The sequence below is a fragment of the Arvicanthis niloticus genome, chromosome 18 (genome assembly GCF_011762505.2).
Source record: "Arvicanthis niloticus isolate mArvNil1 chromosome 18, mArvNil1.pat.X, whole genome shotgun sequence".
In the NCBI taxonomy this organism is placed as follows: Eukaryota; Metazoa; Chordata; class Mammalia; order Rodentia; family Muridae; genus Arvicanthis; species Arvicanthis niloticus.
In genome coordinates this window covers 30,565,783-30,687,678 of record NC_047675.1, presented here as the reverse complement: position 1 = coordinate 30,687,678, position 121,896 = coordinate 30,565,783, and the positions used below count along the sequence as shown (strand labels likewise).

General features: G+C 45.5%; 5 protein-coding genes and 1 long non-coding RNA gene across 10 annotated transcripts; 4 read left to right on the top strand and 2 right to left on the bottom strand.

The window, feature by feature from the left end:
* The first annotated feature begins 11,958 nt into the window (after window positions 1-11,958).
* Window positions 11,959-57,543, top strand: Cmtm4 (CKLF like MARVEL transmembrane domain containing 4). The gene is made up of 4 exons (XM_034522282.2): window positions 11,959-12,328; window positions 47,906-48,082; window positions 49,434-49,532; window positions 50,594-57,543. Exons 1-4 carry the CDS (start codon window positions 12,143-12,145, stop codon window positions 50,756-50,758), a joined length of 627 nt encoding a protein of 208 aa, XP_034378173.1. The 5' UTR covers window positions 11,959-12,142; the 3' UTR covers window positions 50,759-57,543.
* Window positions 57,544-58,109: 566 nt separating this feature from the next.
* On the bottom strand, window positions 58,110-66,112 carry Cmtm3 (CKLF like MARVEL transmembrane domain containing 3). 4 transcript variants are annotated; one of them, XM_034522283.2, is made up of 6 exons: window positions 65,991-66,112; window positions 64,548-64,763; window positions 62,100-62,255; window positions 61,154-61,249; window positions 60,637-60,757; window positions 58,110-59,137 (listed from the first exon to the last, which is right to left on the bottom strand). In XM_034522283.2, exons 2-6 carry the CDS (start codon window positions 64,692-64,694, stop codon window positions 59,103-59,105), a joined length of 555 nt encoding a protein of 184 aa, XP_034378174.1. In that variant the 5' UTR covers window positions 64,695-64,763; window positions 65,991-66,112; the 3' UTR covers window positions 58,110-59,102. The 4 variants fall into 4 exon arrangements, with proteins under 4 accessions (XP_034378174.1, XP_076771829.1, XP_076771827.1 ...); XM_076915714.1 differs by having other exon boundaries at window positions 58,110-59,132; XM_076915712.1 differs by lacking the exon at window positions 65,991-66,112 and adding an exon at window positions 65,590-65,859.
* An 8,540-nt stretch (window positions 66,113-74,652) lies between these two features.
* On the bottom strand, window positions 74,653-85,015 carry LOC117723498 (CKLF-like MARVEL transmembrane domain-containing protein 2B). Of its 2 annotated transcripts, XM_034523109.2 has the most exons (4): window positions 84,744-85,015; window positions 84,475-84,633; window positions 75,564-75,665; window positions 74,653-74,985 (listed from the first exon to the last, which is right to left on the bottom strand). In XM_034523109.2, exons 1-4 carry the CDS (start codon window positions 84,882-84,884, stop codon window positions 74,758-74,760), a joined length of 630 nt encoding a protein of 209 aa, XP_034379000.1. In that variant the 5' UTR covers window positions 84,885-85,015; the 3' UTR covers window positions 74,653-74,757. The 2 variants fall into 2 exon arrangements, with proteins under 2 accessions (XP_034379000.1, XP_076771533.1); XM_076915418.1 differs by lacking the exon at window positions 75,564-75,665.
* A 4,079-nt stretch (window positions 85,016-89,094) lies between these two features.
* On the top strand, window positions 89,095-91,166 carry LOC143434965 (uncharacterized). The gene is made up of 2 exons (XR_013104863.1): window positions 89,095-89,255; window positions 90,991-91,166. It is a non-coding gene; the product is annotated as an uncharacterized LOC143434965 (long non-coding RNA).
* A 701-nt stretch (window positions 91,167-91,867) lies between these two features.
* Cmtm1 (CKLF like MARVEL transmembrane domain containing 1) lies at window positions 91,868-101,820 on the top strand. Its single transcript, XM_034523108.2, has 5 exons — window positions 91,868-92,560; window positions 96,464-96,622; window positions 98,075-98,173; window positions 100,733-100,970; window positions 101,686-101,820. Exons 1-4 carry the CDS (start codon window positions 91,868-91,870, stop codon window positions 100,868-100,870), a joined length of 1,089 nt encoding a protein of 362 aa, XP_034378999.1. The 3' UTR covers window positions 100,871-100,970; window positions 101,686-101,820.
* Window positions 101,314-112,480, top strand: Cmtm2 (CKLF like MARVEL transmembrane domain containing 2). The gene is made up of 5 exons (XM_034523107.2): window positions 101,314-101,579; window positions 101,686-101,844; window positions 109,572-109,673; window positions 110,252-110,334; window positions 112,021-112,480. The coding sequence occupies exons 1-5, from the start codon at window positions 101,430-101,432 to the stop codon at window positions 112,025-112,027; spliced, it is 501 nt and encodes a 166-aa protein (XP_034378998.1). The 5' UTR covers window positions 101,314-101,429; the 3' UTR covers window positions 112,028-112,480.
* The last annotated feature ends 9,416 nt before the right edge of the window (window positions 112,481-121,896 follow it).

Here is a 121,896-nt window from a genome sequence, read left to right as displayed (position 1 = left end):
GATGGCTCAGCAGGGTACTGGCCACATGGCTGCATCTCCAGAGGACCAGGTTCATTTTCAGAACCCACATGGCAGCTCATAAACCATCTGTAACTCTAGTTCCAGGGGATCCATCCAACACTCTCTTCTGGCTTCTGTGGGCACAATGCATGCATGTGGTGTGCTTACATACATGAAGCCAAAACATGATACACACGATAAAGTAGTAAAAGGAATTTTTTTTTTTAAAAGATACTTACTATGTTTGCAGTGTTCTGTCTGCATGTATGCCTGCAGGCCAGAAGAGGGCACCAGATCTCATTATAGATGATTGTGAGCCCCCATGTGGTTGCTGGGGATTGAACTCAGAGCCTCTGGAGGAGCAGACCAGTGTGCTTAACCTCTGAGCCATCTCTCCAGTCCTGAAGGAATTTCTTTTATATATATAAAAAAAGAAAGGAAGAAAGCTGACCGTTAGCAGCCACTTTTCTCTGCTTCCTGACTGGGTGCAGCATGATCAGAGGCCTCCGGCTTTTCTGCTAGGGATGACTCACCATGATGGACAACCCTTACACTGTAAGTTGAAATAAACCCTCTCTCCCTTAGGTTGCTTTTGTCAGGGTGTGCACATGGCTGTTTTGCAGCCAGGTATGAGTGTGTGAACCAGAGAGGAGTGAGCCAGCCATGTGACAGACACCCATATAATGATGAGGGTGGCAGTGAGGATGGGAGAGGCATCTCTCTCAGTGCCAGAGGAGGGAGAAGGATGGGACAGGTAATCAAAAGAGGGCAAACTGCAGTGAACCCTGTGGTGTTGAACGGAACGAGGCGAGCCAGTGTGAAGTCAGGCAGGAAGGCAATCAGGCATGAACTTGTGGTGCTACCTCAGCATCCTATGCTGAAAGAGCCAGGAAGGGGCAGCAGAGGCCATATATATCAGACGAGGCAGCTGCCTCACCATACACGAGGTCCTGGGCTCAGTTCCCAACACAGGAGGAAAGGGAGGAAGGAGGAAGAAGAGATAGGAGGGAGGAGGAGGGGAGAAGAAGAAATGAAGGAAGGAAATTCCAAGTTTTCCCCCTCTAAATGGGCAGTTGTAGTAGCCTTGGGTTGCCACAGATTGATTGATTGATTGGCTGGTTGGTTGATTGATTTTGAGGCTGCTGCTTCCTTTTGCCACCTTGGTCCCCAGCATCCTATGATGTAGGGATGTGGGGTTGCTGAGAATCTGCCCCTATTGTTAGTCCAGTGAACATAGCAGTTTGAGAACCCGTACATTCTAGAGAAAACGGCCAGGGTAGGATTCTCATGAGCTCAGCTCATATTGTATACTCGGCCCAAGCCAGTGGAAGGGTCTTTCTGTCTCCTTCTTCCTGGGTGGGCCTCCTTGTTCCAGACCGTGGGGAGCCCTGCCATTAGCAGTGGGATTGGATCCTGAGCGAACTCACTAAGATTACACAGTTGTTCCCCAAACCTGGTTCTCATTCAAGAGCCCACTGGTCCCAGTACATAGCCTGGAGCTTGGGGTGAGCCATTAGCACGTGTTCAGCTGTGGGTGTCTCCTGCTGGTTACCTCAATGGCTTCCTGAGGTTCCCATGGCTAGATTAGTCACCATTTGGCCCAGCAGGACATTAGTCTTGGGGATAAACAAAGTCAGTTTTGCTATTTCGCTTGTGGCCTTTGCTCAGAAGGAGGGGAAGGAGGAAGGCAACCAGAATTCCCCTGACAGCACCAAATGCCAGCAGGGTACGGAGGTGCCTGGGGACACAAAAAAGTGGGGTCTCCCAAGAGTGGGATGTCACTGGAAACCAATGAGGGGTACAGGATGGATTGGTTTGAGTTGTCCTTGGCCACAGAAGGAATGTCAAACTGGAAAATCCCGGCAAGCACTATTTTTAGAGAAGCCTCAGAAAGCATTTTTCTGGCCAAAGGGACAAGGTTTTTTTTTTTTTTTTTTTTTTTTTTTTTCTTACAGAAACAGCAGTTAGCTCTAACCCTTAAACCAACCACTCCTGCCTGGAATTCTCCAGACCCTGGCCCCTCCCCAAGTCACGTGGGAGTGTTGCTGGAGGAATGTGATGCGCCACAGAGGAGACATGAATCTTTCTGATACAAGGATGCTATACTGGTAGCCTCCTCCTCGGAAAGGCCTTTGGAAAGCAGCATCACTTCAAATGAAGGCGGTCATCTTCAAACATCAAATGTAAACTCTCTCATCCGCCTGGTTCCTGCTTGATGCTGGTACTTGTGTTTTGAGATTTATATTTTCTTCCCATATTGGGTATCTAACCTAGAGCTTTGTGCACACTCAGCAAACATCCTACCACTGAGATGTATCTTCCGCCTTCCAGCCTTCCAGTTTTTTTTTTTTTTTTTTTTTTTTTTTTTTTTTTTTTTTTTTGTTTTTATTTTTGAGGCAAGGTCTCAGTTACCCTGGCTGGCTTCGAACTCACCCTATAGCCTGCCTCAAGTGTGACATATTACTAACTCAGCTTCCTAAGAAGATTACAGACCTGTGGCCCGGACAGTTTAATGATAAATGTTTTTTTTTTTTTCAAGATTTTTTTAAAAATTCTATGTATGTGTGTGTGTCTGTATGGGAGTATATGCACTTGAGAACAGGTACCCTTGAATTCTCTTAGAGCTGGAGTTACAGAGCTGGAGTTACAGATGGTTGTGAGCCACCTGACCAGGGCAGTCAGAGTTGAGCTTGAGTCTTCTGCAAGAGCAGTATATACTTTTTTTTTCTTTTTCTTTCTCTCATATTACCTCCTGACTGCAGTTTCCCCTCCCTCCTCTTCTCCCAGATTCTCCCCCTCACCTCCACCACCCCCCCCATCCACTCTTCCTCAATTTCCCTGAAGGAAATGGCAGGCTTCCCAGGGATACCAACCAAACTTGGCATATCAAGTTGTGATGAGACTGGCCCAACCCCTCATAATAAGGCTGGATGATCGTCATCAGAAGCTTCATCCAGCAACTGATGGAAACTGATGCAGAAACCCACAGCCAAACACTAGGTAGACCTCAGGGAATCCTGTGGAAGAGGGGGAGGAAGGATTATACGAGCCAGAGGCGTCAAGGAAACCACAGTGTCTACTCTTAACCAATGAGCAATCTTTCCAACCCAAGCCTTTTTTTTTTTTTTTTTCTGAGACAGAATCTTGTTTTATATTCTAGGCTGGTTCCAAACACACAGTAATCCCCCTGCCTTAGCCTCATAAGTACTAGGATAATAGCTGTGTTTCACCACAATAGCTTTAAATGATAATCTTTTTTTAAAAAAAGATTTATTTTTACTTTATGTTTTGCTGTCCAGCATGTATGTCTATGCACCAGATCTGTGACTAGTGCCCTCAGGAGTTAGAAGAGGGTATTGGATCCCCTGGAACTGGAGTTACAGACAGTTGTTCGCTGCTGTGTGGGTGCTGGGAACTAAACCTAAGTCCTCTGTAAGAGCAGCAAGTGCTCTTAACTGCTGAGCTGTCTGTCTGTCTAGGCCCTTTAGTGATAATCTTAGTCTTCTCATCTTATCCTTTATGTTTGAAACCTACTTGCCAATAGTCTGTATTTTTCTTCAGAAACTGAAGTCTTTGGGAGCTCCCGCTAGTTATGGAGAATATATGTTACATGTGGTAGGTGAGACCAGTTAGGTCATTGAAGCCATAGAAACACCTCTCCTACTCCCAACACTCACAAGGATGTGGGAGGGCATGGCCTGGATAAGGAATGAAGTGGAAGCCTCTCACCACACCATAGTCAGGCACTTCCCCAAGGACAGGATACATGGGGCTCAGAATCTGGGCAAGGAGTTTGTTTTGTGGAATTTGGAATCTAAACTTGTAGGCTTGGTGCTTCGAAACAGAGAAAGCTATGAATTCTGATGCTCAGGGAAGTGTGTGTGTGTGTGTGTGTGTGTGTGTGTGTGTGTGTGTGTGTGAAAGGAGCCAATTCCAGACCTAAACAAGAAGCTGAGGGACTTAAGAAATGCCAGACTTGATTCAGTTCTCCTGGATCTGCCGTTCAGTAAGGATGCTACAGGGTGAACAAAGCCTGCAGTCAGCTGAGTGGAGAGGAGAAGGGGACTGGCCAGGAACTTGTTCAGGCTCTCACTGCCTGGATGGAGAAGACTTGGTCCCTGGTTCTAGTGAGGCCCAAGCAAGTCTGTAGGTGTGAGCTCTTTCTCTCTGGGTGTTCCATCTTGGCTATTCTGAGCAGTTCATCCTGGATCCACTGAGAATAAGGTAAGAGCCTGCTTTCTGGCCGGATCTCCCCTCCCTCCGGCAGCTTGGAATAAAGTAGCATCTGGCTTCTCCATCAATCTTGTCCAAATCTGCTTACACTGAGTCGGCCCTGGACTTATGGAACAGTCCCTGCAACAGGGACCTCTCCAAGTGCTGTCTGCTTCCTCATCTGCTCCTCACTTCATCTTGCCTTTAGCACTAGCCGACACACACAGAGGCGCAGGTCCTGCTGGGGATCCCTGATGTATTACAGTCCACCACTGAAGAAAGGATCATAATACCAGGTTTTGTTTACTATTTAAGGAACCTTGTGGGATTCCCAATGACACCCTTCGGAAGTCTATGAACTTCTGTTAAAAATCAGAAGAGAAAAATTTGAGTCTGTCTCTGGAACTAAAAATAAACGTAGGCAAGTGTCCAGGAACGGAGAACAGTTAATAAGTACAGCAGAGAAGCCTCCAATCTTGCCTCTGCTCCATCCATCTCATGCATGGAAGCCAGAGAGAGTCCCAAGAGACAGGCCACTGGGCTGCTCTAGTGCCAAACACTCTTCCGCTTGGAACCCACCCTCTGAAAGGCCCCATAAGGTCCGTGTGCTGATGTTCAGCTTCCAACTTCATCTGTCGTCTCCTTCCGTTCTGCACTCGCTGCCCACGCCTTTCCATCTCTCTATAATTATGTATGTGTCTATGCATGTGTGTATAGGTACCATGTGCATGCCTGGTGCCCAGGTATATGTGTATCACGTGTGTGTCTGGTGCTTGTGGAAGCCAGAAGTGGGCATTGGATCTCTTGAGACTGGAGTTACAGATAGTTGTGAGCCATCATGTGGATGCTGGGAATCAAATCTGGGTTTCTTTCTTCACTGTTGAGTTGTCTATCCAGCCCTTGTCTGTCTGTCTGTCTGTCTGTTCATCAAAGAACAACTTGCAGGAGTTGGCTCTCCTTTCACTGTTTGAGCCCTGGGTCATTGGGTTTGGCTGCAAGCACCCTCGCTTGCTGAGCTATCTTGCCAGCCTTCTCTGGTTTTGTTTGCTTGTGTTTTAGACAGGCTCCCACTATATATCCCTGGCTGGATTAGAACTTGCTTTGTAGTCCATTCTGGTCCCAAACTCACAGACACTCTGTCTTTGTCTCCCACCCCTAAGTGCTGGGATTAAAGGTATGCATCACCATGCCACTCTTACTGTTTTGTTTGCTTGTTTTTTGTTTTGTTTGTTTGTATCTTCTTACCCTTTTGAAGTGTATCATTCAATGACATTAAGTACATCAACAATGTATATAACCACCTGACCATTATCTAGGTCTAGAACTTTCTCATCACTTGACTGGAAACTCCACACATAATAATTATTCCCCGTTGTACATCACTTAGTCCCATGCAAGTATTGATCTGCTTTTCCTTCCTATGGATTTGGCTACTCTGAATGTTTCATACAAGTAAGATAATACAGTCTGGGGTCTTTTGGGTCTGGCTACTTTCACTTAGCATGTTCTCAGACTCCAATCCAAGTGTTAGCATGTGCCCACAAGCCAGTGCCCCTTCTCATTCTTTCTGGTTTTGTAGTATTTGGAAACAGAGTCTTCCTATATGTTCCTATCTGTCCTGGAACTCACTATGTAAACCAGGCTGGCCTTGAACTCAGTGATCCTCCTCCCGAGCCCCCCCACCCCCCAAGTGCTGTGTTTAAAGGTGTATACCACCACACCCGGCTTCTTTATGTCCAGTTCTTCATGTAGCTATGTCATACTGTGCTCATCAGCTGGTCTGCTAATGGGCATTTGGGTTGTGTCCACCCTCTGACTCCTATAGATCGTACTGCCACGGACACTGTAAGTTTTGCTTCATGAGTTTGAGTTTGATCTGAGAGTCCCACATGGTAAAAGAAGAGAACTAACTCCTCAAGGTCGTCCGCTAACCTCCATACATGTGCCATGGCATGTGCATACATACACAGCACCATGGTCATCACAACAACAACACACACATACACATGCACACACATACACATGCGTGCACACACACACACGCACATGCACGGTGTGTAGCAATTTCACTCTTGGGTATATACTTGGCAGTGCTTTTATGGGAGGAACACTCCCACCTCCATTTTCATTTTGGGGAGGGTTATTTGCTTGTCTGTGTATTGCTTTTTTTTTTTTTTTTTTTTCTTAAGACAGTGTTTCTCTGCATAGCCCTGGCTGTTCTAGAACTGGCTATGTAGACCAGGCAGGCTAGCCTCAAACTCTGAAACCCACCTCTATTTCCTAAATGCTGAGATTAAAGGCATGTGCCACCATACTAGGTTTTTTTTTTTTTTTTTTTAGTTTTTAGATTTATTTATTTTAATTGTTTATGTGTATGAGTGTTTGCCCACAGGTACATGTGTACACCATGTGTATCCCCTGATGACTGCAGAGAGCAGAGGGCATCAGAGTCTCTGGAACTGGAGTCACAGATGCTTGGGAGCCACCCTGTGGGTATTTAAGTCCTCTGGAAGAACATTAAGAGTTCTTAACTATGGAGCCATCTCTTTAGCATCTGTTTTATGGTGGATGGGGATGGTTGCCAGGGCTGGATTATGAATATATGTGGGTTTATGCACATGAGTGCAGTGTCCCATGGAGTCCAGAAGAGGGCACCAGCTCTCCTGGAGCTTACTCTGGAGCTGCTGAGATGTCTCTCCTACCTACCCTTTTGTGGTGGCACATGCCTTTAATCCCATCATTTAGGAAACAGAGGTGGGTTTCTGAGCTTGAGGCTAGCCTGGTCTACATAGCCAGTTCCAGAACAGCCAGGGCTATGCAGAGAGACACTGTCTTAAAAAAAAAAAAAACCAAAAATGAAAACAATAAGGTCTCACTATTTTCCCAGGCTTGTTTTGAATCCATGGTTTCAAAGAGATCCTTATGTCTCAGCTTCCCAAACAGCTGGGCCTCCCAGCATGTCCCTGGCTCCCCTATGGAAATTCTATGTAACGTTTGGAGAATTGCTAATCTGTTCACTATAGTGGCTGCGCCATCTTATATTCCTGCCAACAGTATGTGTGGGTCCCAGTTTTTCATAACCTCACCAACACTGGTAGTTTTCTTCCTTCTTTTATTGGACAGGGTCTTATTCTGGCAAAACTCACTCTGTAGCTGAGAGTAGCCTCAGACCTCATGGCCATACTCCAGTCTCACCCTCTGAGTGCTTGGATCAGACATAGGTGTGAGCTTTGTCCAGTTCGGCTTCTCTCAGTTTTGCTATCCTTGCAAATGTGAAATGGTTTGGATTTGCTTTTTCTTTCTTTTCTTTTCTTTCTTTCTTTCTTTTCTTTCCTTCCTTCCTTCTTTTCTTCCTTTCTTTTTTTCTTTCTTTCTTCCTTTCGATGAGGTCTTCACACCATAGCCCTGACTGCCCCAGAGCTCTCAAAGTATCCTAGATTGGCTGTAGAGTAGTGACCTCCTGAGTACTGGGATAACAGGTATAAGCTACTACTACACCCAAGTTCTTTTGTTTTGTGGTAACCTTAGTCAGTGGACCTGAGGACTCTAGAACTAGGTGTGAAGACTAGGCTGACCTTAAACTAGTGGTTTTCAACCTGTGGGTTTCGACCCGATGGAAGGTTGAATATCGGATACCCTGCACATCAGGTGTTTGCACTACAATTCCTAACAGTAACAAAACTGCAGCTATACAGTAGTAACAAAATAATTTTATGGTTGGGGGTCACCACAGCATGAGGAACCATAGTAGAGGGTTGCAGTGTTAGGAAGGTTGAGAACCACTGGTTTAAGGCTTAAGTTGAGGCAATCCTCCTGCCTGTGCATCCTGACTGAGAAATGACGAGCACGCAGCACCACACCAGTGTCTAAATCTTTTATGCTTACAAATTTCCTGTGTGAATATTTATGATACACATACATTTCATACACACAAATACAAACAACATATTTATAAAATGGCACGTGTACATTTGAGTAACTTGGTTTTTTTTTTTTTTTTTTTGTTTTGTTTTTTTGCAGATATCCATCAGGTCCAAACCACACATGTTAAGCATGTCATGACTTGCTTAACATGTCTTCTTGCTTATTTCTTCCCAGGTGATTTTCCTTAAATGTTCAGTGGCCTTTAATGGTCAGATTTTAAAGTTGATTGGCCCTCAAGATCATATTTGAAGGTCTGTAGCTCAGGGAATATTTCTCAGCTGTTGACTCAGTGCAAACAAATGAATGGATTTTTTTTTTTTGTTTTTATTTTTTATTTTTAAGAGACCCTTTATTTATTTATTTATTTACGTACTTACTTACTTATTTAATGTATAAGAGTACATGGTCACTCTCTTTAGAGATACCAGAAGAGGGCATCGGATCACATTACAGATGGTTGGTTGTGAGCCACCATGTGGTTGCTGGGAATTGAACTCAGGACCTGTAGGAAGAGCAGTCAGGGCTCTTAACCACTGAGCCATCTCTCCAGACCTTAAGAGACCCTCTCAAACCTCTTTTAAAACCTCTTTTACCTAGACCCACCATTAGCGGCTATATTTACACAAAAGTTATGAAGAAAGTGGTGGAGCTTGTTGAGAAGTGCCCCTCCACATATCAGCAGTGACTTCCACACCCAGTGTCTGTGCACAGGTCACCACTATTTCCTGAGAGAAGCTGCACAAGAGTCTAGCAGCTGTGCCACACTTAAGTACACTCAGAGACATTCTGTGAGAGGTCCCTCCAACATGCTACAGAGCAGGAGAGGATGGAGAGGCCTCAGTCCAGCGTCATGGAGGGAGACCCTCACTCTAGGGAAACGCTGTAGCTTCTGGACTTTGGCAGTCCTTCCAGCCTGCAGGCCATTCAGCTTGCAATGCAGATGAATTTGAAATACCATGGAGTATTTGAATCTTTTCTGTTGTACTGTAATATTTTCTCTTTTTTTCTCTTTTCTTTTCCATTTTTTTTTTTTTTTTTTAGACAGGGTTTCTCTGTATAGCCTTGTAGACCAGGTTGGCCTCCAACTTATTTACAGAGAGATGCTTGCTTCTGCCTCCCAAGTGCTGGGATTAAAGGTGTGTACCTCCACCTGCAGCCTGGTTGTGCTGTAATCTTTTCAATAAACCCGGGGATAATATACATGTGTGTGTGTACACACACTGAAGTGGAAACTTCTGGTTCTTTGGAAAGTCAATTATATCAAATGATGCTTTGGTAGGGCACACGGGTGAAATGTTTTACTATAGCAGACACATGAAAGGAATTATTTAGAAAGAATATAAATATGACCCCACAGACAGTGGGAGCTACAGTGTCGGTTTACTTCGTTCCACTTTGCTAATCTTCACTGACAACATGCCATGTGTTGGTTCGCTTTACATTATGTTGTTGAGATTCGCTTGTGATGACATCATAGGGAAAAACTCGACAAAGAACTCGTGAGGTTCCTGCTGCTTCTTGATGCTTCTATGGGGATAGGTCCGGTTGGCAAGCCTTAGGATTTCTTCTGGATTGAACTGCCCTTGCTGGATTGTGTGTGGTGTCTGCTGATTGGACTGGACTACAGCTGCTGATTCGTGTTTGGTGTTTGCTAGTGGACTGGACTGAGAAAAATGAATATTGGGATCACCCTAAAGAACAGGTCTACTACCCCATATCCTAATAACCCTTTTTCCCCCACTACCTCTGGTGGATGGTGGGCTAGAGGGGAGGTTGAACCCTTATTAAATTAGGTTGAGAAATTATATGTCTACATACACACAGACTGCAACTTATCTTGAGGTCAGGGGTATGGGAGGGGATCCAGGAAGCCTTTTATACTTCTTCAAAGCTTTTAATGGATCATCTTGTATTTTTCCTGCCTTCTGTCAGCCTCCCCCCACCCCACACACTTTTAGACTTTGCTGCCGCCCCTGAGCCTTTTGTTCTGATATGTAATCTGGATTGTATTTTAGCCTTTCCCACGGCAAGCTTAGCTGTCCATTCTCTGAGATGTGCTGTATCAGTTGCTGTGCGCACATTTCTTTCCAGTGTCCAGTGTTCTTTTGTCTTTGTCTCCTTTCCTACCCGTTGTCCCTGTGGTATCAATAGACCCCCGTAGCTGCCACTTGAGGAGGATTTTGAGAGAGCGTAGTTTGTTTTCAAGTTTTTTAAAAAAAGCTATTAACATTTCTCCTTGGGATGGCAGGCTTCTGGTGCATGCTTTTGGAGGTCAGAGGACAACTGGCAAGCATTGGCTCTCTTCTTTCACCTGTGGGTCACAGGAACTAAACAAATGTGATTAGATTTGGTGGCAAGCATTGTCACCCACTGAGCTTTCTCAACATCCTTGTCCTCAGTTCTTAGCATATTGTTTAACTTACAGTAAGTGTCCCCCAAAATATCTGGTCAGTCAAATAATTCGAGTATTGAAGCTGTTATCCTTCCAGCTTGGGAAACACACCCTGTGTTCCACACATTTGCGTGCCCTTGGACAAGCCACTTCCACTCTGGAACCTTTGTCTCAGCTTGTGTAAAATAGTAATGATGATAACACCTCATCCGGTGCCTTCCCCAAGGCCCGGAGCAGAGAAAGCTCTGTGTTCAGGGTGCTGAGAGGTTCAGTGTCAAAGTGACAATTCTTAGAAAGTCAGTGTTTTACTTAAGCTTTAAATTAGTCTTCACACTTGAATGACAAATTGGTCTATAATTAATGCCTCCAGGGCAAAATTTGTGTCTCACCCAGCCTGATGCGTAGAGGTAGCAAAACTTTTCTCAGCCAGGATAGGAAACTAATATTAGTTGCCAAGGACCTACTGTGTGCACTTATGCCTCCTGTGTCAGGGTGCTGGATCCCAAATTGACACTGGGGTTGTGTGGATTCTGTGGGCTCCGTTAGCCCTGAGCTTTCATCACCCCCACACCCCCTGCAGGCTGTACTGCTGGCACAGAATAGGCTTGTCTCAGAGTGCCCATCTCAGGAAAACACACACTTAAACCCTGCTGTGTCACACAGCTGCAGTCGGGTCCAGCTTAGAACAGGTACTGTGCCTGTGTCTGGGCAGAGACACAGCTGATCTTCATTATATATACATCTAATTACACATTGAGGGACTAGGTTCTTTTTCTGCACCATGTGGGTCCCTGGGGTCAAACTCAGGTCTTTAAGTTTGGTGACATGTGCCTTTACACATTGGGCCATCTCACCATCCAGCATAGCCTATCTCTCTTTTTAAGATGTGTGTGTGTGTGTGAGAGAGAGAGAGAGAGAGAGAATGAATGAATGAATATGCACGTGAATGCAGGTGCTTGCCAAGTCCAGGAGGGGGTGTCAGACAGTCTGTGAGCCACAGGAACACTCTTAACCTCCTAACCATCCCTCCAGCCCCAAGCCTAGTTTTCATCGGAAAGTCCCCCGGACTACCTGCACATGATCCACTTTCTCTAAAGCAGGTTCCGGGGCTACCGGCAGAGAAAGCCAGCTGTGACTCCTTGGTCAATCTCCATCCTCTCCACCTTTTTCCCCCTCTTTTGGACCCGGCCTTCCCTTGCAAGGGCAGCCGACGACCACTGGAGTCTAGGCCCGAAGCCCAGCAGGTGAGGGCGTGGTGGGGGCGTGGCTAAGGCTCTTCACCGGCCCCGCCCCAACCTGCAACGCCCCTCCTCTCCCCGACGACCCCCCGCCCCTAGCCCTCAGCGCCCCGCCCCTCCCCGCGCCGGCCGCAGTCTCCACCCCCTCCGGGCCGGCGCGCGGCTCCCGCCTCCTTCCCTCGGCGCCCGCTCCCGCCTCCCTCCCTTTCCGCTGCCGAGGCGGCGGGAGCCGAGCCCCAGCGGACCGAGCCGCGGCCGCAGCGGGCGGCGGGCGCAGAGGCGGCGGCGGCGAGGTGGTCTGGCGACGGCGATGCGACAGCCGCGCTGAGCCTGCCCGCTCCAGGCGCCGGGGGAACCGGCCGCGCGGGGCGGCAGCATGCGGGGCGGCGAGGAGCTGGACGGCTTCGAGGGCGAGGCCTCGAGCACTTCCATGATCTCGGGCGCCAGCAGCCCGTACCAACCCACCACCGAGCCGGTGAGCCAGCGCCGCGGGCTGGCCGGCCTGCGCTGCGACCCTGACTACCTGCGCGGCGCGCTCGGCCGCCTCAAGGTCGCCCAAGTGGTAGGTGCCAGGCGGGGCTCCAGGTAGGAGCGGGCGGGTTGGCGGCCTAGCCCGTGCCTTCTTTCCCCGCACCCGGCCGTGGGGGGAAGGCCCGGCGGACCAGAGTCAAGTCGGAGCTACGCGGTCCCCGCTCCGCGCACCCCGTACTCCAAGGTCCTTGGGCTGCAGTCCCTGCTCCTCTAGGGACCGCGCCCTCGGCCGGAGTCTGCCCTCTGCAGCTCCGAAGCCTCTGGGGTGCCTGGTCGCTGCACACCTGCTCCGGGGCCTACCTGTGCCCTCCCTGCTTCATCGACGAGGTTGGTGTGCAGAGCTGGTTACGAGGGCCGTGCCATCTCTTGGCTACTACTATGCTTAGCAACTTGTAGCAGGTTTTCCGGTTCGCGTAACCCCCCAGACGGTTCTCTGCTAACAGAGGCCGGGGGGCTGTGGCATGGTTTCCTCCCTGGCGCCTAGCAGGGTGCCCAGCAGATGGTGGACGCTCAATAAATATTTGTTGAATGGAGGCATGTAGCCCAGATGCAGTGGGGGAGTCCAGATCTACCCACAAAGCCTCCAGTCTTTACTGCGGACCTTAGCTTCCTTCTTAGCATCCCGTAGTCCTCGACTCACCACTGGTGGCTTCTTGGGATTGCCCAAATTGGTACCCAGAGTTAAGTCACTCTGGGAGGGCGGCCAGTTTGGGAGGTGACAGATACGGGGAACTTTCTGTTGGTTGGACTTGGACATTTTAGAGCACATTTCTTGGGGGTCCTCATTTAAACTCCCAGAGTGTTTGGTTCAGGGGCTTGTGGGTTCTGTTTCAGTTTTGTGGTTTTGTAGCAGGTCTGTCTGGGCAGTGGTTTATCTTTGTTGTGGACTGGGCATGGCTCATTTTAGAAAAACCTTTGTATCCCTCCTACTCTCTGTCACAGGTAGCCTTTCACGTAGGCCTCAAAACTTTGTAGACTTCTTAGCCAGGCAGAGAAGCCAATTGCACAGAAGTGCAACATACTTGGCATTTTCTTTAGGCAGCATTGGGTCTGTTATGCTTATTAACTGAGTGCATGCATTAACCCTTCTTGGAAGAAATACCATGTGTGGACACCCTTTAAATAAAGGTCCCTGTGTTTATCGGTTGCAGAATCGTGGACCGTTTTCTCTCTTCTATGGGGAAGGCTTGGTCTTCTGATGTGTGGTTTTGAAGGACTTTAATGAGAAATAAGTGGAGTAAACGAATGTTCACAAGGGTGTAATGCATCTGTTGGGCATTGCTGTTAGCAAAGAGAATGTAGGTGTGGTGGAGGTATGTTATCCTGGTGTTTGAGTACAGTGCAGATAATCAGAAGAAAAGGGCAGGGCTGAACTTGGAGCCGGGTGGACTACAAGGCCTAGTCAGAGACCTTCTTAGTTTGCTTACCAGGCCTTTGAAAGTCAATACAATTCTTTTTTGTTTTTTTTTTTTGTTTTATTTATTTAATTTATGTCTATGAGTACACCGTAGCTGTCTTCAGACTCACTAGAAAAGGGCATCGGATCCCATTACAGATGGTTGTGAGCCACCATGTGGTTGCTGGGAATTGAACTCAGGACCTCTGGAAGAGCAGTCAGTTCTCTTAACTGCTGTGCCATCTCTCCAGCCCCCGTCAATACAATTCTTAACTTGCCCCTCAGAATGGAGATGGAGTGGTTTGTACAGAACATTATCAGCTCACTGCTGGGTCTTTGCTGTCTCCAGGAGCCAGGAGCCTATCACGTTTACCCCTTTGGGAAGGTGTGGTTGTTTGGTAGTCCTTACTTTCCATGTGGAAGGACTTCAGGGGCCAGCCTTTACAACCTTTCCTAATGGCCGAGTGTCTGCTGCGGATTGTGTCCTGGCGAGTGAAGGAACAGTCACTTGAGTGATGTGGCAGGCAGGTCTTGTGCCCTTTGGGTTCTCAGTGTTGCTAAGTGTTAGGGCGATCTACCTTCCCTCAAGAAAGCAAACACGTTCCAAGAAATTAGACAAGTCCTTATGAGGGTCCTTCTGAGATGCCACACAGCTCAGACTTTGCCCAGAGAGAAGGGAAAGTATTAATTCTTTCACTTCAGTAAAGTCTGGCTTTTAAAAGGCTTAGTATTTATAGACATGGTGATGGTGAGGCCTAAGGGAACTGCAGATCCTTGCTTTCCCACACTTGGTCCAGCATTGCAACCATCCTAGGCCTCTGTAGAATCAGCCAGTTCAGACCCTCTGAATCCAGTTTAGGTTTTAACAGGACTTCTTGGTGATCCTCATGTACACAGGAGGCCGGAGAGAGGGCTTGCTAATTAAGAGCCATTGTCATTCTTCCAGAAGACCTGGGTTTAGTTCCTAGCACCCAGCCCTGGTGGCTCACAGCCACTTGTAACTCTAGCTCTATAGGGGATCAGATGCCATGCTTGTCTTCTATGACACATAGGTGGTATATACTCACACAGACCACATATTTACACATAAACATACATTTTAAAATCTTAAAAATATCCAGAAACCCTTTAGATGGCTGTTAGCACTTGTCTCTGTCCTAGCCAGCAGTGTTCATCCCTTAAAAGAGCAAGGGGGTAAACTTTACCCCACATCTCTGATCTTTAAAATCTCTATAAACTCTGCCCTGCCCCTTTCCTCAGTAATAGAATGAGGGAAAATGACTAAGTGAACATTTTAGGAATTGTAAGAATTAAGGAGTTAAGGTGACCAAAGGTGCTCTCTGGTGACTCAGGCAAATCTGAGCATTTGCATCTCAGGGTTGGGTATTGTAATATCTTTTGCTTGGTGGGCAGCCCTGTCAGTTTGTAACCTGGAGTCAGTCAACACAGTCGGGGATTGTTTTATTATACTCTTGAGATGTGTGGGATGTGATGGAAACAGACAAAACCAAACCTGCATTTCCACTAAAGCCCAATGGGAATGTAAGGAAACTATACATAGCATAAAACAGCCACATTTCCACAGCTTCACCTCTGGTAAACACTGGCTGCCTCCACTGTGCAGAGCCTATCAGTCCCAGATTCCATAGTTACTTTAGAAGGTCTGGGCCAGTTGAGGTTTAATTGTGACAGACTTTGGTGTCCTCTCTTTTGGAAAGAACTGTTCTAAAGACCAGGCATCAGGGCTGGGGCCAAAACTGTCAGTAAATGATTGCCTCAAAAGCTTGACTCGAGGACCTATGCTTGTAAACCCAGCACTGGGGAGGCAGAGATGGACAGATCTTTGGAGCGTGCTGGTCCATCTTAATTGGCAAGCCCCAGCTCTCAGTGACTATTCATGTGGTGTTTATAGGATGAGTCTGTCAGCTGCTTCTCTCCTCTACCTTCATTATATCCCTGGTCTACAGGGATGTAATGAAGATCATCAGGCTTGTATCCTCAAGTAGCAAACACCTTTACTCACTGATCCTTCTCACCGGTCCCCGGATTCATGCTCTAATAACTACTGTCAGCAAACTTGGAAGAAAACGGAACTCAGTTCTGGAAAAGGCTGACTGAAAACTCTGTAGCTGACTTCCTACTTATGGAAACAAGCAAATGCTTTTAGATGGGGGCCAGGCAGTGATGCCTGCTCTTCATAGTCAACAGCATACTCCTGCAGACATGGATGAGTGGATGGATGGGTGGATGGATGAGTGGATGGATGAGTGAGTAGATGGATGGGTGAATGGGTGGGTAGATGAATGAGTGGATGGATGAGTGGGTGGATGGATGAGTGGATTGATGGATGAGTAGATTGATGGATGAGTGGATGAATGGGTGAATGGATGGATGGGTGGGTGAGTGGATAAATGGGTGGATGGATGATGGGTAGATGGATGGATGGGTGAATGGATGCATAGGTGGATGGATGGGTGAGTGGATGGATGGGTGGATGGATGGGTGAATGGATGGATGGGTGGGTGGGGAAGTGAGTGAGTGGGGATGGATGGATAGGAGTGAATGGATATAGATCAGAACTTACGTGCAAGTGGCAGGAACAACTCTGTAGAAAATTAGCTGGCAATATGCTAGAATTAATAAGTGAATTAGCAGGGTTATCATACGTAAGATCAACATGTAAAAATCAACCATATTTCTGTATTCTAGCAACAAATTATTAGAAATTCAAGATTTAAAAAAAGCCTGCTTTAGTGGCTCATACCTGTAGGTTATCCCAGTATTGGGGCCTGAGCTGGGAAGGCTACTCGGAGTTTGATGCTAGCTAGCCTGAGCTGAAGAGTAAACCTATCTCACGAGCAAACAAACAAACAAACAACCCCCCCCCCAAACAAACAAAAAAACCAAACAACACTTAGGCGGAAATCTGCCACAATATGTAGATCTCTACTCTGAAAACTACAAATCACTGGAGAAAGGAATCCCATGTGACCTAAGAAAATGGACAGACATAGTGTATAATGGACTGGAGAGCTGTAGTCAACACGTTCCAGAAACTCACTGTGTGTGTGTGTTTTAGAGACAGGGTTTCTCTGTGTAGCCCTGGCTGTCTTGGAGCTCACTCTGTAGACCAGGCTGGCCTCTTGAGATCCACCTGCCTCTGCCTCTGGAGTGCTGGGAGTAAAGGCTCGGGCCACCACTGCCTTTCTCGGCAAGATTTTTGTGTAGAGAAAAGCTGAGTCTAAAACTAGGAACAGTCCTGGTGGCTCCAGAGGTGGCAACCAGAGAGAGGTGCTTGTGTTGGGTGGGGTGGCAGGAAGTTCCCTTGAGAATGGACTTTGTGTCACTTATCAGGTGAGAGACTTAGAAGTTGCTTTTTGTGCCTGGCCACTGCAGAGCACTCTTCTTCACGAAGTTGTGGTCCGAGTGCTGCTCCCCCATCTTCAGTTCCTATCCTGGAATTCGGTACTAATGAGATGGCTAAGAAGCAGAGCAGAGCCTTAGCAGGGTGAGGTACTCTCTCAGCACTGGATGGGGAGGCTGAGGCAAGAGGATAAGCAGTTTAAGGATAGCCTGGGCTTTAAAAAAAAAAAAAAAAAAAAAAAAAAAAAAAAAAAAAAAGGTTAAGGTTTGGGAATTCTTGAGCCTAGTCCTCAGGAATGGTGTCAGTACCATTATAAGAAACAGTGAAGGTACATTCCATTACGTGTGGGTGCACCAAAGGTGTCAGCTATAAGAAATAGGCTTTCACCACGAACAAAATCTGCTAATGCCTTATCTTGGACTTTGCTACTTCCAGAGCAAAGTACATTTTTATTGTTTATATCTTAGCCACTCTAGGGTGCCTTGTTATAGTAGTGTAATTAAATTAGACAGCTGTATCTCTGGTCGTTCTTTCTCTGGGTTAGAGACAGGGGTGGCCGAAGCCTTGAGTGGCAGGGGGACATTTTTGTCTACCTGTCTCCCTTTACATACTGAATTTTGTTGTACATGCAAGTATTTTCTCTTTAAAACTATTGGGATATGTAAAAGCTATATGGCCAAGGTATTTGCAAATATATTTTGAGTCTGAGTCTTATTTCTGGGAGCATGGGGCTGGGAGGAAGAACCAGACCTAACTTCAACAGGGATATGTGTGTGTGTGTGTGTGTGTGTATCTAGTATATATACATAAAATGAGATATAAAATACAATAATGTATAATATAGTTATATAATACGATATATATGCATATAACATATTAATATATAATTGTATGATATATTAATACGTAATATGTTACATAATTTATATTAATAGCTACTATATAATATAATATACATATGGAGATAGTTCAGTCAGCAAAATGCTCCGGTGCAAGCATGGGAGATTGAGTTTTTAAGTAGTTCCCCAGAAGCTATTTGAAAAGGTAAAACAAAACCCCAGGTGTGGTGGTGGACACTGGTAATCCTGGTTCTTAGGAGGTGGCTCATCCTTCGGGCTCCCTGACTAGCCAGCCCATCTGCACGTTTCAGGCCAGTGAGAGACCTTGACACAGACAATATTGTGGACTGTAGGAGGAATGACATCCCAAGTTGACCTCTGGCCTCTGCACACATGCATACAGGTGCACACACATCTGCACATACACCTGCACTGCTGGCATACGCCTCCACACAGATACTTTAAAAATAACTGGCACCAGCTCCGCCTTAGTGTAGATTAATTTAAAAACTAACATATCAGCCATAATCTGCAGTTCCCCCTTTATTTTTCAAATTATGGAGGTACTCAGAGAGAATGACTTAGATAATACTGAACACTTGAACAAACGAGAAGATTAAAAGTTTTTTTTGTTTTTTTTTTTGTTTTGTTTTTTTTCCTTTAGTAAATTTTTTTGCAAGGTGTGGTGGCTCACGTCTTTAATCCTAGCACTCAGGAGACAGAGGCAGGCAGATCTCCGAGTTTGAGGTCAGCCTGGTCTACCTATCAAGTTCCTGGCCAGGGCTATAAGAACAAAATATATTTTCCTATAAAAAACAAGCATTCTATATTGTAGCCAATACTACTCAAACTAATGGAAAGCTATTTGAAAAGTATCTTTTCTTTAAATAGTAAATCTTAATAGATGGCTCAGCCTCTCTCCACTGACTGCTCTTCCAGAGGTCCTGAATTCAGTTCTCAGCAACTACATCGTGATTCACAACCATCTGTAATGGGATCTAATGCCCTCTTCTGGTGTGTCTGAAAGCAGCTACAGTGTACTCACATAATTCTTTTTAAAAAATCTTAACAATAAAAACTTTGCAACTTTGTAACTATTTTATTTAAATGATTTGTGATGCTGGGATTAAGGTATTCACCACCGTGCCTAGCAAGCTCTAATTTTAAAGGAAATTAGAAAAAAAAATCATCTTGGTATAAGAGACTCGGATGGACAGAATCTTGGATATTTCATGTGTGTGTATCTGTGTCTGGAGAGGCCAGAGGCTTATCAGTGATTCTTTGATCACTGATTATCCGATATATTGAGGCAAGGTCTCTGCCCTGAACCTAGAGCTCACTTATGTATCTAGTTAGAGTTTGCTCTGGGGATTCCCATTTTCCCTTCTTAGTGGATTGCCTGCCTACCTGGCATTTTCATGGTAGGAAAGCACTGTGTCCTGAACCACTGCTCTAGATGGCATTTAACCAAGTTAAGGAGCCAACCTCTAGTTCTCATCCTTGTGTGGCCAGTGTTTTACCCACTGAACCATCTTCCCCGGTTTGGAATTTCTGTTTCTGAAAGGTCACGTAAGTACCTAGGTATCTCTGAAGGAAGCCCATGTACTGGGTTCTAGGGTTTTCCATGCTGCTGTTTGCTTCTTGTTCTGACCACATCTGTAAATGTTCTCATGAAGTAACCTGGATGCTTCTTTTGAATTGGTACTGGGTTTGTTGGTAAATTTCCAGGAGTGCAGTTACTACTTCAAAGGGCAATCCTCTCATATTTCTAAACATTACAAACCCAGATTTGTTTAACATGTCTCATAACATATGTGAGGTCTCCGTCCCTGGTCTGCACTGTGCTTAACCGTACACTACAGAGACATGCAGTGGTGCACTCTTAGCTCTGTAAGTCCTTATGGCTTCCCCTGGGTTACCAGGCCCAGTTGGTTCTTTACTGACATCCCTAGAACAACTGTGTTCCTAAATAGAAATTGGAACATGTCAACAATTCTCAGAGTCCCAGGAGGAGAAACAAGGGTGGCGTTTATGTGTGTCTCTGAATCCCAGGTGCTTCTCTCTCCTGCTCAAGAGATGGCTGCTCTATGGTTGAAGTATGTCCCCGACATATAACACGTTTCATTCCTCAGTGCCAGAGTGTGGGGAGGTGGAGTCTGGTGAGAAGTGTTAGGATCCTGGATGCAGAACACCATGAATGGGTGACTGCTTCTTTCTAGTAAGTTCTCTGCTCAGGTACTGGATTCATTTCTGTGAGAATAACTTGTTCCAGAAAGAGGCTGCCCCCTGCCCCCTGCCCCCTGCCCCCTGCCCCCTCCAGCATGTCCTCTCCAACACAAGCCTGCCGACCCCTCTTCTTCCCACCAGGAAGGTAGCAGGAGGGGTTGAAGTCAGAATGGGGGGGCGCTAAGCATTAGTTATATTTCAAGTCTCGTTATAACATAAACTAAAAAGCATCATGAGGTACATTTCTTTCTTTTGACTGGAGTTTTTTTAATCCTGGTTTTGTGTTGATCAGGAGCCTTGGTTACCTTTTTGTTGTTGTTGACTTGGTGGTGCTGCAGAGTGTGGGGTGGGGCGGCCCAGGGCCTCACAAGTGCTGGAGGAACACTGGACCACCGAGCTACATTCCTGTCTTTCACTGGCATGCCAGTTAGCATTCTTCAATCTCACTCAGTCCTACACTTGGGCTTGTCACTCCCTCTGTGAAGATTGACCTCTTAACTCTGTTCCTCAGGTTACCTTCTAGGACTGCCCCACTCTGTGTCCCTCCCATTCCCACTCCCCCCACGCTTAAATCTTTGTCATCCCCATGGGAGTCCGTTTTTTAAGTTTTTGCTGTGTCCCCAGAGCCTAGCACATCATGAGGCACTGACTAAGCAGATGAATATACATACTTGTGTGATGAATGAGGAAAAACAATGGGATAATTACTCAGCATAGTTTATAAGGTCAAGGTATTTAAATACAAGGAATTTATAAGGGGGAATTCATGTATGTTTATAAACTGCCAGATTCAGGCTTAGGCAGAAAATGTTAGGGAGAAAGCATGGAGATAAAGTGGCATTGTAATGACTTTTTGTTTCTTGAACTTTTTTGTGAAGAGTGTCTACTGCTCCTGGGAAACCGAAGCCTTTGCTTAGAAGACAGATTTTTGTAAAAGTTGGGGAAACCATAGGAAGCTTTGCCAAGCTGTTTGCTTAGAGACGTGTAAAATGGAAACCAGGGATCCTGTAATTATTATTGAAGTTGTTTGCTTTCTGATAACTCTGTTTAGAGAGGGAGCTGCTCCTGTCTGCCTTGCTGGGGTCCTTTGGTACCTCTCAGAGCCGAGTAGATGCTTGCATCCAAGAGTTAGGCTGAGGGTCCTGGTGGCTCTCAGAAAACCTGATTAAAATCAAAGAACAGCAGGTCCAGGGGCCTAGGAAAAGCCATAGGCAGTGATGAAGTCCAGGATCTGTCTCTGGAGGCTGGAGGTGTGGCTCAGGGCTCTAGGTTCCTTCCTCAGCAACACATACCCATGCACAAATACCCACGAGTGCCCTTCACGGATTTGAAAGGACCGGCTGAGTTTGGGAATTGAGTTAACAAGCACTTATGGCTGTCAGAGTTTCACCAAACCTTGGCTAGTTCTGGGGATTTCTTTGCTCCACTGCAGTTTGATGATGGGGTGCAATGGAAGCCTTCGTTTCTGTGGTTTCCCATTGATTCCAGCATAGCTATGAAAAACAGTGTAAGGCTTAAAGATTTCCGTGCCAGTGGGAAAAATAAAAGAAAGAGAAGGCAGGCAGGCAAGCAAGCCAAATGCAGGCTAAGGGCTCTTCGTGCAGAAACCCCTTCAGCTGTGTGCGTCCAGGGGTTGTGAGCGTGTATAACTTGAGGTTCAGACCAGTGCATGATGGCAGAGGCAGTTCAGCCACTAAGTGTTTGTCACACAAGCTTAATGGTCTGAGTTTAATCCCAGGGTCCCAATGTAAAGGAGAGACTCAGACTCTGAAAGCTCTCCTATGATCTCCAGGAATGACAGCTGTACCAGTCAAACAAATTAGTTCCATACAATTTAAGTCGTAAAGGAGCTCGGTGACACGAAGTGTGCAAGTTGCATAGAACCAGGTAATGTTGAAACTCAAATCTGACAAGATCCAGTTTCCCATTGGAAGTACTTAGGCATGCTTTTACTCCATTTCTAAACTGTTTAGTTCATCCTGAGATGACTACTCTGAAGGGGGCTGGGGAGGGGTAGCTTTTTGTTTTGTTTGTTTTAAGACAGTTTCTTTGTAACAGCACCTAGAACTTTTCTCTGTAGACCAGGCTGGCCTCCAACTCACAAAGATCCTCCTGCCTCTGCCTCCCAAGTTCTGGGTTTAAAGGAGTGTGTCGTCACCTCCAGGGGAGGGCTAGATTTTTACCCGTGCTTATTAGGCCCTCCACATTCCATCTGTCCCTTGTCCCTTTCCTCCAGCCTGAAGCATTGCCCCTACATAGGACCCACATCTTCATGGTTTTGAGCTCCCCACTCCGGGTTTCCTGTTTACCCCCTTATCACTTTAATTTTCAAGTTGGATGCTCAGTGCTGTGTGTAAGACTATGTCCTCAGAGCCTTAGGCTGGCCTTGCTGGGCCTGAGTGACTCATGAGACCTGAACAGTCAGGAGTCTAGGTGAGAGGTTACCAGTCACCAAAGGCTGGGCAGAAGGTGTCGAGCCTGGCGCTTAGCTGTGGGCAGTGCTTGGCAAATATTAGCCATTATTGTGAGCACTCTGGGTCCTGTCTCATCTGACCCAGTTCTGACCCAGCTTCTTCCCTCTACATAGTCCTCCTTGGATGAAAGGGTCTCATTCCTCTTCAGTGACTTTAGTCACACACTGCTGCTGCGTATGTATCCCCTATTCCCAGCCTGTCAGTCCTACAAGTGAATGGGCTGGGGTGAGGCAGGAACCCTATTCTCATTTCTGCTATCCCAGCCCAGGCCTCCCTCTCTTACTGGTTTTTTTTTTTTTTTTTTTTTTTTTTTTTTTTTGCTTGACTGAACACTACTGTCCTGTGACACTAGCTTGAATTGTATATTTCTCTCTCTCTCTCTCTCTCTCTCTCTCTCTCTCTCTCTCTCTCTCTCTCTCTCTCTCTTTTTTTTTGAGACAGAGTTTCTCTGTGTAGCCCTGGCTGTCCTGGAACTCACTTTGTAGACCAGGCTGGCCTCGAACTCAGAAATGCACCTGCCTCTGCCTCCCAAGTGCTGGGACTAAAGGAGTGCGCCACCACTGCCCAGCCATATTTCTCTTTCTTGATGGTCTGGTCCCATTGTTTTCTGTTCATTGTCTATACTGGGGGACTCCTGACTGCTCAGCAAACATTATCAGCTCATCCAAGTTTCAGTCTTCTGGATTGTTAAAGTTTGGAAAAGTCCCAAGTCAAAAAAAAAAAAAAAAAAAAAGAAAAGAAAAGAAAAAAAGAAAAAGCCCTACTTGAGTCATGCTGTCATGCTGACCAACACAGCAGTGATAGCCTGTGTTCAGGGTGACTGACTTTACAGTTAGAGCCTCAGAGTTATAGGAGGAACGTGTGTGTGTGTGTGTGTGTGTGTGTGTGTGTGTGTGTGTTTGTTTACAGGTAGTTTTTGGAAAAGCCACATTTTCCCCTCTGGACAGATGTGGGACAGTTGGGTGAATTTTGATAGGGCCTTACATATGCAGGGCGTGTGCTTTACCACCCAGCCATACCTCCCAGTCTCTCCTTATCTTTATTATACGACTGTGGGGAAGACTGATGAATTTCAGAGTCTTGATATTTTTATTCCCGTAGCTTAGGAAGCACCACGTAAGAGAAGAAGTCAAGTCCTATCTGTGACACTCTGTTTAAAGGGCTGGCATTGAACCAGCCCAGGTAGATTGCCCACATGACTGTCTTGGAAGAGACAGTTAGGAGGCCCCAGGGTTTGGACTGTAGTAACTCCTTAGTACTGGTAGATAGAATTTTGCCTTTCACTACATACCTAGGAAAGCCTCAGCTGCTGCTCTGGACTCTGAGGACCAAGGGTTACCAAGCTAGGAACCCACAAAGAATGAATGATTGCCAGGAAGTTGACCAGGGGTTTGTCAAAACATCTTTGTTCCATTCCTAATTCTTGAAGGTTTGTTTGTTTGTTGTTTTGTTTTTAAATGACCAAATCAACGTAGCTGAAGAGTTTTAAAAAAAGAAATCTAGCTGTTTAAAATAAATGTCTTAGTAGAGCATCCATACCTGACAAGTACAGAATTTGGCCAGATTGGTTCAGTGTCTCAATCTCAACATCCTGCTACAAGTAGCTCCGCAAAGTTGGGCAGGTTGTGCACTGCCTGGTTCCTTTGTTGGAGGATGAAGGAAGGTTGAAGTACAGTTTGCATGCTCCGATTAACCAGGCCTGGCGCTAGGCAACGTCTGCCGGCAGGAAAGGCTGGCTGTTGTCTAGAATGGATGTGGTTTTGTTTGCTTATTTTTTGAGTCAGAGCCTCAGTATATAGCTTAGGCTGGCTCCCGGTTCTCAGTACGCCGGCCTTCCCATCTTGGAGGTTCTGGAGGGAGCAGTGACGTCTGCTTTTTTTTTTTTTTTTTTCCTTCAGGGCTGAGGATTGACCGTCAAGCACTCTATCTACAGCTTGTTTCTTTTGTTTGTTTTTCTTTCAGCAGCTTCTGTTTTATCCAATAGGGAAATTTATTTTAGACATAGCTTGGGCATGGTGTTAAGCCAGATAGGAAAGTTCTCAACTAAGCAGAGATGTAAGCTGTAGTATCTTCCAGACATACCATTTAAAACAGATTTATTTGAATTAATGAACATGCGGCACCTTGCAGCATGTTCTTTGCTGCGTGCAGATAGAAGTGTATTCAACACTACACAGTTGACTAAATGCATTCAGGCCAACAAGTAACTGACTTGCTGACTTATTTCAACAAGTGTTCCTGTTTGTTGAATGAAAAACTTACAGTACGCCCCCTATCTACCCTGCCCTCCTCTCCCCCTCTTCACCCCCCAGGATCTTTCTGTATAATCCTGGAGCTTGTAGTGTGAAAACAAAGGGGACCCTCACCCAAGTCCGGACCTGCACGCACCCAAGGACACACAAGAGACCACCTTGATGTAATAACAAAAGGTAGTTTAATGGTGAGGCCCCTTGCACCCAAGGACACACGAGAGACTGCCTTGATGTAATAACAAAAGGTAGTTTAATGGTGAGGGCCCTCGGGTCAGAACATATCTCACACAGGAGATAGAGGATCCGACCCCCAGCCCCGGAAGCTTGGGATATTTATGGGTAGGGGTTGGGGATAGCCAGAAAATTTGGCGCGGTTACATATGATTGGATATTTCAAACATCAATCATTTGAGCTGGCCGGATGACTAGTTACTTTTGACCATGAAACCTAGGACCTCCCAGAAAGGGAGGGAGAGAGAAGTAAATACCAGATAGCCCATTACTCACTTGGGCTTGTTTGGACTTGTCTGGGCACGCCCTTGCATGCCTTTTTATTTTTGGTCACCCTGCCCCTGCAGGGACTTAATATTTTATTATGACTATATTTAACAAATTGTTGGTGGTCTTTGCTGACCATGAATTTTTGTTATTGTTTCAATGCTGCTTTCAAATTTTGTTTTCACAGTAGATCAGTGAGGTTGGCCTCAAACTAACAGAGATCCTCCTGCATCTGCCTCTTTCACTCCCAAGTGTTAGGGTTAAAGGTGCTCTCTCAGTTCCTCTTAAAACTTAAGTTATGGGGTGGGGGTGGGGGTGTAGCTCAGTGGGAGAGCTCTTGCCTAGCATGCACAAAGCAATGCCTTCAATCCTTGCTGCCCTCTCAGGAAAATCCTGAAGTTACCAGAACATCCGTTGAAAAACCAATGATGTGTGATAGGTACTAGAGGTGGTGTAGACAGGTGAGAGAATTCCACCTGCACGTGTGTAAGAGGACACCCACAGGGTCTCTTGAATCTTGCAGGGCTTGAGCTGTTGTTCATTTCCTCTGACTGCCTGGTCACAGGCAGCCTGTGACCCCTGAGCCTCAGTGGCCCTCAGCACATCGGATGATGCGTTTGGAAGAGATCTCAGCTCTGCCCAGCTTTGTTCTGGCTCCACCACTGAGATACTTCATTCTCTGCCAACCTGGCCAGCTTAGGGAGGGCATCCATCTGTCACCCTTGTCTGGTAGAGACTTCTGAGCATTGACCGCCTTAGACTGAGAACTTAGGAGCAAGACTGGTGGGTTAGCTCAGGGACTGTGCCACTATGGTGGCACTGCCTATCTCAGAGAGGTGAGGGCTGGCTATCATCAGCCTGAAAGCATCTTGTGAGTATCAAGGATTGAAGGAAGGTGCAGAGTACTGCAGAGGAAGCTACTGTTCTAAGGAAGGTGCCAGCCCCTCTGTAGTTGCTGTCAAGCCAGAAACCCGGCAGGGGAGAATGCTGTGTTTTAAAGTGAGTGGAATTCCCTGCGGGAGCAGTCTGGGAGACCTTGCTGCCTTGCCTGGGCTTGTTTGTAGAAGGAGCACAGCCTTGCTCCGGATGCTGTGTTAAGAGGCTTGTGGAGCAAAGCATATTTTCAGCACATTTTGGTCAATGCAGGACAGCGTTCAGAATGTGCCCTGCTCTGTTTCCCATTTTACAGTAGCATAACTCAGTATCTCTGAAGGGTCAGAGGAATCGCAAAGGAGTGGTTAGGCAGAGTTCAAGCAATCCATTTTTTGAGCAGTACCTGTAATGCATTGTGATAGGTGACACATTGTGATGATAGGTGATGCATTGTAAATGTTTGTGTCTGACTTTCTGCCAGACCCTATGCTAACCTGCTCCTGGTGGTTTGATCCCAGTGAGCATGAAACCATCTCTGTTTATATCTATCTGGGTCAAGTTAAAGGTGCCTGGCCAGCCTGGGTATTGGGTGTACCCCATTGTGTGTAGTCCCTCAGAGTCGGGGTTCTGAGCATGGCACATTGTATGAAGAACAGTCATGAGTCACTTCTTTTGATGTGATGGAATCAGTGACCAGCTCCAGACGGGGTGTGTGTGTGTGTGTGTGTGTGTGTGTGTGCGAGTGTCCAGAAGCTGTGCTTCTGGCTCCGTTACTGGCCTTGCTGCTGCTGTCTGCCCACACATCTCTTCAGGTTTCCTGCTTCAGCTCCTGCCGGCCACCTGCCTCCCTCCACTGCCTTTGCTGCTTTCCTGGTTGCTTGTCCTCTGTGCTCTTAGACCCACCCACGCCCCCCAGGTTACTGCTTAAAGCCACTCCAGTTCCTCTGCTGCTCCAGCCTCACATCTCTTGAAGGGACTTTGGGGAATCTGGGGCTGCATAGGGCTTACAAGGTTCCTTTATGTTAGGGACCTCAGAGTTGAGCGTGTTTGTATGAGGAATAGCACACTGTACTCAACTATAACCGACAGAGTGGGAAAACAACCTTTTAAATCATTTGTGCTTTTAATAAAAAAATCAGGCTTTTGTAGAAAAAAAGTGTTTTTAAACTAAGACGTGCCAGGGGGAGGAGGTGCTGGAGAGATGGCTCAGAGGTTAAGAGCTCTGACTGCCCTTCCAGAGGTCCTGAGTTCCATTCCTAGCAACCACATGGTGGCTCACAGCCATCTGTAATGGGGTCCGATGCCCTCTTCTGGTGTGTCTGAAGACAGCGACAGTGTACTCACATACATAAAATAAACAAATAAATCTTTTTTTTTTTTAAAGGTAAAAGTTGTCAGTTTCCTTAGCTATCAAGGATGGCCTCCTCAAATAGTGGGGTGTGTGTCGTGTTAGCCATGCTCCTGTGTGCAGGTTATTTTGATGGGATACTGTGGATGCTGTTTTATAACTTATCCTTGGATATGACAGTTTGAAAATAGAACTCCAGCAACATTGACCCTGTGGGGGCTGGATACAATCCGGCGAAGGGGTGTCTCCACTGTGCTAAGTTGCACACGATCTTGAGTGGCGATCTGAATGTGCGTACAAGCACGGACTCTTAGCCCCTCCAGGGTTGGGATACAGAGCAGTCAACGCCCCTCCAGGGTTGGAATTCAGAGCAGTCAACACCCCTCGGCACCTCCTCCCCATGCGGTCTCGCCCAGCCTCTGCCTACCACTCACCGATTTCTCATGACTACACTTTGTCTTTTCCAGAATGTCCTAGAAATGGAATTGTAGAGGGTATATTTTTGAGGCTATTTTTCATTGGCACAATTATATTTGAAACTCATTTTGTATTTTTTGTCAGTAGTTAATTTCTTTTTACTATTGAATAGTTTTTGATTATGGTGTATAATAACTTCCTACTCATCTTCCTCCCTCTCCCACCTTCCCTCAATTCCTTTCCTTGCATTAAGAGTCAGTCTCACTGCCTCAGCCTTATGTACACAAGGCCATAGGTACCCAGCTCTGCTGATTTCATTATTCATTCACCTCAGAAGCTGTTGGTTGGGCTGTGTGTAATTTTTGACAGTGATGGATAGAGCTGCTGTAGTTGGGCGTATGCTTTCCTGTTTGTTTTACTGGGTTAATACCTGGGGGTGAGGTTGAGCTACAGGCACGGCACTCTTAGAGCACTTGCCTAGCATGTGCAGAATGCCATGCCACCCGTGTGTGCATGCACGCACACACACAGGCTAAGAGGACTTACAGGGATGGGCCAGCAGTACAGTGCTTAGGCCCTGGTTCACTTCACACACGCTCATGTTTTCTAGGGCTATGATAGCTGGGCCATAGGATAAATGTATGTTTTAATTACTATAGTCTTTACATTTTTTATTTTATGTGTATGGGTGTATCGCCTGCTTGTATGTCTGTGCATCATGTCCATGTCTGGTACCCGAGGAGACCAGAAAAAAACTTTCAGATCCGTGGGATTTTAGTAATGAGCTGCCATTGGAATTGAACGTGGGTCCTCTGGAAGAAAAGCCCATGCTCTTAACCACTAAGGTAACTTTTAGCTCCCTGTTTTAATTATTTAAAGACTGTGTAAACAGTTTTCTAGAGTAGCTATATGTGTTTGTTTTTTTGTTTTTGTTTTTAGGTGTATGTGTGTGTGTGTCTGTCTGTCTGTCCTTGACTGTCCTGGACTCATTCTGTAGACCAGGCTTGCCTGGAACTTGGAGATATATGTGTGTGTGTATATATGTACATATATGTGTGTGTGTTTATGTATATATACCAACAACAAGAACAAAAAACCCAAAAAGCCTCTGTAGGGTTTTTTTGTTGTTGTTGGTGTGTGTGTGTGTGTTTTTTTTTTTTTTTTTCCCTGAGACAGAGCTTCTCTGTGTAGTCCTGGTTATCCTGGAACTCACTCTGTAGACCAGGCTGCCCTCGAACTCAGAAATCCGCCTGCCTCTGCCTCCCAAGTGTTGGGACTAAAGGCATGTGCCACCACTGCCCAGCTCAAGCCTTTGTAGTTTTATTCTTCGCTCTGTGGATTCCTTTGTGTAGAAGCTTTATGTTTTAATATAGTACTAATTCTCTATGTTAACTTGTTAACTAAGAGTTTGCTGAACTCTTAGTGTCATTGTCATATTCAAGGAATCATTAGCAAATCAGTGTCAGGAAGCTTCTGCAGTCCCTCCTCCCAAGCTTTCATAGCACAGGGCTGTGCTGAGGCCTTTACCCCTCAGCACGTCTGCATTCTTGCCGATTTTGTTTACTGGTTGAAACCAATTATGAGGAAAAGAATGTTGACTCTTGCCTCTGTGCTTGTTAACGTCTTGCCCTGTGAAAAGTTTTTGCTTCGGGTGTTTAGAAGCTCTGTTATTAGTTGTATACACGTTTGGGATTGCTCTGTCTTAGTAAGTGGGGCCTTTTGTGTAGTGCAGCGTTCTCTTTTCTTCAAGGTAACTTTCAGGGTGAAGTTTTCTTTGTCTGATGTTAATAGTCACTCCAGCTTTCCTAGGAATCTCGACTGTGTAAATGCCAACATCTGGTCTGTTTGTTGTTATAAGTACAATTTCGTAGTTCCTCTTTGCTTTCTCAATTTTGCAGAAAGCATGTCATAGGAAGCTAAAATTTTGCATTTAACTATCAGGCATATTTTAAAGAAGAGGAAGATTATGAATTACTTGGGTGTTTTTATTTTTATTTATTTATTTATTTATTTATTTATTTATTTATTTATTTTTTTAAGACCAGTTTACTAAGTAGCCCTGACTGGCCTGGAACTCCTCTGTAGACCAGGCTGGCCTCAAGCTTATGGATTTCTGTCTGCTTCTGTCTAAGTGCTGAATTAAAGGCATGTGCTGCCAAGCCTGGCTCCTGTTCTTTTTTTGAGACATGGACACCTGTAGCCTAGGCTGGGCTCTACATGTGCTCTGAGCGCACACACACACAGAATAAATAAGTTAAAGAAACCATTTCTGAGGACTAGTTCTGACAGGGAAAGAAGCGTCCCTTTCCTGAGAGTGTGACACCTCTGCAGCCTCTGCCCAGTGCCTCTGCTCAGATTTGGATGTAAGAAATGAGGAATCTCGTCATTTTCCTTGTCTAGGAGTGTGAAGAAACCCTCTGCCCACTGCCTGGACTTTGTGCACCTGCTTCCCTGCTCTGGGTCTGAGGCTACTTTAGATCTAACCTGGGAATACTGGAGGGAAAACGGATTCCTGACTCTGGGCGTGGTCTTCCCCCTCCTCCTCCTAACTCACTTCCAGAGTCCAGCTCTGAAAACCTGTCCTAGCAGCAGTCAGTGAGGAGGCAGACTGGAGATGGGCTTGCTTTATTAACTGGACTGGAATGTCAAAGGTTGTGATATTTGGATGCTGTCTAATGTGTTTTTATTGTGTGTAACTGACAGTCTGTTGACTTACTCTGCCGTGTTGTGATTTTTCTGTTTTATTTTTATAGTAAGTGAATGTTTTACATATCACTCTTAGATGGGTGTAGCTTGTGCTAGGAATCATGGAAAAGAATCTATCCTAATAAGGTTGGAGCTTAATGTTAATATCTGCACATTAATGAGTGGGTTTCCACAGAGGATGTGCAAACAAGCTTTCTAGAAAAGAGTAGTGACTGCTCACTCAGTCTCCCCACCAAAACCAGTCTTTTGTTTCTGCTTTCTTCCCTGCTCTGATGCAAGTCCCCAGTTCCTCAGGCCGGTTTTCACTTGGCTGCTCTGCCCTCCCTGTCACATACTCCTGCTGCTGAATCTTTGAACCCTCAGCTCATGCAGGCTAGAGTTCACTAGCTCCTGGGAGGCCACCGCAGGGCCAGAGTCATTATAAATTCTCTTGTTAGGTGCTGTTTCAAATCTCCAATCCATAAATAGCACAGGCGACGGGCCAGTTCTGCAGGTTTTCTCTAATGGGTTTTAGAAATGTATGTAGCCTCCCCTGAGTCTGTGCTTTGGGCTGACATGGGACATTAATTATAGCTTGTTAGAGATGTCCTGTTACCTGTAGACATGGTTTCATGGTTGGCTCATGGATGCTTTTCTGCTTGCTGGGTTAGTCATTGCCTAGCCATCTTACTGCATGTTCAGGGCTAGAGCAGGGAACCTGCTGGACAGGAGTAGGGCACAGGTGGCAGCTCCTGTCGGAAGGTAGCAGGTGCCTGGAGAGGAGCCAAGTCCTAGAGTGCTGAGTGCTTTGAGGACTGGGAGAGGCCTGGAACAAAAGAAGGGATTTGGGGACGGTGCCCAGAGGAGCCCTCAACTTTGTAGCTTCTTGTTTTAAACTTGCTTGTTAAGGAAGTCTTACAAGCAATGCCAATTCAATTTTTTGAAAAAAAGAAAAAAAAATTCCAGTAGGCAGGAAAAGATTTCTAATCTGAATGAGCAGTCTGCCATATGCAAAGCTTTAGTCTCTGTTTCGATGCACTGGAGTGGAACTCTGGGCCTTCGTGCATGCTTGGTGTGCATTCCATTACCATTTCCCTCAGTGTCAACTGACCCCTGTCAGTCACTAACTCTGCTTCCACATGGCTTTGTTTTCCCCAGAGCATCACCTAAAACACCTTCATATCACATGGGGCCTTTTGAATATGGCCTCACCCACTTAAATGGCTCCCGGACATTAATCCGTGTTACAGGTGTTGGTAACCATTCCTAACCATTCCTCTCCTGCCGAGGGGACGTCTGTTTGATGGGTTTGCCCTTTGCTCACTTACCTGTTTACTCTGTATTAGATTTGGGTGGTCATGAGTCGAGTCAGCATGAGCACTGTATAACAGGTATGTGCATGGTTATAATTTTTATTTCTCTGAGGTAATATTGAGTGAGGCTGCCAGGCCATATTGCATGAATGTGTTTAACTTTATAAGACACTGCCAAGCCATTTTCAGAGCTGCACCGTGGTCTGAGTGTGAGTGTGAGTCACAGCCACCTGGAATCCTGGCCATCGCCTGGCAGTTTCAGATTGGAAGTGTCAGTGTCTTGAACTTGCCTTTCTATCGTGGCCAGGGTTGGGAGTGCTGTGTTTGCCACCGGTGTTCTCATGAAGTGTTGGGTTTGTATTTAGAGTAGGGACATGTGCCCCTAAATAATGAGTGGGCATCAGAGCCAGCTTGTGAGAGTCTCTCCTTCTACCGTGTGGGGACAGGAATCGGATGTAAGTCACCAGGCTTGGTGGCACCCACCCATACTTACTTGAATCATCTTACCAATTATCAACATTTTTCTTTAAATTTAACTTTTTGAAACAGAACCGTCTAACACACACTAATGGAAGAGTGGCAACCAATGCCCAGATGCCCTCACTTTGCCCTGACAGTTCCGTGCCCCACCCTGGCCCCTCACCTTGCTCTGACAGTCCCACACTCTGTCCCAGCCCTTCTTGCCCTTCTTTTGACATATTTTATTTAAAAGTATATTTTAGCTTTAAAAAAATTACTCACTTTACATCCCAGTATCACCCCCCTTCCTCCCAGTGCCCCCTCATTCAGTCGTTCAGATCCTCCACCCGTTCCTACCCCCATCTCCCTCTGAGAAGGGGAGTTCCCTCTGGTATACCCCACCACACAAATACCAAATCTCTGCCGAACTCGTTGCCCACTGAGACGTCTCCCACCAAGACCAGACAAGGCGTCCTAGTTAGGGGAACAGAGTCCACAGCCAGACCACTGATTCAGGGACATCCCCCGATCCAGTTGTCGGGGGACTTGCAGAAAACCAAGCTGTAGATCTGCAATGTATGTCTGAGGGCCTAGGTCCAACCATATATTTCAGCTTTTAAAAGTATATTTTATAAGTGTTTTGTCTGCATATATGTATGTATACTGTATGTGTGCCTAATCCATGCAGGAGCCAGAAGAGGCTGGAAGAGGAATTACAGACAGTTCAAAGCCACATGTAGGTGCTGGGAACTGAACCTGGGTCCTCTGCAGAAGCTCTTAAACACTGAGCTAGCTATTTTGTGATAATTTTAAAACAAATCTCAGATATCGTAGCACTACAAATAAGTACTAAGTGAACATCTCTCACCAGTTGAGAACCTGTCAACAGCCGAGTTGTCTGTAGCACATTTAAGCACAGTTCCTCGATGTTGTCTGCTAACTGAAATGTGCCTACTCTGTACCTGTAGCCCCTTTGCTTTGTTTGAATTGGGATCTAAGCAAGACCCACTCATTATATTTTCTTAATATGTTTGTTTTTTAATAAAATTGTTTTGACTGGGTGTAATGGCACATGCCTTTAATGCTAGCATGAGGCAGAGGCAGGCAGACAGACCTCTGAGTTCAAGGCCAACCTGATCTACATAGTGAGTTCCAGCCAAGGCTATAGAGTGAGACCCTGCCTCAAAAACCAAAACACCCAACAAACAAAACGTTTTAAAAATTATGTGTACTGTGTGTATCTGTGTAGGTATGTATATGTAATATATGTATATATGTGATATATGTATATATGGATCTGAAGTTATAGGTGGTTTTGAGACACCTGCTATTGGTGCCTGGAATTGAACTCAGGACCTTTGGAACAGCAGTCAGTGCTCTTAACCACTCAGCCATCTCTCCAGCCCCCATTTCTTGAGTCTCAGTCTGTAGCAGCTCTTCTTTGGCACTGCATGGGGGGAGGGGCAGCATGTGTGGCAGTTAGAAGACAAGCTTGGGTTGATTCTTGCTTCTGAGTGTCTGGGGATTCTCCACCTTCCATCTTGTCTTAGGAGCATTTTAATTACAGATAGCCTACTGCATATGGCTTCTGTGGTACAGCAGTCACCGCACCACTGAGCCCTGTCTCCAGCCACTCTGCTGCTATTCCTTTGTTGAAGAAATGAGGCCATTCATCAAGTGCTTGTCTCACATGGCATCGTTGGTTGGAGTCCCTTCTGCATAATTTACCCTATTCATTCTTTATCTTCTCTGACCTGGTAAATGCTAGGGCCCAGCTGTGTCCATGTACTGTGTCCCCCTGCAGCCATGTGAACAGACAATAGTAACTGTCTCCTGCTTGGAGCAACACTGTTAGATGACGGATACGTGCATTTATTTTAGATGCCCAAGCATTTACATGGGGCCTCTGACAGCCATTGATGACCATGGCCCATCAGTTGTTTCACATGGGCTTGAGAATTTTGATTTGTTTCACTGTAATTTGTTTTGAGTTAGTTTCTCAGTGTAACTCTGGCTGTTCTGGAACTCACTCTGTAGACCAGGCTGGCCTTGAACTCAGAGATCTGACTGCTTCTGCTTCCTAAGAGCCGGGATTAAAGGCATGCACCACTACCACCTGGAGATATATATCTATATATCTGTATATCTGTATATCTGTATATCTGTATATCTGTATATCTGTATATCTCTATCTCTATCTCTATCTCTATCTCTATCTCTATCTCTCTCTCTCTCTCTCTCTCTCTCTCTCTCTCTCTCTCTCTCTCTATCTCTATAGATATATAGGGGTCTAACTATGTAGCCATGGTTGTCCTGGAATTTGCTATGGAACTTGCTATTTAGATCAGGCTAGCCATGAACAAAAAGAGATTGCCTGTCTCTGCCTCCCAGGTGCTAGGATTAAAGGCTTCACCACCATGCCTAGCAAGAGGAGGTTTTGATATTGTCTGTTGATATGTTTGCTTGTTATCCCAGGAAGTAGATGCCCACTGACACCTGCTGCAGGTGAGGCCAGGGAGGTCGATACACATGGTATCACAGGATGCCACTCAAAACTAAGAATGACCCAGTCCACAATGTCAGTAGGGCTGTTTTAGAAATCATGTTCTCGGGTGTAGCCCATGCTGTATCAGGAATTTGGAAGGATTCCCAGTGACTGGTACTAGAAGTACTAGTACCCTGAGCCATAGGGCAAGGGCTATGGGAAATGAAACCAGGAGGCAGAGGTAGGCGGCTTTCTGAGTTGGCAGCCAGCTGGGGCTATATGTTGAGATCCTGTCTTCAAATAAACAAACAAAGACATGCCATACTTTAGTGTCCTAAAGACAAGAACATTTTCCAACATAATCGTGGTATCATTGCCCACATCTGGAAGCAGACACTAAGAAGTTACTGACTCTGTTGACTTCATTCCTGTTTCCCCCATTGTCTCAAAGCTCCATCTTTAAAAGGAAATTTTGACTTGGATGTCTAGTTCAGCATCATATCTCTTTAATCTCCTCACTTCTGGAATAGTTTGTCAGCTCTTGTGTTTCATGCTGTTGACATTTTGGAAGGATACAGGCCAGTTATTTTGTAGAATGGCCCTCAATTTGGGTTTGTTGACGTTTTCTGCTGTTTGGATTCTGGTCACTTTGTGGTACTGTCAGGAAGACCACAGAAATGATGACGCATTCCTTTTAGTGATCCCAGCCTACTGAAGGCGATGGGTGCCAGGCGCTTCTATTGCCAAGCTGCACTTTTGCTGTGCTCTTAGTATTCTTAGGGAGAGTGCCGTTAGACTCTGTAAGTGTTTCTTAAACTCTCCTGCGTTACTTTGAATGGCACCAGATCATTCTTGCTCAAATCAAATATCTTTATAATGGCTGTCAAAAGATGATTCAATCTGCTCTTCTTCCATATGGGTTGAATTTGTCTATGAGGAAGGACCTGGAACTTGGTTCCTCCTAGCTAGGCTCTGACATGCGGGGCTTGCAGCCATGTGCTGCCGTGTCTTTTCTTGTGTCCACATGAACTCAGGAGCGTTATTCATAAACCTGAATACTTTGGTGCTGGAGACTACACCCCTGAGCTAGACTCTCAGTCCCCATTATTGTTTTTGAAGCTCAGATTGTCTCAGATTTGGCCACTGTGAGCCCCATGTGCACAGAACACATTCCCTTCCTTCTCTGAGCACAACGTGCAGGGCATCTGGACTCTTCTACCATAGTCCTGGTCTGGTCCAGAAGCTCTGGTTCCTTTAAATAAAAAAGATAGTATTTAGAAGTGAAGGTTTGGATATGCCCCATACACCATGCCTATCTTTCTCTCTCACCCTCCTTCCCTCCTTCCTTCCTTCCCTTCTTCCTTCTTCCCTCCCTCCCTTTTTCTTCTCTCCCACTCTCCCTTCTCCCCTCACCCCGCCCCTTCTTTCTGCTTCAGATCAGTTTCACTAAGAAACCTTTGTTCTCTTCAGTAGAAAAGATATTTAAAGCTGTCGGTCGGTCTGGGTGCGTATGCTAACTGGGTTTGACTTCAGCTCTGTTGTTACTGAGACGGTGAGGTCTGTGGCAGGTGGCTAAACATCTTTGCCTCATTTCCTTATTAATAAGATGGAACTTAAAAACTGATCCCCAGCAAGATGACTTAGTGGGCGTAGGCAGTTGCCATCCATCCTGATAACCTGACTGCTTTGGCTTGCCCACTGACACCCCTGACACTCCTGCCCTCTGCACTACCACCCCCCATACAAATAAACAAAAATGTTTAAGAAAATTTAAAAGCTGTCTAATCCTCACTGGGACTTGTGAGCTTAGCTGAATAAAACATGAGCTCCAAGTTATTGAGAGGCTCTGTCTCTAGGGAATAAGGCAATAGATGGAGTATACCTGACATCCTCCTAGGCTCTGTGCATGTGTGCAAAACATTCACACCACACCACACAAGTCATGATCTTGGGAGTATAACTCAGTGGCAGAATGCAAGCCCAGCATGTGGGAGGCCCTGGGTTTAGACCCCAGTACTAAAAAAAAAAAAAAAAAATCAAAACAAAAAATCCAAGAACATCAAACTTCTCTTTCTTTCTTTCTTTCTTTCTTTCTTTCTTTCTTTCTTTCTTTCTTTCTTGTCTTTTTTTTTTTTTTTTTTCCAAACTTCTTTTCTGAAGAAGCAAATGGTTACACACTCAACTGGGATTTTATGGACTGTGAATTAGACCTCAGCTAAAAACCAGTTGACTGATCCTGAATTTTGCAGGATTGATCAAGATTAAAGAGAAGAATGTTTGAGTATCCATTTCAGCATAATGGATGGCCCTTGCAGAAGCTGCATCTTACTAAGGCTGCAATGTCACCATTTATAAATACAGTGCTGAATGGTAGGTCAAACTTTTGGGTATAGAGGCACCATATTCAGTTGGCGGGCTGCTAGCTTCCTAGGCTGGATTCCTTCCTCCATGGATCAGGTGAAGATACTGGAGCCTCAGGAACAATGGGAGATGGTAAATTGGGCTCTCCCTCAGCACACACACCTCTTAGAACAGCTTACTTTTTACCTTCATCTGTCTTAAGTGGGACGCTGCCACAGCCTGTTGACTTTTAGTCAGTGAGCAGTGCAATGTTCTGTTTTCACTTGGTTAAGGGGGCATGCCAGAGCCAGTGGGATGACATTAGTTTCCTGGGATTAAAGAGGAAAGGAAGAGGGGACGCTTTGCTTTGGAATCCGGTGGGGGTGGATACTACCTTCTGGGCTTTCAGTGTCACTCATGAAGCTGGGACCACGAGGAGGAGGAGGAGGAGGAGGAGGAGGAGGAGGAGGAGGAGGAGGAGGAGGAGGAGGAGGAGGTGGTGGTGGTGGTGGTGGGAAGGACTTCCATGTTATCAGCTTCTCCGAACATCCTCGGCAGGGTCTGGTTTGAGGGCGTCTTGCTTCCTGCGCCCTCTGCAAGCGTGTTGTTTTGCTCCATTACTAATCCACACAGTCTGGGAATGGAACTCTTGGGCAGAGTGGCATTTGCTGTAAAACTCTGTGGGTATTTTCTTGGCAAGAAAGATGCTGACCACCCTGTGGCGCTCTGAAATTGTGTGCAACTATATCATCAGACCGCAGAAGATCTTCCAGGTTTCCTTTTAAAAACAAGAAAGAGATATTTTGCACAACACTCTGTGTTTCCTAAGGAGTGGGTTATCCCAAAATAAGCCTACGTAGTTTGCTGGGACTGTGACCCCTGTGGCCAGCTTCTCGACTACAGTGCACAGGTTGAATTGTGCTCCAATGCTTGCTCATAGTGCAGATATAAATAGCTACATTTAAAATAATGCATGTTTAAAAGTTCCACTAATATGGCTTTAGGAGACCAACACTAGAATTATTTATATGGTGGAGCCTGCCTTGTAAGGCCTGTCAGGGGGGAAGGGGATGGCATCTGAAATGTAAATAAAATATCCAATTAAAAAAAAAAAAAAAAAAAAAAAAAAGATCTGTCAGAACACTGGTTGAGCTGGCTTTGGTGGCAAGCAGTAGCTTCCTAGGTCACTAGCCACTGCACCCTTCTTAATGCCCCTGGCTGCCCTGAGCCCTTGGCAGTTTCCCTCTTTTGTCTTCATCCCTGTCTTAACAGTATGGAACTTATTTGTTCTGACTTTTGGCTCGGTTGCCTGTTAATTGCTGCTGATTAATTGCTTGGGGGGGGGAGGGCTGTGAAGATGCCCCAGGGGCCATCTCCACTCTTAAAGAGCAGGTGCTTAACTTTTCCTGCTGCCTGCCTGCTTTGTTTTCTTTTTTCTCTTTTCTTTCTTTCTGTTGGTTAGTTCTCTTTGAGATAGGGTCTCAATTGTTTCTTAAGCTGGCTTGAAACTCACTGTGTAACCTAAGCTGACCTTGACCTTGAATTTTTTTTTTTCCTCCACCTGCCCAGTGCTGGTGGTACAGATGTGTTCTACATTAACCAGCATCCTTTGCAACTATTTTGTTTGTTTTTTGAAACAGGCTTTCTTTGTGACACTTTGTAGCCCTGAGTGTCATTGTTCTGTAGACCAGGCTGGCCTTGAACTCAGATCTGACTGCCTTTGCCTTCCTAGTGCTGGGATTAAAGGCATGAGACACCACACCAGGCTTCCTTAGCAACTCTTAAATCCATAAATTTGGCATTTACCTGAAGAAAGATGGAGTACCCAAAGTTACCTGAAGAAATGGCGATTTGCAAGTTTAAATAATTTTCACTTGCTGTGAGCTCCTGTGTTTTAGGACCCCCCCCCCCCAAAAAAAAAACCAAAAAACCAAAAAAACAAAAAAACCAACCCATCTCTGGCTCTGCTGTTGTCTGAGTGGTGGAGAAGGCACTGAAGAGACCTGCCTTCCTTAGGAGGTGATCTTCATAAGAGGAAAATACCCATGGATTTTCCTTTTTAGAAACAATAATGTGTTCCTATAGCAGGCTCCTTTAAAATGGTCATCACACATGTGCTTTGTCAGGTACTCACTTGGCACTGGCTGCCCAGCTTTCATGCTGTGTTCTTGAAGAAAACTGTGCTGATGGGTTTTCCTGTGCCCAAAATATAGAAAGTTCCAAATAAGTTCTGTTGGTCAACTCATGTAGGAGTCTGTGGCACAGAAAGAACTAACCTTGGACAGGCCTGGGCCATGTAGGGGTAAGGATGCCAGAAGGTGTGTGTCTCAGGTGGATGTGCGGTGTGCTGTCAGTGTGAGCTGTTGCCGTTTGGGGTGCCTAGCAAGGCACAGTGCTTCAGGCCCCTCTGTAGACATACTGTGTGGCTGCAGTTTTAAGATCTGTTGTTGCTCTTGACTCAGAAGGGTGGCACGGTCTGGTGCCTATCCTCTCTCCAGCCGGGATCCCATCCTACTGTGCCTTAAGTATGCTGGGAAGCAGGGGTGGGGTGGTGCTCGAGATTCACAGTCCATGTATTACACAGAGGAAGAAAGCAGGTTTGTCAGTAGGCTTCAGAACCAGGAAGACACTGGTGCGCTGTGAGCACACCAAGACCAGGGGTGTGGCTACGATGGACTTGGCCTTGGGCTTAACCTGAGAACCCCAGAACTGTGTGGTCACAGTGTGAGTTTGGGTGTCCTTCGTAGCTGGAGAGCCAGAGTGCACTGCCTAGGGAGCACAGCAGCAGGCTTCTCCGTGTAAACCAGCTCCCAATGGGAGTCATCTCAGCATCTCAGCTTCTGTGTAGAGCACGACTTTCAAAAGGTGTTCTAAGTAGTGTAATATATGTGGGTTTGCATCTTTCACATCGTGTTACATCAAATCCTTTGAAAAGCTGACCTGACATTAGGATTTAGAGTGATTCTTGCAGTTGCCTCTGAAGATGTCAGGGCCAATGTCTTCCCTGGGGGGTGGGGTGGGGAGGTCTGTGCCTTTGGGCTTAGGAGGGAATATGTCTAGCTTCTTGCTGTGGACCCACTTGGTCAGCTTGAGGTAAATTGGTAAGTGGGAAATGGGTATTGGTGTGGTCATCAAGCAGGCTCTGGAGAGGCTGGACTCTAACAATGAAGAAACAGAATCAACAGAGATGTACAGAATGGCTTTTGTTTTCGATTGATGTTTTTTGTTTCATTTAAAAATATTCATGAATGATTTCAAAGTAAGTAGGGATTGGTTCTTAGAGGCCATTAATGGTTAACTCATAAATAAACCTTTTTTTTTTTTTTTTTTTGGGTAACTTTTAGGACTAAGAATGGTTGGTTGAGTGCTTGCCTGGTTTCATGCCCATGGGTAGCATGCACTTATAAGCCCAGAACTCAGGAGGTAGAGGCAGAAGGGTTTAGAAATCAAGACCATCTTTGCCTGTATAGTGAGTTCAAGGCTAGCTGGGGCTACATAAGACCCTGTCTCCATGAAAAAACCGTTTATGCGTAGAAGATCTTTCTTAGTTAAAAATACTCTGTTCGGAAAATAAAAAGTCTAAAGCAATAGACCACCAGGGGAAGGTATCACATGTCTGTAATTCCGACGTTTGAAAAGCCAAGGCAGAGGATCTTAAGTTCAGAGGCCAGCCTGGGATTCATAGTAAGAGACTGTCTCAAACCAACCACACAGCCCAACAGAGAACACTGGCAGTCATTGCCCTACCACATTCTGCCACATAGAGGAACTGCATGTTGACCACACCTCCTGAGCGCTGGGATTGTAGGCTTTTGCCACCTGCTCAGTGTTGCTCAGTGTGCTGTGTGGGAGCCTGCACCCAGCACTTTATGCATACTGGGTAAGCATTCTGTCCATTGAACTGCATCCCCAACCCTGCACATGGTTTTAAAATCCATTACATATCAGTGACCTCTAAGAACCAATATTCTATTATTTTACTGATCTTTCTTAAACTTGGGTATATGCGATCTACTTTTCTTTTTCTTTTCTTTTCTTTTCTTTTCCTTCCTTCCTTCCTTCCTTCCTTCCGTCCTTCCTTTCTTTCTTTCTTTTTTTTCTTTTTTTTTTTTTTTTGGTTTTTCGAGACAGGGTTTCTCTGTGTAGCCGTGGCTGTCCTGGAACTCACTCTGTAGATCAGGCTGGCCTCAAACTCAGAAATCCACCTGCCTCTGCCTTCCAAGTGCTGGGATTAAAGGTGTGTGCCATCGCTGCCTGGCACGATCTACTTTTTATATGTCTAGCTATATATACCTATATTAGGTCTCTAACATGTGAATATATTATAAATGTATGAATGTGAATTCTAAGTGTATACCTTTCCCATACATTCATATAGCCCATAAATATTTAAAATACAAAAAGAGAAAACTCTTTGCTTCCCTGTCCCTTAGTCAGCCCTACACTGCAGAAGTGTTTTCACTGTTTAACATAAACGCTGCAGTATATATAAGAATATTTGTGAATATAAGCACCCTCATATTTTTTGTGTGTCTTATTTGCCCAGTGCTATGTGTTACATTTTATTTAGTATTGTGTGTATGGATGTGTGATGTTGTGAATGAATGTGGTCTCATGAGTACCAGGGTTGGATGTGGAGGCCAGAGGACATCTTTTGGAAGTCAGTTCTCTCCTTCCACCATGGGATCCTCGGATCAGATTCAGGTCATCAGGATTGCAAGACATTTCTACCTGTTGAGACATCTCACCGACTTTTTTTTTTTTTTTTTAAAAAGGTGTAGCCCAGGCTGGCTTCCACGTTGTGATCCTCTTGCCTCTGTCTGTTCCTTATATTTTAGCAGTGTGCCACTACACTTAGCTTTTGTTTGTTGTTTGTAACTTAGGCCAGTCTCAGACTAATTATGTACCTGAAGATGACCTTGAGCTCCCAAGCCTCCTGGTTCTATCCTAGGTGCTGGGGTCACAGGCCTGCACCACCTCACCCAGTCTTGTTACCTTTCCAGGCATCCCCTACCAGCACACGTGATACCACCCCACTTCTCTGCCTCAGGTTCCTTGCTGCTCTGAGGCTTCCCTGTGTGCACTGAGGAGAGGGATGACTCTGCTGTATTGACTTATCGATGAATATATGTAGGAGTCACCAGAGCGCTCATTTCTTCAGGCCGTGTGCGAGTTGGAGTAGTGTTATGTACTGTCTCACTGGAGTTTGTTAGGCTGTTAGTCTAAAATTTGTGGAAATCTTGAGGTGCAGTCTCACAGATCTGCGCCCTCTCACACACGTGCTTGTTGGTGATACTGCTGTAGGGTCATGCCCCTCGCATCCTAGAGTAAGTTCTCTTCAGTATGCTTTCCATCCGAAAGGAGAGCAGCTACAGAGCAGGCTTGTGACCACATAAGCTACATTATGCAGTGTATCTCCAAGAGACTCCATTTCTCAGGTTCCAGTCACATCAGGAGTCTCCTCTTGCAACCTAACACTTGGGATGAGCAGAATTTCTGAAACAGTTGATGGCTCCATAGGCTTCAAACCATATTTCCCCTCCAGTACTCACATCCTCCTGGTTGGCCTGTAGAACACATAACCATGTGAGGGAAAGACAGCTAACCCCAAATTTTATACATCCTTCACTCAACTTCCAGTTAGTTGAACCCCTTGAATGTCTCTGCTGTTTCCTTATCATTCGCCACAGGAGCAGAATTTGGAGTGGAAGAAGGTGGAGGTCTGAGTGGATTATTACAGTTGAAATAGCTAGCTTTCATAGGCTTTGTAAAAGACAGCTTGTGAGTGCATTGCTGGGATCCCTTCCAGGACTTTGCAAGAGGCAGAAACAAGCGAGGAGCTCTGAAGCATTACCTTCATCTTGTAGAACAAGCTTTACATGGGTCTGCATGGGTCTACAGCTCCACTATGTGCCAGCACAGAAGAGAGCTGATTGTCTTGGGAAGATGCTATTCCAGGAAGGCCTTCACAGTCACATGCAAGTAGCACAGGGCCTTCTCACTACGTAAACAGCATTGTTAGGCGGGCAGCATGGCTCTGTGTGGAGAGCTGTGTGCAGAGCTGTGTGCTGCCGACCTGATTACCTGAGTTTAGTTTCCAGGTCTAGCCAACTCCATGAGCTGTCCTCTGACTTCCACACATGCTTCCTGGCAAATGCACATTCAAACACACACACACCCCACCCCTCCCCCACCCCATGATGAATTTAATAAAATTTTTAAAAACTTTAAAAATGTTAATTTAAACATTATTAAGTATTATTTATTATATGTGAGTACACTGTAGCTGTCTTCAGACATACCAGCAGAGGGCATCAGATCTCATTACAGATGGTTGTGTATACCATGTGGTTGCTGGGAATTGAACTCGGGATCTCTGGCAGAGCAGTCAGTGCTCGTCACTGGTGAGCCATTTAATATAATATCTTGACCAGCCAGGCCTTCCGACAGTCACAGATATAGGTAGTGGAAACCTGATGACCTTGTCAATATCAACTTACCAGACAACGTTGAAATTATTCTGTCGGCTGCTTGGTCCTCCTGATGAGCAAAAGCTGTAGCTTTCCTCATTTCTAGTTCATACCTGACATTGTTTTAACATGTAAAGTTTTACATCTGCAAGATTGCTGCCAGTCCAGTGGCTTCGTTCTTTGATTGCCTTGACATTGAGGGCCCCCAACACAGTAGCTGAGGTTTTTCCTCGTTGCCTAGGCTTTACCCCACAGGTGGTTATTATGTTTCACTGTGTCAAAGACAGTTTGTCATTTTCTATGCCTATTCCCATCTTCTTCCCACCCCAATAATATAGTGCCAATAATGGCAGCTTTAGAAACCCTAAGTAGCTATCATTAGGAATCATTTAAATTATGCTGCATAGATTTATCTTTACACTCAAATACTATATAATCATTAAAAATAATGTTTCCCTTTATTTAGAAATACTTGTGGATACCTGTTTTCTGAGTTTAAAATTAACATTAAAATATATCTGGGCTGGGCTGAAAAGATGGCTAAGTAACTGGTTAAGAACACTGGCTGCTATCCCTGAAGATGCAGGTTCAGTTCTCAGCACTCAGTGGTACCTTACAACTGTCTGTAACTTTGGTTCCAGGGGATCTGATACCCTCTTCTGACCTCCACAGGCACTAGACACACACGTGATAGGCAGTATACAAGAAGGCAAAATACCTGTATGCATAAAAATAAAAAGATTAAAATCATGCATGTATGTGTATGCATGAGTTTATGTGCAGTAGCACATATATGTGCAGGAGGCCTTGGAGGCGAGAGACCATCAGATCCCCTGAAACTGGAGTTACAGGCAGTTGTGACCCAACCCTGGGTTGTATGCAAGAGAGGCTATCATCACTCTCAACTGTTGAGCTACCTCTCCAGCCCCTATAACATGTTTTTATTCCCTTATTTTTATATGGCTTATTATGTATAGAAACGATTCTGTATGTTTCTGTTTGTATTTGGAACACATTGAGATATCCACAGCAGTCAGCTATGGCTTCCAATATGAGAATCAATAGGACGGAGTCGAGTAAGGCAGTAAGAACTGGCTCTGAACCCTGGCCAGGCCTCCTGTTCCTCTTTCCCTCATAGTACTTTTGTTTCCTTGTCTGTAATGGGCTAGTGCCTATGGTGAAGTCTTGGGGTTAAGGGTAACCAATGAAAATGCCCACATCGTCCTTGATTCTAGGTAACTAGTGAGTAGCAGGTACTGTTTGCTAATCGTAGTTGTGTATGAATGAGGTTCCCCTCTGTATATTGTCTATTTCTGGATAACTGATTCCCCCCAAAACACAGACCTGAAACAATAGTCCTTTGTTTCCCCCAGCTTCTTCTGAGGATCAAGAATTGTAGAGTGGAGTGGATTAGCTGTGGTTCTCTTCTGTGTTCCTAGACAGAATGTTGTTGGCTTCCACGGTGGCTTTTCACCTGCCTGTCAGCAGAAAGCTTTAGGTTTTGGGTCTCTCCATAGAGTGCTGACCTGCAGCTCATTGCCCCCCAGAGGGAGAGAGAACCAGGCAGCCTCCACAGTGACTCTTCTGATTCAGGCTATGAAATCAAGCAACAGCGGCTCAGCCCTGCGTTTTGCACCACAGGAACAAGAGTAAGAATATTGGGGCAGCGTGGATGACTGGCCAGCTTGGAGGTGGGATTCCACACTCCGTTGGCTTTTGACTGCACTCACCCTGGATGCTAGTCTCCTAGACTCCACCTCAGTTTTTCTTCCAGCCCAGGCTTGTTTCTACATTACTATGTCCTAAGCCAGAGTTGACCCTCCTTGTCCATTTCTGCCAGTGTCCTTCTTGCAGCCACTCAGGCAAACCCTAGAATTACATTGGCCTCGATGCTTTGCACATCCTGTCAGCAACTCCCATGGGGTTTTCCCTGAACATATGTCCAGAAGTCATCCCTGCTCACCCTCTATGCTGTTACCTCCTTGGTCTGTGCCATCATCCCCTCCGGTTACTGCAGAGGCTCTTCCTCCACCTACTCTCCAGTCTCTGCTGTGGTCCTCCCCTGGCTGTCTTCTCCCTACAGGAGACAAATGATGCTGTGTAGTGTTTCCCTGGTACTGAAAGAAAGAGAACCACAGGCCTACTGCATCCCCAAGCCTTGGCTCTGTGCATGTAGCCTTCCTTCCTGGGCGTCTCCCTGGTGCTCACCATGCTGCAGCCCCAGAGAATTTGTTCCCGACAGCTTCCCCTTCTGGGCCTCCTCTTGCTTCCCCCACCCCTTTGGCAGCCAAGCCTCCCAAGGTCATACAAGTCTACAGCTTCTGCAAGCTGCCTGCTGGCTTCACTCAGCTCCCATGCTTCACTCCTCTGTTCTTCTCACCAATTTCCCTTTTAAACTTGTGAACATTTATTAGACCACAAGCCGGGATTCTTGTCTGTTGTATTCATTGCTGTACTGAGTAGCCTATCACATTTGCACATCCTTGCACCATGTTACCTTTCCGTGCAAATGTGGTCAAAGTTAGGGTACCAGAAACATTTGTAAGTCATCAACACACTAAGTTATTTTTTTGTCCAAGATTATTAATAAGCTATAATCACAGGGGTGAAAAGACAGTCATTTTGTAGTTTCCCTTATGTGAACTGAGTTGATGCAAGGTAGGCATGTAATTTAGACAGAGAATTAAGGTCTGTACTCTGGAGAATTAGAAGGAGATGTGCTTAGAGATCCATCTTATGTATTTCCTTTCATCGTCTATTGGACTAAGAAAACTAGTAACTGTTGTGTGAGGCTGGGGTTCTGAAAGGTGTGTGGTGTGGAATGGCTCAGGTTTTTCTCTAGGAGAAGCTCCTTTCTCTTAGCCATTTTCAAACTGGCTACATTGTTAAAACCACCCAACCATCTGCTGACAATAGATCTCCTGAACTAATTCTTAAATGGAATTTTGTATTCTTTCACTAACAAACCTATATCCTGTGTAGTGCCGTGAAATAGAGAAGTAAGCTGAAGGTGCAGGCTAGGTAAGGATGGCTTTGACGGCAGGAAAAGCAGAGCCAACTTTCTTACTATAGGGGGAGTCTGACAAATTCAGGAAGGGTAGGTGCAAGGCTGTTGTGGCTCGCCAAATCCCGTTTGCTCTGTGCATATTACAGTGCTTGGTGCCATAGCAGAGGGAGGTGGCCAGACCTACTGTATAGGTCAAACACCTGTACAGTAGAGTGAAATCAGGTCTGGTAGGGAAAACCACAGGGAGGGCTGGGGAGGAAGTGCTGTTTGAAAGGTTGGAAAGGTGTGAACGAGACTTTAGGGGAGAAGGTCAAACCCTGAGGCAGAGCCTCCATGTTTTGAACCATCCCATTTTAGCCAAGGGAATGCTGTGCTGCTGGCTCTGGAGGGCCTTGGAGCAGCTTGCCTCTGCTTCACTGACCTGTGTGTCTCAGTGGAATGGGGCTCGATCTGATAAAAGATTGACATGGGTAACTATGTGAGTAGAGACCTGGAGCCTAAGGCAGGTCAGCCATCAGGTATTAAAACACCCTTGCTTGGTGCGCCATTAGCACAGCCTGGGGCCTGCTTCTTCTCTTGGACTCTGGATGTCCACATGGTCATGGCCACTGGGATCTCTTTAGTTTCATGATCTCTGAATTTTTGGGATAGAATGTTACTTTGGTTTTTCAGAAGAAATTGATTCTACTGGAAGATTTAAAATGTTGATATTTTCTAAAGTAAACTACCAGCCCAGCTATTGATGAAACCCAGTGATCCACTTTCCAAAAGTGTGCAGGCTGATGAAGGTGGGCTTTCTTTGTCTGTAGCCTATGACAGCCAGCGAGGCCAAGCAGCTTCTAAAGAGGTAGCCAACACATTGCACAGATAATTTTCTTCCTTCTTTGAGAGGGCCAATGGCTCCCAAGAGGGAGCCTGGCTGGTTTCAGTGTGGTGGTGGAGGGGCCTTCACTGTGTTCATTAGGAACCTGACCTTGCATTCCAATTCCTCTCCCTGTTCGGCTTACCAGTTGAAGCAGGTCAGGTTTCTGTCAGTCACTGTTCTCTGCACAGGAGAGCCCTGCCACTCTGTACTGTTCAGTTGTATTTAACACAGCAGGCATGTCTGTTCATAGCTGCTTACCAAATAATAACATGCATGTATTTCCTATTTTCTTCCTAGACTTTGGCCCTGATTGCATTCATCTGCATTGAGACTATCATGGAGTGCTCCCCGTGTGAAGGCCTCTACTTTTTTGAGTTTGTAAGCTGCAGTGCATTTGTGGTGACTGGGGTCTTGCTGATTCTCTTCAGCCTCAACCTTCATATGAGAATCCCCCAGATCAATTGGAATCTAACAGTGAGTACACACCAGCTGTCTGGTTGTGAGAGGATTGACTGCAGCTTGGCTCTCAGGGAACGTTGGGATCTCATATCATGTTTAGTTCTAGTTCACTTTGGTGCTTAAATATCCCCTCATAACTCATAACTCAATTTATGTTTCTTTATTGGGTTGAGTAAAATTACACAAGTAAAGAGAATCCTAACTTCATCACAAAACACAATGAATTGTGTTGGTCCTTCCAAGTGTGTCATTTGTATTTACATTCATCTAGTGGACTGGCTATGTTGTTATTGCAGAATATGGGGAAAAACAGAATTAATACATTTATATATTTTTCAGGCTAGACCATTTAAAAGTATTATAAAGAGCCATTTATAAAAATATAGTTCCTGGCAGGTGTAGTGGTCCACACCTGTAATTCTAGCACTTTGGGGGCAGAGACAGAGGGGTCACTAAAAGTTTGAGGCCTTCTTGGTCTACAGAAGTAATTTTAGACTTACTTGAGTAACCTAGTAGACCTCGTCTCAACAAACAACAAAATACTGTTTCTGAAAGATGAAGACTACGCATGAGAACACCAGTGACCCAAGGATACTGACCCGTGCAGAGCTGCTGAGGGCTGCAGGTTTGACAGAAGACACTGCTGTCGGTGCTTCGGGTTCTTAGCCCCATTTGGACCCTCTTATCAATTGGCCTGAGATGCTCAGAACTGGTCAGCTTAGTGGCTTGGAAGCTTGAATGTCTGTCAAGAAAGTGTGTTCTCAGTGTATGAATACCATGTTTTAGATGTCACATGGGAAAAGAAATGTTGGGAAGCTGCCCCAGTTTCAATACCTTAGGATTCTTGGGAAGCTTGCCCTAATCCAAATGATACGAGAACCTTTTTAAAAGGTGATACTAAGCCAGGTGTGCTGGTGCACACATCTTATCCCAGCACTTGGAAGACAGAGCCAGGTCGATCTCTAAGTTCAAGTTTATATATATAAACTGGTTTATATAGCAAGTTCCAGGCCAGCCAAGGAGACAGACACATCAAGACTTTGTCTCAAAAAATAAAGTAAAAGATGACACCAGAAAGCTGAGGGTTGCTTAGTGGTAGTGTGTTGTCTTCCATATGTTAAGGACCCGAGTTCAATGCCCAGCACTGCAGACAGATAACCCAAACTCTGAATGGTGAGCAGTGTTGCCAGTTGTGGTTGCCACAGGTAAAGATGTGTTGTAAACTGTTCTGCTCGCTTCCTTGTGAGAGTGGCCCTGTGGCACTGCGCCTGGCGTCTGCAGCACCAGAGAAATGGTTTTCCAAGGCCTTAGTTGGAAAGATCTTCCATTGTTTTGCAAGTAACCCTACTTTTTCTCCTTTCCTTAGGATTTGGTCAACACTGGACTCAGCACTTTCTTTTTCTTTATTGCCTCAATTGTATTGGCTGCTTTAAACCATAAAACCGGAGCGGAAATTGCTGCCGTGGTAAGCAGTTAGGCTGAGTCTGCACCTCCTGAGACTTGCTCTTCTCTGTCCCCTGGCATGTGTACCATTCCCCTCCTTTAGTGTTGGTACTCCTGGCCTTGGGGGACCAAGAGATGAGGGGTAGTGGTCAGATAGTAGGGAGGGTTCACTCTGCATGCTCTGTATTTCTGCTTGCTGTTGGTTATAAAGAACAGTGATCACGTTTGTGAAGCATGGGGGAGGATGAGCGGCTTTAAGAACCACTGAATTGGGGCAAGCAACAGAGTTGAGCCTGTAAAAGGTATTTGCTGCCAAGTCTGACCTCCATCTCTACATGCACGACCCTTGCTGCCCCTGTAGAAAGAGAGAGTGAGAGATTAAGCAAACAAGCGGACAGTGGTGAGACACACCTTTAATCCAAGCTCTCAGAAGTTAAGGCAGGTCAGTCTCTTAATTTGAGACCAGCCTGTTCTACACAGTGAGTTCTAGAACAGTAGGTATACACAGAGAAATCCTATCTTGAAAAACAGCAACAGCAGCAGTAACAACAATGGAAGGAAGGAAGGAGGGAGGGAAGAAGGGAGGGAGGGAGGGAGGGAGGGAGGGAGGGAGGGAGGGAGGGAGGGAAGAAGGAAATAGATTCAAAAGATTTCATAAAAACCCTCTATAGTTGTTTTCACGTTAGGCTGGAGTTTCTGTGGGTCAGAAACTAGACTAGCTCTTACTAGAGCTTCAGCCAGATAATGGCTGCACATTGAACAGGGTTGGGGATCTGGTTTTGCTGGAAGGGGCTACCCACAGCTTGGTTCCCTATGACAACATTCAGCCTCTGGGGGGCTGGAGACATGACTCAGCGATTAAAAGCACTGTCTGTTCTTCCAGAGGTCCTGAGTTCAGTCTCCAGCAACCACATGGTAGCTCACAGCCATCTGTAGTGGGATCTGATGCCCTCTCTGGCGTGTAGGTGTACATGCAGATAGGACACGCATACATAAAATAAACAAGTAAATCTTAAGGTGGGGGAAAACCCCACTCAGCCTCAAGGTACAGGCACAGAGGTAAACTGTGGCTGTGGATTTCAGATATTTGGCTTCTTGGCGACAGCAGCCTATGCAGCGAGCACGTTCCTGGCTGTGCAGAAATGGAGAGTCAGCGTCCGCCAGCAGAGCGCCAATGACTATATCCGAGCTCGCACCGAGTCGAGAGATGTGGACAGCCGCCCTGAGATCCAGCGCTTGGACACATGAGAACGTCTGGAGTCCTCCCACTGCCCTCGTGCCCGTCCTTCTAATCAAGTTTTCTTTCTCTTAGCACATCAGATTTTTGTGTGAACCAGCTGAATTTTGTCCTGTTTGGTAAACATTCCCTTTGGGGAAGGTTGCCTAGAGTGACCCAGTGACTGATCTGTGGTGGGCTGAAGAGGCCCAGGTCCTCCGGCATTGGGTGCCCGTGGGAGCAGCCGACTTTATTGACTGCTCTAGGTCTTAACTGTCTGTCTCAGAACACACTGTCTCCCTGACTCTGAGCCACCCTGTCACGTGTATTTGTGGTGAGTCAAAACCTTATTGAATGGCATTGAGAAGGGGAGTATATGTCACAAGACAGAAGCACAGGGGTGGGACAGCCAGTGAGGTACATGGACAGTGAGCTGGGGTGTGTGCTGAGTCTCTTAGATCCACCCTTCTGAGCATCCAGGGGCCAGCATGGCCTGAGTGGGACTCTGAGGGAGTTGACGAATGGATATGCTCCTGTAACTTCCTTGCCAGGCTTGTGTGTTACAGGGATAGGAAAAGCTAGTGTCCTATGGGGACAGCTCTATGGGATTGACTCCCAGAACAGTGACCATTTGTCTCCTGCCCTGCTGAGAAATCACTTGATTCTTCCTCATGTGAATCACCTTCCTGTGGTCCAAACTCACTCCGGGCTAGGGGACCCTCACGTTTGCTGGGGTCCTGCCACCTTACACATTGCAGTTTCCACACTTTTACATTCCCGGGTGAAAGCTGCAGAAGAGACAGTCCTCCCGTTAGCCCAGGCACTTTGTCCATTTGCTGGCCTCATGGATCACATGTGTGTTACACAGTGGCACACTTAAACTCACACTTCTATTGTATGGACACGTCTGATTTTCTGAATATCCGAGACAAGCTCTAAAGTGATTCAAAGTTTTTCTAGGATTCGAAAATACTTGAATCTGCACCAGGACGCATCCTTCCATGGATGTTCCACGAGGCACTGCTGTCATTCTGGACACCTGAGTGTCTTCACTATGATCAAAGTCCTGGAATGTGTTAGGAATCCTAGTTACATATGACTTTTGGATTGGTTCTTAATAAATTGAAAATTATTTTTGTGGTGAATGAGTTAAACAGGCCCCTATGATACTGTAATTTTGTTGTTAGAGACTATATCTTTTTTGGAAAATTGTTTTAACATGTCAGGTTCTCACTCTGAACTGTTGATGTTTACAGATCTTGAAGCTCTAAGACTTTGTGGATAGCCTCACCAAGGAAAAGATGTGGCTGGCGGGAGGATAGTGCGGTGGTAGAGAACTCCCACTATCTCCTAAGGACTGTTCACAGCCTTTGGTTGTGGTGTCCTTTGGAGTTCATAACCCAGAAGTGGGTGGCAGGGCTTCGGAGGAGAGTCTGAGGAGGTGCTCCCTGTGCACCACGGCTCTGCATCATTCAGGGAAGAGCAGTGTTGTAAGGTTGAATAGCAAAGAGTGGCTATTGTCAAACACCACAGCAGGGCTCAGGAGTCCACAGGAAATAGGGTCTGCCTGTATCTAATTGGGGGCACGGTGGGGGAGTACTAGGGACTGGCTACCTAAACCCAATATCCAGTGTAATCCAGTTCTGCTGCAGTTCCAGATTGGCAGTCGCCCAGGTCCCATGTTGAGAGGATGACCCAGCAAGTCTGGTGTGCCTCCACTCCCTGCTTCCCTTCTCCTCCAGAGGGCAGCCTGGGTCTGGCCCTTGCCCAGCTCCTGATGGAGGAGAGCCTTCTGTTGCTGGACGTGTTGAGTCAGTCGGTCAGTGCGCACTGTGCTTTACCAACCTTGAACCTGTTGAGTGTTGTGTTGTGGGGGAGTGGATGACATCTTGATTTTTATCTGTTAGTTGTACATGGTCATTTTGCATTTGTTGAGTATGTCTATGTAATCAAAACCAGGCTTCTCTGCCTCAGAGAATTCCCTTTAAAATAGGGTTGCAAAGACTCGTCTGTGTCAGGATCCCACTTGGAAGTAACACTCTGAGTCTTCTCGTGTCATTGGGCCTCAGGAAAAAGCCACCTTTGAAGTGAGGCAGAAGAAAGAAGCATTCAGATGGGGTGTCTGCTCATTTTCCCAAGTCCCTTCAATAAACCCGTTTCATCCTGTGATGAAAGGAGGCCTTCTGAGGAAGTGTTGTCGGCTGAAAGAAATGATCCTGAGACCCATTGACACCATGAATACCAATAAATGATAAAATGTGGTGGTGTCTTAGGGCCTAAGAGACTTGAGAGCAATTTGCATCTTAGTGACAGAATCATTGTAATATTTATATTCTGGTAAACTATTTAATATCCTTTGTGCTGTGAAGCTTCCCCATGGCTTTTGTGTATGTATTTCCTTGTACTATTTAACTGGCTCCCATAGAGCCAGAAGTGGCATGTATACGTTCTAGTAGTGTGATGCACAGACTTCCTTGCCTTCACAGCCATCGTGGTGAGGAAAAGCCATGAAGGGACTATGGCTGTCTACAACAGTGAATGCAAAGACGCCTGTAGTTTTCCTATTGTGCCTCTGACAACAGAAGGTAATACAGATTTGAGGTTTTTAAAATAACCTCTGTAAATTGAAAAAGGCATATTTTTGTGTTAAGTCTACTGTGGACCAATGCCGCTTAGGTTTGGAGTCAACCTTATTGGTCTCCATTTCCTGATGGGATGGAATTCACTTTCTCAGTTGGAGAAATGCAGTTGTCGGGAACATCTGGTGCGTTCATGGAGACGTGGGGTTGAAGCCCTCTGACATTTGGTAGTTTTGATGGATATTAACTCATCTTCAGAGAAAGTATATTTGGCACTGTTATGTCGACTAGGTGACAGCCACCATTCTTCTCCTCCATCTTCCCTGCCAAAGGCTCAGAGGGCAAGACTGCAGTCAAGAAAACCTAAAGATACACATTGGCTCCAGAAAGGGCAAATACAGTGAGGTAGCAAGTTCTTTTCAGAGAAGTTCTGTTTAAAGTAGATAGCCATGCACTGCAGATTGCTTTTGTCTACAGAAAAAGCAAGAATGCAGTAAGCTGCCCAGATCTTTCTTAGCAATATGCTAAAACACCAGTGTGGGCAGAGTCTGGGCATAGCAGAGCCAGCAAGAGTGAGCTACTCACTGAGCACCCTAGGGTCCTTCTGTACACCCTTGGCAGGAAGACTTAGGGCAGGCCTCATATGCCTTGTCTTCTCGTATGCCTGTGCTAGATGCTTCTGGAGACAATTTTATGACTCAGTTGAAGACATTTCTTTTTCTTTTTTTTTTTTTTCAAGTTTCTTTTATCTTTGAAGTTTTTCTATTGGTTCAGGCAGTCTTTAGAAGAAATGAAGGTCTAACTCTTGTCCCTGCATGGATGTGAATTCTTGCTGTGAATGAGTCTTGGCTAGCCCTCTGTATGACACAAACTCACCTTTTCTTGTGGATTTGCATGCACTATTTGGAGGAAATCTCTTGCCTATCTAAGAGGTGGCCTGAGGACTCTGCCCTGCCCATGTCAGAGTCCCTGTGGGTCAGTCTTGGGAGCATGGAGACTTGTGTCCAACCTAGTAGTTATGTAGGTGGTTCCTACTCTGTCATCTGTGTTCAAAACACACAAAAGTTCCATGGTTAGTATGCTCCTGCCTAACTGCCTTTTCCGAACATGTCATCTACATAGCAATAGTGACATGAAACAGGTAACAGTGGGGGTTGGGGGGCATACACTTTCTATGTAGAGAGTTGTTGACTGATTCTCATGAGCTGAAAACAGAAATTGCTGCTTCTAGTGTGTGAAGTTTCCAGGTACCTTTTAGCTCTTCATAAAGTTGCAGAGTCTGAGGGTCCTCTTGCTGTCTGGTTTTATCAGCACCAGCCCCAAAGCGGGGCCAGCTAGTCAGAGAGTCTGTTTAGTGGACACATGAAGTTTGCATGACAGAGGCCTGGGGGTGGAGGGGGCTTCAGCGGCAGCAGTGGGGTGACACGGATAGTACTTGATATGTTCATAACCTCTGCTGCCCTGGAACATGTCCGTAACCTCCCCACTTCAGAAGAGTGAGGTCTTTTGTGTTCCTGAATGGACTTGAGGGCAAGGGCTGCATGTGGAGACCATCATCCTTCAGTGCCAGCATCTAGTCTGGGTCTGAGCAGGTAACAGATCTGCTTAGGTGCATGCCAGGCAGGATGCAGACATAACAGACCCCTTCCCTGGGCTTTGTTAGCTTTCCTGACTACTTAAAATCTATTTTCTCTCTTCTCGGCAGACATATCTTTAAAATAATCAGTTCTGTCTGGTTGAGAAAGTAATTTGGAGTGTCTGACCTATCAATGTTTAGGTAGACACCGTCTCTGAAAGAAAATAGCATCAGTGTTAGGTCTAGAATTTTCTTCTAAAAGGGAATGTTCTATTGGATTGCAGGCTAGTCAGTACAGCACTGAGTATACGTTCTCAGGCGTTGGGACTCCCCCCCCCCCTTTCTAGTTTTCTCCTCAGAGTAGAGGGGTGAAGGGGGCGTGAGCCCATTGAGCTCAGAGCACCAGCCACTGCGCAGAGTCAGATTTACATCATGGGTTCTTGAACAGTGTATTTGTCTTACTAGTTTACTTCGTCTCCCTCTTTATTCTGATACTTTACTTCAGGTGAGCCTTTGGTTAGGGATTAGAATCACTTGGACTGTGGCGGGCTAGCAGAATGGTTTGGCTATGATTATGGTAAGAACCTGTCTGGAGCCACGTCTGGAGTGAGAGATTTGTTTTCTTTCATAATTGTGTCTGATACCCCAGCAGGAAGTACCTGGCCCCTCCTTTTTAATCAGAATAGCTACTCAAGGAATCTGCCTGGAGAAAGGACAGTGAAGGAAGACGTGTGGCCATTCCAGCCCAAGGCAGGACCAGGCCTGCTGGGCGCTGCCTTCTTCCACTAACCTGGCTTTGCAAGTTACAAGACCCTGCCCCGTTTCCATGTACTGAAGAGTACAGCGATTCAGGGCTTAAAGAATTGGCTAGGTCAAGGGGTAGAGAGGGCGAGAGCAAGGCGTGTTGTAACCCAGGCCCACCTGTTCCAACTCTTTCATTACTTGTTTATGAAAACAATAGTTTTCATTCGTGTATAACTTGTTTAAAACCTAATTCAAATAATGACATTGACCCATTTGCCTAAAATCATTGCTTCTTGAAAACAGTTTTGACATGGTTCCATGTGGAAGAATGCTAGAGAGCGACGCTGTGTGTGTGTGCGCGCTCAGTTATAGGAGTGAGTCGCGCTGTCTGTGTGTGCTCAGTCTGTAGGAGCTTAGGAACCCATGGGAGAAGCGCTAAGCTATTTATTTGTTCTTTTTTTCTTTCTAGGTAGGCGGTTCTGTCTGTATATTTTGACAAATAACCACTTCACCTTTGGTGCCTTCCATGTGTCACATAAGCACTCTTGTCAATCATGGGATTGGGGCGGGGATGTACATGGAGTTAAAACAGATAACACTATTTTTGTAGCATGACTGTGTCCTTTCATATTGCTTCCCACCCTATCAGTCCTGACATTTGGGCCATTTCCTCTTAAACTTCCTATGTGTTTTTCAAAACGACCCCCTCCAGCAAGTCCTGTCCCTTGCACTGTGTTCCTCCCACACTGCACTTCTGCTGGTTAGTCTGAGAGTCAGGATAATTCTAAAAAACAGTCCCGCTCTTTTAAATGTTTGACACTGTTTGACTGTTTGTTAGGCTGGAAGAACTGTTGCTCACCAACAGTGAGAAGAAAGTGGTCTCACTTTTCACAAGTTTCAACCCTGCGCCACCTTCCTGCTTGCTGGGTCTGGTGAGAGCTTGCATTTGGCTCCTGCCCTCCCATCCTAGCCAGTCAGTCCCATGCTGTTGTCTGGCCTGTGTCCTAGCAGCACCTCAGCCTTGCTCTGGGATTCCTCCCACTTGGATTTAGGTAGCATTGTGGATGCTGCTGGTGGGTTTCTGGGTAGCCTGAACGCAGTAGGTCCTGTGCTGTGGAGGGCTGGGGGAAGCCAGGGTACAGGGTAACAGCCATCCATTCTGTTTTCCTGACCCTGTACCTTGGAGTTGTCTGGTCAGGAAGCAGTCACTGAGCCATTGTTGAGTAAAGGTACGGTTCCTCTGAGACATGAACTTCTTTGAAGAGTCAAAACATGTAATTCTGTGACAACAGAAGTCATCATGTGGCCAAAAGACAGCTCTGCCAGGATCGGCCACTGCTACTCCATTTAACTAGTAGGAGACAATGTTAACAGTGACCACATTTTGTTTCTTGAGTTGGGTTTTCTTTGAGGCAGGGTCTGGCTTGGTAGTCCTGTCTGACCTCTAACTTAGAACAATCCCCCTGTTTCTTCCCCTAAATGCTGGGATGGTACACCCATGGACCACCGTGCCCAGCTGAAGTTTGGCATGGGAATTCCAAATGTGAAGGCCATTCAAAAATGTTTAATTTGTGTTGTTTGCAGTACTAAGCTTTCCATCCTGGCCCATCTGACATTGCTGCCATGGATGGGCCTCCCCTGACTCCCAGGTTTGATCCCGTGCACTTCAAATGATGGGGGAGCCATGGCATTCGCTCCCGTTGATTTGCCCAGCAGCAGGCAAAGCCTCACACTGCCCTCAGCGTCCCCACTTTCCTTTGAAGGACCAATTTTTCATGGTACTTGTCTTGATTGTTTTCATATTGTTCAAATCTGTATTTTTGTATGTAGAGGGAAATAATTTTCTCAGTACTAATCACTAATGAATACTGTATTGTCATGAAGGAGTTCTTGTTTAATAAATGGACATAGACAAATGCTTCAGTCTCTTCTTTCTCTCCCAAAGGCTTTGGGTCCCGCGTTTGCCACAAGCTTATCCCATGGAGGTGAGATGGAGCACTGTCAACAGGCTGCGAGCAGACTGTAGAAGGACCAGCCTGCCAGGCTGTGGGACATTGCACAGCCTCTCTGACTCTGTATATCTGACTGCCCATAGCGTGCTTTCAGTGTGTGTTCAGTGACAGTGACCAGAATGTTTTCCTGTTTCCCGTGTGTGGGCCAGAATGCCGACTAGGTTCTCACAGCCGCTGCTCTGAGGTCCCTTGCTCAACTAGTTTCTAAACCATGAAGCCCCACTTTTTGGCTGCCACAGGACACCATCCTAACTAGAGTGTATGCTAACCCTTTAGTGCCTCGACTGCAGGATTGAGTAAAGTCACCGGCAGTGGTCACATGCTACCCTGATGCCCAGCAGAGTAAGTATTGTCTTGCTGCTGATGCCAGAGCTGCCAGGACTCGCTGTGCCTGCTTGTATGGAAACAGGCAGTTAGTGCCCAGTGTGTCTGCAGGCAGTGGGTGAGTTCTGAGTCAGGTGCACTACAAGCATGTAGTGAATTTGTTTTAATCCATTTTTTTTGTTGTTGTTGTTTTGGTTTTTTTTTTTGTTTGTTTTGTTTTTTGTTTTTTAGGGAGGGGATTCACATGCAAGACAAGAAGGTTACAAATGCCCAAGACATGGGCCCAGAACTCTGGCTCATTCATGGGGCCTCTTAGGTTACAGAAAAGGCCATTTGTTACATTGTTTTTGTATAAAAAAAGAATATAAAAAAGTTAGAAAACACCATCAAAGACACATACACAGTATCAGCCCCCAAGTGAATACAGAGAAGGTCCGTGTCACCAGTGGTCCTGCCCAGGTGTCCAGAGGAAGCACTTAGCCTTTAAGGATCCCCAGGAGGTGAGTACTTGGCTGGGCCCGCCCAGCCACTTGTGACTTGGTCACTGCCACTATACTGGTTGGCTCCCTGTCTGTGGGCCCTGGTAAACAGATCTTTGGGTTCCTTTCTGAAAAGGTCTCAGACCCCTAATGGAAGACTTGGCTAGCTAGTTCTCTCCCTGTTTCACAGTGAGGAGGGAAACTTCTTGAACAAAAGATTCCTGAAAGTCATCTCAACGAAGTGCAGGGGTGAACAGGAGAGCTCGGTGCAGGCTCGGGCAGGTGGCCCAGCCTGCGGTGGTTTGTCTGTCCCTGTTAGTAAAAGGAAATCCCAGCCCACCCCATGCTGCCACATGAACTGCAGTGATTGGCTCGGTTTGATGTGTGCTTCTGTGGGGCAGTGGTTAAAGTGACTCAAGGACAGAAAGAGGAGAAGGAAGGACAGTCAATGTGCCCTACCGTGCTAGCTCAGCAGTGCCAAGCCAACACAGCCAATTTTGTTGTGAGGCCTCAGGAGTGTAATCTCGAGAGACCAGCTCCTCGGTCTGCTCTCCCATGGACATTCCCTGCCATGCTCCTGTAGCCTGTAGCTCCTGTAGCCTCGTCAGGACAGCATGGGTGAGAGGGCTGAGTGGCTCCAGTTGTCAAGCACGGACAGGCCTTCAGTCAGAGTCTGAGTCAGAGTTGGAGTTCTGTTCTGAAAGGAAAGCAGAGGGTGCTGACACCAGTCCCTGGGCTGTGGAGTAGGCATGGGGGTGGGGGACACCACCAGACACCCAGCAGGAGACCTGGGCCTGGCCTCTCCTGTCTTAGTGGTAGGCCGGGCCTTAGGGCACAGGTGGGGTAGGGTAGGCACTTCTACTTAGCCAAAAGCCCAGATGCTTCCTTCCCAGGTGGTCCAGGCATGCCCCAGACATCCCCTCTCCCCTGAGGATGTCAGAGTAATACACCTGTACCCCCCTTTTCACTCTCATTCTGTAGGACAAGACAAAGACAATAATTCTTATCCCTGAACTAAAATACACGGAACCATGGGGCAAGCCTTTTTTTTTTTTTTTTTTTTTTTTTTTTTTTTTTTTTTTTTTTTTTTTTTAAGCTACTTCATGGGTTTAGCTGTCAGGCCCCATGAATGAGCCAGAGTTCTGGGCCCATGTCTTGTTTATAGATTATTCTGGAACCCTCTGCCTCATAAGGCAAAGCACTGTACTCTAGTGCCTGTCCCTAGTATTAGCGGCTGTTTTCTGATCCTTGCCATGTCCCTTCCCAAGCCCTGGTTCTCCCCCCTCATACATTAGCCAGAGAGGTACAAGTAGGACAGGCTTGCTATAGGCCGAGGATACTTTTATTGCAAAACAACTATTTTACATCAAAACCACACGATCTTCAAAATGTATGTTCATGGACATGTATGCTCTGATCCCTGAACCAGCCGATCAGTGTTTGCTACAAGTTCCAAAGGCTTGAAGACTGACAGCATCCAGGAGCATTTAACTGACAGACCAGACATGAGTTTGGAATGGTATTCATTTTTTAGCACTGAGACAGTGTCTGGGACTCCCAATGGGAAGTTGGTGACCCCTAAATCTCACCAATTAGGCCCTACGTCAGACATTTAGTACTTAATGGAAAAGCTCCTGTGGCCCAGACCCACCCTGAGCAACTTCTGTCTGGCCATAGCACTGCTGACTTGCTCCAGAGACACAGCTGGCTCAGGTGCACACACTTTGGAAAAAAAGATCCAATCAAGTCAGGTAAGGGTTGCCGTGAGTTTGTGACCAGCCTGGGCTGCAAAGTGAGTTCTAGGCCAGTTTAAGCTATACAGGTTGAAGTCTCTTTTCAAAAACAAACTCAGCCCAAGCAAAATCCAGGCCAGACTGTGCCCGTGTTTGCCTGGGTGCTGTGAGCTTCCAGGTAAGAAAGAAGCTGGCTCTGGTAGGTTGGTCTCAGATGAATTGATGTCTCGACTAGCTGCCCTGGGGGCATATTAGGGAGCCTCCAGAGGTGCAGGTATGCACCCACTTTCCCCTCCTGTTAGACCCTAGAAGACTAACCTTGACAATGAAGAGGTATAACAGGTAATCTGTAAAACTTCAGCCTCAAACAAACCACCTGTCCCCAAGGAAGGGTAGACCCCTATAGCTATCCTGAAAGTGGTCAGCTCGGTTCTTTATCAGAAGCCACAGATTGGCCACTCACCTTCTGTCCTATTGGTTGTGGGCTCATTCCCAGAGTCTCCTTGCTTGAGGAATTTGGCCACTTCATTAAAGATCAGGTAGAAGTCAATTGCGAACACAATTGTGGCAAAAAAGCCAAAAACCTGTGGGATACATTGCATGGCATATGGCAGGGGACACAGACAGGATGGCTAGAAACATTGCAAGGACCTCTGGGTTCACAGACCAGGAGCCTGGGCATAAGCAAACAGCACTGAGAAATGTCCCAACCAGGACAGATGGGCAGGCACAGCCCTTGTGTTATGGCAAATAAGAGTAAAGGGTTGTGGACCTGGTAGACCCCAGCCTCCCAACTGAGGGCAGAGTAAATCTCTAATTAGCAGACTGGAACGGCAGAGACCCACACAGGGACCCAGGGCCTAGGCAGGGGCAGGATGTGCCCAGTTTCCACTGTGAAAGTAGGTGCCAAGGGGGATGATCTGGAGCGTCGGGAGGGATGCTGTTGGGTACCGCCAGAGGGGGGTAGGGCAGCCACTCACTCCAGCTGCTTTGTAAGCCCCATCTGAGTATTTGGCGACAGCAGTGATGGAGATGACGAAGTAGATGAGGGCAGCGGTGACACAGCGCAGGAAGTCCTGTGGAGAGAGGGGCATGTCCATACTGTTCTGACCTCACACAGTGGGGCACAGCATAGGCACCCAACACCCCCAGCCCCAGCACCCATGGAGTCCCTGTCCTGGCCCTGAATCTATTCCTCATGTGCCTCTTGTCCTGAAGGTCTCCAGCTTACACTGCCCTGTCCCTGGCCCAGCTGTATTTTCTCTGCAAATAGCAAATGGATACAGGGCCAGGCTACAGCTTGCTCTGCAGAAACGGGGAGTGGAGAACATCTAGTTCCCCAAGAGTCTGGGCTTTGCCACAGTGAGATCCATTTATGATCACAGTCTCTGCTTGCTCCCTAAGGTGAGGCTGCAGCATGGGTAGCTATCACCAGCTGTTTCCAGGGACACTGGAGATTAAAGTCTAGAGAGCAGGGTTCAAGCCAAAGTCCTTGGTACCTTTTCTCAGTGATGCATTTTAACCCGTTAAAGGGCACTCTCTCAGGACTTCTAGGTCTTCGGGTGGTCACACAAAGCCAGGTGCCAGATGACTAGACTCTAGGAAGTCCCAAGTCCTCAGTTACCCTAGCCTGCTGGAAATGGCTTGGATGCCTGTGGCTGAGGCACATTCCTCCTCCAAGGTCAGAGCAACAGCTCCCCCTGGTGGTCGGGAGTCATCCTTAGGTGCCCAGCTTCATGGACCAGCTCAGGACCTCCCACCACCCATCATGTCCATGGTTGTAGGGGTGGAGATGTGTGAGGGTCCTGGATTATCTGGAGCTTTCAAGCTGCTCACCATTGCTGGTGACAGTAGGGTTGAAATGTGGACCCCCCAGATTCTTCAGGTGACAGCCAACCCTTTCCTCTTGGGTCCCCTGATCCTTACCATCATGGGCCAGCACAAGCCCTGCCACTTGTCATTCAGCTGCATGGCATCCGCAAAGAGGAAGTAAACAGCTAACAGAAACTCCAGCAGGGGCACTGTGAGGAAGGCGGATGCGGAGGACACCACATAGCAGATGAAGGTGATGAATGAAAGACCCTGCGAGAGAGCAAGGAGACTCAAACCCTCTTACCATCCCCAGTCCAGGACCTTGAGTCCTACACCTTGCTGAATCCCTGCTAGGACCCCATCTTGAAGCCCCAGCCTCCCTAGCAGGCCGCTTGTGGAGCTCTTTTGGCTCCATGACAGAACATAGCTTAGCTGTGTCCACAAGGGGGCGAGCCAGAGCTAAAATGTACTTCTTTCAAACCGGCACACCGAACACCTAACTATGAAAACCCAACTTCGTTAATGATGATGTGCATGCAGAAGTGGTTGAAGTTAAAATGAACTGACATCTGCAGTTGAGTTTGAATGGTTGAAAGCGCAGGGGAGGGGGATGAAAACGGGTGATAGGGCGGGCCGAGCACCGTTAGCCGCTGTACAATTCAGGTGGGGGTGGGGGGGGGGATGCAGGGGTGTTGATAGAAAACTTGTGCCACTCCTGCATCTGCACATCTTCATTAAAACAACTACAGCTATGCATGAGGCTGGGGGTGCAGCTCGGCTGGTAGAGTACTTGTCTAGTGCACACGAAGCTCTGGGTTCGGTCCCAAGCACTGTATAAACCAGGCATGGTGGTGCAAGCCTGTAATCTTAGCACTTGGGTGGGAAAGCAGAAAGATCAGAGGTTCAGAGTCATCCTCGGCTTTATATCTAAGGTCTTAGGCAGCCTGGGCTACATGAGCCTCAATCTCAACAAAATCATAACTCTTGGAGAGAGTACTGACACCGGGTACCTACCATTCATAGTCTATATGAAAGGTGGGGCTAGCTAAACCATATTGACCGGAAGCCTGGTCCACAAAGCTGTAGGTGTGGAGGATGCTAAGGCTGCTGGTTAGTACGGCGGGCTTTGTGCATGGCAGGGGAACAAGCTGAAGAAGACAGGTCAGTGGCTTTTCAAGCCCAATCCTTGCTAAGGTTTCTGGACTTCTTGGCTTCTGAACACCACGTGTGTGTGCCACTCACAGCCTATCTTTAAAAGAAGCAGACTTAGTGTTACCCAGCTAGTAAGAGGGCATTGGTATCTGTACTTAGGGCATTAGAGGCCTTCATCCCGCTCCATCTATCACTATGGATGGCTCCCCTATACCCAGTGAGCTTACCCGGTACCCTTCATATTTTCCTAGGCCTGGATTTCTGGCACCCTGCTAGGGCAAGGACATCTTGTGAGTTCTGGGTGGCACTCACTTCTTTTCCATGAAGGGGTACTGGGTAGGTAGGACTGAAGCCAGTGGCCAGTGGATTCAAAGACCCTTCCAAACGCCCCAAGAGGCTTCCAGAAATCTTTTTTTTTTTTTTTCCCCAGAAATCTTAAATGGCCAGAGAATGGGCTCTGGGTCCGCTTTGTACTTCACTTAGGAACAAAGTATTAGGTTCTACCGGTGACCTCGGGGTGGATGACTCCTTCATATGTCCTGGGGTACGAGAGGCCCTAGGGCAGAGCCAACCCCCCGCACCTCCCCACCCCCCACATCTACCCTCAAGGCCACTCGATGAATCGATGAATCGCCTGTTAAGTTTCCTGGCAGTTAAAGACACTCTCTTCTACCCCCAACTCCAAGTGGGAACAGGTCGGATACTAAGTTGCTGGGGGTCTAAGCAACAAGTGGCTGTCACCATGGGCTGTTTCCTCCTTCCATCGTCCCTCCCCCCACCCCTCTCCCCATCTCCATAGGCTCCATGCCAGTTCCCGCCCCACACGTGATGATGCCGGAGTGTTGGGAGGACAAAGGAGACCTTCCTATCCGGGTGGGGACAAGCAGTGAGGAGGAAGGAGTACAGCGCCGGAGGGAGGAAGGGCATGGAGTCACCCCGCTGGCTCGCCACCCTGAGACAGTGGTCTGCCTGCATCTTCACTACGTGGCCCCGGCCTCACCCACTCCCCGGGGGCTCATCCCACTCCGCAGGGTCTTCGCCCCACAGGCAGCTAGGTCTCACCCGAGGAGGTGGGAGGGTGTGCAGAGAGGGCAAGGCCAGAAAGAGCCAAGCGAGCGCAGCAGTCCCGGGGGGCCCAGAGAGGGCGGCGGCGCTCGAGGTCGCACAGCAGCAGAGCTGCGGTTCTAGCGGGGGCCTCTGGACCCTTTCGAGGGCCTCGCAGGCTGGAGAAGCCGGGAAGACCATGGCTCTGGCCAGATTCTGACTCGAGCTCTGCTACAGAGAAGTTGTAGCAAGCTTGGGGGCGGTGGCCCAAATTCACGCGACTCTCCTGGGTTGGAGGTGCAGGGCCTGGGGCTGGGGCGCGGGGACGGGGCTTCCTTCACGCACCCGGGGAACACGCGCACTCACCGACTCGGCCAGCAGGAGGCGGCCTTTGAGAGAGCAGAGGAAGGCGCGCGCGGGCAACAGGGCTCGGAGCCCCGGCACTGTCCTGCCACTTCGGGAGCCATGCGCGGACTCCGGATCGGGCTCAGTCTCTGCGTCCGGGGGCCACATAGCGGCGCTCTATGGTCGAGCCTCGGCCTCAGTGCCTCACCCACCGCTCTGGAGGGAAGCGGAAACCCGCTGTGCGGAAGAAGAAAAAGTGGAGTTTAGACTAGGCCGGGGACTCATCCTCCGCTGCCCCGCCCCCCACCTCCCTCATCCCCACCCACAACTGCCCCTCGAACCCTGCCCCGCCCATCCTCCCTCCGTCCAGTCTCTACGCAGCCCCTGTGTTCTGGGGACGCTGCCCTACCCATCCATCCTGTGGATCCTCCCCATCTCCGCCTCCCCCACTGCCCCTCTGACTTAGTCCTGCCCATATCCTGCCCCATCCTTCTAACCACTGCTCCTTGCCCCTCAGACCTAGTCCAGTCTGTCTTTCTCCGTCTTCTCTATTTCCACTTACGTCCTCTGCCCCTTCGCTAGCCCTAGGATCCTCCCCTGTCCCTTGTCCTTCCATTCTCAGTTCCCCCTCGGTCCTGTCCCGCCTACCAACCCCGTGCGCACCCTGTCCTGTCCCTCCGACCCTGCTCTGGTCACTTCCCCACCCATGGATCTTTGCACCACACTGCCCCTCCGACCATCCTTGGCTCTCTATCCTCCGGTCACTTCTCATTCTCCACCCCTCCCCGCCACTGCTTCTCCCCCAACCGCATCCCCGTCCTTCTTTCTGCCCAGTCTCTCACAACCTCCTTTACCTGCCCCGCCTATCTTCTCCCCCATTCTCCCACCCCTCCCCGTGCTGCCTTCTAGGGCCTACCTCCCCACCTCCCCCACTCACTATTTCCGCTCCGTCCCACCCCCTCGGATTCTGTACCCAGGTCTTCCCAGTCCCCTCGGACCCCAGCTGCGCGGTTTGCTCCGTGTGGCCTGCTGGCCTGGAGTCTTTTGTCGTTTGTCTCCTTACCCCGTCCTGGCTGACACAGACCCACTTATTATCTGCCCTGAGCGCTCCGGAACGCCGACCACCTGTCCCTGTTCAGCGTTTCTGCTCTTTAAACTCGAAATAACTTTCTGCCCCTAGGCACTTTCTGAACCTAGACAACTCCAGGACAGGGACCCCCACCCAGTCCTCTTCAGGCTTGGCGCTAACCAGGCGAGATCAGTTCCTGCAGAGTGCTTTCCCTCTCTTGGCTCCTCTCAGAATTTTCCTACTTCCCAGGCCACCCTCCCGCTAGTCCTTGGCTTGCCCATCTTCCTTTTCTGTTTTACAGACCACACTCCTGTCAGGCCTCAGCTAGCCCGTCCTTTTTCCTGCCCTCTTTTGTTAGCTGCCCCAGGCTTGGATACTTTCCGTGCCGGACTAACCAGAGGTCTGGAATGGCCCTTGTTCTCCCCCACCGCTAGCCCATCAGGGATGATCTCTTCCTACCACTAAGTCTGCACTCCTAATTGTGAGGCTCTTTAAGGGGCCGCTGCTTCCTTCCTTGTCAGCCAGATAAGCTTAAATCACTAGTCATGCTCCCTCCCACTGCGCCCTCAGGAAAACTGATGCTTCCTTTTGCCACGGGGACTTTGTACATCTGTCTCTTCTAACCGCATCTCTGTCTCTGTCTCTCTGTCTCTCTCTCTCTCTCTCTCTCTCTCTCTCTCTCTCTCTCTCTCTCTCTCTCTCTCTCTCTCTCTCTCTCTCTCTCTCTCTCTCTGTGTGTGTGTGTGCCTGCGTACACATTCTCTTGTGTCTGGGTGCTGATAGAGACCAGGGGTGACTGTAGCTGTCTTTGGCTACTTTGGGTTCTTCTTACTTCCACCCTTTTCCATACCTCTCCCTCTACACTTTGAAGCCCCTAACACTAAATTAAAATCCGAAAAATGGATAGACAGGAAAGGAGAAAGGAAAGGAAAGAGATCTCTGAATAAAGTCAGGGGTTGGCAAGGGTGACATTATTATTAGACCATCCTGCTGATTAAGGGCATCGAGTTCCTTGAGGCAAGTTTGAGCTTTGCTGTAAAGATAACTGATTTCTTCTTTGCCAGCAAATACATAACAAGCTGCAACCAACAACAACCAATCAACAACCTACCCTGCTTCTCGAGACCCTAGCATTTATACACCCTCAGAAAAGTCCCCAGGATTCCAAATGTCACACAATCCAATAAATTATCTGCAGCTGACAAGATCACACCCCACTAGAGCACAAGGCAAATCTTAGTCAGGTGCTATGGATAATCTGAAACACCCTCCCCCCCCCCCCCCCATATTTCACACTTGGGATTAAAACGAAAACATATACTTAGAATATTCCTGTGTTTTCTATAGAAAACAAAATTCCAGAATTCTCACGGATGACTTTCCATATTATTTCTTGAGACAATATCTCATTGAACTCGGCACACATGGGATTTCCACAAAACTTGCTTGGTCAATGAGGCCCAGATGTTCTGTCTCTGCCTTCCCAGAACTAGCATTGCCACTATATGGGATCGAACTCAGATACAACTGAGGTCCTCATTCAACAAGCATGTGATTGTATGAGCTGTCTTTCCAGCTTCCACTTCTGCCATCTTAACCTGATGAAGACTTTCTCTACTGATGGTAAGGCAGTGTGTTTTCTTTAGGGAAACGTTCCTTATATTCCTTTGTGCATTCAGAAGCGGTGCAAGAAACCCAGGATATGAAGAAACCCCAACAGTTTAGGGTAGGGGTCAGGCTGCACCAGGTTAGCCCTGGATAAGATGAGGTCTGGCATGGCCGGAGAGATGGCTCAGCTGTTAAGACCACTAGCTGCTCTTTCAAAGGTTCCCAGCACCCAGAGGGCAGCTCACCGCCATCTCAATTCCCAGGTCTCGGATGGGGGAGAGGTGTGAGAGGGGAAGTGATGGCACCCCTTCTGGCGTCTTTAGGTACTGCATGACACGCTACCATCATAACATATTTGAATATGTGCAGATAGAACATATTCAAATAAAAAATAAAAACAGGGCTGCAAAGATGGCTCAGTAGTTTAAAATTAGGTTACCAACCATCCCCGAAATTAACTAAATAAAAATGAAAAAGAGTCCTGGGACTTACTGGCTGGTTTAGAGGACAGCCAACTGGCATTAAGATGAAATTGGTTCTGTCTGGGGCAGGACTTAGGAGGATAAGATTCTTGTACACAGCCTTCACTCACGATACCCAAGGAAAACATGTGGGAGTTCTATATGCCTCACTTCTAATCTGTGTTGTTAAAAAGTGGCTGTAGGGCTGGAGAGATGGCTTAGTGGTTAAGAGCACTGTTGCTCTTCTAGAGGTCCTGAGTTCAATTCCCAGCAACAATATCACATGGTGACTCATGACCATCTGCAGTGGGATCCAATGTCCTCTTCTGGTGTGTCTGAAGACAGCTACCATGTGCTCATATTCATAAAATAAATCTTTTTTTTTTTAATGTGGCTGTAAATTGAAACTCAATAACACAGCAATGGACCAGAGATTCGAACACATAACTTACCAAAGGGGAATTTCAGATAAATTAACACATTGAAAAAGGGGTGGGATGCAGGCTGGAGGTGGGAGTTGGTTCTGCTGTTAGGAGTGATTGCTGTGTAATATTGAGGACTAGAATTCCAGATTCAGTACCCATGTAAAGCCCAGGCTTTTCTCCTCGTGTTTCTAAGTCCAGCTCCAAGGAGGGTGGAGACAAGATCATTAGGGCTTGTTGGCTTCCATCCTTGGGAAGAAACCAATATCCCTACATCCAGGGAGAGACTCTGCCTCAGAGAATAGGTGGACAGCAATAGAGAACAAAACTTGAAGCCCCCTTTTGGCCTCTACATGCAGAAGCACACATACCTTACACACATACATGTATCACATTCACACACACGTAGGTATGTGTGGTGATTTGAATATGTTTGGCCCATGGGAATTGGCATGATTAGGAGGTATGGCCTTGTAGGAGGAAATGTGTCACTGTGTGGGTGGTCCTGGAGGTCCCCTCCTCCGATGCTCAGGCTCTGCCCAGTGCAGAAGAGAGTCTCTTCCTGGCTGCGAAGATATAGAACTCTCAGCCCCTTCTTCAGCATCCTGTCTGCCTGTAGGCTGCTATGCTGCCTGTCATGATGATAATGGACTGAACCTCCGAACTGTAAGCCAGCCCCAATTAAATGTTTTCCTGTCTAAGAGTTGCCTTGGTCACAGTGTCCCTTCATAGCAGTGGAAACCCTAAGACAGTATGTGTGTGCACAAATAGAAAATAAGCTGAGATTTTTTGAGATTTTTTTTTAAGCCCTTAGCTTGTGACACATTTTGAAGACTATGAAGCCTTTAGAGGCTGGGCCCTGATTAGAAGAGAGTCACTAGAGGCTGATTTTCGAAGGTGGTAAATACCCCCTGGTTCTAACTGCTGTGCTCTCTGCTGCCACAGGCTCCTGCTGCCATGGCTTCTCCCCTATGATGGACTGAAATCTCCCTGAGACCAGGAGCCAAACAAACCTTCCCTCTTTTAGGTTGGTTTTGTCAAGTGCTGGGGGTAATACAAGAAGCAGGACCAAATATAAAGGCATGCAATGGGACAGCAATACATTTTAGCCTGCTAAAAATGGCTAGAAGGTGTGTGTGTGTGTGTGTGTGTGTGTGTGTGTGTGTGTGTGTGTGAATTCCCAAAAGAATTCTACTAACTGGGGAGGAAGTGTTCAAACATGTGAGCCTGTGGGGGTTAGCGTTCATGGTGGCGGAGGAGAGGTAGCAGGTAACAGGCAACAGGAGCTGCAGCTGAGAGTCCCTTGGAGATGGAATGAGTCTTTTGAAACCTCAAAAACCCACCTCTGTGGCACAAACATCCTTTCCAAGTAGATCTACTAACAGAGGACTCAGACATATGATCCCATGGGGGCCATTCTCATTTGAATGACATGGAAGTTTGCGGGTACGGCTAGACTGGCTATCCCCTGCATTGGCTATTCCTTCTCATCTTGCTGATGTCTGATTTACTATTAACTATATGCTAAGTTCTCTTCGTTGTTGATGGCCACTCAAGTGTTTCTGCAATTGCTCTTAGCTAACTTCTTGCTAACAAAGGTCTGCGGCTTGTTCCGAAATAGGTGGAGGCTTCCTTAGAAGCAAATCTCTACTTAATGTGTTAGAGGTAGCTGCATATAAATACGAATATGTGAAAAGACAATACATAGGACCTTACTCATGGTCCTCCAGGACTCTGGAGCAGAGATGCAGTTGCTGTGATGTCATTGGCCCAGAACCTGCCTCTCTTACCTACCCTGTTTGGTCATCTTACACCCAGTCTTAGGCTCTTTTAGTCATCCTCCCACATGCAGACTTTGCTGTCTCAGCTCTTACGTTTCCTTGGTACCTCAGCTTCCATTTTCACAGCCACACAGGTGAACAACCTGCAGTGGTCTTCTGAGGGGGACTTTGCCGTGAGAACTCCCGTATCAGCATGGTACATCCATCTTGTGTCTGGCTTCTTTTGCTCAGTCTTCGAGAATTACTCATGTTATTCTCCTAGCTGGCAATTCTTTATACTGCCAAGTAGTGTGTGTGTGTGTGTGTGTGTGTGTGTGTGTGTGTGTGTGTAAAGCACAATGTATCTCTTTTAGAACATTAGGCTTTTTCTAGGCTGTTGTGTGCTAGGAGTATTTTAGTATACCATTACTCTTGGCTAGGTAGGTACCCAGGAGAAGCATTCATGGTTGCCCAGAAGAAGAAACAGTATGGGTAACTGTATCGAGCTGCTTTCACTCCTGGAGTAGGGATGGGTATTCCCAGGATCTAGGTCTTAATACCAGATGTTGTCTCAGTCTCTGGGGAGATGTGAACAAATGTGTATTCAGCCTCCATAGGTCTCCAATGGCAGACCAAAACAATGATTCACCTGACGCCCAACTTGGAGAACCAGTGAATTTTCTGTGCTTATTCTCGGGGTGATGGGTGGGAGGATGTATACCAGTAGCATGGACCACTCAAAGCCACTGTATTACTGGAAACCCCACCCTAGCATAAATGATGCCTCACAGGGGCTGCTATTCCAGAGATGGGACAGTCACCTATGGAGGCTGCTATTCCAGAGATGGGACAGTCACCTATGGGAGGCTTAGCTACTTGGAGAGTCTCCTTGGCCGGTGATTGTTCACTGCCTCTATGACCTTGGAGTAGAGACTCGGTGAAGTTTGTCAAGTCTCAGCCTTCCTGGACTGGATTTTGCTTCCTACCTAGGTCTCAGGAGCATCTCTCCCCCTAATGTTCTGAAGGAGGGGATGTTTGTCTCAAAGGTGTCCTGGCTAATTTTATGCCAATTTGACCGAAGTGTCTGAGAGGAAGGAACTTCAATTGAGAAAATTCTTCTGGAAGATTCAACTGTAGGCAGGCAAGCCTAGATGGTATTCTTTAAATCAGTGCCTGGTGGAGGAGGGCCCAACCCATTGTGGTTAGAGACACACCTGGCATGCTAGTTTCAGGTTCTATAAGAAAACAGAGCCGGGCGGTGGTGGCGCACGCTTTTAATCCCAGCACTTGGGAGGCAGAGACAGGCGGATTTCTGAGTTCGAGGCCAGCCTGGTCTATAGAGTGAGTTCCAGGACAGCCAGGACTAAACAGAGAAACCCTGTCTTGAAAAACCAAAAAAAGAAAAAAGAAAACGGGCTGAGCAAACAATGAGGAACAAGCCAGTAAACAGCACTCTAGCACAGCCTCTGCCTCAGCTTCTGCCTCTAGGTTCCTATTCTGCTTGAGTGCCTGCCCTGACTTCCTTGGTGATGAAGAGTGATGGAAAGGTGCTCACCCTAAGAGGAAGTTGCTATATTCCAGATGTTGGCCTGCCTGCCTATCTCCGCCTGCCTGAAACAGAGGCAACAGCCTCCTTCTTGCTTACAACCCACACCACAGCCTTGTGTACAGCATTCTCCCATCAGTTTGGTCAGCTTCAGGGATGCTCATGCAATCTAAGATAAAATCTAGCCAGGCAGTGGTGGCGCACGCCTTTAATCCCAGCACTTGGGAGGCAGAGGCGGGTGGATTTCTGAGTTCGAGGCCAGCCTGGTCTACAGAGTGAGTTCCAGGACAGCCAGGGCTATAGCCAGGACTACACAGAGAAACCCTGTCTCAAAGAAAAAAAAAGATGAAGTCTAAAGGTGTCATGGGCCCAAGGCCCAGCCTGTTCTCCAGGTTTTCCTGACTGATTCTGTTATGCTAAACAAACAAACAAACAAACAAACACCACAGACATTTGGGGCTAAAAGAAATATGACAGAGCCATCTAAATGGCTTAGCAGTGAAGGTGCCTGTTGTCAGGCCTGAGGACCTGTGTTTGATATCTGGAATCCCCATGGTAGAGGGAGAGAACCAACTCCCACAAGTTGTCTTCTGACCTCCCTATTCTTGCTAAGACAACACACACACACACACACACACACACACACACACACACACACACTAATAGATGTTGTTAAAAACAGAAGAGTGTTGATAGTTACAACAGAGAGGCAGGAGGCAGGGACAGTAGAGATAAAAAATGAAAGGCCCCGAAGCTGGGTATGAGATAGGCAAGCTGACCAGATAAGGACTCTGAGAACAAAGTCAATATAGATAGGCCAGTTGATTCCTCCCAAAATTCCCTGACTTGGGGAATATATACAGGGTACTGGTGCCCCGTTCCATACTGTTTCTGATGCAGCTAACTATAACTGATCACACTGTAATTAAGAATGTCTTCTAGCAAGAGTTTTCCATCTATTCCAGAAACAACACTCCAGATCACCTCATAGACTTGAGGTAGCTAAGAGCAACTAAAGCTATGTCCTGGGAGGTGGGATAAAAGTTCATTCTCTATAGACACTGAAGCGGATGACCCGTGGTAAAGAGAGACTGGTCATACAAGCACAGGAACACACAGAATACAGTCTCGCATCTAGCAGACCCAGCCAAGATCTTCACGGCAGGCAACTAGCAATCCTAGCTAGGGCCAGTGGATGTGCAAATGTTAGAACATAGACTTCTTGTGGGCCCATTCCCCTAGCTGGCAAGCAATGTATATGTGGCATATGGGCATGTGGATGGTTGATTCACAGGAAGATGCTCAGAGGAATGTTCAATCACAACAGAAGCTACTTCTGTCTTTGCTTTCCACCATCAGTCCTAGAAAAAGCTACTAGACAAATGGCCCAGTGTTCTTCTTTATCTTGAGGCTCCCTCTGGAGTTTTGTCTTCTGGAGCTCTGCTTTCTACCATAAGTCTTAAAAAAAATTTTTTTTAAGCCTTTTAAAAAATCTTTATGGGTATTTCACCTACATGTGTACTGTGTGTGTGTGTGATGCCCATGGAGATCCGAAGGAGGCACTAGATCCTTTGGAACTGAAGTGTCAGATGTTTGTGAGCTACCATATGAGCTGAGACCTGAACCCAGGCCATCTGGAAGAGCAGCCAGTGCTCTTAACCACCGAACCATCTCTCTAGAACTCCTTTGCAAATCTTTAAGTTTTCACCTTTAAGCTTTTTTTCTTTTATGTTTTGTGAAAGGCTTACTATGTGTATTTATGTTTTCTGTGTGGGTTATGTGCGTGTGAGTGTAGCTACATGCAGAAACCTGAAGAGGCAGCTGGATTGCGGAGCCGGAGTTAGAGGCAATCATTGGCCATCCTATCTAAGGTCCTCTGTAAGAGTGGGATGCTTTAACCACAGTTCTTGAGAGTTCTTTCTATAATAATGCCTTTCCAAAGGTAGCCTTTGTCTGTGGATTTCATTTTTGAGTACCCGAGACAAGGAACTAAAGCTAACTCCTGTGTTATACACACCTGAGATGACAAAAGTCTGGTCCTGCTCTCATTTGTCCATTTCTCCTTTTCAGGCTTAGGACTCCAGGTTCCCCCTTACAGATCTCCTTTCTTAGATGCCTGCTGGAATCTTCACTTTTCCCTCAGGAAGATGATTCCCTTTTATGATGGCTAGACCATCTAGGGCAATGATTTTCAACTTGTGGGTTTTGATCCCTCTGGGGGTTAAATATCAGATATCCTACATGTCAGATCTTCACATTATTATTCATAACAGTAGCAAAATTATATTTGTGAGTTAGTCAAGAAGTCATTTTTTGGTTGGGGGTCACCACAACATGGGAAACTGTATTAAAGGGTTGCAGCATCAGGAAAGTTGGGAACCACTGGTTTAGGACAAGTAGGGCTTGCAGCAAGGGCCTGGGAAGCCTAAACTGAGAGATGACTAGGCCATGGCCTGGTGGACACTAGGTTGGGTTTATGCTCTGGTCTGTCTTCTCTGATGCTTTGGAGAGAAATCTCTGGGCATGTCTGTGAGGGGCTTTCTAGATTAGGTTAACTGAAATAGGAAGACCAATCCTAACTGATCCGGCCAAAATCAAAACCAAAAGAACGACAAAAACAATTGAATATCGCCATCCCTCACTCGCTGCTTTCTGACTGTGAGTGGGATGTTGATAGAGGGGGCTTATCTCCTGGTGATGTGCTTCTCTTGCCACAATGTATTGTTTCCCCTCAAACTGGAAGCCAGAACTGTAGCCCTTTCTCCTTTAAGTTGCTTCTGGTCAGGTACATTGTTACAGTGATCGAACAAGTAAAATATTACATCCTTATTGTTGGGAAAGTCAGAAGGAGGGTCAGCTCTGAGGAATTTCCCATCAGGCTCCTCTTGTGCCTACCTTGTTTGCCCCAACCAGCCTGGCTCAGTCTTGAAACAGCGACAGTTGTCATTTGCTATCCTGACCAGTGAACTTTAACTAGGGTTCATTTTAAAATCCAGAGTAAGAATAGTGAGGGTTAGGCATTACCCTTTGGCTTTTATTTCTGGACCCTTGGCTCATAAGTTTGACAATTATCAGTTTATATAATAATGTCATTATTTCTGGTTAGGCTCAAACTGTGCCTTGTAGTCCATGAGTGGGGGAAAATTATGGGTTCCAGGTCCAGGTGCAGATTTAACCCCAATTTCCAGGAGTTTTTGTGGAGTAAAGAGCCTTGGACAAATACTGTCCAACTTCTCATATAAAATCCATTTAAAGGGAAATACCTTTTCCAGGATGTGTTTATTGATGGAGGACTCTACTAGAAAGCTGACAAAGGGACAGAGGAAAAAGGCCTGGTTGCAGAGTTTGCAGCTGTCCCTGACCTGTCACCACCCAGCAGCCTCCTTCTCCTTCTTCTCTTTCTCAGCCTGCCTCCTTTTCTCTTCTTCCTCATCCTCTTTGGCTGCCAGCTGTGCCAGGAGGCCCTTGTCTGGCATCTTGCCATCCTTGTCTGGAGCAAGTAGAGCATACCTCCGAAGCCTCCTGCTTTTGAAATGTTTCCTCTGAAGACACAGGTCAACGAGAGTTATAAATGCACCAATTCCCATGAAGATCTAGGAAAAAAAAATGGCTGTTCATTATTTGGGGTTTGTACTTACAAGGAAGGCATAGATGCCCTCCCTTGTCTTTTTTCAGAGGTGTTGCACAGTGTACCCCTCAAACTTCCTGGTCCTGGACCCTAGGTGTACCCCTCCCACCAGTTTCATGCCAGTGGCCCATCATTTTCTTTTCTTTTGACATACATGAAGGTCACAGGTAACTTGGCTAAGTTTCTTCCACACACCACCTTTTAAAAAAAATGTGTCTTCAACATTAAAAACATTTACTAATTTCTTCAGTTTGCTATGCCTCAAAGTTTTATTTATTTGTTCCCTTGAGACATGGTCTATATACCCCCAGGCTGGCCTTGAACTCACTTTTGAACCAAGGATGGCTTTAAACTCTGGGTCTGCTCTTTCTACCTCCTGAGTGCCAACATTGTAGATAGGCATGAAGCACTACAGTAGGATTTTGTGGTGCCATGGATCAAGCACGGTAAGCATTCTGCAGGATGAGTTCCCTCCCAGGCTGATGCTAGGATTTGTTTGACAGTGATTTGAGAAAAGCTACAGTGCAGCAGAAAACACCTTACCATAGCAGTTAAGTAGGGCTCTGGGAATGCTCGTCTTGCTCCAAAAGCAAAGACTATGCCATATATGAGGAAGATGGTACAGAATAGATCATTCATGAAATCCTGAAGTGGGAGAGAGAAGCTGGTCTCAGACAGCTGTGCCCCATTCACCCTGGAACCAGCACTGTCCCCTCCGGGGAGCCGTTTTCAAATGCCTCTGACCATTTAACATCAAATATAGAAAGGCAAATATGCTTCTGACCAGGCAGATCAACCAGTGACTCCCTGCTGGCCTCTAGGAGTGGAGCACAAAGTCTAAACTCAACTAGCACAGCCATCAGGAGACAGGAGACACCATCTTGTCTACATAATCAGGTATCTGGTGCCCAGCAATAATCGTGCAAATAAATGCATAGCCAGGCCACTTCGTGGCATCTCTGTTGGGTTCCTCTCTTCATCATTTCTGTCCTCTCCTCTCAGGGGCTTTTATGAGCAAGATTGATGTCAGGAGGGGTTCTTTCACTCTGACTTAACACTGGGAGCCTTGCAGCTCCATCTTCATCTCATCCCTGAACCATTTTCTCAGGTGGCTTGCTCCTGAGAAACTTTTTTTTCTTTGCATTCCTTTTTTTTTTTTTTTTTTTTGCAAGACAGGGTTTCTCTGTGTAGCCTGGGCTGTTCTGAAACTCACTCTGTAGACCAGGCTGGCCTCGAACTCAGAAATCCACCTGCCTCTGCCTCCCAAGTGCTGGGATTAAAGGTGTGCGCCACCACCGCCCGGCTTTTTTCTTTACATTCCTTGGAGATTTGCTACTCCCTTACCACATACAACCTTTCTTCTCCCAACACAGAATGTGCCGGTGATGATAAAATAATAAAGAGAATAAAAAACAAAGCAAAACCCACAAATTTCTATGTATTTGTACCATTGTCCCGTTTTCTATAACTTATTTTTTTCCCTAGGCCATCTAAGTTTTAATTTGTTTTTAATTTTAGTGGGATGTGCAGTCTCCCTGCCAATGCCTCTGTGTGCACTCATTGAATACTCTGTCCAACTGTCTTTTAAAAGGAAAGAGTTTTCTGTGTATGATTGTGTTGCCTGTGTGCATGAAGTCATGACAAATCTGCTCAGTGCTCAAGGAGGCCAGAAGAGAGCATTGGCTTCACAGGGATCACAAGTACAGCACACTGGGAGCCGCCTGGGTGCTGGGACCCTAACCCAGCTTCCCTGCAGGAGCAGCCAGTGCTCTACACTCCTTAGCCACGCCTCCAGCTCCTGTCCTAGTCTTCTTTAATGCTGCCTCTGTCATATACAAGTCACAGGATGTATAGAAGTCAGGATTCTCTGATTAACCTCTGCATTCATCTGCTCAGCTCACCATTATAAAATGCTATAGACTGGGTAGCTCAAACAACAGATGTTTATCTTCTCAGAGTTCTTGAGGGTGGGACAACCAAGATCAATGCACCAGGAAATCTGGTTTCTGCTGAGAGTCCTCTCCCTGGCTGGAGACAGCTGCCCTTCCCTCTCTATCTTCATATGACCTTTCATTGGAGAAATGAGAAGGTGGGTGGGGAGCAAGCCAGAGAAGATGCTACTATCTCTTCTTGTAATGATACTAATAAGTGTTTGAGCCTGGGGTCCCAACCTTAAGTTTTCTGTTTTCTCTTCACTGCTCTCTCAAAGGCTCAGTCTCAGGATGTGAATTCTCAGAGGACACAAACATTCGACTTGTTACAATTCCATTAGTTAATTCCTCAGCTAGTACCAAAGCTTTGTGAGAAATCAGATGTCTGAATGAATCATTCGGCTGAGCAAACCATTGAGCAAATCCATTCTTCCAAAGAATTTTATTTGTAATGTTTTTATTAAGTCATGTTGGTTATACATAACTATGGTTTCACTGGATTCTCATCCATGTATATAAAGTATTTCAATCATGTTTCAGGCCCTTCTCCCTGTCTGTCACCTTCTCTTTGTGCTTCCCACTCTGCATACTCTGCTCTTCTCAATGATTCTCACCTGTTCCTCCTTCGTGTGTGTGTGTGTGTGTGTGTGTGTGTGTGTGTGTGTGTGTGTGTGCATGTGTGCTCATGTGCGAATGCATGCCTGTGCCCCAGTGAGTTCCACTGTGGTTGTTTTGGGAGCATGGGTGGGGATACAGAAGCAAGGCATCTTACCAGTGGCTACACACTGAGGAAAATGTCTGTGGTTTCTGCATCAATCCTGTGACTACATATAAATCTTTTAGGTCAGGACATGAGCTCCTGAACCTTCCATGGTGGTGGGGGGCGGTGTTCCTGGCCCAGATCGTGTGTATAGAACCACAGCTGTTGTGAATTCAAGAGTGTAACAGCCTTGTCAGTCTATGCACCAGAGTTCACCCTCTGGCAGCTGTTTCTGCCATCTTTACAGTCATAAATTCACACCTGGGACTGCAGCCTATTTCCCAACTGCCAAGGGTTTCCCCTTGATATCCATTCACCAGATCTCATAATTTATTTTTATGCTAACATCTGCTTTCAGGGTGGAGTCCCTATCATACAGAATATTATACAACCTTTAAAAAGAGAGAAAGAAGAAAAGGAGACCAAGGAAATGGAACGGAAAATCAAGAAGTAAATTTTACACTCGGGATTCTTTAAGCATTTGACAAAAACAACATTTCAAATAAGTGGAGAAAAGATGAATTAAGTAATAAAAGAACAACAGGGTCATGGTGTAGAAAGATGGTTTAGTTAATGATTAGGATACTGATGCAGAAGCCTTGCTTCGTGGTGCACCCCCAAGTCACTCAAACAGATCAAATGACTCAAATTCAGCAAAAGATAAGCTACCAGATTGAAAAAAAATATGCTTGTGGATAAGACATCTGTGGCATTCTTGTTCTTAAGTAGCCTAATACTTGATACCCAACCTTTGCAGATATACAATTTCCCAGGCTTCTGCTCCCCAAGCCACTGTTCCAGCCGCCTGGGGTGGCAGATAAGTTGGAACCACAACACAGCCCAACAGGACCCACGCCCATGTGTGAGCTACAGCCCCACAGTCATCTTTCTGTGTACCTGTTCATCTGTTTATTTGAGCTGTTTTTGTAAGTTATATTTTTCTAGTAAAAAATTAATTTCAACTTTCCTATATTTTAGCATTAAAGTTTATGTTTCCCTTGTGATCTTCTGAAGCTCCTTTTTTTCTTCCTTTTGATATTTGCACTATTTTCTTTTTTTCCTTTTTCTGGGTTGTCTATCTTGTTCCTCACCCTGCCCAAGAACCTAGATTTTTGTTCTTTTCCTCCTCCTCCTTCTCCTCTTCCTCTCCCTTCTCCTGCTCTTCCTCCTCTTCCTCCTACTGTTCCTCCTCCTCTACCTCCTCCTGCTCCTCCTCCTCCTCTTCTTCTTCCTCCTCCTCTTCTTCCTCTTCTTCCTTTTCATCCTCTATCTCCTCCTGCTTCTCCTCCTCTTCCTCTTTTTTGACCTTGTCTTTCAATGTAATCTGGTTGTCCTGGGACTCACTGTGTAGACTAGGCTGATCCATCTCCCTCTACATACCCAGTTCCAGAATTAAAGGTGTGGACCACCAAGCCTGCTAATTTTTACTTTTTTAAAACCCTCACTGTTGATCTTTGTTTCCTCCACTCATCAGCTTTAGGATTACCTGGTGTTTGTTTGTTTGTTTACTGTTTTGTTTGCGATAGGGTCTCATGCCTCCCTGGCTAGCCTCAAAATCATTCTGTAGACAAGGATGATCTCCCCGATTCCCCTTATGAGTGCTAAGATCATAGAAATACACAACTGCATTCAGTACATGCAGTGCTGAGGATCAAATGCAGTAATGTGCACGTTGGGCAAGTCCTGCACTAACAGCTACACTGTCAGATCCAGTACCTCAGGCATGTCTTTAATCTTTAATCCCCTGTTCTATTTTATCTTGGCATTTCCTTCATACAGACACTTGATTTTTTTTTTTTTTTTGAGACATGGTCTCATGTTCTATAGGCATGCATAGGTAATAGTTTAATAACTAGGACACATTTTGCTTTGAGCTATGTATACATTCCTATTCTGTGTCTTTTTAAAAATATATTTTATGTGCATGTTTTTTTCTGTGTGTATGTTTGTGTACCATGTGTATGCCTTGTACCTGCAGGATCCAAAAGAAGATGCCAGACCCCATGGAACTGGAGTTAATATACTTGTGAACTACCATGTGCTGGAAATTGAACCCTAGTCTTCTGGAAAATCAGTCTTGTTTTGAACCACTGAGCTAACCACTCAGCCAGTTCTCTAACCCCATGCATCCTTCCTTTAACAATGACATCCTAGGACTCACTTGCATGTAGTATGTATACACAGTCCTCTCCGAATGAAGCACTTAGCAACCTGTTAGCAGCCTAGGACCCCTGCCTACATCAAAGAGCTAATGGGATAAGCTTCTCCTTCCCTATTAATGGCTTGGACTATTTCTACTTGAATGTATTCAGTATTATGGAGAGGGATATGGAAGGTAGGACGGCTTATCTGACACCAGAACTGTTTTTGGGTGCATGTGCAATAAGCCAAAACTGAATGTTGAAGAGAAACTTTAGGAAGAATCCTGTTATGGTATGAAATATTTTATGTGCCTTGCCCTTTTAATGACCCCATGATCTTGAGTGATAGTTGGCTCTTGGACTTCTGGGAACAGGAGTGGAGATAAAAGCCAACAAAAGCTGAGAGAGGAGTGAGAGAGAAGTTGAAGAGAGTAGTCGTACTAGACAGAAGTAGGGTCCAGGAGACAGAAGAATAGGGTCAGAGAAAACAGTTGATGCAGGAGAAAGAAGATTGTGTGGGGCAGAGAAGAGATTTTGAAGAGTGAAAAGAAGAGATAGCTGAAAGTTGGACTAGCTGACCGAGAAGACAGTTGGTGGGTGGCACTTGAAATAGGAGAAACTCACCTGAGCAGAAGATATTAGGAGACAGATAAAAGAACCCACAAATAAAGTAGCCACATAAGAATGCAAAGACAAAAGAATTTAAAAGCAAAAGGCAACATTTTCACAAAAAGCTACATTAGCCCTCAATGTGACAGGCAGTTTGAAGGAAAAAGAAACATTAAAAGGCATGTGGTCATCATTGTGGCCAGGCAGAACTGGGGAGCTTGATTTCAAGCATGATAAAGCTAAAGGCAGGATAAGAAGAGTTGGAAACTTTGTTTGAAAAAGTACAGGGCGTTTCCTGAAGCTGTTGTTGGGACACCTCCTGCATGGTTTTAAAAAGCAGGTTCCCACTCTTTTCCTTTCCCTCATTTTGGGCTATTTTGTTTATAAAACCCTGGCAAGGCAACTGGAAAGAAAAATGCAAGTGGAAGTAGAGAGAAGACTGACTGAGAAACTGGAAAAAAATATAGGTGAAAATAGAGAATAAAAATAGGAATAAAAAAGAACATCAAGAAAAGAGAAGACAAATACATTCATTCCCAGGACTTGAATCAGAAAGAGGGAGTTTCCCCAGGTAGACGGAGTGGGAGGAAGTGTGTCAAAAGGAGGTCAAGTCAATGAACTGAAATGGGGTTAAATCCACAGCACCTTTGGAGGACAGGCAGTACTTGGTAAAAAAAAATCACCAACAGCATTTCCAATATTATACAGCATATGCCTGTTAGTGAGGATAATCCACATGCTTATGATGAAATTGGATGGCATCTTATAGAAATGAAAGACCCAACTCATTTTAGGAAGCCAGTGATGTCTTATGAGATGCACTTACTTCATGTGAAACAAACTCAAAATAATTGGTCTACTCAAAGTAGAATTATTATTCCCCAAGACTGGAGGGAATTGATAACAGCTGTCTTCAATTGCAAGTGTTGTCATGGTGGCGAGAAGAAGCCAGGAATTTGGAACACAGGAATAGAGCCAGAGGAATTAAAATAGTGAGGGGCCCGTTGATGAAAGGTTATTATGCTGATACATGAGAACAGGTTCAACTTGAAGACACAATCATAATAATGTGGTTTAACAACGTTAAGAGCTTGGGACAAAGTTGAAGAGCCAGGAAAGAAATCCACATCATTTACAAAAATTATACAAGGCTCAGGAGAAGCTTCACTGATTTATTTATTTATTTATTTTTACAAAGATGGATCTCAGTAATAAATAAAATCATATCAGACCCTGACATAAGACAGGTATTGATGAAGACCCTAGCACTTGAAAATGCAAATGTGGGGTATAGAAAAGTTGTAAGACCACTGAAGGCACGGGCAGTGCCTATAGATGAATGGATAAATACAAATGATATTGGTTGTAATATATACCATGCTAATATAGGTCAAGCGATAGCTAGAGGGCTCTGATATCATAAGGCCCTGTGCTTTGATTGTGGGAAATATGGACATTTGAAACAAAATTGTGAGCAAGGCAACTCTAAGGGCAATGGTTTTTCAAAATGTAAATCAGAAAAGAAGGCCCAGGTTTCCAGGAGTGGGCAGATGAAATGGCAAGGTTGCCATTGAACCAATGAGTGTAGGTCCAAGAGAGATAGCCAAGGCAATGGCTTGCCATTGGTAAATGACATGGGGGTGGGTGGGGCTACCTTGAGGCACTGCAGTAAAAAGTATGAGGGATTTCCCTCTTGTCAGCCAGGAACTAACAAGCAGGCAGAAAAAAAAAAACCTCAACTAAGTATTGCAGATCTAATGCATGTTACTACAGGCAGTGCTGTTCTAGACTTGGCCACAGATAAATATCTTACACTATCCCCAAAATGTCTATGTTATAAATTATCTACTGGAGCTTATGGTCCTTTGCCCTCAGGGACAGTAGGGATGGTTTTGGGAAAGGAGCAGTTTGACTTCCCCAGCTTTCATTGTGCATACAGGAGTTATAAAGATTTTAAAGGAGAAATTAAAATAATGGCTTATGTAAAAAGAGAGATATAAGTTAACACAGGCAATGGGGTTGCTCAGCCGTTGCTGTTTCCCTATATCAAAGGCAAAGGTGTTCCAGAAGAAAGACCAGGAGGGGTTGGAGGTACCGGAAAAGTGTGTTCTGGCTAACAGTTGGTCAGGATCAAATGCCAAAATTAAAGCCACAATTGAATGACATTGAAATAGAAGGGGTGGTGGCTACAGAAGCCGACTGTAACCATTTCACCACACAATCCTACAGGACAAGCAATTATGGAGAGATCTAATTGCATCCTAAAAGAAATACTTATAAAACAAAAAGGAAGAATAAAGACCCCCTACCTCAGGGACTGGCTAAAATAGTGCTCCGTTTACTTTAAATCTTCTGAACAGTAAGGAGAAGAACAACAGCAGACACTGAAAGACACTGGTTAGAGACTAAACTGTGGAAAAGTAAGTCGGCCTATATCCTATAAGGATGAGTTAACATCAGAATGGAAGTCTGGGATGCGGGATTTGTTTGTTTCAACAGGAAATAAAAAGCTGTGGATACCATCAAACTAATAAAGCTCAGAGTTGAGCAGGAGACTTCTTCGGAAAACTTTGCCAATTGCCCAAAAAGAGCAAAGATGAGAGCCTGAGCAGCCACTGCTTCCCCTCCCAGGCAGAAAAGCCTGGATAAGAAATGTTCAGCACCTCACCACTGACTGGCCTATGACCCAGGACTTTGAACTCCAGGTATACAGAGCCATTCACAATGCAGAGCAACCACAGGCCTATGAGCAGGTCTTTAAGACAGACCATGCACACCCAAATAAGGACTACAAGCCAAAGGTTCACAGAGCTGGGGACAGAGATTAAGAGAGGAAGTCCAAAAAGCAAGATGCTAGAAGATAAGACAGTCCAGGAGTAAAAAAGATCTGAGAAGCAGTCCCCAAATGACAGGAAAGGAAAGCAGTTAGGTTATTATTTCAGTTGTGGATATGACTGAAAACAGAAATCATATCAGACACCTGAGGACCCTGGAAAAGACATTGGGAATAATTGAGAAACAGCATCAAAACTGCATAATAGCTAAGATGAATGGGACTGGAGGGAATGTAGTATGAAATATTTTATGTGCCTGGCTCTTTAAATGACCCTATGCTCTTCAGGAATAATTGGCTCTTGGACTTCTGGGATCAGGAGTGGATATAAAAGGGAGCAGAAGCTGAGAGAGGAGTGAGAGGAAAGTTGGAGAGAGAAATAGTAGTGGCAGAAGAAGGGTCCAGGAGACAAAAGAGTCAGGGAAGACAACTGGTGACACTGAAATAGAAGAAGCTGAGCTGAGCTAGAGAATATATTGTTAGGAGGCAGATAAATGAACAATCTCGTAGCAAAGCAGCTAGACAAGAATAAAAGACAAAGAATTAAAAAAAAAAAACCCAAAAAGCAAAATGTTAACAAAAAGCTACATCCCATATTTCCCATCTAAGGACTATGTGTAATTGAGGTTGCATATGATTAAAATCAGATGAATTGTGGGAAGGAACATGCCCTGAGAGCAAGTGCTTACATAATCCAAGCCTGCTAGTCAAAATAGAGAACCACCCAAGTTACTCCCTTTGTACCCGAAATCCTCCTGCACTTGAACCACATAAAGGAAGTCTCAAATAATGACTGAAAGGAACCTCAAGGAATGACTGGGGTGGTGAACTGACACTTTTTTTTTTTTTTTTCATATGATTGACATTTCCTTTGTTTTACTGTACAGGTGTATGCAGAGTCTGATTTTCTTTTTGGCATCCTAGGATGGCATCCCAATGAGACATATACCAGCATTATCAGAAATGGCTGGTTACTATGCCTTCCCCGTTTCTGAGGATAGCAAAGCCTTTGGTTCTACTCTCTTTGACCAAATGCAGATAGATTTGGGGAGCATCTCCCACCTGGCTTCCCCTCTCCAACCCAGCTGCCCAACCTGAGCACCAGTAGAGGAGGTGAGGTTGTCTGTTTTCCAGTTCTTAGAATGTGACTCACATCACCTTCCCCACAGTCTTTACTTACCATCATAGGCCAGAAGACGAAGGGAATGTATCGGTTGATGGCAAAGGAGTAGAGGAAAAAGAAGAAAGAAAGAATTGACAATTCCATTGTGAGGAGCAGAATCAGCATGGGGTGCGTGGCCACTCTTTCTAAACAGATCAGGGCAACCGTTATGCAGATCTGGATGGAAAAAATACATACAGCTGAGGTGTCCCAAGAGTTCTCCCCTGCTTTTGAGGAACCCCATCCCCAACCCCACCAGACACCTCTGCCAGTCCAATTCAGTTTACCATACTCAGAAACTTGGTCTCTCCATGTCCCTGCATCCACAAGTCTTTATTGCTGTCTTTGAATTCCCACTTGTATCGATTAAACCCTCTTTTATCTTCTTTGCCCTTCTTGCCCGCTGGCCGGCCTTTTTGATCTGCCATGGTTGTTGGCAGCAGTTCTCAGCTTCCTACCGCCCGGCCTTGCCTGCAGTCCCTGAACAGGCCCAGCTCAAGAGAGAGCCTGGTGTCTCCTGACCTGTTCGAGGGTGGCTCTCAACTGACCACTGGGACTGTAGAATTCCAACGCTTGCTCTTGATGGGCGCGAGCCCACCTCATATGGTGGAGCAGCAGGATCTTCTCCAGCCCGCGGAACCAGACAGTCCCACCCTCTATGCACCAGCATTCACTGAGCCCCACTGGTCCCAGCGAGGACTTCCTTGAAAAGGAGTCCCAGGTTTGTGGCTGTTGCTCCCACTCCCTGGGGTCCTTTCCCTCCCGACCTCCTGGGGCAGCCTTGGGGAGCAAGTGGAAGTGTAACGCGCGACTTTTACAGAAGGCCACATGAGAAGGCAGGAGTGTTGCCAACTTAGAAGCCCTGCCTTTAGCCCTGCCGTGGGCGTGGGAGCTCCGTGATGGCCTGGTGGGAGTGATTCTACGTGTGGGCATGATCTCGAGTCTCTCTCTGCCCAGTGCTGCGGAGGGCTGGGGGACTTCAGCGCTGCTTCTGCCTCGCTCCCGTGGCAGAGGGCTTAGTTTCCTTTGCCAGAGCAGTTTTCGCTCTGCGCCTCATCTTTTCGGTAACCAACAAGGCATCGATGACACACAGGACTGCTGCCGAGAGGCACAGGACCTGTCACACACAGCACAGGTGGGAAGGGAAGGACAGATGACTTCACAAGCTCAACTTCATCTCTCATCCCTATTCCTATCCCACAAGATCAGGAGCTGCAAGAGGCCTCCGGTTCCTCCTGGCCTCTGTAGACCAGGTTTCTCTTCCCAAGGAAAGGGAGGCAATGGCCTTTGCCGCCTATACTGGCCTGAACTTGACTAGCTATTCCATCAGATGTTCTCAGCTTATGGGTCTCCACCCTTTGGGAAGCATGACCTTTTCACAGGGGTCGCCTAAGACTGACAGAAAGCACTGAGAGTCATATTACAATTCATAACAGTAACAAAATTACAGTTATGAAGCAGCAACAAAAATCATTTTGTGTTTGAGGAGGGTGTCACCACAACGTGAGGGACTGTATTAAAGGGTCCCAGTGTTAGGAAGGTTGAGGACCACTGTGTCAGATAATGACCTTTGCAGATCTGAGAGCCTAGCAGAGTTGAGGCCAGGATGAGAACTGGTCTGGAGTTCTTCTTAACTGGAAGGGACAGGTTTGAAATCCAGAAAACCCACCTGCAGAGTCTGTGAGGGGAAGGGCAAGCAAACCTGGCTAAGGCAAAAAGACATGGAGGTGGGCAGCTGCCAGGACAGGCAAGAAGAAATGGAGGCTGGGTGTGAGTGGGGACCCAGGCAGTACAGAACCAAGCTCAGTTGATGAGTTGTCAGATTGGGACCAGGGATTGTAGTGCCTGGTATTCCAGCCATAAATGCTTCCCTCTGGGCTACTTGAAGTCTTGTTCTAGTCCCTGTGTGAGTTTCTCAGGGGAAAGGGCTCTTTTCCAAGAGCCCAACTCCAGCTTGGCACAATGCAGTGGGGTTGACAAATAAACAGTCACCAATTATAAAATGAACTTCAGGAACTTAAACTCTTGTTTTACGTTTCTTTCTCTCTACCACCAACTCTCAGAGATCTGCCTGCCTTTGCTTTCTAAGTGCTTGGATTAAAGGTGACAGTCAGCACTCCTAGCAAGTCTGTCTCTTCAGGAGAGATCACAACTATTGATCTGTATTTCTAGAAGGAAATTCAAGTATCTACTGGTAAATATAGAAGTAAACATGTTGATTTTGACAGGAATAGTGAGGTAGAACCCCAGTTTTCTTTCTGTTCAAATGGCTGATTATATCAGCCACTGTCTGGGAGATTCTACGATTTTCCCCAAAGGTAAATATATATATATACACACACATATACATGCAGCAGCATATGAGAGGACTGCTAGCTACCCCCGCTCCTCCATCTCTGCCTAGTTCTCTGTTCCCACTTGTACTCGAGAAGTCTCACTTCTGCTCTATCTGTCCTTTCTGTCTTTCTCTGTTCCCAGTTTCCTGCCCCCAAGGCTCCAGACACAGAGGTAACAGTAATGGGGCCCCTGCAGGGTGAGTCAGAGTGTGATCAGACACTCTAGCACTAAAGTGAAGGAGGCCAGGGCCATGAACCACAGGTACTCTGTAAGGAGCAGAAGGCACTGAAAAACACCAATGTCCTACAGCCAGTGACTCTGATTAGAAGATGCCAGTTTGTCTGTCTTCCTTAAGACCTGTCATTCATACCGATGCCCTGACACAATCTGTAGGCCAGACATCCCTTCTAGATTCCCTCAACAGATTATGAATGATTAAACTAACCCAAGATTTCCAGGTTCAAACCTACTGTGAAATCTTCATTTTTCTTGTCATTAAATTTGCATCCTGCTTCACAGCGTATTCGGAGGTTGGGGCTTTCCTTATATTTTGTTTTCTGCCAGGGTCTCTCTCACTAGCCCTGGCTGTCCTAGAACTCACTATGTGGACCAGGATGCCCTTGAACTCCCAGAGATGTGTGTGCCTCTGCCTCCTGAGTGCTGGGGTTAAAGGGCTATGCCACAGTGCCTGGCTGCATATCCAGCTTTCCATGTAAAGACAGTGTTTCAAGCTGGTGTGCAGGCTCACACCTATGATCTCAGCATGCAGAAGATTGAAGCAGGGGGCCTTGAGCAGGAGATCTGTCCTGGCTACAGGATGAGTACCAGACTAGCCTGGGCTACAGCCTGAAACTCTTTCTCAAAACCCCAAAATACATAAACAAACAGGATATTCTAAACCTCCTCCAGGGAGCATAGGTATTCAGACATAAGCATATCTCCCCTCCCCACCCCCACAGTTCTGTGCACTCCCTGGGACAGCACTTTTGTACCAAGCCAGTTACAGCCTAACTCTTAGCTACTGCAGCTGCTGGCTGGGGTAGGGCCTGTTGCCCTGAAGCAAAGCATCCAGCTAAGGGGAGTTTACCCAAGATGACCAGTCTCATTGTCTGCTGCAACTTTTTTTCCTTCCTTAAAGCAAACCTCTTTTCTCTTAATGAACGACTTTTCTTTTGGAATCTACAATTTCTCCATTAATTTCTTCCTGCCTACTTATTGTAAGCATGTATAGACCATTCCATGTTGAGGACAATTTAATTTTCCACAATAAATATCAATCTAAAAGTGTAAATTGCTCTTGTTCAAAATGCTTCATTTTGGAGAAATGATTAGAAAAAATAACAATTGGCAAGCTACTGCATGACAAATGTGGGCGGGGCCTATCCCGGAAATGACCAGTTTAAATGTGTGCTGTTTGCAGTGGGAAAGGGGAAAGTTGTTTTCTGTTTGTTTGTGTTTGTGTGTGTGTGTGTTTGTTTTTAAATGGAGTTTCACTGTGTGGCACTAGCTGGCCTGGGACTCCATGTAGACCAGGCTGACCTCAAACTTCTGTGTGCTGGAATGAAAGGCATGACCCACCATGCTTGGTTTCATGTTTATTAATGGCATCTTAGAAACAAAGTCATTTGACAGCATATTCTTTCACATTTTCTGTTAAAAAAAATAAGCAGTCCAGTTTGTTAAGGGATAATCTGTAATCTAAAACCATATATTTATGGTTTTTCGAGACAGGGTTTCTCTGTATAACCCTGGCTGTCCTGGAACTCACTTTGTAGACCAGGCTGGTCTCGAACTCAGAGATTCCCCCTGCCTCTGCCTCCCAAGTGCTGGGATTAAAGGCATGGGCCACCATCGCCCAGCTATAGATCTTTTCTAACCAGATGAGTTCTCCCTGTAGCTATATCTATGTTAGGAGAAAGTGTGTGTGTGTGTGTGTGTATGTGTGTGTGTGTGTATGACTGTACTCAAATAATATATATTTATATTTGAGTATATATATAGTATATATAGAGTGTATATATAGTATATATATACACACTCTCTCTCTCTATATATATATATATATATACACTCAAATAACTAAATGAGTTGATGTGCTATAAGACGCCCACTAGGTAAGCTGTAGAAGGAATATATGGGATTATTTTCTGTAACATTTTAGTTTCCTAAAAGACATTGATGTCTGCAAAATTGAATAAAACGCAGTTTAATTTTTTAGGGAGTTACTCACACTTTTTTTAAAGCAGTACCTGTTGGTCTTGATTCCCCACAGACCCCATGGAACTCCTAACCTAGACCTCTGCTAGGCTCTGAGCTGTGTTCTCAGTCTTTGATAGCAAGCTGACTTCTCCATTCTGTGTTCTTAGGATGTTATCAACTCAATGGTAACAACACTATCCATGCTTATTGTGTCTGTGTTGGCTCTGATACCAGAAACCTCAACAATGACAATCCTTGGAGGGGTAAGTAGAAGTCTTTCAGGTTTCTTCCAGTTGGATCAAAATGCAAATTAATTTGGAAATCTGATATGATCCTGGACTGGCCTACAGTGCCTACTGGCTTTATAGTTTGTGTGAGCAAATACATTCCCTGATTAGCATAAATAGACAGGGTTTCACACTGGCATCCACCAAACAAAGATGTTCCCGCATGTTTCTTACAGGCAGGGCTGTACTAGACAGAGAGAATCTGCTAGAATCTGCTGCCACTCTTAGCTCTGAAAACCCTGATATTAAACAAGAAAAGAAGCACGATCATTTCATAGTTGTCCTTTTGAAAGCATCCATATCACTGTTAGGTGAGACAGAATATTCCCATAACTCTTCAGATGCAACACAACAGATTTCCTTACTGCACAGGTTATGGTAGGAACCTTGCAAACCACGGGTTATTCTGAGTACTGCCTGAAGAGAAGCAGGTCGACCTAGACAGACTTATTCCTGGCAAGCAAGCCCAAAGGGAAGAGTGCAGAGATGGCAATGTACCTCTACCTGGTTTTCTCCTGAGGGCTGGTCATCTGATTTTCCCAGGCTCTAATCTAGAGAGCTGATTTGGAAGCGTCTTCCTTGCTACTTTCCTGTTCTTCCTTAGCAAGGCACACATAGGACTGACCTTGATCTGCCATGACTGTCAGAACCCTAGGTTTCAACCCCCGTAGGCACTAAGCAACCTCATGAGAGATTATCAAAGTTGTCTAGATAGGAGGTATGCTGAAATACCAACCCCCACAATTGTTCTAAAGACAGTTCTGTCTGTCTACCCTTTAAAAGATGAGCCAGTCATAGGACTCAAATTCATTTGTTTATCTGTTCTCTCACTCATCGCTTAAAAGACGACAAAGTGGAGTTGTTCCCCAGCAGAGTGACCAGGAGCCCTGTGGCCACCTAGCAGAGGAAATGGCTTGAGACAAGCTCTGTCTATAAAATATGCCTTGAATTTCAGAGATTTTATTCTCTTCCCTAAAGAACATAGAATATTTCATTAATAACTTTTATTATAGCGATAATCTGTAAAGGGAATGCAGCCAGCTCTAGATAAGCCATTAATGGGGTACTGCCCAGCCCAGAAGAGAGAGAAATGCGACTCCTCTCTGGCAGTGGAATTACAGTTTGCTTACTTTTATCTTCAGCTCAGTTTTCTTTTCCTTGGGCCTGTTCAGACTCCTCTGCCTTACACGAATGTTGCCCCACCACCACCACCCTCAGCCTTTGAAAGTTCACTCTGGAGATTCTTATTACTCCACTTCTACAAAAGTCGAATCATAACTATGGTCCCCAGGACTTAGTCTCAAGCTGCTGCCAGCACCAGCTCTTTCCCCAGACAAGTTTGGTGATAGAAAAAGCAAAGAGCTGACCACTGGAGAGGGAATTGTGGGGGTGATAGCTAAATATGGTCAGCAGGGCTTTAAAGAACTCACGCATGCTCACACGCACATACACGGAGACATATGCACGCACCCACGCCAGTGCAAATCAAGATGGAAAGGCAACTTGCATTCCACTTCAGGGGTAGTGAGTTCTGCTCACTGCAGTTGTCTTGTCCTGTACTGTGGGTGGGTTGGGGAAACTTAGCCATGCTCTCTAGCATCCCTTCCCAGTCTAATGGTGGACGGTAGCACAGAGAGCAGGCTCCCTACCCAATGGGCAGATCACTGCGAATTTGCATGGCAGAAACTGATGACAGTGTCTCTGTTTGCAGGTGTTTGGTCTCCTGACAGTAACATGTACTATTGCCGACTGTGCCCTTATGTGCCAGAAACTTTGGTTAAGGTCACGCAAACCTTATCAGAAACAGTCAGCTGAGGACATCGATGAAGGATAATATTTTTGTACTCACTTTTACTAGTTATTAAACTAATTCTTTATCGTTCCATATATTTTCTGCAGATCTCATTTCAATTTCAATATGAGTACCGGCTAGTTTCATGTCAACCCATGCTAGATTTGGTTGAAAAATTAGTAAGTATCTTAGTAAACATTCCCTATTGGCAGGCCTGCAGTCCATTTTCTTGACTGATGATTGATTTGGGAGGACCCAGCAGACTGTGTGGAGTACACTTCTCTGAGGTCTTTACATCATCTCCTGCTTCTGGGTTCCTGCCTGGAGTTCTGGCTCTGATTTCCCTAGAGGATAAACTACCGGCTGCAAAGTGAAATCAACCCTTTCCTTACCAAGTTGATGTTTGTCATGCTGTTTTATTACACACTCTCAGCTGATGTGTGAACTTCGCAGATTTCTGGACCCTGCTGCCCTTGACCAGCCTCAATGTGTATGGCTAGGGGTTGGAATCTGGGCAGGTATACCCACTAAATAACTCCAGAACCTCTTTTCTCTGGGGTGGCTGGCAGCAGCTCCTGCGGATGTGGTTACGGGATCTTGAGTTTTCAGGCTAAGCCAGGCGCCTTTGTCCAACAAGGACAGCAGATGCTAGGCTAGGCAGCAGCTGTAAAAAACAGGTGCACGCGGGATAGGCTGTCAGCCGTTGAAGCCAGTTCCCAGAGGACCATCGCCCTGCGGCTACCCAGCCGACTGGAGGGGCAGGGCCAGCCTGACATAATCAGGCTTGGAACCCACCATGAATCCTGCATCCACCAGGCGTGGGTCCAGCCACTCAACTTCACGACCTGGAGTCTTGGGTGCTCCCTTTCCTTTGGAGTCACAGGGATATGTTGCCTCTGCTGCACCTCGCCAGAGACCTTCAGTACCCGGAATACCAATCAGCCAGAGACCTTCAGTACCGGGAACACCAATCAGCCAGAGACCTTCAGTACCCGGAACACCAATCAGCCGGAGACCTTCAGTACCCGGAACACCAATCAGCCGGAGACCTTCAGTACCTGGAACACCATCCCGCCTGGGACCGTCAGTACCCGGAACACCAACCAGCCCAGGACCTTCAGTACCCGGAACACCAATCAGCCAGGGACCTTCAGTACCCGGAACACCATCCCGCCAGCGATCTTTTGTACGCGCCACACCATCAATCCAGCGACTTTCAGTACCACCATCCAGCCAGAGACCTTTAGTACGCGGCACATCATCCACTAGGTCCTTGCAGTCAGTGCACAGAGATCCCATTGCAGACAAATTACCAAAGAAATACACCCAGCATGAGAAAGTGCCGTCAACTCGACCGCTCCAAGGGACTAAGAAACCTGAAACCCCCCAAACACAGGCGGAGGGCCTGGACAGGGACGTAAAAAGATTCAGAGAGAGCTTCTGGCATTTTTGTTTCTCACCCAATGGGATGTTGAAGGTCTTGAGGATGGTGAGCAGGAGCTGCCATCTGATTGGCTGGGTAGAGGGTGGGTGGAGGGAGGATGGGTGGCCTCGGGAGTTGAGCAAAAATTGCTGCTTGTGCAAAGTCTCCACGGTCCCCTCTGCCTCTGTTTTCTGCCTCCTGTCTTGTCCCCAACGCTTTTTTCTTTTTTCCCCACAGAGTATCACTATGTAACCCTGGCTAGCCTGGAGTTCACTATGTAGACCAGGCTAGCCTTGAACTCAGAGACATCTGACTGCATCTGCCTCCAGAGTGCTGGAACTAAATACTGATTCACCACCATGCCCACTATCACACATCATTTCTGTCCTAAAGATTTCCCCCGTCCTCCTCCTCTTAGGGTTTCCCCTCACAAATGAAAGTAGGGAAACACCGAGTAAATCACAGCGTTGTAATCTAGCAAGCACAACTGAAAAGAGCTGCCATCCAGAAGAGCTAGTCAAGCAATGCACAAGAGGCAGGCATCCAGGACAAAGGGAGGAGAGGCAGACATTTAAAGTTAATGTCAGAGGGGGAGTGCTCCTAACCGCCCCTGACAGAGAGAGGACCTGCGGATGGGGGCACAAACCTTCTGGGGAGGAAAGTTTCATGATCCAAACTGAACCCAAAATAGAGAGATTCAAAGGAACAAGGCATAAAACAAAGGGAAAGCAAGGGGCCTGTAAGGTGGCTAAGTGTGGAAACCCTGCTAGGGCCACGCCCAAAGAATCCCCAGAACTCAAGTAGAGGAAGGAGAGAAGCATCCCCTGTGATTACAGTCTGAGCTCCACATGCATCCTCTCCTGCAAGCATCTCCTCAAACACAAACAAACGGGTGTTAGTTTGTTACTTTAATTCTAAAAAGATCTTTCCCTAAAGCATTTCTTAAAAAGTGAATCAGACCCAGGGGTGATTTCAGGGTCAGTGCTTTCAAAGCACAAGATATCATTCTGATGATGCACAAACTTTTATTTATTTCTTTTTATAGAAACAAGCATTTGGGGATGATTTGCTTTTCTGAAGACTGAATACACTTGCATTTGTCAGAAAAAAAAAAAAAAAAAAAAAAAAAAAAACAACTCTACCACTGAGCTAGGCCCCCATCCCCTTTTGAGTGATTATTTTATAGTTAGTCAAACGCTGACATCAAAACTTGATCAGGTTTAGAAAAAGCAAACAAAGTAGAGATCTCACAGAACCAAAGCAAAGATTAATATAGAGGCCCAGGATGATTAGAAAGTGTGACATCACGGGGTGGATCCCAGAATAGGAAAAAAAGTTACCATATTAAAAACAAGAACAACAAGCCATCTTTATTTTTAAAGCATATATCACAAAGAGGAAAACAAGGGTGATTTTCTATTAGAGCTCCTAAAATAAGCCACCGTATTATAAGTAAAATGTTATGAGATTAAATCAAACAGTGTTTGAGAACATGTGAAAAACATGATGCTGATTCCCAGGAATGAGGAGGAGGGGGAAGAGGAGGAAGAAGAGGAGGAGGAAGAAGAAGAGGAGGAGGGGGAGGGAGAGGAGGAGGAAGAAGATGAAGAGGAAGAAGATGAAGAAGAGGAAGTGGAGGAGGAGGAGGGGAAGCTGGAAATAAGCATAGAGGTTTCACCGCCATTCTAAAACTAAACATCTTTACCCAGAATCAGCAAGGTCTTTCGTTAAGGTATCACAAGTATTCTTATTCAAGTGATATAAGATGCCTACCAGTTAGTGAGTGCTTTTCCAGGATGACAATCACTCCAGAATTCCTCTTCATGATGGAGGAAAGGAAATGAGATTGTCTGAAGATCTATTTCTTTCCACTGGCACAGTCACAACTCCTAAATCCACTGGGAGATCATATAGAACAAAATAACTTAGCTGGGTGGCAATCAGATTAGTAAACTAAAAAGCTTTCCCATAATCAACTAAAATGTAAGAAGTCAAGCCAACGATGAACACCTTGATTGAATCCCAGCATTTGGGAGACAGAGGCAGACAGATTTCTGTGAGTTCAAAGCCACCCTGGTCTACATGGCAAAACCCTCTCTCGAAAGCAAGATCAAAAGGAAGTGTTTTTCTTCACTATAGTCATCAACACGATCAATATTTAGCAAATAAGTAAAAATAAAAACCAATAAGAAGAAAACTTCAAAACCTTCCCAGGAGAGAAAACACACTAAAATAACAACTTGTTATTGATTCAAAGTTAGGTGAAATCCTAGTGAAATGCCCCCAGGTTTGATGTAGGAACACAACCAAGATACACGTGGGTGTCATAAGCAGTCTGAAATGAGAGCAGTGGATCAAACAGTAGCACTAGTGAGCCACCCTACCATATGCAAAGCATTCTGGAGACTGGAGAAATGGCTCAGCACTTAAACTGGGGTCAGATTTCAGCATAGGTGGCTCACAATCCCCTTTAAGTCTACCTGCAGGGATCTGACAGCCTTTTCTGGCCTCTGTGTTCTCTCTCTCTCTCTCTCTCTCACACACACACACACACACACACACACACACACACACACACACACACACAAAAGAGAGAGAGCATTTTAAAAAGCATTTTAAAATTAAAAGCAATGAGAGAATAGAGTGGGAAGAGATACAAATACATCTGAGAATAGGAGATGTCAAAGATGACAATTAGTTGAAATCCAAGCATCTCTCAGGGACTGACTGAGATAACAATCTGTTTGGACAGAAAAAAAAAAAAAAAAAAAAAAAAAAAACTGGGGTTCTACCTCATAATTCCAGTCAAAATCAACATCTGTTTACTTCTATATTTACCAGTAGATACTTGAATTTCCTTCTAGAAATACAGATCAATAGTTGTGATCTCTGCTCAGGAGACAGACTTGCTACAAGTGGTGATTCTCACCTCTAATCCCAGCACTTAGGCAAAGGCAGGCAGATCTCTGAGAGTTTGAGGCTAGCTTGTAATAGTGAATTTTAGGCCAGTCCGGGCCACATAAGGAGATCCTATAAACACAGAGGACTAGGTATGAAGAGAGAAGAAGAAAGAAGTTTAAGAACTTCTTTGGCTAGTGATTGTGGTGGTGTCTGCCTTTAATCCCAGCACTTGAGAGGCAGATGCAGGTGTATCTCTGTGAGTTCCAGGCCAGCCTGGTCTAAAAAGGGAGTTTGAAGACAGCCAGGGCTATATAGAGAAACCCTTGAGAAACCAAACTACTGTTTTTTGTTCAGTCTTTATTATTTACATATATCTTAACATCTGCATATATTATTTAATTTCCCAAACTGCTTTTAAGTAAGGTTGGGAATGTAACTCAGTAGTAGAATGTTTATTGCATATGCCAGGCTCTGAGGTCACTCCTCAATACTACAAAACAAATACGTGCATTAACTTAAAACAATATTGAAACCAAAATACTCAATGGCAAACAATCCAGACATGTGCTGGAAAGATGGCTCTGAAGAAAAAGTGCTTGGTGCAAGGTCTGACCTTGTGAGGTCAGACCCTCAGAAGCCACCCAGAGGCTGGATGAGGTAGGATGCAGTGTGCAATACTAGCTTTCATGCAGTAAGATGGGAGGTAGAGACAGGAGAGTAGCCTAGAGGCTTGTAGGCCAGCTAGCCCAGAGTAGGTAGCACAGCAGGAACAGCAAGAGGCCCTGTGCCAAACAAGGTGGCAAGTGAGGCCTGATACCCGGGGTTGACCTCTGATATTACATGCATACCCAAACCCTCACACATAAACATGTACACAGGAACATACACATGCACACACACACACACACACACACACACATATATATAGACACACATATCCACACACATGTATGCACAAACACATTTTTAAAAAGAGACTATTGCAGTATCATACAATTAAATGTAACAAATGTTACCCACTCATATGTGCTACTGCTTGCATTAAACAAACCTGTTCTCTCCTTGCAGTGTCTTACTGCAACATCGGTGTTTTGTTTCATCATTGGCGGTGCCCAGGACATGTTTGTAGCCATCGTGATTCAGGAAACCTGCATTGTTTTATTCTTCATCATAATCTATCTGGTAATCCTTCAAAACACGATGACCTGTATCCACTGGCCTCTGCTTGTAAGTTATTCATTTTTGTAACTTAAATGTAAGCTTTGCCCATAATCCTAAGGATAAGCCTCCGGGAAGACAATGAGTTATCTAGACAAGTTCAAGACAGAGCAGTGTACTGGTCCCAGGAGAGAAATGACCCAAAGCCCAGAACAGTCTCTTGGACTTCTCTCTCAAGGGGAGCAGTGAGGATGGCTCCTACCTCCCAGTAGCATTGGGATGTGCCTAGAGTCAGTAGTACTTCACACCAAGTACACACCCAGTACACGGGGTCCAGAAGAGAAAAACAAACTCCCACATCCCATAAGGGATTTGAATTGCTAGCTTAGGCCATTCTCTGCTGTACTGGGAACAATCCTGTCAGAGCTCTGCTCTCTTCCACACCTCACAACCTTTGTTTGTTTGCGGGGTCATGGCAACTGAATCTATAGCCTGTGTGCTCCATGCCAGTACTCTACCACTGAGCTGCATGAGACTCATTTCTTTCTTTTATGTGTTTGAGGAGTTTGCCTGCCTGTGTGAAATTACACTTCAAGCAGGCCTGATGCTCCTAAAAGCCAGAAGATGGTGCCAGATCCCATGGAAATGGAGTTAGAGCCAATTGTGAGCCACCACTTGGTTGCTGGGAACCCAACCCAGGTCCCCTATAAGAAGCACCATGTGCTGTTTACCACAGAGCCATCTCTGTCAACTGTTCTCTCTCTCTCTCTCTCTCTCTCTCTCTCTCTCTCTCTCTCTCTCTCTTCCCCCTCCCTGCTTTTATTTATTTATTTCATTTATATGAGTACACAGTAGAAGAGAGCATCAGACCCCATTACAGATGGTTGTGAGCCACCATGTGGTTGCTGGGGATTGACCTCTGGAAGATCAGTCAGTGTTCTTAACCACTGAGCCATCTCTCCAGCCCCCACCCTCCCTTTGTTTTGAAACAAGATCTTAGCATCTAGCCTTGAGATCACTCTGTGGCACAGGCAGGTCTTGAACTTGAGATCCTCCTGAGGAGCTGGAATTGCAGTCCTGTGCTCCCAAGCCCTACCTCAGTCCCTAATTATATTTTTTTCTAACATTAAAGGCCACACATGTTTTCTTCAACTGTAATATATATAACATATATATATGTTATATATATATGTACATATATACGTAATATATATGTATATTTCCATAGATATGTGTGTATGTATATTTATAACATGCATATAGTAAAAAACAGCCAATAGAAATACTAACCTCTTCCATAATGTTCTAATGAAATTAAATCTATTTCTACAATGTCCTAGTCAATACTTTTTATCATACGAACTCATATCTCTGAAAAATAATAACTATATCCCTGAAGACCCCTGTCAATCAAAAAGAAGTATTCAGAAGTGTCCATCCTAGAATGGATAACTGGCCAGCTTAAATGTTTTGAAGTTACATTCTCATTCAAAGCTGACCATTCTCAACTCTGCATTGCAGGATCTGATCAACACTCTCATTTCAATGGTATTTCTTGGAATAGTGGGCATGCTAGTCATTGGAGAAAAAAACACAGAGGATCTGGGCTATATTGGCGGGGTAAGTAGAGGCCTTCGCGATTCTATATAAGGCCAGTGTTCTAAGGCCAATGAGGTGGTTCAGTGAGTAAAGGCACCTGCGCCAAGTCTAATGATTTAAGTTCAGTCCCCCATACACAGGGTAGAAGAGACTGACACACTCTTCTACTTCAACCTCCACAAATGCACCAAGGCGTTCACATGTACATCCACACACAAATAAAGTAAAACAAACATTTTAATTGAAAATAGTATGAGGAAACAACAAGAAAGAAAATAGTATGAGTATTTCAGGCCCTGGAAAAGGGAACTGGAAAGTCATCTTGACATCATTAACAGAATTTATTTCAAGTGTGTGTGTGTGTGTGTGTGTGTGTGTGTGTGTGTGTGTGTGTACATCCATGCAAGTGCCTGAGGAGGTCAGAAGAGGACATTGGATCCCCTGAAACAGGAATTAAAGACATCTGTGAGCCTCCACATGGATCCTGGGAACCAAACCTCATTCCTTAACAAGAACAGCCAATGCTCTGGACTTCTGAGCCATTGCTCCAGACTCCCTTTTTCCTTGGAGTTACTTCTTCCAATGATATCAAGTTGCCCAAACCCCAAATCCATGAAACTCAATTTTAAAATGTTTTCTTCAAATAAGTTTCTTAGTCTATAGAACAATTTTTACAAACAAAATACGTATAAAATATTGCAAGAAAAGAAAAACTCCTGATAAATAGGTGTCCTAGTTACCATTCCACTGCTGTGAAGAGACACCAGGACCAAGGGAACTTACAAAAGAAAGCATTTGATCTGAGACTGGCTTACAGTTGCAGAGGATGAGTCCATGACTCTCATGGCTGGGAGCAGAGCAGTAGATAGACAGGTACTGCAGATACAGGTATAAAAGAAGAGGCAAGTGAGGAGGTCAGAATTACGGAACTAAGCTTGTTCAAGGAAGAAGGGATTCTGTCTAGGTGGAACAACCTTGTGTATATCCTGCACCTGTGGAGACATCTCTTCAATGTTCCTTGTTGTTTTATAAATAAGGAATCTAATCCAGCCCAGCCTCTAACTTGCTCTGTAGTTAAGGATAACCTTCAACTTCTGATTCTCCTGCTTCAATTCCTCCCTCCCCCATGCTGGATTACAGGTATGCACCACCACCCTTGGTTTAAGCAGTGCTGGGCATCCAAACCAGGGCCTTGTGCATGCTAGGGCATCATTCTGCCAACAACAATTAAGTTACAAACTCTCTGACTTAATCTTTGAACTTTCAGGTTTACAGACACCCATGTCTTTAGACTGAGGTTAGGTACTTTTTCCTGATTCAGAAGGCTTAGATAAACTGAGCCTAAATCCTTATCAAAAGGAAGGATGCAAGAAGTAGCCAATCAAATGTTCGAAGAATGGGAAGGGTAAGGGAACGGGACTCGGTTGAAGGTTAACAATGTGGGCAAAGTTAATCAAGAGAAGAAAACAGTTTGAGACAGTGATACGGGCCACTAAGCAGGATGGTCTGAGTTCAAGCCCTGGGATCCAAACAATGGAAGGAGAAAGTCAACTCCTGTTGTCTCTAACCTTCACACGTGCTGTGTCATGCACAAGAACACACACACAGACAAACAAAGAGGCAGACACACATATGAAAGAAGAATGAAGAAAAAGAAAGAAACTTAAAACAAGAGTTTAAGTTCCTGAAGTTCATTTTGTAATTGGTGACTGTTTATTTGTCAACCCCACTGCATTGTGCCAAGCTGGAGTTGGGCTCTTGGAAAAGAGCCCTTTCCCCTGAGAAACTCACACAGGGACTAGAACAAGACTTCAAGTAGCCCAGAGGGAAGCATTTATGGCTGGAATACCAGGCACTACAATCCCTGGTCCCAATCTGACAACTCATCAACTGAGCTTGGTTCTGTACTGCCTGGGTCCCCACTCACACCCAGCCTCCATTTCTTCTTGCCTGTCCTGGCAGCTGCCCACCTCCATGTCTTTTTGCCTTAGCCAGGTTTGCTTGCCCTTCCCCTCACAGACTCTGCAGGTGGGTTTTCTGGATTTCAAACCTGTCCCTTCCAGTTAAGAAGAACTCCAGACCAGTTCTCATCCTGGCCTCAACTCTGCTAGGCTCTCAGATCTGCAAAGGTCATTATCTGACACAGTGGTCCTCAACCTTCCTAACACTGGGACCCTTTAATACAGTCCCTCACGTTGTGGCGACACTCTCCTCAAACACAAAATGATTTTTGTTGCTGCTTCATAACTGTAATTTTGTTACTGTTATGAATTGTAATATGACTCTCAGTGCTTTCTGTCAGTCTTAGGCGACCCCTGTGAAAAGGTCATGCTTCCCAAAGGGTGGAGACCCATAAGCTGAGAACATCTGATGGAATAGCTAGTCAAGTTCAGGCCAGTATAGGCGGCAAAGGCCACTGCCTCCCTTTCCTTGGAAAGAGAAACCTGGTCTACAGAGGCCAGGAGGAACTGGAGGCCTCTTGCAGCTCCTGATCTTGTGGGATAGGAATAGGGATGAGAGATGAAGTTGAGCTTGTGAAGTCATCTGTCCTTCCCTTCCCACCTGTGCTGTGTGTGACAGGTCCTGTGCCTCTCGGCAGCAGTCCTGTGTGTCATCGATGCCTTGTTGGTTACCGAAAAGATGAGGCGCAGAGCGAAAACTGCTCTGGCAAAGGAAACTAAGCCCTCTGCCACGGGAGCGAGGCAGAAGCAGCGCTGAAGTCCCCCAGCCCTCCGCAGCACTGGGCAGAGAGAGACTCGAGATCATGCCCACACGTAGAATCACTCCCACCAGGCCATCACGGAGCTCCCACGCCCACGTGAGTGTGACCCTAAAGGCAGGGCTTCTAAGTTGGCAACACTCCTGCCTTCTCATGTGGCCTTCTGTAAAAGTCGCGCGTTGTTACACTTCCACTTGCTCCCCAAGGCTGCCCCAGGAGGTCGGGAGGGAAAGGACCCCAGGGAGTGGGAGCAACAGCCACAAACCTGGGACTCCTTTTCAAGGAAGTCCTCGCTGGGACCAGTGGGGCTCAGTGAATGCTGGTGCATAGAGGGTGGGACTGTCTGGTTCCGCGGGCTGGAGAAGATCCTGCTGCTCCACCATATGAGGTGGGCTCGCGCCCATCAAGAGCAAGCGTTGGAATTCTACAGTCCCAGTGGTCAGTTGAGAGCCACCCTTGAACAGGTCAGGAGACACCAGGCTCTCTCTTGAGCTGGGCCTGTTCAGGGACTGCAGGCAAGGCCGGGCGGTAGGAAGCTGAGAACTGCTGCTAACAACCATGGCAGTAAGGTTTCCTTATCGTCCCAGAGGAGCAGCCAAAGAGGACACAACCCCCAAAAAAGGGTTTCGACGCTATCTGTACGAACTGAGAGAGAGCAATAAAGAATTCTGGATTATGGGACATGCCCCGTCAAAGCTTGTGACTTTGGTATACTGATTTGGAGTCGCGGTGTTGTAGGGATGGGATAGGTCCTCAGAAGTAGGGGAGAACTCTTGCGACACCTCAGGTGTATCTATTTTTTTTTTTCATCCAGGCCTGCATGATCCTTGCACTAGACTACTTTGAACAAATGCGTTCACATCCCATCCTGACCCTGGTCCTATGTATGGAAACGGCAATCTACATATTCTTCATCTTCCTTTACACCCTCGCCATCAACCGATACATTCCCTTCATCTTCTGGCCTATGACGGTAAGTAAAGACTGTGGGGAAGGTGATGTGAGTCACATTCTAACAACTGGAAAACAGACAACCTCACCTCCTCTACTGGTGCTCAGGCTGGGCAGCTGGGTTGGAGAGGGGAAGCCAGGTGGGAGATGCTCCCCAAATCTATCTGCATTTGGTCAAAGAGAGAAGAACCAAAAGCTTTGCTATCCTCAGAAACGGGGAAGGCATAGCAACCAGCCATTTCTGATAATGCTGGTATACATCTCATTGGGATGCCATCCTAGGATGCCAAAAAGAAAATCAGACTCTGCATACAGTAAAATGAAGGAAATGCCAATCATGTGGGAAAAAATAAGTGTCAGGTCTCTGAATATAAAGAATTCTTCAGAAGCATAATTTATCTAAAACAGTCATCCAATGAATGAAGCTGAGCTGGGTAATCTCAGTGTTCATTCCTCTGCTCCCTTATCTGTATCACAGTAGACAGCAACAACCTCTATTGAGATTGATGACATGTAAATTTCTTGTCATTGTGTCTTAGGACTCAGGATCCGAAGTCCCTCATATCACTTAGGGAATCATTGAGTCCACCCACCTAAGTCCCTCCTGACCAATGAACACACTATGTTCCAACTCACCTTGTTCATTACAAACAACTCACCCTTGGGGTCACCCAACTAGGACACAGCAAGGAAAACAAAGAGATTAAAATATAACGCAGTACGCTTCTGTTGTCCATAACCACCTATCTATCCTGCCCTCTTGTTCAAAGCTGTTAGTGTCTAGGGATCCATCAGTCCTCAGGAAGACCACCAGTACAGATGGCAAAGAGAAGAGAAAGCAAAGGAGGACCTTCGAAAGCAGAATGCACAGAAGACAAAGTAAAAAGATAGAGCCCTTTGCTTAGTGAAGGAGCTGAGGAGATTCCTTCAGTTTAGGAAAAAGCAAAGACCACCAATCTGTGCCAGCCAATCCTCCCATACATACCCAAAGTAGTCTAGAAGTGCAACCAACATTGGTTCAACTAAATAGTTAAGCTGGAAGAAAGGAAGGAAGGAAAGGAAATGTGGGAGGAATGGAAAAAGGGAGGGAGGAGAGAGGAGGAGGAGGAGAAAGAAGAGGGGAGAGTCCAGGGAGGATGCAAGGGTTCTAGAGATGGTGAACAGGTGCACTGATGATACAAGCTGAAGGTGTGGTATAGAGTCCTGAGGTACCATCTCAGGAACTTGAGATAAGATTTTCAAATACTTTCAAATGAGGAGGTAAGGCCTGTCTCAGTGTGGGATTCTAATGCTGGGACAAAACATCATAAACAAAGCAACTTGTGGAGGAAAGAGTTTATTCAGCTTATGCTTCCACATCACAGTTCATCATCAAGGGAAGTCAGGACAGGAACTCAAATAGGGCAGGGACCTGGAGGAGCTTGCTTGCTTGCTTGCTTGCTTGCTTGCTTGCTTACACCCCATGGCCTGTTTTTGTAAAGAACCAGGACCACCAGCCCAAGAATGGCACCACCCACAATGGGCTGGGCCCTTTCCCAAAGATCACTGATTGAGAAAATGCCTTAGAGTTGGATCTTATGGAGGCATTTTCTCAATGGAGGCTCTGTTCTCTGATTACTCCAGCTTGTATCAAATTGACACAAAACTAGCCCATATATAGCCTTAAGTAAGCCAATGCCAAAGCCAAGCAGAGACCTAGGAAATTAAAGCAGCACCCTGAGAATCTTGCATCTGTGAGAAAGATGGAGAAGGTAGACATAACATTTTGCTAACACAAAGAAGAAAGAAACATTGATCTGTATCTGACCTATGGTAGTGGTGTGGGGAGGGCTCTCTTGGATCTTGGAAAGCTAAAGCCCTTCCCTTATACAGATTTAGGATCTTTTGTTTTGTGATTTGTTTTTCAAGACAGGGTTTCTCTGTATAGCCCTGGCTCTTCTGGAACTCACTCTGTAGACCAGGGTGGCTTGATTTCTTTCTCTATCCATCTCTGCCTCCTAAGTGGCGTGGAATTTGAATTTTTGCTGCCCAGAGCCTAGAAAACGTATGCTTTGTCCTGATGATATTCTCATTGCATCTTTAGAACTCATAACAGAAATAAATACAGAGCCACAGACACAGCACAAAGAGATTTGTCATACACTTGACCTTTTAAAAGTTCCCCAAACTAAGAATCAAATGTGCCAAACATAGGAAGTGTTTGATAGTATATGTCTATAATCCTAACACTCAAAATCAAGACAGGAAGACTGAGTTCAAGGCTACGCTGAACACACAGCAAAAATTCTGAATTAAAAAAAATAAATAAACACAACACATTGGAAAGCTAGAATCCTGACACTCCAAGATTATAGATGAGCTGAGGTGTCAGGAAATAATTAATTCTGCTTAAATAATTGCACACAAAAACTAAGGGTATGACACTGGGCAGTGGTGGAGGCACACGCCTTTAATCCCAGCACTGCGGATTCAGATGCATTCAGATCTCTGAATCTGAGGTCAGCCTGGTCTAGAGAGTAAGTTCCAGGAGATCCAGGGATACACAAGGAAACCCAGTTTTAAGACCAAGACCAAGACCAAGACCAAGACCAAGACCAAGACCAAGACCAAGACCAAGACCAAACAAGAACAAGAACAAGAACAAGAACAAGAACAAGAACAAGAACAAGAACAAGAACAAGAACAAGAACAAGAACAAGAACAAGAACAAGAACAAAAGGAAGGTTGAAAGCCAGCCTTAGCCACATAGCAAGTTTGAGGCTAGCCTGGTCTACACTGTTCCTGGTGGTGGAAGTATATGGCTAAGGTGTTTTTAAATTCTTGGCCTTTTACTCAAGCCCACAGAGGCTGCAAAGTAGGGAGTAATCTCTATCCAAAGTGAAACCATCGAACAGGAACATACACTTTCAAGATTGGCAGCTGCTACATGAGCAGAGGTTATCAAGACTCCAGTTAAGTTATCCTTTGGGGTTTATTTCAGTTATCATTTGAGACTTCCTTTAAGGGGTTCAAGTGGGGGAGGATTTTAGTTACAAAGGTAGTAATTTGGGTGGGTCTCTAGTTTGACTAGTACACTTGGGCTACATAAGCACTTGCTTGGAGAACATGTACACACAACACATCTGATTTCAATCACATGCAACCCCAAGTGTGCATACTAATTACATGGGAAATACAAGATTCTTCCTAAAATTTTCTCTTGAACACTCAGTTTTGGCTTATTGCACACTCAACCAAAAAAGGTTTAGGCTATATCAGCTTTCCTACCTTCCATATCCCTCTCCATAATACTGAATAAGTTTCAGTAGAAATTGTCCAAGTCATTAATAGGGAAGGAAAAGCTTATTCCGTTAGCTCTTTGATGCAGGCGGTGGTTCTATGTTGCTAACAGGTTGCTAGGTGCTTTGTTCAGAGAGGACTGTGTATGCATACTACATGCAAGTGAGTCCTAGGATGTCATTGTTAAAAGAGGGATGTATGGGGCTAGAAAAATGGCTGAGTGGTTAGCTCAGTAGTTAAAAACATGGACTGATCTTCCAGAGGGCCAGGATTTAATTCCCAGCACATGGCAGTTTACAACCATATTTAACTTCAGCTCCAGGGTGTTTGGCACCTTTTCTGGACCCTGTAGGCACCAGGCATGCACATGGTACACAGACATACACACAGAAAAAACATGCACATAAGATACAACAATAAGTTTTTAAAAACACAGAATAGGAATGTATATATAACCAAACCAAAATGCACCCAGATTGCTAGATTATTACCTATGCATGCCTGTCTAACATGAGACATATAAAGCTGATGAATGGAGGAAACAAAGATCAACAGTGAGGGTTTAAAAAAGTAAAAATTAGCAGGCTTGGTGGCCCACACCTTTAACTCCAGAACTGGGTATGTAGAGGGAGATGGATCAGCCTAGTCTATGCAGTGAGTCCCAGGACAACCAGGTTACATGAAAGACAAGGTCAAAAAGGAGGAAGAGGAGGAGAAGCAGGAGGAGATAGAGGATGAAAAGGAAGAAGAAGAGGAAGAGGAGGAGGAGAAGGAAGAAGAGGAGGAGGAAGAAGAAGAAGAGGAGGAGGAGAACGAGGATGAATAGGCAGAGGAGATGGAGGAAAAGAACAAAAATCTAGGTCCTTGGGTGGGAGCGAGGAATAAAATAGACAATTCAGAAAAAGGAAAAAACAAGGAAAATGGTGCAAATATCAAAAGAAAAAGATGAGCTTTACAAGATCAAGAAGAAAACATAAACTTTAATTGCTAAAATATAGGAAAGTTAAAATTAATTTTTTTACTAGAAAAATGTAACTTACAAAAACAGCTCAAACAGATGAGCAGGTACACAGAAAGATGACTTATCCACAAACATATTATTTTTCAATCTGGTAGCTTATCTTTTGCTGAATTTGAGTCATTTGATCTGTTTGAGTGACTTGGGGGTGCACCACGAAGCAAGGCTTCTGCATCAGTATCCTAATCATTAACTAAACCATCTTTCAACACCATGACCCTGTTGTTCTTTTATTACTTAATTCATCTTTTCTCCACTTATTTGAAATGTTGTTTTTTGTCAAATGCTTAAAGAATCCCGAGTGTAAAAATTTACTTCTTGTCTTTCCATTCCATTTCCTTGGTTTCCTTTTCTTCTTTCTCTCTTTTTAAAGGTTGTATAATATTCTGTATGATAGGGACTCCACCCTGAAAGCAGATGTTAGCATGAAAATAAATATAGGTATTCCTCACATTGAAAATAGAGACTAAAATGTTCAATAAAATGTTAGCACACCAATCAGGCAGCCTATCACAGCAACCTATCACAGAAAAGCATCATTCATGTTACAGGTATAAAGATAGGTTTTGTCTTCAAAGTCTAGTAGTAGTAATTCTTCTTTTACTCTATCATGTTTACAACAAAAAACTATTTGGTAATGATCAATAATAAATTTTTAAAAAATTCTAACAAACTAGTCATCAAGGACACATCTGATCTTAATAAGAGGTGTCTACCCAACATTGCATTTCTTGGTGAAATCCTGCTGATTCAGTTTCTTATGGAACTGAAATCTGAGTATAATGTGACAAGAAAATCCAGGTGTGTGCAGATGGTGACAGGGAAATGAGGATTGCTCCCATGTCACACGAGTCTCTTCAGAGAAAACACAGAGGAATCTGCAGCCACAATTATCTGAATGAGTGATTAAGGTTTCCAGGTCCAGAACAGCAGTGCTTCGGCATGCTGGCAGAGAACGGTGAGAAAATGTGACCTTAATGGTAATTCAGGGTCTACCCCGTGTCTGAGAATAAACCTGCTGAAAGACAAGTTCAGCTTCATGGCAAGATTATGAGATCTGGTGAATGGATATCAAGGGGAAACCCTTGGCAGTTGGGAAATAGGCTGCAGTCCCAGGTGTGAATTTATGACTGTAAAGATGGCAGAAACAGCTGCCAGAGGGTGAACTCTGGTGCATAGACTGACAAGGCTGTTACACTCTTGAATTCACAACAGCTGTGGTTCTATACACACGATCTGGTCCAGGAACACCGCCCCCCACCACCATGGAAGGTTCAGGAGCTCATGTCCTGACCTAAAAGATTTATATGTAGTCACAGGATTGATGCAGAAACCACAGACATTTTCCTCAGTGTGTAGCCACTGGTAAGATGCCTTGCTTCTGTATCCCCACCCATGCTCCCAAAACAACCACAGTGGAACTCACTGGGGCACAGGCATGCATTCGCACATGAGCACACATGCACACACACACACACACACACACACACACACACACACACACACACACACGAAGGAGGAACAGGTGAGAATCATTGAGAAGAGCAGAGTATGCAGAGTGGGAAGCACAAAGAGAAGGTGACAGACAGGGAGAAGGGCCTGAAACATGATTGAAATACTTTATATACATGGATGAGAATCCAGTGAAACCATAGTTATGTATGACCAACGTGACTTAATAAAAACATTACAAATAAAATTCTTTGGAAGAATGGATTTGCTCAATGATTTGCTCAGCCGAATGATTCATTCAGACATCTGATTTCTCACAAAGCTTTGGTACTAGCTGAGGAATTAACTAATGGAATTGTAACAAGTCGAATGTTTGTGTCCTCTGAGAATTCACATCCTGAGACTGAGCCTTTGAGAGAGCAGTGAAGAGAAAACAGAAAACTTAAGGTTGGGACCCCAGGCTCAAACACTTATTAGTATCATTACAAGAAGAGATAGTAGCATCTTCTCTGGCTTGCTCCCCACCCACCTTCTCATTTCTCCAATGAAAGGTCATATGAAGATAGAGAGGGAAGGGCAGCTGTCTCCAGCCAGGGAGAGGACTCTCAGCAGAAACCAGATTTCCTGGTGCATTGATCTTGGTTGTCCCACCCTCAAGAACTCTGAGAAGATAAACATCTGTTGTTTGAGCTACCCAGTCTATAGCATTTTATAATGGTGAGCTGAGCAGATGAATGCAGAGGTTAATCAGAGAATCCTGACTTCTATACATCCTGTGACTTGTATATGACAGAGGCAGCATTAAAGAAGACTAGGACAGGAGCTGGAGGCGTGGCTAAGGAGTGTAGAGCACTGGCTGCTCCTGCAGGGAAGCTGGGTTAGGGTCCCAGCACCCAGGCGGCTCCCAGTGTGCTGTACTTGTGATCCCTGTGAAGCCAATGCTCTCTTCTGGCCTCCTTGAGCACTGAGCAGATTTGTCATGACTTCATGCACACAGGCAACACAATCATACACAGAAAACTCTTTCCTTTTAAAAGACAGTTGGACAGAGTATTCAATGAGTGCACACAGAGGCATTGGCAGGGAGACTGCACATCCCACTAAAATTAAAAACAAATTAAAACTTAGATGGCCTAGGGAAAAAAATAAGTTATAGAAAACGGGACAATGGTACAAATACATAGAAATTTGTGGGTTTTGCTTTGTTTTTTATTCTCTTTATTATTTTATCATCACCGGCACATTCTGTGTTGGGAGAAGAAAGGTTGTATGTGGTAAGGGAGTAGCAAATCTCCAAGGAATGTAAAGAAAAAAGCCGGGCGGTGGTGGCGCACACCTTTAATCCCAGCACTTGGGAGGCAGAGGCAGGTGGATTTCTGAGTTCGAGGCCAGCCTGGTCTACAGAGTGAGTTTCAGGACAGCCTAGGCTACACAGAGAAACCCTGTCTCGAAAAACAAAAAACAAAAAACAACAACAACAAAAAGGAATGCAAACAAAAAAAAATTTGATGGAGGAGCAAGCCCTCCCCCCCCCCCCCGAGAAAATGGTTCAGGGATGAGATGAAGATGGAGCTGCAAGGCTCCCAGTGTTAAGTCAGAGTGAAAGAACCCCTCCTGACATCAATCTTGCTCATAAAAGCCCCTGAGAGGAGAGGACAGAAATGATGAAGAGAGGAATCCAACAGAGATGCCACGAAGTGGCCTGGCTATGCATTTATTTGCACGATTATTGCTGGGCACCATATACCTGATTATGTAGACAAGATGGTGTCTCCTGTCTCCTGATGGCTGTGCTAGTTGAGTTTAGACTTTGTGCTCCACTCCTAGAGGCCAGCAGGGAGTCACTGGTTGATCTGCCTGGTCAGAAGCATATTTGCCTTTCTATATTTGATGTTAAATGGTCAGAGGCATTTGAAAACGGCTCCCCGGAGGGGACAGTGCTGGTTCCAGGGTGAATGGGGCACAGCTGTCTGAGACCAGCTTCTCTCTCTCACCTTCAGGATATGTTCAACAGCCTGTTCTCCTGTGTGTTCCTTGGAGGCGGCATATACTTTGCTCTTAAGGCTAGAAGAACATTGCCGAAGCCCTACTTAACTGCTATGGTAAGGTGTTTTCTGCTGCACTGTAGCTTTCCTCAAATCACTGTCAAACAAATCCTAGCATCAGCCTGGGAGGGAACTCATCCTGCAGAATGCTTACCGTGCTTGATCCATGGCACCACAAAATCCTACTGTAGTGCTTCATGCCTATCTACAATGTTGGCACTCAGGAGGTAGAAAGAGCAGACCCAAAGTTTAAAGCCATCCTTGGTTCAAAAGTGAGTTCAAGGCCAGCCTGGGGGGTATATAGACCATGTCTCAAGGGAACAAATAAATAAAACTTTGAGGCATAGCAAATTGAAGAAATTAGTAAATGTTTTTAATGTTGAAGACACATTTTTTTAAAAGGTGGTGTGTGGAAGAAACTTAGCCAAGTTACCTGTGACCTTCATGTATGTCAAAAGAAAAGAAAATGATGGGCCACTGGCATGAAACTGGTGGGAGGGGTACACCTAGGGTCCAGGACCAGGAAGTTTGAGGGGTACACTGTGCAACACCTCTGAAAAAAGACAAGGGAGGGCATCTATGCCTTCCTTGTAGGTACAAACCCCAGATAACGAACAGCCATTTTTTTCCCCTAGATCCTCATGGGAATTGCTGCACTCTCTTGTTTTATCGACTTTTTTCTTCAAATTAGACACTTTGCAGGCCTTAAGCTGAGGAGGTACGTGTACAAATTTACATTTTAGAATATTGTGTTACTATAGTTGATGGGAAAAAACAGTTGCATTTACATTGTGGGTGTCATTTGATAAATTTGAGGTGTGTGTGTGTGTGTGTGTGTGTGTGTGTGTGAAATTATCCACCATAGCAGTTAATCAATGCAGCTGTGCACGGCAACCCTTCTCAAGTATGGACTGATTGCTTATATAACAGTGATCCCATGAGATGATGTCACCTGGTGATTTAAGCGCCATCTTGGTATCTGTATTTTTATGATAAATTTGCACAACAAAATCATTCAATAATGTATTTCCCAGAGTGAGTCTGCTTGTTATGTGGCACATGATTGGCACCCAAAACCCTAAAATATTCCTCATGGCCATGGTAATCCTTTCTTCCTGCCTACTCTAGCCCCAGGGGTCCACTATATGCTTTCTGTAACTTGTATATTTTCCTATAAAATTTAGTTCTTTTTTCTATAAATATAACTTTTTCTATAACTGCAGATGAGCTTTTATTTCCTAGAATTTTCCATGAATAACATATTGTCTACTCGTCATCTTTTATCCATCATAATTGTTTTGAGAGTCATCTATGTCATATGTCGATAGTATATACATATTAAAACTTCATTCTTGTTGCTAACATTCCATTGTGTGGATAGACCTGTTCCCCTGCCTTTTATCATATGTGTACTTACCTGACTGTGTATGTAATTGTGTACACCCGTGTGTGTGTGTCCATGCATGCCTGTGTGTTCCTGATCATATGTGTGTGTATGTGCACATGTATGTATGCGGTATGTGTATGCATCTGCACATTCATACCTTATGGGGATTAACAAAGGCAATCTTTAGCTGTCCCTTAATTCTAAAACAGGAACTCACATAGGGTAGGAACTTGGAGGCAGTAGTAGATGCAGAAGCCATGGAGGGGTGCTGCTTACTGGCTTGCTTCCCCTGGCTTGCTCAGCTTGCTTTCTTAATTCTAATGGCAATGTATTTAGTAAGAGGGATGACATGAAAATGCACATAGATTTCTTTTTCTTCTGACAATGTTTCTACCCATCTCCTCCTCCCCTTCCACTCCCACCCTCCCCTTCATCTTTCCCCTCATGGCAACATTCAACTGAAGTTTAATAGTAGGTTGCAGATTACTGAGAATTAAGGAATTGTGAGGAGGTGGACGATGAAGAATTCTAGGCAGCCAGGATGGAGATGTTTTTGAGAAGTAGCAAGAAGCAGAAGACAAGCAAACAAACAGAGCAGAACAGGGTTTGTCTGGGGAAGAGATGAAAGGGAAGGAGTGTTTTACAACCTAGATGTCTTATAGGAAGATGAAGAGAAGAGCTGGCTGAGGAGGGCAGACTGAGGGGGAAAGGGGACAGATCTGAGCAGCACAGTGGAGTGATTAGCTGCACTTGAAACAGGTCACTTAGTCCTCTAAACCACAAGCAGGACTCAGTACCCACATGTTAGCCATGCCTCTCCTGTCTACAATGTATGACAGAAATCTTACTGGTTTTAGACCTCATTTTGGGGCTAGGGATCTGTGTAACTCACGAGTACAGCACTCACACACCTGAGACCCTGGATCCAGCCCTCAGTACTGCACATGTGCACACCCTCCCCATAGTAAGTAAACCAATTGTGTGATCAATGACTAAGTCTTCTTTTTCTTCTTCTAGGTGGTAAATGTGGCATCAATGATCCTTTTCATCAAGGCACAAGCCCCTGAACCATATATCGTTATCACTGGGTTTGAAGTCACCATTATATTTTTTTTCTCATAGCCTTGTGTACCTTGTGTATGTGCAGACTGGACAAGATGATGAGATAGCTTTTTTTGGCCTTTGCTTGTAATTGATGAACTTCAACCTTAAACTTTACCTATCCTGCCATAAGAAGACACCTTAGTCAACGACTTGGTTCTCCTAAATCTTTAAAGTGATCTCTGCTTACTGCTAATCAATTCAACCTTTTGGAAGGCTCTCAGGGATTCAGGATACCCACAGAACACATTCTCTTTACTGTAGGTGCAGCTGACCTTTCTTTTAACTATAAATGTTATGAAATATAATCTGGTGGCTGGCAGGGGTACCTGGAGGACTCATGCCAAGGTGTGCAACTGAGAAATAAACAACATGAAACAGACCTGGTATAAGAGAGGCTTATTTGTGGGAATACAGGGGAGTGAAGACCGGAAGAATGAGCAGTAACAGACAGGAGGGAGCAGAGAGGTGGGGACAGAAAGAGAGGAAGAGAGACTGGCTCAGATCACATGGGAACAGAGAAGGAGGGAGGGAGGGAGGGGGAGGGGAGGGAGAGAGAGAGAGAGAGAGAGAGAGAGAGAGAGAGAGTTAGTTTCTGGAAGCTTACAAGAATTTTTTTAAATTTGTAGAAGAAATATGAGAGAGAGAGAGAGAGAGAGAGAGAGAGAGAGAGAGAGAGAGAGAGAGGAATGAGAGAATGTTCCTGGCTCAAACCTATTGGCAGTTGGCAGTGCAGGTTGTGGTTCAAGCTGTTGCTGGGTTCCTCCCTGGTAGGAGCAGAGTGGAAACAGCTGTAAACTAACAGTCCTCCCATTTTGCTTAATTAAAATTGGAAACTAGGAAGGGGTAATGGTGGGGCAGGAGTGAGGTCCTACTGTTCTTTAGACTACTTCTTGCTGACTTTGGGATGAATTCTGTATTTATGGACCCTAAGAAAATTGGGAGGGTGTTCAACATCCTGGGAGAGCTGGCTCTTTCACTGCTGTCCAGGTTCTGTGGCATCTTCTGTGGCTGGGGAAGTGCAGTCCCAGTTGGAACAGTCTGCGAGGCTACAGTGGAGCACCTGTGGTAGCTACTCTAGAGCTGTCCTGTATGCAGATGTTGCGTAAACATCTGCCAGGATGCTGAAACACATATACATATTAGAGGGAGAAAATAAAGTTAAGTAGGTTAGGGAGAAAAAGGTTTTGTTTTTGTTTTTTACCTTAGGTATACATTTGAAACATATACAAATGTATACCATGAGCCCTAAGGTATACATTTGCGCTCATGGTCTTTGTAGTTGGGGTAGGGAGCACCAAAACCAGGAAGTGGGGGAGGATTCCCACCCTCTAGAATAGGCAACAGGTAGAAAACTTATGCTATTGATTAACAGGGGTACTTACCCAGGTAGAGTTCATTTGACCCGTGAGAGGTAGATTCAAGAGTTTCTGGAAGCTTACAAGAATCTTTTTAAATTTGTAGAAGAAATAAATTTGTTAAAAGTACAAACACTATTTGTACTGTCTGGTTTTGTGTGTCAACTTGACACAAGCTGGAGTTATCACAGAGAAAGGAGCCTCCCTTAATGAACTACCTCCATGAGGTCCAGCTGTAAAGACATTTTCTCAATTAGTGATCAAGGGGGTGGGGGGCTAGACTATTGCGGGTGTTATCATCCCTGGGCTGGTAGTCTTTGGTTCTATAAGAAAGCAAGCTGAGCAAGCCAGGGGAAGCAAGCCAGTAAGCAGCACCCCTCCATGGCTTCTGCATCTACTACTGCCTCCAAGTTCCTACCCTATGTGAGTTCCTGTCCTGACTTCCTTTGGTGATGAACAGCAATGTGGAAGTGTAAGCTGAATAAACCCTTTCCTCCCCAACTTGCTTCTTGGTCATGATGTTTTGTGCAGGAATAGAAACCCTGACTAAGACACTATTGAAGGTATGGTCAGGGAAGACAAAAATCTGGAGCAGAAGGGCAAGAGGGGCTTTCCCTCTCTGTCCAGAAGACTGGGCTTACATACACTTAGCATAATGAGAAACATTTTTATGTCTATATGACCAAAGGAAAGTTAAAATCTTGAACTTGTAACTATGATAGTTGATCTATAGTGAATTTTTTTTTAACCAGAGTTAAGCTAATAATTTATCAGAACGCCATTGGTTAATGTTAAAACTCTGAACTTTCAAAGTCCTCATATAACAGTAGCATAGTGAGGGGAAGAAAATAGAAGCACTTTTCATTTCTTTTATGTACCTTAAATCACTTTGCTCTCACTGTTTAAGTTTTTCATATCCTCCAACATTCATAACTTGCATTTACCAACCTCAAAACATCTTTTTAGGTCCTCATAACTTAAGCTTTCATATCCTCAGAACCTGTATAAGGTTGTTTTTTTGTTTTTTGTTTTTTTTGTTTTTGGTTTTTTGAGACAGGATTTCTCTGTGTAGTCCTGGCTGTCCTGGAACTCACTCTGTAGACCAGGCTGGCCTCAAACTCAGAAATCCGCCTGCCTCTGCCTCCCAAGTGGTGGGATTAAAGGTGTGCGCCACCACTGCCCGGTGACCCTGTAAAAGTTTTACATCTTTTTTTTTTTTTTTATCTAGTTACTTACCATGAGACACAGGTGGTTGATGACTGAAAGAAGTCACTGCAAAGTAAGTTGCTTTAGATAAAAGAATAGCAAAAAATTTACATCTAAAGCCTGCGTATCTTTTATTATGAAGCCTGTGAGCAAGGCAAGCCTATTTGCTTTTCTAGGAAGAGATCTGGTAGTTTGTTTTATATGTGTGTGTGTGTGTGTGTGTGTGTGTGTGTGTGTATGTATCTTATTTATTTTTATTACTTTTATTTTTTTTACAGTCCAGTTGTTACCCCACCTCCCAGTCTGCCCTCCCACAGTTCCTCATCCCATTCCTCCCCCCCCCATCTCCAAGAGAATGTCCTGCCCCCCACTGCTGCCCCTGCCAGGCCTCCCCACCCCCTGAAGCCTAAAGTCTTTGGTGATTCTGTTAGGCTTGTCTTCTCCATCTAAGGCCAGACCAGGCAGTCTTCTGCTGTGTATGTGTTGGGGGCCTTGGACCAGCTAGTGTATGCTGCCTGGTTGGTGGCCCAGTGTCTGAGAGATCTCAGGGGTCCAGGTTAGTTGAGACTGCTGGTCTTCCTATGGGGTTGCCCTCCTCCTCAGCTTCTTCCAGCCTTTCCCTAATTCAACAACAGGGGCCCCCAACTTCAGTCCAATGGTTGGGTGTAAGTATCTGCATCTGTCTCAGTCAGGTGCTTGTTGGGCTCCTTGGAGGACAACCATGCTAGGCTCCAGTCTGTAAGCATACCATAGCATCAGTAACAGTGTCAGGCCACGGAGGCTCCCCTTGAGCTGGATCCCTATTTGGGGTGGTCACTGGACCACTTTTCCTCAGTCTCTTCTTCATTTTTGTCCCTGTAGTTCTTTTAGACAGGAACAATTTTGGGTCACAGTTTTTGACTGTAGGATGGCAACCCTATATCCCGCCAGTTGATGCCCTGTCTTTCTACAGGAAGTGGACTCTATGAGTTCCCTCTCCCCACTGTTGGGCATTTCATCTAAGGTCACCACTCCCATTGAGTCCTGAGAGTCTCTTGAGTCCCAGGTCCATGGTACATTCTAGAGGCTCCTCCCACTTCCCATCTCAAGTTGCATATTTCCATTCATTCTGCTGGCCCTCAGGGCTTCTCTCCTGTCTCCTCCCTTCCCCTCGCACCCATACCTGATCTTGTTCCCCTTTTCCCCTCCTCTCCCCTCTCCCACCAAGTAGCAGCCTTATCTGTGATAGCCAGAAGCTGGAAACACCCAGATGTCCCACAACAGAAGACCGGATACAGAAAATGTGGTTCATTTACACAATGGAATACTATTCATCTATTAAGAATGAGGACATCCTGAGTTTTGCAGGCAAATGGATGGAACTAGAAAATATTATCCTGAGTGAGGTAACTCAGACCCAAAAGGACATGCATAGTATCTATTCACTGATAAGTGGATATTAGCCAAAAAATTAATAATAATACAGAACACCTAGGATACAATCCACAGAACTCAAGAAGGTGAACAAGCTGAAGAGTCCAAGTGAAGAAGCCTCAGTCCCACTTGGGAGGGAGAAGAAAGCAGTCACGGGGTAGGGGGCAGAGATCTGGTAGTTTAACTGGCTAATGAATTGACTAATGAACTAACAAGGTAGTGTGTTACTTTGGGAGTAAGGAGCTAGTTCTGTTGTTCTCTAGCTGTCATGCTACAGTTAGCTTAGCTGTGAATATGACCTGAGAAGAATAAATTATAATCTAGATGTCATATATGATTTAAAATAAGATAAATTAGTCCATAGTCTGCTCCCCAGACTGTTCTCCCAGGTCCCTGTGGTCTCTATCACAGGGGGCTGGGGCAGTATGGCCATCAGGCCCAGAAGATGAGAGTTTGTTTTTTTTTTTTTTTTTTTCCCTGTGGAGGGGAACATGGGAGAGAGAACCTCACCTTGTCTTAAACAATTTGAGACAATTAACTCTCTGGATGTCCTTTGATTGTCCACAGTTCAGGCTGTGCCCTGGCAATGGGCAAGGCAAGTGCCCAGTGGTTGGACCACAATCCAGATGGAGTCCTTTATCACTGTGCCCATATCTTTTTAGAGACCTTGGAGGAGGGAATCACTGTTAGTATTTTGGAGTCTCTGTTTGTCATAGTAAGTTTAAAGAAACATTTAATACCATATTCCACAGACTCCTAATAAGACTGAAAGCTAGTTCCTATTCAGTATACCTGAGTTAAACAGTCTATGTCTGTTTCTAGTTATCTGTTCTTAATTGTACGTAGCACACATAAAACAAGAGGTCAAATAAAGCTTCGCCTTGTGATTAACCGCATGACCTTAAATATAACCCTGAATGTAGTAAAGATATGATCATTCATAAGGTTACCCACACTAGCTTTTGTTATTAAACTTATAGTATCTTTTGAGACTAGAGCCTGTTAGGTTAGGGCCTAAAAAAAAAAAATCACGATTTTGAGTTGAAGCTCTTGTAGGATCAGAACAAAACTCTTCAATCTAAACACATAGTCCAAAAAGAGACTGGGAATTTTCTGACCTTCATATGGTATATCATTATAAAAATTATAATTTTTATTATAATTATATTATAATTATAGCCTATAAGAATCTAATGCTATATTAGAGCTTAATAACTTTAACAAAATGAAGGTCAACTGTATTTCTATGGCAGTTATCTTTGACTTTTTTTAATGTTGTAAACCTCAAAAGTAATATTAAAATAAAGCACCTTTTAAAAAGTGAAAACATGCCCGGCAGTGGTGGCGCATGCCTTTAATCCCAGCACTTGGGTAGAGGCAGGCAGATTTCTGAGTTTGTGGCCAGCCTGGTCTACGGAGTGAGTTCCAAGACAGCCAGAGCTACACAGAGAAACCCTGTCTCAAAAAACCATAAAAAAAAAAAAAAAAAAAGACAGTACAGAAATAATATAAAAATGTTATCTCAATTTTAAAATATCTTTGGAGACCTGCTTCCCTGATCTGCTCATGTCACATGTTCCTGCCCTTAAGCAAGATGGTGGTGAAGCCATGACATCCCATAACAGAGATGGCTGCCAGCCATGTGATTGCCCTTAACCAAGATGGTGGTGAAGCTATGGCTCAACCTTCTCTAGCCTTTAGCAAAGATGGCAACTAAACATGTGTTGGGTTTATCCCGGAATGGAATCATGTCACATGATTTAAGATTATGTGACAATAGGCTTTCAATTACTGTTTTGATCCTAGACCTTAAAAACATGCCTGAGTCTGAAAAGTGTGAGCAGTTACACATTTTCCGAGCTAGCAGTAAAGTAGGATAGCATAAAGTAGCAGTAGAACAGTGTGGCCAGCCTCAGAATTACCCACACTTAAATAACCTCTGAATCCCTATCACATTAGATCCAGTGGCCAGGAAACCAGAGCATGAATTGAGCCCAGGTGGCTGGTGGCAGAAGAAAGAAAACAGCATTCCCACAAAAATCCATACCAGCTTAAAATATGAGACTTGTTGTTGCCTTTTGAGTCTAAAAGGAGACACAATAATAAACCGTGCATTAGTGCTGAGAAGTTTTATAATTGTTGCTTCATACCATCTGGTCATCTTAAGATGGTAATGTTACGTGGCAGCCATGTGGCTGACTGTTCTTAATGTTTAAAACATTTTTCCTAGTTATCTATCTATCTATCTATCTATCTGCCCATCTATTAATAAGAGTAGCATTCAAATTATATGCATATATACACAGAGTTAAACCCAAGTTATATACTACAGAGTTGAATTTGAGTTAAGTACACATATATATGTACGTAGCAAGAACTGAATAATGCCAAATATTGTTGCAAATTAGACTTTAACCCATACCCAAAGGGCAATTTATAAATTCTTAGATGAGAGTTTACAGCATAATCAATCTTAAGACATACTAATTTTAGCCGGGCAGTGGTGGCGCACGCCTTTAATCCCAGCACTTGGGAGGCAGAGGCAGGCGGATTTCTGAGACAAAGTGAGTTCCAGGACAGCCAGGGCTATACAGAGAAACCCTGTCTCGAAAAATGGGGGGGGGGAAAAAAAAAAAAAAGACATACTATTTTTTTAGAGGAGAAGTCGAAGAAATCAGAGATAAAAGATTTTTAAGAGTGGGGAAGTAGGACTGTAAATGTATAGCAGAGAAAGTTACATAAGATGTAAGAGGATCCTCTCTGTCTGTCAGTGAGACTCTGGAAATCATGAATAAAATGTGAGTTCAAGAACGGAGACAGCGCTGGTCACCTGTGGGGGGAGGGGAGGCGGGGGGGGGGGGGAGGTGGGAGCGGGGCGGGGTGCACGGGGTACACAGGTCCGCGTGCTACCTAATAGGAGTGTAGGTTGAATTTGTAATCAAATTCACAAATGATCCATGTCATTTAGGAGATTAGCAACTAGGCTGAGGAATTGCCATTGGGGGTGGGGGGGAGGGAGACAGGTATGTCCTACCCCGCCCTAATCTGTTTTAAGTTATAGTCTAGATGTGAGGAGGGATACCAGGCAGGAAGAAACATGTCTTAGAGAAAACTGAAATACAGAATGGGGACTTTCGTTCCATTTACTGGATACGCTGGCAATAATTGCATGCAGTTTCCACGGGTTGGAAGGAGTCACTGGCCTGAGCCGAAGGCATTGAAGAACACAAAAACAAGTTGGTACAAGCAATCCAGCCAGGTCATCACTGTTGGGGTCCAGCCTCAACACAGGAGTTCTCAACTGGAAGCAGGGATATCTGGAAGGCACATAATAAACAGTACAAGCTGACAGCCTTAAATTTCTCTCCCCTCCCCCTTTCTCTCCCTCCCTCTCCCTATCTCCCTCTTTCTCCCCTCCCCCTCTCTTCCCCCCCTTTCCCTTCCCTCCCCTCCCCTCGCTCTGCCCCCCCCCCATCTCTCTCAGCTTGAAGCTGCATGCACTTTTGCTCCATCCTTGGGCTGGAGGTTGTGCTCTCTCCTTCACTCCCTTTCTCACACTTACACACTCACTCTTCAACACACTCCACATATTTTCTCTCCTCGCACACTCATTTACTCTCTCACTCACTCCACACTCCCTTTCCACGAACACCTCACATTCTCTCTTAACTCACTCTCTTGCCTTTCTCTTGCCCCGGCCTTTTATTGATACTCCAAAAGCAGGTAGAAATAAAGACATTGTATAATCATTGCCAAATCAAATTCAAAAGAATAACCACATCCCACAAAGAATCAAGAATTACAATTGTCCCCCAAAGTTTCAAGCTTCCCTATTCCCAGACCTGTAGCCAAAATAACAATTGCAAACACCATTATTTAAACTTTGACTTTTGACTTATTATACTTCAGAGCTCAGAGCCCCAAGGTCAGCTACTTGCATTTTCCTGTGGAGCTCTAATGATAAATGACATGGGCAAAGCTGCCAGGGAGTGGCCAGAAAGAATCAAGTTAACCCTTAACTCAGCAGTTCCGCTAGCTTTCTGCTTCTGCGCATTGCACACGATGACTCTGCTAAGAGTTCCAGTGTTTTGACTTAGTTTTGCTAATATATAATTTTATGCATTTTATACTTCTTATCTATGCATATTCAAAGGAGAACAGGGACTACTCTCAAATGTGCAAAACTCATTTCATAACTTCAATAGCTTTTTTCCTTTCTGAATTAACGTATCTAGTGTTTGTCTTCCCTTATTCCATTTTTCCTTATCCCATGATTATGTCTCTTGTAGTAATGCTTTTTCATGATTCTAGTAAATTCCTTTACTTTCTGGTAATGAACCCTGTATAACTCTAGCAGTATGTTGCTCTGTTTCATTTTCTAATATTCCTAAACATGATTTCTTCAAACTTTGCAAACCAAACATTAATCTAAAACTACCATTGTGCAGTTATTACATTGTTTCCAAGATAAGAGCAGACAGCATACATCTGGGCCGTTAAGACTGTGCTGTGCTGTGCCCCATGCCTCAATTTTTAATTGTTTAAGAATCATTACATCCAGAAACATCTAGTTTCACAGAACTCACCAGAGCAGAAGGAGAAGAGAGTAGGAAAGTCTTTTAGCAGAAAGCGGCTATCAGCTTTGCAGCCATCTTGAGCCATATACCCTGACATGAGACTTGTTTTACATCAGCCTACAACAGCTGAGCACACTCTGATAACATCTTGGTTTAGATACCTTGGGTGTGTGAGATTAAAGGTGTGTGAGATTAAAGGTGTGTAATTTAAGAGTGTGACTTAGAGATCAGATTTAGAGACAAGACCTAAGGGCATGACTTAAAGGCGTGACCAAAAGGCATGGCTTAGAAGTGAGACATATAAAAGGCGAAAGGCAGACAGGAGAGTTGAGAACAATTTGGAGTAACAGAGATTCAGACACTAGGAGTAGGAGTAGACATTAGATTGAGTACAACTAGGAACTAGAAGTAGTACAACTAGGAACTAGGAACTAGGAACTCAAGACTTGGGACTTCGACTAGGAAGAGAGACTGAAGAATAAATGGGATTGAATCACACTCTGTCTGGTCTCCATTCTTCAAGTCCGTCCTCACTCTCTCTCTTGCTGAACCCCAACCCGAGGACTGGAGCAGCTTGGGGCAGTATAGATTCTAACAGTTTAGCCCCCAAGGCTTTTGGTAGTGCGGGTTTCAACATTGACAGAGTGGTACAAGACATTTTGGCCCTCAAACTTGGGCCAGAGCGGCTTACAACATTTTTGGCCTCCAAATGTAGGGCAGCTTGGGCTGCAACATTTTTTGGCACCCAATGTGGGGCTAGTGCAGTTCTCAACATTTTTGGTACTCAACGAGAGGCAGTGAGAATGAGAGATCCAGTGAGGGACTTTACCAGAAGGATCTGTTGATTGTCGCAGGAATCTGCCGCGTCGGGAAAGGTAAGGAAAATGGGACAAGAAATTAGTCAACCTTAATCCAACTCTCTGTTTTGGTTTGCTTCGAGAAAGGTAAGGAAAATGGGACAAGAAATTAGTCAACCTTAATCCAACTCTCTGTTTTGGTTTTGTTGTTTGCTGCTCACATGTGTTAATTTTCTGCTTTTGTTTTTGAATGCTGTCTTTTTTGTTCAAAATAAAAAGAAGTATAAGTTAGGATCCAAAATACAACCAAAGGTTGATGACAATTTGTCAGAGCCAGATTGTGCTGACCAAGAGGAAGAGGAAGTCAAATTTTATGAAGCTGAAATGCCCTCTCCCTATGTGCCTCCACCTCCAAGTGCTCCCCCAATGGAGACAATGGTT

Bases quoted from the DNA above. Each gene is read 5' to 3' on its own strand.
- Cmtm4 (XM_034522282.2), top strand. From the start codon at position 12,143: ATGCGGGGCGGCGAGGAGCTGGACGGCTTCGAGGGCGAGGCCTCGAGC. The intron at 12,329-47,905 runs GTAGGTGCCAGG...TTTTCTTCCTAG, and splicing joins GCCTCAAGGTCGCCCAAGTG to ACTTTGGCCCTGATTGCATT. The intron at 49,533-50,593 runs GTAAGCAGTTAG...TGTGGATTTCAG, and splicing joins GAGCGGAAATTGCTGCCGTG to ATATTTGGCTTCTTGGCGAC.
- Cmtm3 (XM_034522283.2), bottom strand. From the start codon at position 64,694: ATGTGGCCCCCGGACGCAGAGACTGAGCCCGATCCGGAGTCCGCGCAT. The intron at 62,256-64,547 runs GTGAGTGCGCGT...GCTCTCTCGCAG, and splicing joins GCCTCCTGCTGGCCGAGTCG to GGTCTTTCATTCATCACCTT. The intron at 59,138-60,636 runs GTGAGTGGCCAA...CTTTCCTTTCAG, and splicing joins CACAACCAATAGGACAGAAG to AACAGAACTCCAACTCTGAC.
- LOC117723498 (XM_034523109.2), bottom strand. From the start codon at position 84,884: ATGGCAGATCAAAAAGGCCGGCCAGCGGGCAAGAAGGGCAAAGAAGAT. The intron at 84,634-84,743 runs GTAAACTGAATT...TTTTCCATCCAG, and splicing joins AGACCAAGTTTCTGAGTATG to ATCTGCATAACGGTTGCCCT. The intron at 74,986-75,563 runs GTAAGGTGTTTT...TTTTTTTCCTAG, and splicing joins AGCCCTACTTAACTGCTATG to ATCTTCATGGGAATTGGTGC.
- Cmtm1 (XM_034523108.2), top strand. From the start codon at position 91,868: ATGAATCCTGCATCCACCAGGCGTGGGTCCAGCCACTCAACTTCACGA. The intron at 96,623-98,074 runs GTAAGTTATTCA...TCTGCATTGCAG, and splicing joins GTATCCACTGGCCTCTGCTT to GATCTGATCAACACTCTCAT. The intron at 98,174-100,732 runs GTAAGTAGAGGC...TGTGTGTGACAG, and splicing joins ATCTGGGCTATATTGGCGGG to GTCCTGTGCCTCTCGGCAGC.
- Cmtm2 (XM_034523107.2), top strand. From the start codon at position 101,430: ATGGCAGTAAGGTTTCCTTATCGTCCCAGAGGAGCAGCCAAAGAGGAC. The intron at 101,580-101,685 runs GTATACTGATTT...TTTTTCATCCAG, and splicing joins CGTCAAAGCTTGTGACTTTG to GCCTGCATGATCCTTGCACT. The intron at 109,674-110,251 runs GTAAGGTGTTTT...TTTTTCCCCTAG, and splicing joins AGCCCTACTTAACTGCTATG to ATCCTCATGGGAATTGCTGC.